The sequence below is a fragment of the Zosterops lateralis genome (genome assembly GCF_965231275.1).
Source record: "Zosterops lateralis genome assembly, chromosome: 4".
In the NCBI taxonomy this organism is placed as follows: domain Eukaryota; kingdom Metazoa; phylum Chordata; class Aves; order Passeriformes; family Zosteropidae; genus Zosterops; species Zosterops lateralis.
The window spans coordinates 59,187,712-59,322,298 of NC_139765.1; the positions used below are offsets into that span (position 1 = coordinate 59,187,712).

Below are 134,587 nucleotides of genomic sequence, written 5' to 3' on the forward strand. Positions count from 1 at the left end.
TCGGCTGATAAATATTAATCCTGCAGCTAAATGCAGAGCCCTGTGCCCTGGCAGGATGTCTGCATGGCATCTGCTGCCTTTTCCCAAGCAGGCTGAGAAATGGGAGAGGGGTGACCAGCCTGGGCAGAAGCAGTGGGATCTGCTGTGACACCCCAGGTCACTCCTGCCTGGGGAGGACAGTCAGTCTGGGACATTGCCAATACAACACATTTCAAGAGTTGGTTTGGGATTGGCTTCTCCCCCCATGTCCTATCAAACATCCAGGTGGAGAGCAGTGGGGCTGGAGGTGGAGCTGTGGCCACTGATGTGTCAGTCAGAGCCCTTCCAAAAGGGCATGTCCCCAGCACTGGGGTTTGCTGAGGTTCACCTGCTCCCCTTTATGGGATGGTGCTGTGCCATTGTGGATCACAGAGAGAAACAGTATTTTGTGACAGCATCCCTTGAGGAGTTTGGGATTACAGCTGAACCAACAGAAAAATATCTACCTTGCAAGGAAGATATTAACTTTTTAAAGCAATTAGTTCTCCAGGTTCACCAGGCTGGTGCATCTATAGTGAGCTTAATTGAAACCAGCAGAACATTTGAAGAGCAAGGATGAAAACAGGGCAGCTGGGAAAACAAATGTTCTTTTTTCTAATTATGCTGCAGACTCTCTCTAATGGATCCCCCTGAAGCTTCCTGATAAAGTAACTGACATATGGTACCCACTCACAGATGGATCAGCAGAGGCAGGAATGTAATTTTGCAAACCTGAAAACTCAAGTTGGATTTGATATATATTTAGGATCTAGTTAATTCATATAGATTGCATTCTGCATACAAATGATCAGAAAGTGCAGCAGCCAGAAAAAGCCTGCTTGGCAAAATTGACTCCCATTGAATCAGAAAAGGTAGATGGGGCATGGCAGGGGAACTGAGGGAGGAAAATGCAGAAACAGCAAACATATGGGGCATCCAAAATAAGGCGGGGGGGGGGGGGAAGCACAAAGATATGGTAGTGCAGAAATAGTAAAAAAAAAAATAAATCCTATTTTCTGTTCCAGAAGTCTTCCTGCATTTGCTTCTTAAATAACTCCTGGTGTTTAATAAATTCACTGTTAGTTTTTCCCTGTTAATATAACTTGGCACTATGTATATATATATATTTTTTTTTTTTTTTTTTCACTTTTTTCAGAGCCACCTGAGAGCTGATGTATTGAGGAGGTACCCTGGAAGCATTCTGTGGTAAGAATTAAGTTCAGTGGAAACAAGAATATCTAACAGATAAAATCTATGTCCAGGCAGTAGGTGATCTGTATTCATTTTCCCTGTGTTGGATTATTGGACAAAAAAATGTTATTAATATGAGCATCAATGATGTGAACTAGGTTATAAATTCCATAGAGTAAATCAGGATACTATTCTGCCAACACCACAACCAAAGAGAGAGAGAGAGTTACAGAGTTATACCTATATATCACAGAGGTGGAGAGAGGTACGCTTTCCTGAGCTCACAAAGGAGCTGAGATGTCCAGCAATGCAGATTGCTACTCTTGCACCCTAATTAGCCACACAAAATGATTTCTGAAGGTTGGTATTTGCTTCAACTCTCTTTCTTCAAAGTGGAGTTATAGGAGGAAACTATAAAACCCAAGTGGGTTAAATGCACTGGGTTTAGTGTTTCTGTACAATGGCTAAATTCCACAGGTGCTCCTATGGCCCACGTATCTGTATCCAGCTCATCTGCTATGACTAAGGCAAGCAGCTGAGTGCTGTGGGCACCTAGTCAGTTAGAGGGTAACCTTCACCCAAAGTCTGTTAACAGAAGCTAAGCTTTGATTTAGGAGAGCAAAAAGAAAGGCCCTGCAGCTGCTGGACCATAAAGAAGATGCTCACAACCTCAAGAATATAAAAAATTTGAGGATTTTCAATGCCAGGGTTTTCAAATCTTGGTTTTTGCTATACAAAACAGTCATCAGTTGTTTATTCCTTCTTGGGGAATTCACCTTTGAGACTCTCACTGAATCATCTGTGATAAAATCTATGTACCAGTAGGTTCTCCGTGTTACCTCTTCAATAGGAGAGTGGACTACAGACCTTTGAGGTCCCTTATATCTGTAACTAGTCCACACTTCAGTGAGGAGGAAGCAAACCAGCAATTTTCTTTCCAAATAAAATTAGGAGACTTACAGCTTGTTATTGGATAATTTGTGATAAAATAACAAATTCATGGCCTTTACCCAAGAGCTATTAAATATCTGGGTTTTGAACCTGAACACTCCTGAGTGTCTTGCTATAGAGCTCACACACTACTGCTGGTCTGTCTGAAAGGCCACAAGTGGTCTTGGCAATGTTGGCCTGGTATTAGGTGTGACTGCAGAGCCTCAGCCAGGCTCAGGTCAGTGCCTGAACTCTTCGGCTTGTTATTGCTTTTTCTCACCCGCCTGCAAGACGGAGTGTTTGCCCTTAAAAGTGAGATTTGTGTTACATAACTATTCTGCACACCAAACCTCTTCTGCAGTAGGAGAACAAAGTGATCACTGTCATGTATAGAGAGCTGTGCAGGACAATCTTAGACGTCTTTGATGCAGCAGGAGTAACGCCCCACACAGCTCGGCTCAGGGGCAGGAGAGAGCAGAAGAATCAGGCTGGAGGCTTCTCTTTCCCATGGAACCATGCCCAGCACATGCCCTATAGCTGCTGCTACTGCTATAGCACTCTGGTGCCACTGGCAGGATGCATCCTACAGCTCACCTCTGCTCCATGCAGCCCACAGTAGAGGGACAGAGGTACCAGCATTTACCCTCTGCTCCCTTCTCACACCTTGCCTCACTCTTGGAGTCCATTTAAAGGAGATTATCCTTAATCAAGCTGCATCCAGGGCCACCACAGCTTTTGCTGTTACATGTCCTCACTCCAAGGATACAGAGAGGCTGGTGGCTCTGGCAGGGCAGCTGCAATCAACCCTGATCACCACGCAGAGAGCCATGAGCAGGGCTCTTGGCATGGCCTGGACCCGGCAGCTCTGGCCAAGAAGCCGTGGTCCACCTTGGGTGCTGGTGACACCCTGGAGAGGTGTGGGGGGGAATGTTGCATACTCCAGAGGCCCAATAAAGAGCTTTGTTACAAAGCTGTCCTAACTCACTGTTTTGGAGGCAGGGAGGTGGCTCAGATATTGAAGTGGCACTGAAGGCAACGGCACAAAACATTTGAGAAAGGTGTAAAGCACTTTGCTCTGGAAACAGCTCCCAGCTGCAGACCTGCCAGCACCTGGCACCCTGCCACACCAGTGGGGCCATCCTGGAGAGATGAGTCACTGCAAAAACCAGTGTCTGGGGCAGATGCTGGCTCATACAGGCAACATACAGGAGTGAGGCAGGTGCTATTCCACCGAGAAGCTCTGCAGAGGTGCAACCTGCTCCCAGCAGGGCCCCCTGCAGCCAGGAGCTCCCAAAACACTGATTCCCCAGAGGAGACCCATGCAAACAGCTGAGAGAGCCCAGCCATGCTGCAGAGCACTGCCTTGCAGATGTCAATCACACTTCTCCTTTCTACCCCTTCTCTTTCCCTACAGCATGACAATGACTGCACAGGGAAAATCCTCTCAGTGTGACAGAAAAGACAATTGAAAAACAAAGTCTTTTCTGTCTCCTTCACCTTCCCACACATCTTGCACATAAAAGCCAAATTATTACCCTAGAGACTAATAATATGGTAATTGTAACATTTTTGACCTTGGAATTTCAGGATGTTTACTGAAGAAGTTATTATTTCACATTGAAAGTACTAATATGCATTCTTTAAGATTCCCTAGAGAGTTGAGCACAAGCTCAAAGAAAACAGAACAGGGTTTTTTTGTCCTGGCATGTGACATGTCTCATTAGGAGATGCCCACTGCTCTCCTTTACCTTGTTTTCTTTGCTCAGGCTCCATTTCCAGAGACAGGAATGGAAAGTGAGCTGCCACCACCCATGAGCTGGGGAGTGAGAACTCTCTCATTTTATTTTCAGATGCTGACCACCTGCTAAGCCACAGAAACGCTGCCTTCAAACACCAGTAAAAGACTTTGAAAGGGAACAGGCGTGGCTCTAATTTCCATCAGAGTGCTGCACTGACTCCCTTGAAATGGGGATCAAAGCTCCAGCCTGGGGGAGAGTTGCTTTATTTTTTTTTCCCTACTTTCCCCCCCGCCCCCCCCGGTTTTACTACCTATGTGTAAGCTAAAAGCCCAGTTTGCTTGCTGGTCTGTGGCACTGACATCAGAGATGGTGTGTGCTGGTTTGAGCTGGGATATAGTTAATTTTCTTTGTAGTAACTTGTATGGGCTGTATTTTGGATTTGTGCAAAAAATAGTGATGATAATTCAGAGATAGATTTGATTTTGCAGTGCTTACACAGAGTCAAGGCCTTCTTTACCCCTTACTCCACACCACCAGTGAGGGGGCTGGGGGTACACAAGGAGGTGGGAGGGGACTCAGCCAAGACAGCTGAGTCCAACTGACCCAAGGGATATTCCATATCAAATGGCTTCATACCTGGCACATAAATCTGGAGGAAGAGGAAGGGAGAGCAGGATATTTGGAGTGATGGCACTTGTCTTTCCCAGTAACAATCACATGTTCAGTCATTCCCCTGATTCCTGGGGGTAGCTAAACATCCTCCTACACCTGGGAACTGGTGAATGAATTTCTTGCTTTGCCTTGCTTGCATGCACAGTTTTGCTTTACCCATTAAACTGTCTTTATCTCAACCCACAAATTTTCTCACTTCTACCCTTTGGATTTTCTCCCCCATCCCACTGAGGGGGCGTGAGCGAGTGGCTGTGTGAGGCTGAGTTGCCAGCTGAGTTTAAATCATGACAGACAACTGGTGGGGATGATGTGCAGAGGGAGCTGGAAACCTCCAGGCAACAGAGCAGCTGCTCCTGCTCCAGGACATGGAGGTGCACCATCAGCTTCCCACCTCTGGGTGATAGCACCTGAACCTCTCCTTGGAAAAGGAAGGTCTAGCAGAGTCCACCACCTCAGAGAAGCTCCAGCCTTCCCAAAACACCAGCATGAGCAAGTCTTATCTCTTCCTTCACCAAACCAGAACCTAGAAATACCTTCCTTCTGGGCTAAACCCTCTTTTTCCCCCCACTCTAAACCACAATATTTCTGTTCCCATACAGGCACTTTAAAAGAAGGCAAGCATAGGATATGGAGGCTTTAAAAAGCCAAGAAAGACAAAATGTTTGCTAAAGATCAGAGCTCAGGCCCCTTTGAGGGGTGGCACAAGGAAAGGCAGAGCACATGCACATCTCACTGTGGGCTCTGAGTGCCAGGCTTGGGGATGCCCTACCCTGTTCAGCCTTTCAGTTGCAGCCTAATCCTCAGGGTCTGCACAGTGACCCTCTTCTCATGGTAATATGCTTATTCTAGCTTTGCTCCACACTCTTTAGGTTTGACACTGATTTCTTTATGTACATAGCTTGGGTCTGAGGTGGCAGTTTTCTGTGGAAAGGCCCAGTTGAAGCATCATTTGGTGACCAGGAAAAACATGCTATCTGCTGCTTTTTTTCCACACAGTCCTGACTTAGATAAGAATTGCATGCACACTTCCAAAACAGCCATTTGCATGTGTACTCTCAGTTCTCTAGAAAAAAATGGATAGCAAGTAGTTACACTCTGTGAGACAGCAGTAAATTCATTGTTACACTTCTATGCTCTCCAATGCAATTACATGGGTTTTCATTAGTAAAAAACAGCCTGATGGCTCCCAAATCAGCAAGCAATTCCACGGGCAAATAAAGGCTCAAAGACTTTAAAGTCCATTCAATATCTCTGAAATACAGCATATGTAAAGTTCCCAAACATTCCCATCTGTGCTCTGCCTAGTTTTTTTCTTGGCATGCAGTGTCAAAATGCAGTCATGTCATACAGCAAAGACTGTGATGGCCCAGAGAGAAGTAAGCTTAGACAGATTTCTTTCTAATCATTGCATCCCTTTAGTGCACTCCTGCATTCCACCCTGACATATTGCAGGAAAGGCTGGAGATGTGCACTGAACACCCAGCCAGCCTGCAACACTCAGACAGACTGTTCACAGATGCTTGAGCATATGCCAGTTTTCCCATGGATCTGAAGCTGTGGCTTTGTATGAATGGATCAGGACAAAGTTTTGGCTGCACTACCCACTGATACCACCAGATACTGACAGGACGGTGTTACAAGGCACTGCTCCATGTGCCATGTGCACATGGCTAACCTCACTCTACTAACCTCAGTGTATTGCTGAACCACGTTTTCAGGAGTTGGTCCCAAGAAGAGATAGAAGTCAAGGATCCCTCCAATAGTGCGGAAAGTTAAGGATGGGTTTGGAGACAGAGTGACATCTAAAACAGAAAAGAAATGTCCTCAGTAAAAACCAGCTGTTCACTATACATGGGAATAGGTCAAGAATGCATCAGGGGAGGTTGAGACTCAACATCAGGAGGCATTTCCTTAGTGAGGGTGGGCAAATGCTGGAACAGGTTTCCCAGAGATGTTGATGCCCCAAGCCTGTCAGTGCTTAAGAGGCCTTTGGACAATGCTTTAACAACATGTTTAGCTTTTGGTCAGCCCTGAAGTGTTCAAGCAGTTGTACTACAAGTATGTTTTATGTTCCTTCCAACTGAAATATTCTATTCTATTCTATTCTATTCTATTCTATTCTATTCTATTCTATTCTATTCTATCCATCCTAGTTGTGTGCACACTGGGCTCTTCTGTGCACCTTATGGGTATGACTGGAGGAGCCAACAGGGCCTGAAGGTAGGCAGGCCATTGCCCAGTGTTTCTGTAATCTCTGCTTTCAGATTGGCATGGTGCAGCAATAAATCACAAAAATCCACACTGAGTAGATTGCATAGATCCATTTGTCTCAGTTTCATATATATATATATATATATATATATATATATATATATATATATATATATATATATGATCAACAAGTATGTGTTTAGGGTTCCTCTCGGCTATTTTAATCTTATTGAAAGCCATTGTCTGCCAGGGAAAATTGATTTTATAGACTAAGTGAAGATTCTCCTTTTCTGAAATTATACCACTAGATTAATGCAGTAAGGTGACCATGGCAACATACAAAACTATTCTCCAAAGAAAGAATATAGGACTAACTTAAATTGATTTGATTTCATTATGCCAATCTCAGAGGAAATTTCTTCCACCTTCTTCTTTCCCTCTATTTGCATCTATTTTCATAAAAAAACTTCAAGAATGTATTTTCTCTGAAAATCGCTAAAAATGCCCAAATTCCTTGTTAAAAATTCATTCTACTGAAATCCCTTTGAAAAATCTATTAGTCCTGGAAGCTTAGTTAGGGTGCAGTCACTCATACTTGTATCACATTGAAAAAGCAATTAGTAAAACAGTATTTTATACTTACTAATCTATCATATTTCTATATGCAGTCTATATGGGGAATCCATGTATCTTTTTACCTTGTGCATTGGAGTTCAGAAGGAGAACACCGTGGGCATTGGAGTCTGGTTCTACACACATATAGAAAGGGTGAACTCCATAGAGGTTGGCAAATGACTGAAACATAAACACATGAGGTATGACTTGACTTCGCTATTTTTCATAGCTTTTGTCAGGTAGTTACATATGCACAGACAAGGAAATAAATTCATTCATATTTAGAGACTTACTTTGAAAGATTGGGGATTTTTTAATCTAAATTGCTGTGAAATCAAATTGACAGAAAAGTTGGGGTTTTTTCTGCCTTATCACAATGGAATTTTTTAGTCTTTTTCAGCTAAACCTTTGATATTCTGCCAAACCCTTCAAAATGACAGGAGTAAGAATCACTTTTCTAGTTAAAACAGACTCGTCAACCACTAACTCCAGTTCAGCCAAAGATCTAATGAGTCCTGCTGGAGTCCAGCTTGTTTGGATGAACAGGGATTGATCCAAGCGTGAACTGCAAAGCTCTCCTGAACCAGGACCTTGGCACACAATATAATTTTTTTTCTGAAAACTGCACTGTGAGAAAGGTTCTGATAAAAGGTTTCAAAGTTCCCTCAAAGCAATTAATGGCTGCATCTTTAATTAGAACTGATGCTACCTGGGAAGCTTGTGACATTCCATGCTTGCCACCTCCTTTTGATGACACAAGGTAGGTAAAAGTGTTGCACAGAGTGAATTACCGTTGGTGCCTGGTCCCTGGAGAACATGCCATAGGTAACAAAGTCCATGTTGTGCTTGAAGGTTGGGTGCTCGTGCTCTCCAAACCCATACACAGAAGTGGATGGCACAGTGGTGGTGATCTGGAGGAACTGGTTGGAGAAAAACAGATCAACCAGGGGACTGTCCCACCTGTGACAAACAGAGGGAGACAGGATTAGTTTTCTTCTCTTTGGAAGGTATCACTTTAAGTTCATGTCTGGCTATTTATACTTCTTATGTATTTTGGAGAATAACAATATTAAAAATCCATTAAATTCTATGCATGTGTCTAACGTGCTTAATCTAACATAAAATTCATCTTGCAATGGTTGAAGATATCTCATCTACTTGTGCAAAAAAAAAAAAAAAGCATCAATATAATTTTTGAAAAGAGCAACTAAAACAACAGAAGACAGACTATAAATCTATTATCAAAATAAGTGGTTGCTTATGCTATTTCTATGACAACCAACATGAAGGCTAAAAATTATTACACAGTGGAGTTCAGAATACTTAATGAGAACAACAGACATTTTACCTATTTTTCAGATATCAACAGCTTTTTTTTAATGCTTTACTGTATCAGGACCTGAATACCTCTAACTTCATGCAGGTGCCTAAAATAGAAGTATAGCTTTTTCCAGACTCTGCTTGAACAAGATGTTTTTACCGTGATGACTCTGTACTGCTTTTCTCACCAACTTAATGCATTTATTTCTATTGAATCATCTGTGGACACAAGCTCACATTTTAATTAGGTGCTACATTCTGTTTCCTATCTCTAGAGCTATAATGAGCTGTAAGTTAGATGGGGGAGAACATAGTCAAGCTGTGGAGAAGTGTTTTGTTAATGGTCCTGTGTATGCCATGAGTAGCTCATTTAGATAGCACCCTCTCGAGCCTTGTTTAACCATGAATTTGTTACAGCTAATTAAAATAAATGAGCCCAAGCCATAGAGCACAGAAGTGGCATAACTCTCCTTTTAATGTTCTTCTGTCAATGATTTTGACAAAATTAAATGGTTGATCAAATTGACTGGTAAATAAGAGAAACGGGAGACGGTTGTGTTAGGGGGGAGCAGCTCTACCCCTATGAGGGGAGTGCTCGGGTGAGTGGCCTGGCACCTGTGCCACCAGCACCCCTGCCTGGGGACAAGTCCCTGCTGCTGGGAGGACTGGGAGGGCAGCTCTGCTCCCACCACACTGCTGGGCTCTCCCCACGAGGCTGCAACGACAGCCACTCTTGGGGATGTTTAAGGCACTCCCTTGCCTCTCCATGCAAAATGCAGGTACAAACTATCCCTAAATTTTCCTAGACAAATCCAAAGTCACACACAGGTAGAAAAGGGTCTGTGTATTTTTTAAAAGACTATTTGCCCTTTCTTACAAGCAGGAAAAGTAAGAATTTGGTGGGTTGTTTTTTTTTTGTTTTGTTTTGTTGGGTTTTTTTTTTTTTTTGTGGGTTTTTTTTTTTTTTTTTTTGTTTTGTTTTGTTTTTTTTGGGTTTTTTTTGTTTTTTTTTTTGTCTACAGGAACTCCTCCCTCCCTCCTTTCCATCATCTCCACCTACATGCAGTACTGAATAGAACTATTTTCTTTTAGGAGGGTTATGCATGCAAAACACCCCTGAGAATCAGATCCAGTCCTTGACAAATAGAGGCCATTCTGCAAGAAGCAGTTGCTTTGTAGGAACAGGGATGGGCTCTAGAGCTGAATTCCTGCCCAAAGGAGAGCTTTACACAGCTCTGCTCTGTGCCAAGACAGGAAGGGTCACTGCTCTGAGCAGACCACAGGGTTATGAAAAACTCAAACTATGCCAGAGGGGAAATGCTTTGGGAAGAGTTTAAATATCTGTCCTAAGTCATTGAGCTCTCCTCATGATGTCTGTTCAGAGGACATGAGGTTTTGTACATTTGTGGTACTCACATTATAGCATGGACATTCCCTATCATGAGAACACTTAGTGTTACCATGGTATTAAAATATTCCTTCAGCTCAGCAAGGCCCTTCCCTGACCAGGAAGGTCACTGGGGTGATGTACACTACCTTAGGAACAAGCCCTCTGCCCCACCTTATCTTTACATGCTGTGGAGAAACTGGTTTATGACTCATGCATTCCTTCAGGCAACTGTCAACACTGCCATAACAGTGCCCTGCTCTGCATCCCTCCATGGCTCGGCTCCCTGGGGCTGCCACCCCCACCAGCACAGCTCCCCATCCTCTGCCACCAGCACTGCTCCTCATCAGCCTTGTCTTCCCTAGACCTCTGCATGCCAGCATAGCTATGTGCTAAATATAGTATTCACCATGACATTAAAAGGCTGGTAATGACTGTCTTTTTTTTTTCTGGGCATCATTATGTCATCTCCATCTGAAGGAAAGTATGAACAGGTTTTCCCATGGCACTATTCTCTGCCTTCACTCCCAAACAGCTTCCAAAGTCTTTGTGTTCTCCAGCATAGTGTGGTAGGCTGTTGTGCTACTTTATGTGTTTGCTCATGTGGGGTTAGCAAAGAGCAATCATTTAAATGAAAAAAAATTATGTCTGCCATTCCTTAAGCCCTTGGATACAATAAAAGAAAATGTCATATTTCTCCCACCTTCCCTCTGCTGGTTTAAAGCAGACAGAAGGAACAAAACAGGAGAGAGCATAAAATGGCATAATGTCTGCAGGAATTAGTGTGGTTCTCCTCCAAGAGTCCTATGAAACATAAAAGCACTGTGATGGACAACAGAAGGGGTCTAAAAAATGTAAAACCACAGGTGAATAGTTGCTCACTGTCAAAAATGCAACCCCTGCTAGAAGTTAGACAAGGCAAAGTCTATGAGGACAAGAACCCTTCTTTTTTGGATAAGAGGTAATAGCTGCAGTCACATTTACTGCTGAAAGTTTTAACCTGTTAATGTGTCTGTGGTAGGAACACTCCTGCCTATGGAAATACAAACCAGCCTCGCCACACATCTGCCTGTGGCCCATTGTCTGTGAACAGACAGCTGCTGCCTGTCCAAGGAGTCTAATTGATAAAAGCTGCTCTTTTCTTCCATACATGGTGCACTGTGGACAATATTTTCTGAGCCTGAGAATTGCTAGCTCTTCCCAAGGGAAACTTTTTACCAGTTTTCTTTTTCCCAAAACAACCTTGTTCAAACAATATTCCTTTCCCATAACAACAGGTTTTGTTTGCTATTTCTGTTACTTAGCCAATGGGAGAAGTCTCATTCCTATGGACCAATAATGTGTCTTCTTAGCCCAGCATGTTATAAAAGGGCTGAATGAATTGTAAACAAAGCTTCTGATTTCTACTGCCTTCTGACTGGAGTCAAGCATCTTTATTTCGTGTCCTTTTGCAAGAGTGTACTATACTAAAGAGTAAACCTCTCTAATTTTTAACCTCTTATCAAGTAAAAAAAATTACTCAGATTGAAAAGATCTCTGTAAAAACTAACATTTCTGGCCAGCAAAAGAACAACTCTCACACCCAGCAGTCAAGCCACTGGCTATCAGGATGAAACATAACTGGAGTGGACCAAGGAAGGAGTATTAAAGGAAGGTTAGTAGGCAGATAGATAAAACATCCTGCTCATGTTGAAGGTGTAGTTCATGACTAACATTGTGACAGTGTTTAAGGAGGATTACTAAAAGGCTGTGCAAGATGGTTTTCAGGGGCACAATCATCAGTTGTTTGTAATAGAGACTGGACATGACAATTCACGTCTCTGAACAAGTGCACTGTGGAGGTTTATTAGAGGCCAATAACTGCAGTGTGTGCAATGGCTCAAAGCACTGATTCACCTGCCATGAGCAACCAGCTGGTGGCACTTCTAAAGGTGCTCTTACAAAGCCTCCAGAATTAGGAGATTTGGGACATATATGATACATTATTAGGGCAGGCATCATGCATTATCTGGACATTCAAAAATAATTTTAAGTTGAGAGAGGTTTGGTCTTTTTTTTTCTTCCCATTGCAATGAATCCTGGAGAACTGAGCTCATTATTTTAGGTTGTAAACAATTGGTCCACTCAGTCAGTTGGAGAAAATGTCCTCTATAATATCTGCTTTTCCTGGCCTCCAGACCACCCTGTATATTATCTGTGTGCAAATTTAGTTGCACTTCAGACAGCTATCCAAAAAGGGGATCTAGGCATCCTGGGAAAGCTTGGACACACCCTTCCAGAGGGCCTGGGCTACCATGGTTTGCACAGGCTGTCCATAAAGTGCTAAAGCACCTTAGGGAGTGAGGAGTACACACCCTATTTTCCAATGAACCTCCAATACACTGATTGACTCAACACACTTAAGCTGCTGAAGAGCATCACCTTAGGAGCCCAGATCTCCATGGTTTTCCACTGACCTCAGATTGCTAAAAATATTTCCACTGACTGCTGGTTTTGGCTGGAGTTAACCTTCTTCATAGTAGCTGGTACGGGGTGATGTTTTGGATTTGTGCTGGAAGCTGTTGATAATTCAGGGATGGCTCAGTTACTGCTGAGCAGTCCTTAACAGAGCACAACAGGGTTTTGCTGCCCCTTACACTGCCCCACCAGCAAGGAGGCTGGGAGTGCACAAGTAGCAGTGAGGGGACACAGCTGGGATAGTTGGCCTCAACTGACCCAAGGGATACCCCATACCATATGGCTTCATGCTGAGCAATAAAAGTAGCTCAGGAAAGTTGGCTGGGAGACTGCTGAGATTGCTGCTCAGGAACTGCTAGGCATCAGTCAGATGGCAGTGAGTAATTGTTGTCATTTGCATCAATTTTCTTTCTTGGGTTTTATTTTTCTATCTGTTATTTTCCTCTAAAATTGTTGTTATTATTATTATTACTAGTACCACTTTTTTTTTTTTTTTTTCTGTTATTAAACTGTTCTTGTCTCAACCCATGAGTTTTCTCACTTTTACCCCTCCAATTCTCTTCATCTTTCAGGTAGGAGTGAGCAAGCAGCTGTGTGGTACTTGGTTGCTGGCTGGGATTAAACAATAACACTGTTTCACAACATCTGTATTCCTTCTTAGCTGTAAGTCTTGGGAAACCACTGGAGTGCAGAAAGCCCACCACAACTGAATATTTTTTTGATATGTTTATCTTACTTTAAAGGTGATTTGTCAAGTAGGTGGACAAAATGAACAGGAGTAACCAACAGATTTTCCACAAACATTATATTAAAAAAAAAAAAAAGAAGTGCAGAGTATATTTGTTATTGACACAGTTCTGCTCTACTTCCACTGCATTCATTGCTGTGATATCAGAAAATATCGTGCAACTCACTGAATATACAATTCTGAATTTTTGCTCTGAAAAACACTTGGGTAAGTGATATACCCACGATACTTCTTGCCTAGGTAACATATTGATTAGAAAACTAAAATAATAGTTCTTACAAACTAGAACTAGGAACAAACCCATTCTACCCATGATGCATACAATTTCTTCCCCTTGCTTTCAGTAAAACTGCAGTTATGACAATAGCATTATAAATCATTCTAATAGCCTTGCCCATGTAAAAATATCTTCATGCTAAGTGGTGTCTGTGCTAACTACCACAAACAATTAAAAAGGCAGCTGAACTCCGCAGCAGCCTTTTTAGAAATTAGGGAAAATCTTGATTAGGTTTTGGTTATTTGTGCAGTATATTCCCAAATGCAATAGCAAACAAGGTATTCCAAATGCTTAATAGAAAGTAGTCCCTATCTGGCTTGTAAAAAAAATGTTCTGCCTTCCATTATTTGTGTGACATCAAAAAGGAAAAGTCAGGATATTAAAGTGGAGAATCAAATCAGTAGTCCGTCCCTCTGCAGCCTGTCTCCAGCAATGGCCCAGGCCAGATATCACTAAGGAAGGCATAAGATGTCACTCAGAGCCAGTCTTGCAATAATCTGCTTATGCAGGAAGTTTCTGGCTGTTTTCATAGAATTAACTGATGTTGTGAAGCATGGAGACAAAAGTATTTGGGGGTTTTATTTTCCTACAGATGATTTTTTTATTATGTTTGAATGTGTATCCTGCTAGGCCTCCTGTGCCAGTGCTGCCCTGGGGCAATGAGTCCCACAGAGTAATCACACACTGCAAAATGAGCATGTGTTTGTTATTTATCAGTCTTAAAGCAAACAGTTCCCAGCCTTTTAGTCTCTGTTCTTGAGAAAATCTACGCTTTCTTGGAGCGTTCATGCTCTCAGTTGCTACTACCTCCTCCAGAGGTTGCTGTTGTTAGTGTGCCCAGAGCAGAAAGGAGAATAGCTCTTAACCTGAGTGTATGTGCCACAAAACAACTCACAGGCTGTTTAGCTTCCTCACTTGCCTTATTACAACACAGTATTTTCTCTGCTCTTTTTACTAATGTAGGGCCCTGGCCAACGATGAGACAGTTTCCCATTAGAACTGCAAGATCAACCAGGACATCCTAAGCAAGAATTTACTAAACTAAAGCCAATCTCTTGACAAAACATTTTTCCACTGACCACACCAATTTTGCCAAAACAGTTATTTTCCAAGCATGACAGGAGTGAAAAGAGGCTCCCTGCAGTCTCCACTGCCCAACAAAGATGGTAGTTTGGGAGCTTCACCTCTGGAGCAGGAGATCCATGCACTAGTCCCTATCCCACATGGTTCAGAACTGTGATTTAAGGTTGCAGCCTTAAATCAGATGCAGTTTCTAGTTTTCTCGTGGAAAACAGAAAGCACCTGATGTCTGGATGGGAGCAGAAGCTTTGCTGTGTCTCATCTGATCCCCCTGGCATGTCCCTAGTGAATGCACAGACATGGCATGTCTTTACCCCCATGGCTTTGGACAGCTACTGGCACAGAAAACGACCTTTCCTGGCTAGTGGCAAAATAGCAGGAGCATTGGAGAGGGTGAAAAGCAGAGCAGAAGGAGGCAGAATGGGATGGGACAGAGAGCAGGACAGCAGTGGATGAGAAGGAGAAAGAGGGAGTAAGCCAAGAAGCATTACTGGGAGGACAAAGGGAGGCAGCCCCCAGCAGTGCCTGGATCATCTCCCTACATGACTCTGGCTAATTTTCACCCCATGCAGGCAAAGCAGCAGCTGTCAACTGATTACCTTGGAGAAAGCTGAAAATGTAGCAGGACTTGGCCTTTTATTCTAGCTCCTGGCTCTGCATGAGTTTTGCAATCAGCTGTTAATGTCTCTCCCCTCACATAGCTTATTCCTCTCCTCTGTTATTGTGATTACACGGAGCCCTGAGTTTGTCCTGCCCTTCTTGGGTAGCTCAGCTCTGCCTCCCTGCATGCAGTGAGTGTGAGAAATGCCCGTGAAGCACACTCAAAGTCTCCTCTGCCTCTCCCCTGCAGCATTTCCAATGTGGAATGAAATCGCTCCTCACAAGGAGGAAGCTTTGTGCACATGAGTGGCAGAGCAGGGATGAGGTTTTCTATCAAGCAGACAGACAGAAGCCTGACACCACATTGCTTCACAGCCTACAACAGAAAGACAGGGATGGCAGGACAGACTGCAGCTCAGAAAGGAGGGTAGGGAAACACAGGTGTGGACTTTGAAAGAGCAACCCAAATCTAAACTGTGTTTCTGCTTGGGACAGGCTGCTTCCTTCCCAGGTGGACTGTCAGCAGTGACAGAGCATGCTGGGCATCATGAGGGAATTTAGGCTTTTTTGGGGGGTAGGTCATCCAGCAGCATGGCTCTACTAGCAAGGGATAAGAAGTGTAATGAAAAGCAGATTTCTGAGGATCTATGGGAAAGCTTTCCTCAGAAATATTTAAAAGGTCCAGCAGAGAACTCTGACCTGGTTTGGTGCAGACACAAGTTATCATCCACCCACACCTGGGGAGTGCAACTGCAGCAGCTGTTGAAGAGGCTTTATTTGCTCACATCAACTGTTCTGAGCAGTGTTTGTGTGCATACGGAAATCAACAATTGATTCAGCTGTTCATTGAGACAGGCCATGGCTGTTCACATCTTAAAATAGGAGGCTAAAGTCCCTCCAGGTGTCAGACACTTGCCTGTTTCTCAGGGACACTCTCCCACACAGCCTGCTCTAACCTGGCCCAGGCACAGAGGCCACCAGCTGTGCAGCTTGGTGCCCTGGAGCAGCTGCTTCCCCTTCTGGAGGGAGCCCTACGGAAAAGATTTGGGTTTTAGCATTCAAACCTGCCTTTGGGGAGGTTGAACTAACATGAAAATCTACTTAACATGCCAGATGCCACCAGTGCACTTCTGGGCCCAGCCAGTCAAGGGTCCAGGTTTTATAGAAATACCAAGGGGTGTTTCTATAATGCTGATTGCTGAGAGTCCACCCTTCCCAGTAAAGTAAATGCAGCCACCCATAGCTTTCATGCCAGGATATATAACCTGCTTTCCTGTTTTGAAAGATTCCATCTGCATAGCTTTTTTTGGTGGGCAAGGAGATTGCAAATCCCTCTAAGACAGGCTGTGGAGCTATCTCTGAGCACCTGCATTTCCTCACTCTGACAGGATGGACAGACCAACAAATGAAGGGGAAGCATTTTTGCTCCTCACACAGGGAATATAACTAAACTAAATATCATTGAGCTGTGAGAGGAATGGCTCCCTGACAGGATCCTTCAGTCTACAGTACTGGCTGTGCCATTTCACATGAAACAAGAATTCCCAGGTACATATGATTTTCCTTTCTGTACACAAAATCCTGTGTCTCTGCTGGTGAGAATATTTTGGGAGCAGCCTTGCCATTTCTTACAGGATATAAGTCCATTATTTGTGCATTAAATTCACCCACAATTTCCTCCTTTTGGGGTTGGCTGAGTTTCAGGAGCACTCCTTTACCTGCCTGGAGGCAGTGTGCAATTTCCCACGGGGATGCTGGAGAGCAGAGCATCGCTGCTGATGCTGTGCCAGTGCTGCAAACCAAGGCTGCCCTCTGCCTCCCTGGGCTCTGCAGCACAGCACTGCTGCAGCCCACACCTCTGCTGCTGCTGGGCAAGGGCCTTGGTGCACAAGGAGATGGAGGGGAATGGAGGAGGCTTCCCCAGGCCCACAACAGGGAACTGAATGTGCTCTCCTGGAAACCTGGTCAGTGGGGACCGACTTGTGCTCCCCTGCCTGTCACTGGAGTTGTGGCTTTGGCTGCATCTGCTGCAAGGCAGGCCCCTTCCCTTAGCTGGGACATCTCAAGTTTGATCAACCAGGGCTAAACCCTTGGGGTCTGGGTGAAGGTAAGGGGAGCTGAATGGGAATGGGCCATGAGCTAGCCACTTGTTATGCATTCACCCCTTACATCAGCATTCCAATTAACAAGCCTCTACAGAAAGAAGAAAACTGGGCCTTTAACAAAAGCCCACTGTTCACATAGAGCTGTTAAGTCTAATGAGAAATTATTTTTGTTATCAGAGTAGTGTATGATACATTCATTTTAAATAGCCTGCATAAATCAAACTTTACAGAATTGACTGTGACGTGTATAAAGAGATGCCGTGAGGCTGTAGTTCAAAATAATGGTCAGCTCATTAAAAACCCAGCATGATGGTTTCATCTGCAGACCATTCTAGAGATTGTATTGTCTTATTTGCATCACTCATTTAAGCCATCCTTAAATTGCTCACTGCTGCATTCCCAAAAGCAATGGACATGAATGCACCTTGATTGATGGTGGAAGCCAAGGTTGATAGAAGCCAAGGAAAGGGGAAATCACGACACCTGGTGACATTTGTTAGTGAGGGGAGCTTTTGCTGAAGTTAAACTTACTATCTTGAGAAAATAAATGGGTTTTTTTGCAGAGGGACAGACCAGAGCCAGTGCCATTCACTGACATCAGCAGAAATTAGAGGCTCATGGCCTTCATTGCTCTGAGTTTCCTACACCTGCCTGCTGGACAGTGTTGGTGTTCAGTTCCTGACACCTCAAATTTCAGAAATCTTAGCTCAGTGCCTTGATGAGTTGAGTTTACCAGCATCTCAAGCCATGAAATTGTAGCCTCAGAAGTTTTGTCTTACTGAATTAACTTTTATACTTGCATACAGATAACTGTCTGTTATAAGGCACATACCCCCATTAATAATGAAAGTCCTTCAGGGACAAGGCACAAATCTGCATTTACACCACCTCCAGTTTGCCTACAACCCCTTATCACACCGACCCAAGCAACAGTGTATAAGGAAACAGTGCTCACCCCATAGCTTCAAAAAGCTATATGACTCATGTGTAGTACTCACAGCACGGTGCCAGTGCTTTTCCTCTTGATCCTGAAGTGTGTGGAATCCTCTGAGAACTCCACCTCATAGTTGGCTTCTTCAGCAGTGACCCCAGGGCTGCTGATCTTCAGTGGGACTTCAAACCGCTGCTTGTTGGGGTCGTAGAGCTACAGCAAGGGGAGCAGGGGCAGGTCAGCTCACTCCTTAACATGTCCTGTTAATTAAATGATTCCAACCCCCCCAGGTACTCACCCTGAACCGGAGTCTGTCCCTTGTCTGGAACTCCACTTCCAAGACAATTGGGGAGATGTCATTTCCGAAGAGGGTCAAGGCCTGTCGCTTGTTCAGTGTGACTCTGCAGTGCAAACACAGGCTGGTACCCACCACGATGGACCACTGCCTGAGACCACCCTGGGGCAGGCTGGGGAACCACCCAGCTGCTCTGTGTCAGCTCTTTAAAAATATTCTCTCAATTGACTTACTGAGAGAAATAATCCCTGAGGTCAGTTTAGGCCCCCCTTGATGTTGATGGATAAAACAGGGGCCACCAAAGAAGGAAGACCTCATGGTTTCCTGGGACACAGCTCCCGGGGCGGGAGGGACCTCTCTGTGCCTGCACGTGGTTCCTCACCTGAGGTGTGGTGAGAGAAGCCCCAGGCCTATGGCATAGGCACGGGGGAAGGTGTCCCTTACCCTCCGTGTCACACCTGTGTGGGATCAGCTGGGGAAAGCCTTGGGCAGCAGTGGCCGTGGGGCAGGGCCATGCAGCGCCCGAGGGGCCGCACGCACTCACCTCCAGCCTCTGTCCGTCTGCTCGGCGTCCCCACTGCGGGCGTAGCCATAGGGACTGTCCTCGGGGAAGAAGCACCAGGGAGCGTTGGGCACATCGGTGGAGCACCAGGTGCAGCCCCGAGCCTCGCAGGCCTCCTGGGACGCCCCGGGCTGCGGGTGGCAGTCGATGCGCTTCTGCACGGCCATGGAGCTGGGGCACTGCGCATCCTGCTCCGAGCCCCGGCACCCGCCCAGGGCTGCAGGGAAAGGCCGCCAGAGCGGCAGAGAACCGCGTTAAAAACCCCCCACAGCACCGCAAACTTTAGTCATTCTTGGTTTTGCATGTGATTTCTCCCTGTCTTAGGGCTAACACCCATCATCCTTTGGACTGAGATGATGGCAGAGCAGCTGTGCGCTCATAACAGAGCAACAGCAACAACCACTTTCTTTTACAAGCCGAGGCAGTGGGTCTGTTTAATTCAGCACTCAGAGCTGCCTGCACTCAGCTGAAGCACGACTTGCTTGAAATACTCATAGAAAATTAAATAGCAGCGTAATGAAGCTGCTGGTGAGGCGTGAGAGCAACACTGCAGGCTGGCAGAACAGTAGGGATTCTTCAATAAGGGCTGCTATCAATATTAAAATGTTAGGTTTTCTGTATACTTGTTATACACAGATGTTTTTTATCTATAGAGATATAAATATGTGATAAGCAGCATGCACTTGTGTGATATAAATAGAAAAATACTGAGTATGTGTATATGTTTGAATTGGGTTTCTTTTCTGTATGGTATGACTACTGTATCTATGTAGTATTGGTAATATGTGTTAATGGTTTTGAGTAAAGGGAAGATGGCAGCAGTAAAAGAAAAGGCATATATTAGTCACTCACAGAGCCATCATAAAAAAAACTGTTAGTAAGGTGCTAAATTTTCCCTTGTTACAGCTGCAGGTCAAGCCCTCTCGTTGAGAGCCTGCCAAGAGCAGGGGGACCACAAGACCAGCTCCCTGCTGTGCTGACAAACTGCTGTTAGCAAATATTCTCAGAGGGAGCAGGCATATCACAGGCAGCATACTTATTTTGAAGTTAACTTATGTCATTTTAGTCATTACAGCAATATTCAAAGATTAAATCTACTTGAACGATAATTGCCTTTTCTACAAAATGACTAATACCTCTGCTTTAATTTTTTTTTTTTATGTGGACTCTTGTGTGCTTGAAAGCCTAAAACATGATTGCTGATGGAGCCTGGGCTTCTCCACAGAATGAATTCTACACGCAGATGTGCACAAGTAGTAATTATGTGTACTGGAAAAATTTACAGAATGAAACAGTAGATTTCGGCTACAGAATGCCATCATGCTGCAATGCCAGAGTTGATTTCCAAGTGGAGGATGTGAACATAGAAAACCAGGAGTGCCATCTACATTTTTTTGTTTTTTGGAGAAAACTCTCATGCCCCTTTTATACAGGAAGATCTGACACTCGGGTCTGATGCTCCCAGGCTGCTCAGCAGAACTCACTGCTGCTGCCACAGTGTCTCATTATCATCATCTAGAGGCTGGAATTAACAGGAATTATCTGGCTTGTTAACCTTTGCCAGCTGCTGGGCAGGCAGGATTGGTTTCCACCTCTGTTTTCTGGGGCAGAGAGTCAGGTCCTATAGGCTGACTGCTCTCTGTCCAGCATTCACCCCTCATGATCTGTCACAAAGAAAAGCTCTAAGTTCTTATCCTCTTTTTCATCTAAAGCATAACGGGAATATGAGCATCCTTCTGCAATCCCTCATTTCTTACTGAAGCAGAAAATAAACTAAACTCATCACATTTAATTTTGTTTTGGAGTGTGTTTTCTAATGGCAGTCAAATGCAGCATTAGTGTTTTCATTGCTGAAATTAAAGAGTACGTCTGAAAAGACTGCATCAGATCAATAATGTGGTGTCATTTTACACACTATAGGTTTGAGGGAAACTTCTATGAAATAATTTTAAAATATTTTAAAATATTTCTTATGAATGATATTGTGAATGAAAAACTAGTTCAAGGAAAAAAACATTGCCACAGCAGAAGTCAAGAAATTTCTTCTATTTTTTCCTCCCACTAATGCAAAGCTTACATTTTCCAGCAAATTTTTTTAAAAAAGACTTGCAGGTGTGAGCAGCTCAGTAAGACTGCAACCTCGTTCATCCCTTGTTCCTGGATTTACTTCTACTGTAGTACAAATGTGATAGCAGCAAGTGGGAAGACATAATTTTCCTTCCCTACTTTTAAAAATAATTTTAAAAACATAATTTTCATTGTATTTATGGCCCATGTCTGTAAACATACAAAGAAGACGAAATCCAAACAAGCAGCTGAATGTATAGCAACAGCTATGGCTACTTGCTGCTTTTCCATGATAATTTCCATGGGAACAGAAGCTAAAGCAAGGCAGTTGAAAAGATATAGGTGAAAAATAATCCTCATTGATTTTTAAAAACTTTGACTTTAATTTTGAAAAATTAGATTAAAATTAAGGCATAAGGAAGGAATTAAAGTATTACTACACAGACTTTAATTTAATAGTAATAATCTTTACATTTTGGGTTCATCCATACATCTCAAAGGCATTTGCTGCAGAGGTTCCCTCCTCCAGCAACACAATAATATGTATTCTCCCTTTACTATGTTATGGACCAAATTAACCCCTGACATGCTGGGGTAAAAATTACAGAAAAGAAGCTAACAAAGCCATACGTAACTTTCAGGAGCTGAATGATCCCACTGATTCCATTTTGCCTGTGCTGGTGCCCAAGTGCTGAATACACTGTAGGGGCATATTTCTAAACAAGCCAGCTCTGTTGTCCTCCCACAGTCAGCTCAGGTAGAGTCAGTGTCATGTCTGTTCTTTTCTTTTACATGGAAAACAAAAACTATTTTACAGCTCTTCTATTGTTACCACATTTATAATTTGCTTTTGAACCCTATGACAAAATACAAACGTGGTGTATTTACCTGCAAGCACAACAGCCAAGAAACACAGGCTCCTCATCCTTGCCATGGCTGAAGGAGGACTTCTACAGGCAGCCTGGGGCCTTTTATATGAGGCAGGGGCAAGATAAGCACTTGTTCAGATACACAATCAGAAGCACTGCAAATATTTTCTCAGCATTAATTTCTTTGATGAGATTAATTGTAACACATGACCTTGCCTGTATCTAAGCAGATAACATGAGATACAGTCTAATTTTTCCACACTTTGTTCAGCTTCCGAATTCCAGCCTTGAGAGGAAAACATGATTTTCCCACGACTTCTTAGAAAAATAATTTTTCAGAGACCATCTTTCTTTTTTTTTTCTTTTTGACACAAGCATGTTCAGAGTGGGAGTCCAGTGCTTACCTTTTTCTGATTTCATATTATCTTTTGTCACATATGTGGGTTTACAGCATGGATGAAGTTTGGAGAAAAACAAACAGTCAAAAATTCTCCATTAAAACAAGACACTGATACTGTGACCTTTACAAAATGACATTTTTCTTCCAATTACTTGATGGCAAGTACTTTCAGAGCAAAGGTGTGAAAGCTTTGTTCTATGGTAAGACCTGGTTTAGGTGAAATACCTTTTTGGAAGAAAAAAAAAATATTTTAATGAATATGTTAAGTAACATTGGTGCCTATCAGGAGATAGGCCAAACAAAAATATATGCCAAGCACCCCTGGAGAGAACATCTGCAGCTCAGGCCATGGCCACACCACCTCATGTGGTCTGCCAGAGTTGAGCAGCTGGACAGAGGGAGGCTTTTCCCAGGTCTGCAAGGGCTTCTGTCCTGTACTTGCAAAACACAATATTCTCATGAGTCTAAAACACACAGCCATGAGTGTTCAGGCCCAAAATTAGGGGTCACCGAGCTGTTGATATCATTTATGTAACTAGGTACAACACCTGCCAAGCCAAGGGGAACAGGGACCCTCCACCAGACAAAAAGCCTCTCATGTGAGTCTTGCATGTAAATCCACTCTCCACTGGGTATTTGCGATATAGTCCCAAATCATTTGTGTGTAGACCCCTTGAATAGCTAAAAAGCATGACAGACAAACACTAAGTGGTAGTGCTGCTGCTTATTTTAACTAATTTATATTTTGTTTTTTAACAATATATATCATTCATCACTCATTTCTATCAAAACTTGGAATATATTGGTAACCTCAAATTGCAAGCAGTATTTTCATCTCTTTTCAAGCTGAGCAGAGAAGGAAGTAAATCCTCCAAGATCTGTAAGAGGCATCAGAACTTTTCCTTGTTTGACAGCCCATAAAGTACCCATGCAATAAGGTAAGAGAAGTGCCATCTCGTAGGAACAGCTGTCACCTGCTTCTGTACTGTTCTAAGTGTGAGGGAATCCCCCTAGGGTTCCCAAGTACTCTAAAAACACAAATAGTGGCCAAGGAGAACACAGACATGGGATACAAGAACAATATATGGGCTATAGTACCCACCAAGCTACTCTACTGCACTGTGTGAAATTGTGGGGTTTATATTCAACACATTTGCAAGGGAAGTGAATTTTTTATAAGGAAGTATGATGAACAAGGCAAAAAAGCAGTTCACATTCACATCTTTATTTTTTACCTACACAAGCTATAATTTACAGACTGGTATTTTCTGAAAAATAAAAACAAAACAACCAAAAAAAACCCTCAATATCCAAACACTGTTTCTGAATCTACATAAAATTTGCAGAATTTACAAATTAATATTCAGAGCAGTTGGGTAAATTATACATCCTTCCTCAGTATCCAGGTTCCAAGAGCTTTAAAAGTCATACAGGCACAAGATAAGATATTTTCTTTATACAACCATCTATTTACATAGCTTTTTCCAATATACGTGGTTCAGTTCTCAAAGTAACTGCCAAGGTTTGCAAAACAGTGTATTTAAAATACATTTAGCAGCATATAAAATTAGATAAAAAGGAAAGACAATTTGCTTTAAAAAAAGAAAATGTGAGATGATAGAAACAAATCCATAAGAAAAATAGATTAAGATATATCTGTCATGACATTAAGAACACCTAGTCATTGCAGAACATAGGCAAAACACAAATAAAACATAGCCATTTGTGGGCATTTGAGTTCTAGTCCTGAGCACAGAGTATACACAGCTGCACAACTTTGGTCAACACAGATTATATGCTATCAACACATAACTCATATGGCATTTGCTGTTAGCAGGATACAGCCATGTCAGGTAGATGTATCGTTAACAGCCTCTTCCCATCTATTATTCCCTCCACTTTCCTAACAACAGTGTAAGTGACCTTTAAAATCTTCAAACTGCCTCTCATAATCAAAGGCTTATTCCTGGGACACATTTCTTCCCCTGTTACCCTAAAATGCAAAACAGCTGATCATACTCATGAGTGAAATACAGCAGAGCACTTTTGTTATATATTTCAGGTTATAATTTTGAGATGGTCATTAGAGAAGACTGAATTCCAGTTAATTTAAACTGCAAGTATTATATATGCACACAAATTCAGCCATAATATATAGAGATACAGGTGACTGTTGAGACTCAAGCACGTTACCAAGAGGTTATTAAATACAGTACATATTTTAAGGACAGCAGGTCTAGTGGAAGAGTTCACACATTTTCAGTCCATTCCAGTCATCAGTGATTAACTAATAAACATGCAGCAAACTGCATAGAGTGCACCTCAAATTGATCAATGTATTCCTTTATCCTCCATGATTTCAATTACTGGCAAGATCTTCACTTGCATCTCCTGTATCTGATATTTGTCCATCTATTATATTTCGAGCTTTCCAGATCCTCACAGTACGATCACTGAAAACCAAAACAAAGCAATATTAGAGCACTGTAATTACACTGGGGAAGGAGTGAGGGCAAAGGGGGGGCAAGGGAAGCTTCCTTAAAAGCTTGAGTGTCATACTCAGAATGGTATGGTTGGCAAAATAACAGTTCTTTAATGGGCATGCAAGGATTATTCCACCTCTGGGAGACTTTGTAATCTAATATGTACAGCACTGAAAATTCCCTAACCTTATCACAGCACTGGCTATAACCTTTAACCATGTAAAAAAGTATAAAGACTTTATGCTGAAGGAAAGTAAAGAGGTGTCAGTCTATGATAAGAAAAAGTTAAAAAAGCACAGAACCACAAGACAATATGAAGTCCTAACTCTCCAACAAAAAATACCTAACAAACCCATTTGCAAGGTGCTATATAGCAATAACAGTGAGCTGACACTTAGAAGCCAAGACTGTAGTTCTGTACTTTTGGAAAAAAAAAAAAAATCACTATTTACACAGTTTTAAAGTATGTGTAAATAAAATACCACTTAGGATGTGTTACAAAATTGTATTATAATTTAGAAGTGAAATAAAGAGTTAGTCTTGTTAAACAGCAATTTATTCCCTGAAAGGAAAGTTATGAATTTCTCATAAACATTAATTTGAGTGACTAGCCAACGCTGATTCATATATTCCTCACAACCCCCTTTGCGACAGTTAAAAGTGTTTTCTGACTTGTGCCTTCATTTCACTGTAAATTGTTAGAAACACTCTAAATTTTTAAGCCCACTAAATTTTAGCGCTAGAAATACCAAAAGGCTGATTTTTTTTTATGACAAAAAGCCCAATGAATTTCAAATGCATGTATGTTCTAAATGGATTATTAATCTTTAAGCAAACAGAGACATAAGCTTTGACATCTCTACCCCTACCTATTAGTGCTTAAACGTAAAACCTGACCATCAAATATGAAAACTTTGGCAACTTTGAAATCCTGCTATGACTCAGAAAGACCTGTTTCTAATTCAGAAGCTTCCACTATTGGCACAAGAACGTAATACATCAGCTTTCACAGCTCCTGTGCTCAGACTTCACCACAAAGAGGCTCTGTTGCTGTCTCCTGCACACTCTCCATAACAAGGTGTTTTTCTTGGTCAATTCCCCTGAAGTTTCAGGTGCTCAAATTGCTCACTTTTACTAAGAAAACAAATATTCAAATCAATGTGTTTACAGTACAGTAGGATGGCTTACAAAGCTTCTGCTGTATGCCAGCACTTAAAAACAAACCAACCAACAAACCAACAGCCATATGCCATGGCTTTTAGGAGAATTTGCACAGGTCAGGAATGAGTCCTACCAGGAAATAGTCCAACTCCAGAGATAAGCTTTTAAAGTTCTCAAGTACTGCCAAATTCTCCCTGCCATTCCGTAGATCAGTGGTCTCCAAACTTTTTTTGATCCTGCACTCCTATGACTAAAATTTTTAAAGCCTACACTGCCATTTATTAATTATATACACATACCATTGAATTCTAATAATTTATTCCAGCACCCCACTGGATCATGTTGTGCATCCCCTAGGGTGCAAGCATCTCACGTTGGAGATGGCTGCGATAGATATTAGCACTAAGGAGCATGGACTGGACAAGGTCTCCTGATGCTTTCTATGAAGTGACTTACACATGTCCTAAACACATGTGCATGGACATAATTCTAGCAGGGGACACAGAAAAGAAAGATTCATGGAAAAGAACTCACTCTGCTGCTGTAAAAATCTGGCTGGAGTTGGTGCAGATGGCATTTATAGGGCTGTCATGTCCCTTCATCTCTGCAATGGGTGCAAAGGTATCCACGTTCCAGAGCTTGAGGGTGCCTCCCCTGCAGCCGCTGAGCAGAACCGGCACACCAGGCACCAAGCCAAGAGCACAAACCCAGTCCTTATGAGCATTAGGAACTTGCTGAAAGAGAGAAGGCAGGCACACAAGTCTCACAGGGCTGCAAAAAATTCTGGAGGAACAAGCTCAGAAGTGGAAAAATCCCAAGTCGTAAGCCTGATTCCTGTCCTGCAGCAGTTTTGCCACATGGCTCTGGGTGGCTTCTGCACCTTTAGAGCAAGGAGAGTGCTAACTTCCAAGAGTGTATCTTTTTGTGAAATTGTATTGCAAAATAAGAAGAAAACCTAATATGCACAATTGACCTAATGTGGAACAGAAACCAGTTTAAGATAATACAAAGTGTGCATGTTTTCAAATGTATATTTGAATGCATTTTTGAACATATGGTATCTGTGTTATGTTTCAAGCCTGTAAAACTGCTATAAAACACATAAAAAGAAAATCCAAAATACAGCACAAAAATACACCAGGGAAACAGAAACTGTTTCTGTATTTGGCTTTTTTCTTTCTTCTTTCCCCACTACACATTACAAATTGATTTTGTGATGTTGCACTTCACAGAAACACATTAATTCTTTATTGAGGAAGGGCACTAAAAATGTTCTAATTCAGAAAGCAAAATGCTGCACAGACCAGCTGAGAACAACATCTTTTTTTATTTGTTCTCAAATTTATTTGTTCTCACAAATAAACAAATTGGGAAAAACAAAAATATGGAGAAATTATAGTCCAAATTTTGTCTTTTGGGGATACCAAAAGTGGCTTTTCTCCAGTTCAGTTTGGTAAGAATTACTTTGCTTTGCCGCATTGCTCATAATGGAGTACATTCAGATTTCTAGGATCACCTTGGTGTTTCATCTATAATATAAACAGCTACCACAGCACTGGGAGTCTGGTTCTGCAGCACTTCATAAAACTGGGAGCAGGGGTGGTTGTGGTTCTTATAAATTTTGCCACAGCAGGGTTTTGTGCCTTGGGATGTGTAACACCAAATGAGGTAGACAATCTCCAAATTCTTTTGAATAGCATGTTTGTTAAGGGATTTTCATCAACTATAGAGGATCAGACCTGGTCAACATGTGTATGCCAAACCAGGACCTCAGATGCAACATTAGCATTTATGCTGTAAAGCAGCTTGGCTCTGATCTGGTTGCTGGGTAGATTAAGGAGAGCGGCTGTTCAATCTGCAACTTTGGAGGTTTTGAAAAACTCAGCTGGGCAAGGCCTTAAGAAACCAGACCTAACCACAAAGTTGGCCTTAGACCAGCAGGACAACTTCACATTGTGTGACTTCCAGTGGGCCCTTCTATTCTGAATTATCATACGATTAGAAAAGTAACAGCACTTCTCATTCCCTAAAAAAGGCAATGAATAAAAATTATTTATATTCTGTCAAATGCTTCAGTCTTACCTCCTTGAAAAACATACAGCATTTTATAGAAATAGAAATAAAAAGTAAGACTAAAATGTGAGACTATTCTTATCAAGTTCTACTCTTAAAACTAACAAACAGCGGGAGGCAAAGTAGAGAAATTATGAAATGCACATATACCAAAAGAAAAACAAGAAAAGTGATATAACTAGTCCAATTTACATACTTCTTCACCTCAATCCTGTACTCTTTCTGATGTTAAATTAATTGCAATAGCAAAAATGCATATTGCGTAATATTTTAAAGAGCCTAAAAGGAGTGAAGACACTTCTTAGAACTTTAAAGAAGTCATTCTGAAAATACAAAATCAGGAGAGAGTTTGATAAAGGCTGCTTAGTACATTTTTCTGGACAGACAGATGTGAGGGCAGATGTCTCAATATGGCCACATGAATACTTTCTCTAAGAAGCTAAATTTATGAATCTTTATTTTAACTGTGAAGTCTTCATAGTATTCTGAAAAGGAACTGGACAACTTTGAATGAAGGCCACGAAAGTCTATATATTTACGGAATACTAAGTATGCCCATATAGAAATTTTCCTTTTGAAGTAGCCAGTCCATTATTTTCTCATGTCACAATACTTTAAAATTCTATTTGTTCCCTTGCTATCAGTCTGAATATTAAATGCATGCTCCTCCTTTCCCTAAAACTTATTGCAAAACCAGCACTCTCTTCTGGTATTTGTTTTTCTGCCTTCCAGTTCTCGCTCTGTCTCAAGTTAAATAATCACAACTATACCTCAAGAACCTCTCATAAGACCTAGAAGAATAAATCAGCTTATAGCAGGTAGGCAAAAATCAAAGTTCTTCCTGCCAAAAAAATTGCAAATTCCCTGGATTTGAGGTCCTTTTACACTCACTCCCTTTTTTTTCCTTTTGACATAAGGAAAAATATACAGCTAATGTGTTCTGGCAGCAAGCATTATTATGAGTGTGTTGTATACATCATGTAACAAATGCACTGTATAAGGAGATGAATCTAAGGTCTAAGACTGGGTGGAGCAAGATAGGGTGTAAAACCTCTATACAAGAACATTTTCTGATCTAAAGTATTGTTTCTCATTAATGAGTTCTCAATCCAAGTCCATGATAAGTATCCAATGATTCCAGTCACAGATGAGGCAAATGCTGCTTTTATTCTGAAGCAGAAAAAATAAACCCCACGTACTCAGAGCTAAAACAGGATAACCACTTCATCAGAATTTTCTGATGCTACACGCACAGAAAAGCAACTGCATGTAAAGATCAAGCATATTATTGATTTCTTCCTTAGTCAGTGCTCTATGCCTTCCCTATTAAAAGCATCAGTGTCTATGTGAACAGTCATTGTATGAGCCTGAACATTTATACAGCCTGAAAACAATTCTACAGCGTGACTATCACAGCAGTCATGATTTTTTTCATTACCTGAAGAAGGTCTTTTTGAGACAAATCCCATTTCTTAATTCCATTATCTCTCGATCCACTAAAAAGGTTATCTCCCATAATAGCAAGTGCTTCAATGCCATCATAATGAGGAGGTTCAAAATTGTGTGTAGGACTTACGCTTCCAAGAGCCCCTTCAGTCACATCAAACATCTAAAATAAATAATAAAATACATTATGTGAAATTTTCTGCCATCTAACCTGCCTAAAATTCATGCAGCAAATAACTTTAGGGAAAAAAACTTGGTAAGTCTTATTACAGGCCACTGCATCACGATGTATATTTGACAGAATTTATCTACCAGAACCACTCCTTTCTCCTCTTCCACCTCTTTCTTGAAGTGGGAATACTCCACTGACTTCAGAGAAGACTGCTCTGTGAAGAAGTACTACTACTTCAGTATCACATGCACAGTAGCTTCACAGGAAGGGCCCATATGTACCCTCTGTGGTGGGCTAGAGAAACAAAGCTCATGAGTGAGCTTGGGAAGCATAACTCACACTGGGAGAATTGCACAGGTAATTAGCTTCAGAAAGTGGCATTAATATATTTTTCTGGACAAGTTGTTTTGGTAAGGGTTACATAATTTTACACACTGATGCTTTTCATGGACTAGACACACCTCTCTCCTTGCCTGTTGTCCAAGGATGAGGTGTTAAAACAGACTCTTTAAGTAAGGTTGTTTTAATAAATTTAAGCCATAACCAATCCCATCAGGTTTTGTTCCTTGAGCTGCAGTGTAAGCAACTCTGATTCATTTTACATTGTAGGCTGCCAGAATTCACCCAGTGAGACTAAGCTGAAAGAACAGATGAGCTGTAACTTTTTAAACCACCAGCTCCGTTTCACAAGCAAATGTCAAACTTCATCCTCTATTATTTGCTCTTTATTGGCCTTTTAGAATGAATAAGCTTGACAATAGAAAAGGGAGAGCTTGGCAGTGTAGAATAATACCTTGTGAGCTAAAGGTATTTTAAAATCAGTTACTGCATTCAATTAACATGCATCAGTTCCAATTGCAACAAAAAATTCAATGATAAACCAGAAAAATCAGTTAACTAGAGATGACTAATATTACTGACTCAGTAGACAAGACAGTTTCCTGTGGCATGACAGTACCTCTCACCAGACCTGGTAGCCCAACAGACCTACCCATGCACAGAATCACAGATTGTTAAGGAGTTAAAATGGACCTTAAAGATCACCTAGTCCCAACCCCTCTTCAGTAGTAGGAACACCTCCCACTATACTAGGCTGCTCAAGGCCTTATCCAGCTTGACTTTGAACACTACCAGCATTGGGGGATCCACAACCTCATTGGGCAACCTGTTTTGGTGTCTCACCACCTTCACAGTGAAAAATTTCATCCTAATATCATAACCTAAATTTTTCCTTTTTCAATCTGTACCCATTACTCCTTGTTTTGTCAGTACAGTTCCTGATGAAGATTCCCCTTCTGGCTTCTCTGTAAGCCACCCTCTTCTGACCCTTATGAGGTCTCTACATAATCTTCTCTTTTCAGGGCTGAGCAGAAGCACTGAGAATTCATAGACAGCTGCACTGACTATGCACATACAGATCATTTATACTATCCCAAGTGGCTTGACAATTCTGGAGGCATTCACTTTGGAGAACACACACTACTTGGAAGCACATAGAAATGGCTGAAATATCTCTGGACATTCTAGTGGTGTAAGTCAAGATGCAGACAAACTTAGGAGGAGATACGTAGCCTGGCCACGGAGAAGGAATACAAGAAGGACAAATAAACTTCTCTGACTGTTGACAGTTTGGCTTTCCAAAAGCTCTTCATCTCCTTGCTTGTCACATGAGTTCCCAGCATGACAAACTTGCATTACAAGATCACATCATATTGTTCCCACTGAGGTTCTTCACTCATTACAGTGCCAGGATGGCAGCTCATAACTAACCCAATATTCTGAACTGTGCAGGGAAGTGATTCTCAGAGTGTCTGCCTCTGTCTCCCCTTTGCCTAAGAATTCCCTGGCCTCTAACCATAGGGACACTGCTGACAGGATTCAAATCCACTTCAAGCCCAAGCTGTTAAACTATCCACCAGCCTTTCAGGCAGTTTTTTTGCATCTGGTACAGTGCACAGCCAAGCATCCAAGAATTGCAGAATAATAGGAAAGCCCACACAGGTTCTGGATTCTGGATCCTGCTCCAGAACTGTGTTCATACACTTTTTCCAGTGTGTGAGAAGAACAGAACAAAGCGTATCCCCTCATAACAAGCTAGGGTTTCTTGGTCATTCTCTCTTTGGCCTCATGCATCACACATTCTTTGCCGTGTGAGGGTCAGCTTTATGGATGATCTACAATGCCTTGCCTCTGGCGATTTGGTGTAGCCCTGAGAAATAGGAGCCTGTGGGCTCAAATACCCACTGGCTGAGGTGAGCCACAAAAAAAAAAAAAAAAAAAAAAAAAAAAAAAAAAAAAAAAAAAAAAAAAGGAGAGAGAGGAGAGAGAGAGAAAAATAAGCCCCTCCTCCCAAAAAACAGATTCCATATCGTTAATTATTCACAATTCCAAGAAGGAGAAAAGTACATGGCCACCTTGGCTGAGAAGTGCTGACCTTGCTGTCCTCCCCACTGCAGAACACAGGTAACACTTCAGAAAGAGCCTGAGCTAAACTCTGGACTCTTATGTGAGGAACACACAGGGTGTCTCTGCTGAAACAATTAGGTCTGCATTCCAAAACAGAGGCACTGACTTCAGATACTTTAAAGGACTAAATGTTACCTAAAAGTAGGTGTTATGAATATTTCTCCAATACTTTGCACACCTGATATCCAATTTAATGGGGATTAAGAAAAAAACTTAACTAGAAACAACCATGCATCCATCTTCCTTGGTGAAAGGAAAAAGGCACAGAAATGGTAAGTGTTTATTATCACTGAATATTATTCATGATCTATGACTGGTGAAATATTTTCATCTTGGCTGTCACACATTGTAGATGTAAGCGACTTCTGCTGAAGCCTGCATCCCATGCTGATGTGCTAAGTTAAAATAACCAAATACTAGTGGTTTACCTTTATATAATGATCCTTTGAACCAGTGACAATAAGATCTTGTCCATTGGAAATCTGATCGACAGTAAGGCACATAACAGGACCCTGGTGACCAGTTAGCTTTCCTGTAGACTGAAATCTTTGAGGATAAGAGAGGAAATGAGGACTTGTTAATTTTTCATATATCTACTATAGACCATAGCACAGTTTCTGACAGAATGGATCTTTTTATTTTCCCTGTCTTCAGTACTTATCCCCTGGTTTACCTACCCTCTATTGTTCATATCCATGGATAAATATAAAAATCTACATTAAATACAACAAACCCCCTCTATTTATGAAAAATAAGCACTAAAACATTTTAAAGTGAAGATCAGTCAGTCCCCTCATGAGTATTTCCTGTATTTTGAATGCACTCTTTGGGAGCAGATTCTGTTTGTTAAAGTGTAATTATAGTGCAGCTATCATAATTCCATATTATATTACACTATTTCCATTGGCTTCCATCATCTCATCAATAATTACTAGTCAGGATTCCCATATTCACTTTACAAGAGTGTGTTTTGTAGTGCCTGTCAAACAAAACATTGTGTTTTTCCAGTAATTTTTACTGAAATGATTCACCACAACCTCAACACATGAGAAAATCATTATTTTGGTAACCGCCACAGATAGATTAGCTGATCTGTAACTGATACCATATTTTGCCCAGGTATGGACAGTAACATATAGAAGAAACACTTCACTGACTGTTTCATGTGCACAACTTTGCTGCCTATGCACGTGTCACCACCTAAAGAACATCCCCTTCAGCTGGTGTTTAGTACCTTTTCAGGTCCCACATCCTCACTGAGTTTCCAGCAGCTGCATAGAGGAATGTGCCAGTTGGATTTAGTGCAATTTGATTGATCTGGTTCTCTCCAGCTGGGATAGCAACTGTTCTGTTAGTACTTCCTGAACACACATCAGCAGGCATAGCTTGGCCTGAAGACCTGAGTACAGAGGAGGAAAAAAAGGAAAAAAAATAGAAAAAACCCCAAGTTCTATAGTTTGTTTGCCATACTTTGTATACTCTCTAAAAACAAGCCTATTTCACTGAGCATAAAAGGCTATAAGCCAATTATGAATACTGAACATCTGATAAAATTCTATATGCAATTTTTTTTTCTGTTCCCATATATTACTGGTGCCCCATAATGACTTAGCCTGAACATGAAAAGAGTGCTTCCATTCCCAACAGTGTACTTATATTACACTGTGCTGCAATATTGAATTAAATATAATAAAATTTATCTAAAACTAAGACTCATTTGAATGCTTCATCTGAGGTTCAGCACACTCACGTCAACGTCCGAATGCACTTTGCAGAATCTCTGATGTCCCACACCTTGATATAGGAGGTTGAAACTGTGAAGACCAGGCTAGTGTAATTGCAGTATTTAATAGAAACTACATTATTTGGATGACCCCCTAAAGACATAATCTCTTGTCCAGTTACCAGATTCCAGACTTTACAGGTACGATCTAAATAAAGACAAAAAAAAAAAGGGAAATATTAACAATAATAAATAAAATTTAAAAAAACTGAAAAAAATCTCATATTTTCCCTAAACTCAGTTATAATTAAAAAAAAAAAGTACCCACATTCATTTGCACTCCTACATTTTCCTCCATTTCTGTAGATACAGCAGAAAAACAAGTAAATTAAGGAGGTGTTAAAAAATACACATAGTCATCCATCTATCATTATCATCAAAAGTAAGCAAGGTTAATCATTAAATGCGCATTCAAGATCTGCATATTACCTCCCAAGCATTTTAAAAGGATAAAAATCTCAAGGGAAGTGAAAATACAGACAATTTAGAGGCTGTAAAGTGTGGATGATGATAGATGAACAGAAGAATCCAATTTTTAATTTGGAAATTTCTTATCAAAAACATAGCTCACAATGAGTTTTGAGGCTTAGTATGGCTGAGTTCTGACTACCACAACAAAAGTACAAAGGTGAGAAGGGATCCAAATTCTTCAGTGTATTGGGGCCACTGAAAATCCCAGCAGAGAGTGCTTTAGTCACTGTTTTGATTTGGTAGCAAAGGAAATTAAATACTGCAACCTTTTATGTGTTAAAATCCCAAATGCATAGAAGTTTTCAAGGAATCTGCAAAGCTACTGGCAAAAACAGGAAACTCTCCTTGCTGCACTATATCTGTATCACTGTATCACTCCATGTGTTTTAGACATACATTTATACTGAAATAAATACTGGAAGGATGAAGAGAAAGTTTCATGTATAGACTCTAGTTATGATAGCATGAAGGTAAGTATAGCAAGACCTGTCTGCCACTTTAAAACACCAACTAACCAAGATCAAAGATCTGCAATGCACAGGAGAGTTTACTGGCATTTCTGAATTTGTCTGCAAGTATTATCTGATGTCAGTGAGCCAAGACTTTCTGCTTCAGCAACAATTTCCAAATGACTTACCCTTTTTTAATTAAACAACTGTCTACACTCTTGAGTAAAAGTGTACTTGGTAAACTCCCCTCAAAAATATATACAGGAAAAACTCTCCCATAAGTTTAAGAAACTAGAATATGACTTCAAAAAAGTAAACATTTGCAACATCTGCATACATCCGTAAAAAAACCACTAAATTACCAAACCTTTTGAATACAAATCTAGATGTAAAATAAAATTTTAAAGCACACCCTTTTTTCCTCACATAGCCACTAACATTCAAAATCTCAACAGAAATCAACTAAGTATTATTTACAAAATCTAAATCAATGTCCTTTTTTTCCAATTGCATATACTTGCACAAATGTTGAAATGTTGGCTTAAAACTTAAAATCAAAAGTTTGCCAATGTACTCCAAGTGTCATTTGGTATTTTTAACAGCCAGCTAGTAAAACAGCCACAGAAACCATACCTAAATATTAGCAGTGGAAGACCTGCATCTGATGGGGTTGTCAACTATGCTAATACAGGGATAAAAGGGATGTCCTGAAACTTCAAAACTTATTTATTACATGAACTAGTGAAAAGGAGAATCTCCCTGTCAACAGGTGTTAACTTCTTCCCAGCCACTCTAGTTCACCTTAGCTTTGATACTTTCAGAAAAAAAAGTCTGCCATAGTTTCAGCAGCACAACTAAGAACATAACAAGTCCTTTACCGTAAGTGCTTTATGTGAAAAAACCCAGAGAAAAAGCACAACATACAAAAATCACTTTTTAAGCAATATTAAAATAGCTGTTTGTGAAAAGTAACAGTTGAACTCTGGTGGCCTCTGGTGGTATCTTTAAGCCAAACTGGGCAATGACAATGGAAATTCACTACAGACAGGAGGAAAATGTTTTCTTCAAAACACTGCTTCTATCAGTTTGAGAAGTTTATAGAGTGACTGCACCATCCAGTAAGGACTTAGAGACTACAAAAATTTCAGGCCCTCCCACACCTGCCGTACAGTTCTTATAATAACGAAGGACAGGCAACAAGATGCACAGAGGAAGCAGAAGACATCCCCAGATGATGAAGACAGCTTGAAGAACCAACTATGGCATGAAGGATATTCAAACTCTGTGCAGTAGAGTCAAACGTGTGCCAGTTCCCACCTCCACCCTTACCCTGAAGTTATTACTTTGCATTGTATATCATGTGTATACATGCTACCCATGACTGCTACCATCATATCACTCAACAAATGTTAATGTTACTGCTTTTTGTGGTTTTCCACTACGAACAAGCAGCCAAATACTACACACTGGAGTTAGAAACCTGTAGATAATTACTGGAAATCCTTCTTCAGCTTATGTTGAGAAACAGACCCTTAGAATTTTCCACTGTGTTTACAGCACTAAGCACAAATTGAGAATTTCACAACACTCCAAGTTGTCAAAGCAGCCTCTTTAGGCAGCAGAGATGCACAGAGCTTGCCCAACCTTTAGATCCAGTGAAGAGAAGATCATCAGTTGCATCAACGCAAAGCACAGCCTTGGTGTGTCCCTCAGCTGTATAGATACACTGAAGGGGGGATGATCGGATGCCTTTTGAAGCAGGAAATGGGTTAATTATCCCCCTAAAGAAAAAAAGGAATGTGAGTTGGGCATAGTAACAGATACAGATGAAATTAATTTACTTGAGTGTAGGGGAAAAAAAATTAATCTAGTGTTCTTAGATGTGAGGGCAGAATAGCTGAATGCCTTTCATAAACTATGTAAAGATTTTTACTATTTAGCCTCAACACATGTCAACTCTTGACTGTAAGTTAAAGGAAATGGCATACAAAAACAAACAAATGAAAAGACAACAAGGTGCTAAATGCTGGGTACATGGCAAAGTCTGCAAAATGCTGAACAAACCAGGAGACTTAAAGTTTCTCTATGCCCGAGATCAACCATAGCCCATCTTATTCTAAACAGCAGAATTTGAAAAATGGAGCAAATGTAACGTGCACTGCCAATTCCAAACTCAGCATGCATTTCATATCATCTGCATTCTATGGGCAGACACAGAGAACTGCTGTTAATTCCTGTGCCTGAAGAAGGTTCCCGCTGCACCCTGTACCCAACAACATGCTCATGCTCAAATGGCCAAAAGGGAGGATCATTGGAATGCTGACACCCCAGAGGAATCTTCCTAGGAAACTTTCAGCTAATTGTGTGGTGATGCCAAAAGACTAACCCACCTGAAAAAAATGCCTCACAATTCATTACCAAACAAAAAATACTAGCAGTCTAAAATCCCAGGCATACAATTGCACACACACAAACCCTTTTATTTCTGTGAAGTGTAGAAAAGCCTCAAGGTAATACCCAAAACATGCAAAACAGTTGTGACCTGGCCAGCTTGCAATTATGACAGTGTCATGCACTTTTGGGAATCACACACGCAACTGTGAGGAAAAGGAACTAAACCATAGCCCTTATCTCATCAAAGCAAAACAAAACCAAAAGTATCAGATGCTTTAGGAAAATGTAAAAATCTTGTAATATTCTCGAGAAGTTTCCTATAGGAAGAAAAAAGTCCTTTATGATACAAGCTAATTTTGTGACAACTGGTTAGTTTATCTAGTTATACTAAAATTATGATTTTAAACATTTTTACAGCTCAGGATATCTTCACTCATATAATTCATTACTCCTCAGCAATCCTTTTACATATTTTACTAGTATTAATAGCGTTTTAAATTGTTTAACATTATCTTCCTCATTTTGGAAAGGCATTCATCTTTCATCTGCACCATTTTATGTTTTAAAAAAACCAGGAACAGTTTGCTTTTTAACTAATTTAGGTATCTATGCTTTTGTTTTCTAGCATCACACTAAACTAACTACTGAATTTCTCTGTAGTATTCCCTAGTAGATCATGCTGCCTCTGAACCGAGTTATCCCTCCTGCTGTTCTCACCCACTCAACTCCATGACAAGCCATGTAAAATACATGTCCTGGAGCTATTTTTCTACCTATGTGCAGTGTTCTAAAATCTACAGACAAAAAAACACTACAACTGTTACAATGACCAGACAAAGCCACCATCACGTTATTGGCAGTTCTTTGACTGTCCTTCTCTAGATAAACTAACTTTTTACTGGGTACCAAAGTCCTCTAACCCACAGGGTTAGGCAACAGAGTGGCGACATTTCTTTCATCTCTTAAGTCCCTGTGCATTCTCTCAGAAAGACATAGTAAAAATCTACTCATTTTTATTTACACTAGGATTTCATTTTTATGATCAAAGTGTACAACAGAAAAAGAAAAAGAAAAATAAGTAGAGAAGCAGATAAAACATAAGAAACTGTCTGCCCCTATTTTTTTTATTTTTTTTTTTTAAGAAAACAAAGAGAGAAACAATGTGTCTAAGGAAATATTTACACCATACTTCAGTTACAATTAAAATACCTGTCATGCTCAACAATGATAAAAAAACACCCTAAAAAAGGAGAGGGGGAGACATGCTGGACCAAAATCTCAGATATTTAATGTTCTGTCAAAAAGCAAAAGAAACAATGCACAGGTATCAGGAAAAATCATGCAGCAAAATGAAATGCCTTAAGAACTGGAATAACTTTGGTGAGAGATGCCAAGAAAACAGAAAAGAGAAAGAGAGAGTACCTTTGTACCTCCGACAGAGAGGAATCACTTTCATCAGACCTACAATCAACAGTGGTGGAATTGTGAGGAGAAAGAATATAGGTATCAGCAAAGGAACGCCTCCATATGAGAAGAACAAACAACAGCATGGGCAACTCAGAAAAGCAATGCAAATCCACATACATTATGCAGCATTGCTCAAGGTATATCTCAAATCCATGATGATATGGGGGGTAGGGGGGAAAGAATAATTATCTTGAAATATCACTCTCAGCAGTAAGTTACAGCAGACTGTTTCAGCTCCAGAAGATGAGTAACAGCAGGTGAGCCATTTATTTCCCCGACATTTCTTAGAGAAGTAAAGGCAAAAAATTAAAAGAAGATAGATGCACAAGTTAACCTCCATAAGATAGTGCTTGTTGAGAATATCAAAAGAAAAAAAAATACTCTGAACATGAATGTCTGCTAAGTGTAGAAGAGACATGCAAAATATTAGTCATAGAGATACAAATGTTAAATATGATAAGCCACTCAAATAAATACAGCAATTTGCAAGCAATCCTAAGTTCAAAATTCTTCTCCCCTCATTTTGAAAAATGTTCAAAAATAAAAACCAAGAAAACATACAAGACAATATTTCCCCAAGACAATGACTTTCAGTAAGATTGTCTTAAGATGTCCTTAAATTTCAACTGAAACAGATTCAGCAGTTTCTATTTGACTTCAAAGTCAATTCAGAGAAAATGAAAAGGGTTTGGTGGGAGTTAGCAATAAGAAAAGTAAGCTAAGCTAAAGAAATCACAAGCACAGTTACTGAAAGCCTTGCAAACCACTGCTTGGTATGTAGTGGCTGTAGACAACTGAAAAAATACATTTTATTCAAAAAATAGTGTAAACAGACAACAGCAATTTTGTATCTTGCTAGAGTTAGTTTTAAATCTGACTTGCAGTTCATAAGCACTACATGGTATTTGGATCAGTACTGAAACCTCTAATCGAGATTCTAGTCAAGTAAAGTCCACTGCCATTTGGAGTAAGGCTCCCAAATAAATGCCTAATGTGAAAAAAGTCTTTCCACTTCTAAACAAGATATGAATATAATCTACTCCTGCAGATCGCTTCCTAAAGTCAGTCTGTTCAATAATCTGGATAATCTCTAAACAACTGTGTTCTGGCCATTCCAATGTCCCATCCTCTGAGGTGCTGTTGTGAGAGCACTCTGAGCAACACTGGAGCAACTGAGTAACTGTCAAAAGCACTATTTCCTAAATTATCATCTAAAATCTATTTTTGAGTGTAAACACACACACAAATACACAAACATCTAAGAATTCTACCATTCTTGTCTATTTTGGGTTTAAAACTACAAATACCAGACATGGCCTAGAAAACAGGAAACAAGGTTCAGCAGGAAATTTCTTTTCTCAAATTTTTACAGTGTTTCCATGGTAGTTTAAAATATTTCCTTTGAAAACTACACAAAAACATGAGAAATATCTCCTCCTGTCTTGCAGAAGGGTAAAATTTCTACCAGACACTACACTGAAAACTTGAGCACACTTTGCAGTTCCCTGATTGGGGGCTGAGGCTTCCCTTTGTGACTTACTTATCCTGCTGAACTGATGTGTTTCCCTGAGAAACAGTAAGACGACTAAAAACATTCATTTCATTACGGGGCCGGCTTGGTGGGGAAGTAGGAGGTGACAGACTAGCCTCTGGGGCTCCAGAATCTGAGCTACAAAAAAAAAAGAACATCTTCTTTAACAGGTTATGAATGGTTAGAAAAGTTAAATGCAACATGCCTTTAATCGTTAGATGCTCTTTTCTTAAGCAAATCATTCAGATTGTAATACTAGCTACAGATATTTCTTAGAGAAGGCAAAAAGCTTAAGGCTGCAGAGTGCAAGATGGCACAATGTTCAAAGATTAAGTGGTAAAAGTGAAAGCTACAGGCAGAAACACACGTGTAAAATTAAGAAATCCTTGTAAAATTGAAGTCTCTTAGAGATACTGATTACTTTGATTTAAAAAAAAAAAAAAATGTAATTTGCGAATGCTCCAAAGGACATTTTCTCAGGGCTCTGCTCCTAAGTTATTCTGTACAGAAAAACAACCTGGAAAAAACCCCAAACAACCACACAAGCTGAGCAATAAATATCAGCACTGACAAACTGTCCTGGAAGAAAAGAAATAGAAAAATACAGATTTATTTTTCAAGAAAATTCAAAGTTCAAATTATGCCAGAGGAAATAAATTTAAAAGAATCTTACAGTTTTTGTTCTTTTGTCTTTGTCTTTTCCATTGTTTTCTCATAGGCTTTTCTCTTTGTTAAAGGTGAAGGCTCAGGTATCTTCTTCTCTGGAAGAGATGGTTGTCTCGAACTAAAACAAGAGCAATCATTATCTCACTCTAAGGCCCTTCACAGAACTTGCTTTTCTTGCATTACCTGTCATTCTCTCGGTGTGATTTCAAAATTTAGAATATACTTAATCTATTTTGTCTCTCTTGAATTTAAGGATTACAAACTTGTTCTCATACTTGAATATAAAAATAGACCAAGTTATTAATGTTCAAAGCTGATCAACATATAGAGTCAGATACTGAATAGTTGAAGATCCACTAATTCAAGAATAAAAGAGACTCACTAAAAGAAATACAGTGGAGTATGCATCCCAAATTAAGATCTTGGGAATTCTTAAATTTCAAATTCCACATTTGCATCTACAATAGACCATTTACAGACATGAAGAACAGTGAAATCACAATGATTCTTATAGGCAAGTGAAACTTTGCAGTAACATATTCATGTTCATTAGGAAGTGAGAAAAGGTACTTCCCATTGACAACCTATTAAAACATGGCATCCTACTTCCCTTCTCCCTTTGCATTTCTCATTTGTCTCTCCAGTTCTTGCTCTGAAAACTCCAATTCAAAGTCACTGTGGTCTTTCTCCCAACCTTTTATTCCCCATTAAAATAAGCAAAAATGTCAAGAGGATAATATTAAAGCTGATACCCAAATGTTATCATTTCACCACAGTCAGACAAAAGAAAAAAGAAAGGAATCTGCGTGGTCTCCATTCTTCTGAACTTCTATTTCTCACTAGCTGTGCAATCACAGAAGCAGTATTTTTTTTCCCATTTTTTGTATTTAGGAGGATTTTTTCTATGAGTATGAAACACTCATTTAAAGCAAGAAAGCAGATTCTAAAAGTATTTTTGCTCCACGCAACTTCATTAAGCAAATAAAGTTCATTTAGCAGGTCCCCTGCCTGACATCAGTCTCAGAGCTCTACAGGTTCTAAATATGCATAGCTCAAACTTCTCTACATGTTTCCCTTGAGAGGAAGTCTGTGCTATATAAAATCCACCTGGAGACTGGAATGCAGAATAACATGATTTAACATGGACAGCACAACCATGAACCGCTACTTGACTCAAGTAGATTGGACAGTCTCAAGTGATCCCAAACCCTAACTGGAACGTGCGGGACCTGTAGGACCTAGTGCCAAGAACTGCATCTCAACCCTTAGAGCTTCCCAGGGTCTTCAAGTGACAGGAAAAGGAGGACAAGTGCCTGGTTTTGCATGGAAGTCTAGCACTTAAGTTATAAAAAAAGGGGAGAAAGTGAGTCCAATTCCCTCAAGGACAGAGCACACATTTCTATGTAGGGCTCCTTTACCTCCAGGCATATTGTGCAAAGGACACCAAAAAAGTTGGAACAGGACATGCTCCCTTCCCTCTCCCTTCCACACTCTTCCCCTCTTTTTGTATTTAGGAATGCAAAAATCCTGAGGTCACAAGGCAAATGCTATGAATCAGGCTGACAGGTCTTCCAGCAAGGATGACAAACAGGCTATAGTGTCTACTGCCAGGGTTGCTTTTGTGTCTACAGAGCAGCTGCTTGATTAAATAAACCAAACCAGAAACTGGAACCCAAGCTCCTCTGCCTCACACTGACTTCCTACATACTCAGACACAGGGGCAACTTTCACTTCTTCACTCTCTACCTGCCCTTGAGTCTTCCATCTTTGACTCCATAGTGGAACATCCTGAGAAGAAGGTGTAAATAGCATCATCACTTTCTGAATGCTTTCTGAAAGCCTGGGAATGCAGGTATTATAAAAATACAGCTCTGTTGCTGGAATGAACTTCCTAAGCACAGGTGTAAAAACCAGGTGCATGATGTCAATGACCTAACAGAAAAGGAGCAGGACACATACATACCTACTTCTAGGCTTCCAGAGCCTTTTAACATTTGCCAGGACATCAGACATCTGAACAGAGCTGACAAAAGTCCTATAGAAGACAACTATACTCTGAAAAAGCTGCTGTAGATGAGTTGAACATATCAAAGGATAACCACACTAATCAACTTCATGAAGAGAATTCCAATTAAATAAACTGTTGGCCATATGTATTTACGTGCCTCCCTAAGTAACAATCACACAATGGTCTGGATTGGAAGGGACTTAAAGATCATCTAGTTCCAACCTCCTTCCCTCAGGCAGGAACACATTCCACTAGACCAGGCTGCTCTAAGCCCCATCCAACCTGGCCTTGAACACTGCCAGGAATGGAGTATCCACAGCTCCTCTAGGTAACCTGTTTCAGTGTTTGGCACTTGCAGTAAAGATTTTCTTCCAATATCTCATGTACACCTACAATCTTCCAGTTTGTAGCCATTACCCCTTATCCTATCAACACACACAACCCTGTAAAATGTCCCTCTCCAAGGACCATGGAATCACCACAGACCTAAGAAAATTGAGGGGGTTCCAGAGTGGAGCAGTTTGTACATATGCAGGCAGCTAAATTTGCACCTAAACATATAATTAATTTCTGTCACTTTAAGAATCCATATTTTGGATTACTGTTACAGCCTCTACATCCCCAAATGTCATTTAAGTAAGTGGCACAAGGAAGAAAACATTTATTGCAGGTAAGATCATAATCTGCTCCTGAATAACATATTTTATTACTAGAGATATACTGGCACCACAGGCCCGTAAGGGAAGGCCAGATGGCTCATAAAGACAAGCTTTCTTCCACGATGACCAGATAAACCAGCATGAGTTCCAGTTTTGAAAAAACATACACACTTGCAGTGAGAAAGTCACTGCAGATTGATTGTGGGAATTTTTGATCACTTATCATTTACTAAAACATGATCAATAACAATTCAATATGTGAGGCCTACTGCTGACTGAATTGATTTTTTGACAGTAGGTAACTCTCAAATGCTTGCAGAACACAGTTTTGGAAAAATCCTGTTTCGCCTTTCGCTGGCTCCCTTTCATAAATGGATACATTCTAGAAGATGGAGTGAGGCAAAAGTTAGTATTACCTGAGTCTTGGATGTCAGGTCATAACACTTGATGTTTTAGATCTTGAAGCTTCAAAAGTCTCTATTCATCTCACACTAACTGCTGAAACAAGTGGGTTTTCTCCACCTATGCTCACCCTCAAGAGCACTCTCTTCAAGCAGATTCTATTTGCACTGCAGCCATCAGCATGGGTTAATAATTGCTGTCAGCAGTGTTTTACTGTTTGTGATTGCCACCTCAAGCACATGCCAGAAATACATAGTAAAAAATACAAATTGCAAATGTACATTAGGTAGAGACTGCTATAAAAATATGCCAACAGGACAGATGAATATGAAAAGATGCTTAACTCCAGAACCTGTAATGTGAAGACAGCTATGGGACACTGATTTCCACATCACTGAGTGTGGGAAGTGCATTCAATTTACACATGAGCTTCTGCAACATAGGAGCTAGTCTTAAAAAGCGAAGAAAAGGGTCTCTAGCAGTGAATGGCTAATAACCAGCAGTGGTATTGGTAGATATAAAAAGAACAGCAAGAGCAAGTGAAAAGAAAAAAAGAGTGTGTGTGAGAGACACCTGCTGGTCCCAAAGTAAAAAGACAATATTTTAGTTCTGTTTAGAATCAAGAGATACTTCCACTTAGCAAAACTGTTCTGCAGGTAAGTGCAACCTGCAAACAGAAAGGATTTCTGAGGATTCATAATGCGTAGCATTTTCCTTTCAACTTTTTACTTTCATTCTCTATTGTTGCAGAGACTTCTCCAATATAAGCATGGTCCATATGAGAAAACTCACAGAAAGATTTTTCCTAATAATTAGGACCATATACAAACACCATGTTATATAAAGTTTTCAGGTTGTGCTTTGTTGGGTTTTTTTTTTAATCCCTCTGCTGTTCTAACCAGATTCTCACTACCTTCCTAGAATGTGCATTTCCCATAGCACTAATACAGCAAGCTATTCAAGGTATTAGAGGAGTTTTTCCCTCTACATAGAACATGTTTACAAGGACTTTACTATAACAAAGCAACTTAACAGAACTTACATCTGCAGTAAGAGCCACAGTACTTACAACACTACGTTTATACTTTCTAGAGTGGTGATGGCAGAAAAGAAGGAGCTTTGTCAGTATTATTTAGTAAGCTTCAAGTGTATCAACTTTGTTTGTAAAGTTAAAATAATAGATTACAAGAAACTGGCAGCATGCATTTTTCAAAAGCAAAGGGTAATTAGTACAGCATGGCCAAACTTACATGCTGCCTATCTTAGAAGGTAAGCCAGATGGTGGGGGTATAAACTCTCTGTCCCTAGCAGAAGTATCATGTGTATCAGCAGCCACCCCAGTTTCTTGGGTTTCTGCAGCTGATGTGCTAGAGCCAGCCAAGGCAGAGTCTGCAGCACTACTGTCAGAGACCAGGTCACTGTTGGCTGCATACAGCAATTCCATCTGGGTGGTGGTCCTGCGGCGGGCCTGCAGACAGACAGAAAACAAACTGCCACTTAAACATGCACTGGTGTGTGTCAAGAGTCCTGTACTTGAGCTTATCATCAGCTGGCAATTAGCATCCCCCTCAAACACTTGGCAACTGCCTTTGGAAACTAAATCAAGAAGCTCACCTCTGTTTTTGGGCAACGATTTCAGAGGAGGCAATACAAATTCAATGAAACACTGATTTGACAGCGGGTTTCCAAGGCTATCCTTTCAACCAGCTGCCCATCAATACTACATTAACACAATATTACTCACCTATGGTTTATCCAAATGAAATGTTATAAAGCAGAGAGGAATAAAGCAAAGTGTGAATTTAAATAGCTACAATTATACCGGTGTGACTTCTAACATCAGTGCTTCTTCTCATATACAAACTTTACTTCTTACTAAGTTTAAGTCACCTGAAAAGTCCACATCAATTAAGATTTATTCAGAATTTCAACAATTTGAAAACAACAGAAAAACTCAAAGGAGCTAAGGCACAACACAATAATTTTTAAAAAGTGGATCATATGTGTTAGGTGTGATTTTACTATGAAGTTAAAATCTATTCCTCAGGGAAAGAAATACCAATAGGGAAGACAAAGATCCAGTCTGAAAAGAGCCATTACAAAAATGACATGTTTATTTCATTGTATTTTCAGACCAAATTCACTCATTTAAACAGCCCAAACAGCTGCACACCAAGGAACATTATCAAATAATGCAACAGCCAATACAGACATTTTCTTCCAAAGCCAATTGTAGTTGGAAAAGTGGAGGCTAAGCTTCTATTTACTTTGCAAACTTGGTTTATGCTCCTGTGAGCACAGAAGCAAAACTGTCATCAGCACACACTTCCAGTTCCCACTGCCATTAATATTAAACTATAGTCAGCCTAGATATATTACTCCACTGTCAGCTGCAATTAAGATCCTGGAGGTCAAACTTTTATTTGTTTCATAAACTTCCTCAAGATTTCTGTGACAAATTGCAAACAATAAGCATGTTCACAGTTCCCTCAGGCAATGGCATTGAACTGTAGCCTAACTAATACTAATCTGCAAAACGACATCAGTTTGGAGTGCAAGTACTTGGAAGAACATCTCTCTTCCTGGAATTCTAATAACTTAACCCCCAAATACTGAAGAAGTTATTTTTTATCATTGCTTCTTAAAGAAGAATGTCACATAAGATCATATGGCACACAAATCACATGAAAAGTACATCAGTTCACCTTTTGCTTGTCTTCATTCATTAAAGTCTCTTGGGTAAAGCAAGAGCATTCTCCAGAAGGTATCGTTAAATTATGAATTATTATACAATCACAGAATCACTTAAAAGACATGTAGAAGAATTATCATTATCATCATTGTACATCCTACCTTGCTTTTGGGCTTGACTTCACCACAAAGCTTCAAGAGATCTGAAGATAATGAACTAAAAGAAAAATTGCATCACAGTTATACCTTTTTATACACAAAGTCATCCTTTTTGCAGATGTGCATTTTTATTTTATTCTTCTTTCTACTGTAATCATGGGCAAAGTATAATGAAACAATGTTAAGAGATATTTTCTAAAGGATACATGATTTTGCATTACAAAAGGAGGAAATGAAAGTAATTTTTTCTAGAATCGGTAGTAACAAAGATTTGCTCACCTTCCTTCTGTTCCAGGACTATGCAATGGGGCATCCTCATCAGTACTATCTTCCAAATTTTCTAGAAAATTTCCAAAAGAATAACATTAGTCTGCCCCTCTACAACAAGATGCGAAAGCTTTAAGTGCTATACAAAACAACTCAGACAATGCTGAATGTAGATGAACAGAAAACAAAAGACTGGGATTCAAAATATCTTGACTGTTTTCTATCTAGCTCCCACCGAATTTTCCCAGCACATCAACTAATTTTTTTCATACAATCTAAATACATCATACATCTAGGCATACTGTGCCAAACGTGGTCCTCTATCTACTGTAGCAGAGCAACAGAGATGACAGAAAAACAGAAATTCTAGAAAGAAATCTGAAAGAAAGCAGATAAATCAAAGAAAATTATCTGCAAAACACGGAAGATATAGGATGTAAATCGATGGACAGTATGAATGTCTCTTTCTCCTCTTTTTTGTCTTGCTCCAAAACAGAATCAGTCTGTCTATAATGAAAAAGAAAATTACATTTTTAACTAGCTAGTGAGCTGAGGCTCAGCCTCCTCTGATAGAGTGCCACCATTTGAGCTGACAAGAAGCAAGCACTTTATCCGTATATAAGGATTTGTTTCAAAAGAGGATGATGCTACCACTTAATATTATAGAACAGCTTCCTAAAAAGGAGTAATTTCTAAAGGAAGCTGTTCAGTAGAAATGTTCCTGAAGCAAAAATGGGTACACAAACCTGTCCACAGAAGACAAAACCAACATGATGCATGCCCACACACTAACACTGTCAAACATCCAATTAACATGTCTGCATGCAAACGGTGCAAAACATTAAGCTGAGACAATGAGTCAATGGCACATATACAATCAGTTCCAAACTGCTGGGAAAGCAAATCCCCTAACTTGCATGTTATTCTAATAATGCATTTTAGGCATAGATCAAGGACATAGGTAACACATTCTTGCAAGCAAAGTCCCGTATTTTTGAACATATTCATGAAATATTAAGGATTAAATAACATTGTAATAACATTCCACTACACCGCCTCTTTACTAGTAGAGACACTGATTTTCTTTACTTAATTTCTGTCAAAAGCAGATACCATCTGCAATGCATATAACCAATATATTTGTACCCATACTAAAACAGGTTTGTCCATGTTTTAAGTGCAAGTTCATGCTTTGAAGAAAGGGAAGAAAGATCTGCAGCTTTCAGTTGAATTTTGAGAAGGAATGGAAAAAAAGAGAAGGAAAATACTGCCTTTTGGGTACACTGCATCTAAACATGTTTCCTGAAAAAGTTAAAACCATCAAGCTACAACAAATACCAACAATGCACTTCAGAGTTACTCAACTGCTGTATTAATCTTAACGATATAATCTTAATTATCAGGAATACAACAAGATTATAAAGAACACAGGGTCACAGGAATAGCACTATAATTTTCAGGTTTTCTTTGTTCCACCCTGGATTTGAGCCCAGATTAAAACCTTTCAATACTTATTACTGTTGTTGTTATTATTGCTATTATTATTATTACATGCCTTCTGCAAAAATGGGGATTACTTCTTTCAGTAAGAAAAAAGCAGCATCCCTAAAATAAACATATTTTTTGAAAATATAGGATTTTTATTAGAATTGTGTTACTTCATCCCCTCCTCATAAAGAACTCGTGATCTCTTTTTACAGGAAACTAAGTAGAGAGTGTAGAATGACCACCAAAGATGAGATTTTATTTGTAGGCTCACTCTCATGTGACCTGATGAGTTTCTTCAGTTTGCCTGCAATTCGACACAGGAAGACTGCCCAAAGCCCCGAGACAGAAATCAGTGCACAGAATCAACAAAAAGGTAGAAAGAATAAGATTCTGCAAGAGCGAGAAGAGATGATGAAAGGAGAAATAAAGTTAGTTAAAGACACTAATGTTTGCAGGGATAGCTGCTAGTAAACCAATGATTGCAGAACAGGAGGAGAATTTTCTGATTATTCATCTTCATCCTCATGCAGTAGCAACTGGATGGTACCAGAACAATGCCATACACCAGCACAGTTCACCCAGAGGAAATGACATTTGACCAGCCCTCTCAAAATCTGCACATAGATGGTTGTGAGTCACATCCATGAGTGTCCCATATGCCACAGGTGGGAAGGAAAAGCAGCTCCCACAACTCCTCAAAGAGGAGTCACTTCAGCAACATTCAAAACCCAATTTCACGGTCATTTTAACTCTCCACAAGAGCAGATGGCAGCTAGTTCATCCACCAAGGCCAACGGGCACTGAAAACCCATTCAAGTCAAAACCTGAGCCTGTGATGTACTTTTCTGCAGACTGAAACTTCTTGTCTACACTTGAATGCAAGTGCACAACTACATTAAGGAATGTTCAAGCTTTTTTGAGCCAAGTGTATTCAAATGGCTAAGAACTTTTGAAGATATTGGATCTGAAGGCAGGCATCAAGAGGGCAAATCACAAACACCCTGGAAGTGCAATCCCTTTGTTTGGGATAGGGCTCTCTGTGTGCTCTTCCACTGAGATATCAGGCACCCTGGTGAGATTGTTCTCAGGATTTGCTGCCATCCACACTTCTACCTACGGGAACTGTGTCAGGCTCTGCACCAACAGAGTTCCTGCAAACCAGCTGGCAATCCCAGCATCAAAGCCTCACTACAGTGGTGTCTGAACTCCCTGCAGTTCAAAAGGTTTGGTCACTAATGATCCACAAAACTCAGAATGCCAACAGCTGGGATTTCAACGGACCTAGGTTTAGTGCATATGTTCCACTGCATTTCCTTCCTATAAAGTGTTAGCAGAGTCCTGAGTGGCTTAGATACTCTAAAAGCTTCAGGTCATGCTTGCAAAATGTTAAAAAGCTTCTTCAATGAAATAACACTCTACAAAAAATTTGACGGCAGAGCTACTTTTTCAATACATTTAGCAAGTGGCTTTTCATTGCTTCAAATGTTGCTTTTAAGTAAAAGCCTGTCCAGAGCTAAAGAAAATTCAACGCTATCAGGAGAAACAATGCTCCAACAGGAGTGAACATGCACACACATTAAAGGCCTGTTTATAGAGATGCTGTGATACTACAAACCACTGAGGTTCCTGAATAAATAACTGGCTGCATGCAGCAAGGTTTCCTGACGTAGATCTTCAGGTGTCACTCGACAGGAAGCAGGCAACGTTCTCACTATCCCTAGATTATGATCTATACACTTCCATGTAGATTTGTGCTTTTGAAATGCTGTGCAAACTAGCACAAGACAACACAAAAGGAATTATCACTGCTAACAGGAATATTTTTCTCAAGTTCTAAATACAACCAATTTTTTGGAGGGAAGAAAATAAGCTTAATTCATTTGGAAATAACCTTAAAGCAACACCAACAAGGGACTTATCTCAAAATCAGTGAAGTCAGTAACTTAAACCCAATTGAAAAAGTGAGATATAATCCTGCATTCTGTACAATGTTTACATTACAAAATGAGCTATTTGTAAAAGGTTTAAAATAATCTGCAAGTTAAGAATTGCCTTTTTTTCAAGCCTAAAATATGGGCAGAATTTGTCACAACAGTAGCATATCACATAATATTTTTATGTAGTCTGAACACACTTCAGGTTTGCAAGCACCAAGTTATAAATTTGAAATACAGCTCTGCTTACTGTCTTCACTTTTAACTACCACAAGGGCTACTACCATGAGAGCTAGGGGTGGTTTCAGAAAGGAAGAAATGCTCTTTAAGCTCGTGATAATGAGTACATTTACAGAATAGTTCATGCAAACTTCACACACTCACAAATTCTAAGATGCATCAGTTAGTGAACATGAATGAATTAGTAACTCATGCAGCTGTACAGTACACAGAAAGCTAAACATACTTACCCAGTGGTATGCTATCTAGGTCTGTGTAAATACAGCAACAAGGAAAAAAAAGCAACATTCCAATCAAAACATATCCATTTACAAAAAGAAATAAAACAAAAGTACCCAAATGTATTCTAAATTTCTCTTAGTATCATCTCATGAGAAGTAGAATAGATGCCGTAACGAAATAAAACGCCAATCCAAAATTCCTAGCATATGATGACTGAATGGGATTGAATTTTCAATTTTCACATTCAGAAGTTAAAACAATTCCAAATTGTAAAAACAGCAAGCAGGTTATTTGCATTTGAAAAAATCCCATTAATAAAAAAAATTTGTTTCTATATTTCACTGCTTAGAGGGTCTACTTAAAAATGTCATACATGCATGTCAATTGTGAAGTATAAGATGTAAAAATACAGCATCTATTCAGAAAAGAAATAGTCTAGAATGCCCAGTACAGCATGCACAAAAGGCAAACATGACATGCAGCTGACTATTCAGAAAACAAGATGAAAAGACTACCTTGCAAAGCATGACCCAGAAAAGCATCAAGTTCAGGATTTAATTCAGCTTTTTCTTTTAGCATATGAAACAGCAGTTGGTTCTGAGTAGCACTAGTAATTTCTGTCTGCTTAAGGCGTCCCTCAAGAACTTTGATCTGAGCTTCTTTCTGAGCTGCTTGGAGACCCTAGGAGAAAGAAAGATGACAAACGTTTTACCACAACCCTTGTTTTACAAAATGAAAACTGTCAAAATTTTAAAAACACTACAAACACAAACAATGTGTACATCGCAGCCGCCTTCTCATATCCTGAAGATCAGGTGTCAAAGGGTCTTTTTCTTTCCTTCACCTTTAAAGAGACTCACTAAGCATTCCTTTAGCTTGCATTCCTCAGACTGCCTTGCAAATATGCATCTAGTGGCTAAGTGGGACCACAAGCCCAAGTGCAATTCAGAGTCTTCACATAATTTAAGAGTAGCAAGCATCTGAAAGATCAACACCTCCATTTTTCACAAACAACTGCTTTTTAAAAAATTACTACCTATGATACTCTATGATAAAGAACAGGGGGGAGGTGAAAATGGGACAGGGTGAGACCCAGAACTGTAATCTTTCCTACACAATTACTCAGTGAACTTTCAGCTTCTAATGAAAGATCTTCTGGCCTAACTTATAACGGAATTCATTCTAAGGAAACTTCCCTCAATCCATGGATTGGTGGGCATTTTTTAGCTGTAGAGAATACAGCCAAAGAAATTTACAGCGGACGGTTTCCAAATGGATTTCCAAATTCCAAAAGGATCGGTATGGAAAAATGAAGGTACAGCACATCTTCTCAAAGACTTATAGGGCAACAGCAGAGTTTGAGTGCTAGTGCTTGAGTAACAAGTGCAGCCCTATGAATTTACTACATTCTGATGGAACAAAAGCAATAGGCACTTTCCGCAGGTAAAAACAAACAATAGAATAGACATTAGGCATGACTGATTTTGAAAAAAAAAAATCCCTTCAGCTTTTCCATGTGATAATTACTAAACAAAAAGATGATAGAATCATTCACATAATGGAGCTTTTTATCATCATAAAGAGAAATTGTTAAGAGTGAGTCAGAGGCACTTTTCTCACATTAACTCTCTTGCAAGATCTATTCAAACACATCCAAGGGCTGAAAGAATATTACAAGACTGAAATTTTCAGAAGCCAGTGTGATTGTGGGAGTTTTCTTTACCCTTTCTTTTCTCCTCAAATTTTTGGATTAGTTGGATTCAGCATCATTGAAATCTTTGATTTGACTCAATGAGACTGAGTACCATCCTCCAGACAGAAAGAAAAGCAGTAGCAAGAGCATGATACATGTGTGCACAGGGTTACAAGCTGTCAAATACTTATTTAGAAAATATGAAAGAAAACATATATCCCCAAGACTTTTAGAAGAATCCCTGTGGCTCTACTCCAACTGAAGTATGTCATGGATCAACATATAACTTAAAACAAATTTTTGGAGGTTCATATTTGTACAAAGGTGGTTGAGTCAGTCTTTTAAAAAAAGATCTTGAGCTCTCTTCAGAAGTTTGTTGAAAAACATAGAGATTTATTTGATTACAAAAAGCTAGTGCTCTGATAAAAACAGCATGAGCTAATTAATAAAGTGAAGTAGGCTCTACTGGGGCTTGAAAAACAGGCAGTAAGTTAAAGAGGACAACAGATCTCAAGGGCCTTCACACTGAGAATCAGCATAATTCAGTAATGTTGACCAGCTTTGCTTTGTTTAGCACACATTAGTCATGTCTTTATGTCAGCACAACACACGTGCTCCTGGCACATGCCACAGCCTGGCACACACACACTTCACCTAACACATTACCTTATTGATACCCATCATAAGGAAGTGATCAAGCAAATATCGAGCTTCTGTCAAAGTGCAAGCATTAATCACTGCTGTTACATCCAAGGTCTCTCCTTCTTCCTGTGTGCATAAAAATAAGCCCAGTCAGATTGTGAAAAATCCCCAAGAATTATATTAATTTATTGCCAGCATACCAGAAAGCAACAGCTTTGACATTTAAATGCTTTGCAATCTTAACTTGCATTACACTGTTGACACTAAAACTCAGGTATCAATTGTATAAATCTTCATCTCAAACTTCACATAAAAGTTTTTACCAATTTTCACTTCCTGGCTCAGTAATTACACAGACAAACAAAAACTAATTTCTAAATGAGAACATTTTCAAGGCTACAGAGTTGTGTTTTCTTGTCCCCATTTTACTATTTTTGCAAAAATATTTGACCTACCTTTGCTTCTTCCATTTGCATGATGTTTGCTTGGCAGTCAGAAATGCTGTCATTAATGTAGTCTATATTTGCAGTTACTGATTCCATCTCCTCATTTATGTTTTGGACATTTCTATCTGCTTCACTGCCACCCCCACTCTTGATGAGCTTCTCCCTTTTCTTTGAAAGCTTATCTCTTCTTTTGGTGAGTTCTTCACGTTGCTATTTTCCACAAAAACATAATATTACAGAAAAAGGAATTAGTAAGCCCTTAGAACACTGAAGTGCCTTTCTTGTTTTCCTCCATTTGCTACAGTTTAACTAACATATAATGATTTCCATAGGAAAAAGTTACAAAGGTGAATACGGTAATCTATTTGCACATGATGCCATTAATGTTCTTCTTAGTTCTTACTAAGCACAGCAACCCCATAGTTCAAATCCTTCCTGGAGTCTGAAGTGTCTTCACTGACTGCAGTAGATTTCACCCGCTTTGCCACTGCTGCCATAACAGCAATTCATTTACAGCAAACATACTTGCAGTGCTTCCTCTATTTAATACAATTATACAGCCAGCAGAGCACAGCAGATTACCCACCGTAAGCAGCCTGTTCATATCTGCCTCCATATTGGAAATAGTCATCCTCTGCATAATAATATCAGTCACTCTGCGTTCCAGTAGCTGCCACTTCATCCTGGCTGCCTTGGAGGAGTAAACTCTGCTTGTCACTGCCTTCCGCTGGTATTTCTTTCTGTGATACAATCAAGAGAAATATACAGCTAAGTTTAAAGTAGTGCAGTTATAAAATTGAATTCTGAAATTATCAGGCTGGAATATTTTACACAAGCAACTTAAAAATTTCACACAGAAGTTCTTGTAGGTTTTCACTACACCAGAGAGCTGCCTTTATCCAGCCCTGAACTCTACTGCACTCTAACATGCTGCACTTGAAAAACAAGTATCAAACACTGCAGCATCTTTCATGACACACTGTTGAGTTCAAATCCCACACAGGTATTGTTCCCTGCTTAACAAGGAGATCTGCTTCAAACCACAGTGAAAAAGCACAAATAAACCTGATACACTAAACTGCATTTTCCTACGAGCTTTTCTGTGAACTCAACACTGCTGGCACTGGACCACTAAGGTAATTTCTCTCAAAGAGCAGATTTAAAAACCCTCAAGATTTCAAAATCCAGTTTATGCGACTTGCCCTTTAATGCCATTTATTATTATTATATTATTGTCTTAAACTCAGAAAACTGAAATTGCATTTGATAATGGTAAAATGCCCATTATATGAGCATTACATGATAACAATTTGACAAATAACAGCTCCTGTAACACGTAGCATCACAACACTATCTGCTAGAAAGTCCCACAAATTTTAGTTTTTAGAAGAGAGTCCTAGAAAGTTTTAACTCTTACCCCGTTCCATTTGTTGCAGTTACAGGCAATGCTTGAACCCTCGCAACAGGAATTCTCATCTTCTGCTGTGCTGCTGCTCTGGAGCCATCATGCTCTCCTGACAAACTAGAACTTGCTTCCTGCATGGAATGCTCAGGCAGACTCAGCTTTCGACTCACTTTTCCTGCCACTTTATCAGACAGAGGCCTTACTTGCCGACGAAGGGCTGTGACCTGAAACACAGTGCAAAGACACGATTAACTCCCCCAAAACTGAGTTCTAAGCCACAGAAATACAACATCATTCTGTTTTCAAAGATTCATCACTGTTTTACCACAGTACCTCTTCAGTTTTGCGACGTAAGATAACTTCTTGGTTTCTTTTCTGAGCTTCCAGAAGCTTGAGCTGATGCTGTGAAAAAATAGAAGCAACACATTATATTTTTTCCATTATCTCTCACAAGGACTGCATTGTATAAACAACAACAAAAAAAAAGGCCTCTACACATTAGTACAAATCTACAAAATTGTTGTGACGTGAACACTCAACTCATAATTGTTTCTTGATCTCCCTAGTGCAGAACAAAAATAACTGTTTCACTGTATCAATTCTATCAAAAAGAATAATTCCATGCAAGCAACAACTTTGTAAAGGTTCAATAATCACTAATTCACTGATAACATTGATACACATACTCAATAAGCACAACAGAAAATGGAAGACCTGAAGCTAGGAGCTGTGTTCGTATGGAAGTCAAACCAAATTTTGTGCATTTTCACCGGTGAAAATATACAGGTATATGCCTGCTTCAGTGAATGCATATCAGTGTGTGCCTGCAAGCAGAAGCACACTACAATGACAGGTGTTTATTCCAAATGAAAGTTCTTTATCTGTCAAATCACCTCTCGTTTGCGTTGCTCCTTTTTAAGCTGTGCAATCTCTCTGTTTCTTCTAGATTCAGTCATTCTAGCTTTCTCCTGCTCTTCTTTCATTTGTTTCATCAAGCGAACCTGTAAAGAGGTCATCACTTAGAAAAGCTGTTCATATTTAAGTGCTGCTCCCTGCCCCCAACCACATAGTTTTCTCTTCAAATTGTCATTTTCCAGTATATTACATGCTTTTACCCATTTACCTCTTCCATCTAATGTTTTCTTCACTCATTGCAGAATATCAGCTAATAAGCTGTGCAAGCTTATGCATATGATACTTTAATTTCTGCTCATTAAACCTAAAAGCTACCCCTCTCCCCTAGGAACTGCCTGGTGCTTGTATCTCTTCTATTTTCCGACTTTCAAGCCAATAGCAGCAAGAACAGAGTTATCAGGTAGATGGATGCACAGGAGATTTCAACCCAATTTTCAGTAAACATTCATTACGCAACATTTCAATTTACTGAAATATACCTTGGTTTTCTTCATCTCTGTCACCTCCTGCTGCAGTTTCTTCAGCTGCTTTTCATATTGAGATTGATTTTTAAGCAATCGTGCATGTTCCTTCTGTGCTGTTTGAAGTCTCTGCAGTTCTTTATTCATGGCTTGGAGTTTCTTTTCATATTCTGACTTGATTTTTTTTGCCTTTTCTTCTGAATAGGTCTCTACAGAACCTAGAGCAAAAGGGAATTCTTGATCTGCATTTGTTCGGGGTACTTTTACTTTGCCAGCCACAGCAGATAACTACTTCCTCTGCTCTAGCATTATCTGCAATACCTTTAAAACAACCTAATTTGTCTCTAGTTCCTGCCACCTGCACTGCTTTGAACTTTCCACCTCGTATGCATTCTGGGATAAGAGATCAAGTATTAACACTTTCCTCTGACTTCTTTGCAACAAATCTGAGCACCTGAAAGCACAAATACACAAATTCATACATATGTACACAGGATTATAACAACACTCCTAAAAGCCATCAAGCCTCTTTAACGTTGATCAGTGGGAAAGGTTTAAGGAATAATAGGGGAACAGCAAAAGCTTAGACAGTGTATAAACTTAAAGCATATACAGTGTATGTTTAAAAAAGAAAAAAACCAAACAAAATACTTTCCACAGCAGGCCCCAAGTGCAGTTATTTGTGGGACTCCTGAGTCATAGATGGTTTGTCATTTCAATCCTAATACATATTCACAAAATTTTGGTCAGTAAAACACCTCTGAAAGGTCACTGAACCTTGTTCCTATTTTTATGCAAATAAAAAGAAAGTGGGGAGGAAACAACACAAAAAACTCCCTTTTAATTCAGGAACTATCTCTGGGATTATGAGATCTCTTAGTAAACTGAAAACGCTAATTCACATGAATCAAATACTTGTCAGCAGCAATACATTTCAAAAATTTTTTCTCTCAATTCTAATAGAAACTAGAATGAGTAAAGAATGATTCACTGACATTATGGGTACAAACCATATTTCTGTTTTCTGCAATTTCTTATCAAATTTGAAAAAGAAAACGAGAGAAATAGAAAACAATTCAACCTGAACAGTTTATACACGATCAATGATTTTATACTTCTTACCCAGATTTTGAAGAACTTGATCTCTTTCAAGCTGAGTGTCTCGAATTTTATGTTGCAGCATCATTAGTTTCTCTTCATACTGTCTTTTCAGTGTTTGCAACCTTCGCTGGCTGTTTTCTAGCTCATCTATGAGTTTCTGCTTAATGGCTATTTCACAGGTGATATTTGCCAAGTCAGCCTGATAATTTTCTAAAACAGAAAGATTTCTGTTAAACTAACAGCAAGGACCACATGAATACAGATACTCCTTGCAACCTTAGGGTCACTGTAAATACATATTGTGCACAGGAGGATCCCACACAAATCACAATGTGCTACACAAACCTCTTATCTGCAATTCATGTAAAAGTCTCCTTAAACACTCTCAATCCTAGAACTGGAAAAGAGGTAGTGAAAGATGTCACACTGAATCACAGTTGCCTCTGTATTGTAACTACTCGTATTTAAATTGCAGTATCACCAATCTGACCTTCCCCATCCAAAAGGCTTCAAGATCTCAGCCACATCTCAGGGCTGAAGAATAACTGTCATTCATAAACCCAGTAAGATATAATAGGAAAAACTGACTGCTGGCAGACTCCAAATGAAGACTTTCCCTTCTCTAACTCTTACAAAGATACAGAATTCTCATGAGACATGCCATCTCAGTTATGGAAGTGGAAAGGTCAAGGGGAAAAGTACTAACCCACATGATAAATTAATGACAGTTTAATTAACTTCTTTAGCGAATTGAGCTCTTTTTTGTTTTAGGATTATGTGCTTCAGAATAAAGATATCAGTTGAAGATTATTATTTTTCAGGTTCTTGCTAATGGTTTGTGTGACTCTTAAACAAGAAGAAACCAAGAGATTTGGTCTGCCCATTTGGCCCAACTCACATGAGAGAAGTGCTGGTGATGCTATTTCTGACTCTCACCATATAAAAATGAGGAAGGCTGATAGATTTCCAGCCTTTCAAAATTAAATTCTTTTCCTTTTCCGAATGAGCTGATAGGAGCTATCACCTTGGTGATTAGTCCAGACACATAAAAATAAAGCAGTACTTAAACATTACACTTTGAATGTCTTAATCAAGGAAGAAACGCATTATTAAACACCAGATGGCCTCTGGTCAATTTTAAAACTCATACAGGGACATTTCATCAGCTGTCTATTACATGTTTTAGCACCATAACCCAAAAAATAATTCACTGGATATACTCTTCATAGAGAATTACAGACAGACAGTTGATAACACACTTTCTTGCCTATCAAGACCTGAGGTTTGACAGATATTATTTGTAAAACTCCACAGAATATTGGACTGACATCACCTTTTTCATCAGAGTCAGAATCTGATTCATCTGAGCTTTCAACGACTTCCATATCATCTTCATCCTCATCATCTTCCTCTTCTTCATCGTCATGATCACTAACTTCCTGAATTTCCTCCTACAAAACACACAGATATTAAAGCACTCCTACATTTTTCCATGCCTCAATCATTTGTGACTATCACTGTGAAGCTGCAGTATTCACCTAGTCCATTCCTAATTTTCTTTCTATAACCTTGTAAATCTTTACACAGACAATGAACAAATAAACCAAACACTTATATAAATACTTACTCCTTCCAATTCATTATTCTCTCTCTCTGAAGTGCCTTTTTCCTCTCTCTTCTCCTGCTCGTTGTCTGTGTTATCCTCTTTAACACTAGTAGAAGAGGCAGACACAAATTATTCATGAACTGAAATGGCAGGTGTTTCCCATCCCCTAAACCAGCCAGTTGTAATTCCAAATACAGATGAAAATTAAAGTGTAGTTAGAAAAATGTACAGGTGTCTGGTGTGGGTAAAACACAACTTCCAAACTTCTGCAGATAACAAAATAACGCCTAATTACTCTTAATCTTGGTTTGCAAGGTAATAGTAATGATTAACACATTGTTCCAGCATACTGCACAACTGGGACAATAAGAATACACATCTCCATATACTACAGCAGTATTCATTTTGCATGGAAGTTGCAGTGTACCCAAAGTAGCTTTTACAAAACAATAAAAGAACATTGTGTACAAGTACAACATACATTACAGGTATTCCTATGCTTTCAAGCTATAACAGAGCCTAATGTACTTAGAACAGTCTTAAAATGTATGTATAAACCTTTAACAATATCCTAATTTATCATACTATAACCACTCTTTTGATTACTTATCTACTTTGACATAAAGGGAATGCTCAAAATAGGCATTGATACAACAATAAAAAGGTTTACAGCAGGGGTTTTTTTGGTTTTCTTCTAATGGTTTGGTATATTACCCATTAGGGCAAGATTTAACATTTTTAAGTGCACATTTAAGACATCACATGCAACTATAAAACAAAAAAATCAGTGGCACTCTGCAAATTGTCACAGATCAGGTATCAGTCCCTCTAGGTCTACATGCACAAAACCCAAAGCTCCAATGGATGGGAAATTGCGACAGAATAGAGCTAGACACCATAGGGAGTAATAATGAAAAAATGCGGTTAGGATTATTTAATGTGGAATCCACCTCAACTAACTTCAGCTGCATAGAAGTTTGGCAAGTTGTGCTGTCACAGATCAGGCACAGAAACTAGAAATGCACATCTTCCTCCACTGATACCAAGAGGAGTTCAGGTTCAAGATCAAAGTCTTGGGCAAATCTAATACTCAGTTCAGTGACAAGAAATACACAGTAGATTCGAGACACTATAATTTGGCAACACCTTTAAAACAGAGTTCCAATCTAAGAAGTGTCTGTTGAGTAACACAGTGCTTCTGCATACACGTGATTTTCTGTTGTATTACTTTTTAATCTGTTCAATGCTAACTGATTCCCTTCTGCCCCACTCATTACCAGTTATGAGCTGACCATGCACAAGGCAGAAAGCTTTTGCTTTGACCATCTGAATCCATGCAGCAGCTGAGGACCCTGGCATTAAATCTAACCAGATTTGTACACAAAAAAAGTGCCTAACAGGGAACACTGTGTCACACAATCTCATTTCCATAGATTCTCATCTCCCTCAAACCAGAACATGTTCTATGTTGGTTATTAAGCCTAAAAGATAATGGCTCTTATCTGCAATCCTCATGCAGATTGAGGCAAACCCCCAGTTTCCCTTCCAGCTGTAGTCAGTATAGAACTAACCACTACAGAGAATTTGTGTTCTGCCTAAGAAAGGGGAGAGACAGGAGGAAGGAGAGCCAGCAGCACTCCCAGGCAAAACTGTACTATATGTATGCTACTGGTCTATGGATTCACATAATCTGCATCAATTCAGTGGGTGGGTTTTTTTGGATCAAAGTAGACAACAGAAAAATAAAAACTCCTTTAGTTTCCCTTTTAATCATAATATAGTTCTCTTTTTAGAGCCCTCAAATTAAGTGCCCTCAGTGAATGACTATTCATCTACTGATTTGGCTGAAGCAGAATAGGAGGAACGATCAAGGCTTCAGTCACATACTTTCAAAAACCAAAGCAGCAAACTTGACTGAGGTGCGATGGTCCAAGACACTCTCGATCTCACATGCCAAATTATTATTGTCATATACTCCCTGCTAGATATTTCATACCATATGTGCTACTGCACCTGGCTCCTGCATTTCATTTCACTTTGGCCATGCAAGAAAGAAAACAATTAATTCAACAGGATTAAGGTTCCACCTCCCCACAAAAGCTTGCTCAACACTGTGTAAGCTCCAGAGTTAATCTCAATTCCACAACAGAGATTTCTTCTAGTTAAAACACTGGCTGAAAGTGAAAACCCACAAAAGAATTCTGAAAATTAACTACTCCTGAAGCACCTATAAATCTGCCCAACCTCTTTTCATGTATGACAACCAATTAATTGAAATGACAGGTAATTAAAAACCTGGGAAATATTCCAACCTTCTTTCTTCTTGACTGCTTTCCTCAAGTTTCTGTAGCCTTCAAAAGCACGAGGTACAGTATTGGAAGGCCAAGCCAATGAAGAACAAACCAGACAGTGAAAAGCAAAAGTGATAAGAAGGTAAAAAAATGATATATATGAGCTTGCAGAGTTTAAAATGAAATTTTAAAAGATACCATCAAGAGACAACAAGTAGTAAAAAGGCAATACATCCTGGACAGTTGGAAAGTAAATAGAAAACAAAGAAGCAGCATATGTAGGTTAACTAATCTGCCACTGATAACAAGTGTAAATTCAAATTACACTAAGGAAGAAATTTTAGACTATATATTTAACTTAGCAATTTTTTTTCTAATAATGGATTAAGAAAATATCTCAATTCTATAAAAAACTTTCTCCTCTTTCTCCACTTAAAATTGGCAGGTAAAATACTGAAAACTGCAAAGACTACCACTGACACGAAGTTATATATTTTCAGGAAGATATCAGGAAAAAACCCCAATGCACTAGTTTTATATATGCTGACAACATATTGTAATATAAAGTAGGAATAAGAAAACTTTAGTATTAATATTCTGAATATAATTAATACAAAAACATCTTCAAACTGCATTCATGTTTTTGTTTGGGTTTTTTGTTTGTTTTTAAATAAAAAGTAGAAAACTGCAGCTCATTTTTCTGGGATTCAGAAAGTATGCCAATAATTTCTTGTTATTTTTTTAATAAATTAACAAAAAACATGCATCAGAAGCAATGAGATGGACAAATATTAGTATTTCTGCATGTACCTTTTCCTCTTGAATAAATGTGGATTTATTAGTAAAAAAAGTCTGCACGACATATGTAAGCATACAGATGTCTTAAAGTTCATCAACTACTGAAATTCCTCATTTTCTATTATGACAAAGTTTTGAGTAAGAGCTTTTGCTGCCTTTTCACCTTATACTGTCTACCCTCTTCCTTCTGTATGAGTTAGGAGCTAGCACACTGAACCCCATGTAACTTTCACCACTGATTTAGTTTAACAAAGGTTAGGGGAGTCAAAAGAAAAGAGCAATAGTTACCAGGTACATAAGGATGACTAACAACTGAAAAGAATGTGGAAGATCTGCTCAGGGGCTTCCAGTGGGTAAATCACATTGTGGGACACTCCAATCATGCCAGTTTTTCAGCAGGCAAAATGTTACTGCTGTGTAAACTGTTTCAAATAAACTTCGTGACAGATGCTTATTAAAGGCTACAGATATACAGCAGTACATACCTGCTGCTCATTCAGAACCTTGCCTTAGGCCTTCAGGCTACCTCACAACAATTTAAATAAGTTGTATGTATTTAAAATTACACACCTTTTGTCATACTGACCCATAACCAGGAAAGAAAAGACCAAGAAAGGCAGCAGATAGGGGCAGAACCAGTAGCTAGGCTTACCAATCCCATTTTAATAGAAAAATGCTAGTTAGACAACTTTAAAAGAATCGCAACACTAACAAGAAATAGTGGAGGAAATGTAACTAAATGCCTGTAGAAGACAGAATTAAAACAAAGAATCCCCATCAAATTGCATGGAAAAGTGTCTGTTCATTACATTAATGTACGCAGTGCAAATTCCTGAAATTTCAGTAGAATAAAAATTCACAGTGATATAATCTTAACACAGACTTTTCACTAATTGAATAGAAGCACTCTGCAGATAGCAAGAATGACAATGTACAACCCCTCAAATTCTAACATTTCTTAGCATCTAAGGAATTTTCCTCCCAACACATGCACCTCAGAAATTTCTAAATATTTATTACAAAGCAGTCTGCAGATAGGCCAGTAGATAGATTCAAATCTTAGCAGCACTTTGAAGAATATGGCCCCATTTTACAGAACACAAAGCCTACTTTAAGATTGAGCCATCAAGAGGTCTCTTCCAACTTTAAATTTTCTATAGCTCTCTAATTCTATAATGCTAGGATTGAAAACTGATCTCAAAAATAATTTATGGTAAGTAGTCCCTACTTTCAGATCAGACTACTTGGCCATCTCATCACAATATTATATTTTCTTGGTGTGAGAAAGTATGACCAGCTTTTGGGGAAAAAAGAAAAAAAACCCACAAAAACACAACCTAACAACTGAGGCTCTATCTAAGCATGAAGTTAAACACACCCTTGATTTTAAAATGTGCTAAAAAATACAAAATCAAATCTCTTTGTTCCTGCATTTACAGTTAAAGGACATACTGAAGTGCTTGGCTGAAGACAGAACAGAACATTCTGCTTATTTTATTTAATACTTCCATCTTGCTCTCAAGTTCCTACAAAAATGAGACAAAATCTATTGAAACCCCCATAAAAGAGTAAGAGCTTCCTGAAAAATTATACACAAAGAATCTAGCTGTTCTTAAAATGACTATTGTCTAAAAGCATCAGACATTTGTGTGGTGAACAGATTTATAGATATAGGACGTAAAATTAAAGATACGACTGACCCTCACCTACCTTATACTTTGACTATTTCAAGCTTAAAGCGTTATATATAGTTTTACTCTAAACTTGTAGAAGTCTGAAGAACGATTATTAAAAAGAGTAATAGATTAGAAGCATGAAAAATTTCAACTAAAACTGAGAGATTTTGAATGAATGCAGACTCTGAGTACACAAAACCTTGCTGTGCTAACTGCTATCTAAACAGGCATTTATGTCAATGTCTATGAGGATTTTAGTAGATGAGAAGTTGGACAGCAAAAAAAACAGCAAAGCATGATGTTACAAAAAATTAGGAAACCTCAAATTAAAAAACATTCATAGAAGCAAAAGATAAAGCAAAAGAAGCCATTCCAACAGCTACCAAAGAATCCCCAGTTATTCAGAATATCTTTTCTTCAGAAAGCTGTTTCAGTTTTGACATAGAGTTGAAAAAAACTTATAATTTTTTCAAACTTCTGTTCAATTTCAGGTGCATTTTAGAATAAATTTTTAAAATATCAAAATTTAGAGAGAGTACCTGTGCTTTTCTCATTGCACATAATTACACAGAAAAGTTCATTACAAAGGAGACATTCATCCTACAAATACTGCAAACTTCACTGGAAGAAAAGATACAAAAGAAAAACTATGACTTCAACATGTAAAAGGGTTTGAAGAAACAGCAGTTTAGGGTCCAAACTCACAAAAGAAGCCTTTAGAAGTCTCAATAGTTAAAAAAATAGGCCTTTTTACTAAGAAAGAGAAAACAAATAGCATTATAATTCATACACCACCTCTTTTTCTTTTTCCTTTCTTTTTTTTTCAGCTTTTCTAGATCTTTCTTGGCTATATCTAGAATTTCCATTGTCTCTTTTTCTGAGGAAAGCATAGAAGCAGAAAATGCTGATGGTCCCCCAAAGTATGTGGCTCTTGATGAAGCTCTTGACAAGTTGCGTCGAAGATTTTCATTCACTGCTTCACTTTCTAATAATTTTGCTCTTAATAAAAACAAAAAAAGGAAGAATTGTAGACCATGAATTACAAGTATTGCCAGTACATGAGATGTACACTCTTTTGCCTCCGTAACTTCAATGCATTACATTCAGTCTAAAAACTACAACTTTCAGGTGACATCTGAAAAAATACATAGTAAATTCCTTTAAAATATCATTTTACACAATGGTTATACATATTGTACATATATCATATAACCTAGACAGAATACTTGAAAAAATATCTGTATGAACATACACACAGATATATATACACACAGATACATGCCTGAATATGCTTTATGAATATACATAGTACATGAAAGCTACACAAAAGTTCTAACACTAACTGAGGATAGGCCAGATAATTTTTCACATAGTAAATGTACTATATATCCAAGACATCGCAAATATTTAAGAGTCTTTGAATTTTAAAAGGATGTATTTTTTTAAAACATATTTTTTTAAACAAGTAATTTCTCAGTACTATCATTTCTATATGAGGTTATAAACTTATGAAAGAATCATTCTAAGTTTTACTACCCTTGGTGCAACAATACTAATTTATCACCGTAATTTAGGCAACATCTTACTCTCATTTCTATTGTCAGCTTAATGTCTAACATTTTACATTTTTGGGTCCAAGAGCAACACCAGATGGTGTTAGAAGTTCACTAGACCACGCTCCTAAAGTAATCACCACACAGGAAAAGAGCTGAAGCACTGCTAACACTTCTATTGTTTTATTTTTTTTAAAGTTGTCCAAATATACATTATGTAAATACCTGAGATCTTCAATTTCCTTGATATAATTATGAATCATGTTGCTAATTTCTTCATTTCCTTCCCCTTTGAAGGACAGAGAGAAACGGGGAATGAGAGAAGAGAAAGATTAAGAAAGGGTGGTTACAGTACAAGTATCTGAATATAGCTACCAAGCACAAGATACCAGCAAAGGGAAACAGTCACACGGGCTACACATATAAATCTTAACTTATTTGTAAAATAGCATTCCTTCTTAAACTGAATTACATGTTTTGTTCCTCTCTCATGTAATCACCACATGACTACCAGTAACTTGTTTTCCATATTAGCACATTTTAACAACGCTTAAATCGAAATTACTTATCTGGAGTTTAATTTGGAGTCAAATTTATTTGGCCTGGTTGTTAAAACGCCACAGGGGCTAAGCATACAAATAATACCTATACAAAAATTTTATTTCATATTCCCTGTTCACATTTCGAAATGGATAGTCAAATCAGGGTACCAAACTATATCTATTACTAAAAAAACACTCCAGAAACAGAAAAAATAATCACATGTGGGCCTATCTCTGCCAAAGGAGCTCCTACATTGCTAATAAAAAGGCATCACTTCATTTCAAGGGATCAATGAAGAAAGAACATATAATTAATTAAAGTTCATGAATTTATGAAGCAGCTTATGCACATTCACAGCATACCTGTCCTGGCTAGCACTTGGTTGGCCTGGTCACTCATAAGCTGAGTTATTCTGGCTCTGAGAGCATCGATAGTCTCTTGCATTGCTTTAATTCTAACACGTAGGTTATTGTTTTCTGTTTGCAGCATTGCATTTTCATGGAACATGTCGTTGATGCTTTCAACGCCTTCTTCATCTATAATCCTTTTACCCTTTAACAAAGCAAAAATATCTTATTACTAGTCAAGGCTGACCTACACTTAAAAAATATTCTAACTTCGTAAATGCAATCCACAGATGATTTAGAATTCAAGAAGATACTCATAGCACAAGGTAATCTCTCAGAGTGTTGTTTTAAACTATGATAAAGGGACAGTTTTCAAAAGACTGATGTCTGGGCCAACACCTGAGCATCTGGATTTTGTGTAATTCCACTTTAGTCTGAAATACAAGTTTTTGAAGAGGTCAAAAAATGAGAAGATAACTCTTTATCAAACCAGAATACTATCTCAAGAAAAGCAAAAGGTGATCCTGTTTGGTAACGACCTTTACTGCCAAAAACACTAAATGAACTTCAGGAAGAAATGGGCACGAGTATTTGCCTTATATACCTGAGACTGGGTTTTTAAAACACAAACTGTTTTAGCTATCTAGTAAGTTTTCAAAAGCAATACACAGTAACTGCACACATTCACTTATGCATCAATCTAAGTTGTGGTTTGGTTATTTTTGCTTTGGAAGTGACTTTCTCACTGCCTTTCAAAAAGCAAATTGCACGCATCATCAGTAAATATCACTGATATTTGCTGACATCTCTTTCCTTTGGGGATACAATCTACATTTTCTAAAAACATCTGGTAATCACTGGAATTAAGTGTTGCTTACGTCAGGGTTGCAATTCTAATGGTTTTAGTGTATGAAGTGGAAATAGTCAACAGGAAAAAAAACAGCTGAGGAATTATAAGCATTTTAAAGCAGAAGAAATCCTAAGAGGATAAACTAACTTACTGTTTTGTATTCCATGAGTTCCATCTGTAGCCGTGCAATCTCACTGCGCAGAGCATTTATTTGTTGACTGGCCCTATCCTGATTGACCATCACCTTGTTCTTGATGTTCCGTGCCCGATTGGCGTACTTCAACGTGTTCAAAGTTTCCATGAAGTCTCGATCTGAAGGGCTCACACACGCTATCATGAGTGTTTGACTGCAAGTCAGAAACACAGGCCAGCATTACACACCAAAAACAAAAAGAGCAGAGAGAAGCTAACAGGTCCTCAGGCAGAAGGTGAAACAAGAACAGCAACTTCATAGTATTCGTCAAAATATTTCTGCATCTAGCCCACTACAAACTGTGAACTACAAAGGTCAGCAGGTGCTACAATTTGTATCTCCCTAGCATAGCATAGGAGACATTAGATTATTACCTGTTCCACACATGAAATTGAAAAAGCAATTAATGGAGGTTTCCAGAAACAGTTCTCAAATTACATTCAGTTTGCCTAATCATCATAAACTGAGATTAATGAATTTATAGTCAATCTAAATTCCTAGACACTGATTTGGATCATGCAGCCATCAAGACTGTCGATTTTAATTCCTGAGTTGCTTACCTACTTCATTTGAAAGATGCCCAAATGTTCATCTTACCTGTCCATACATGACTAATGTGCCTGTTCTCTACCTCAGGTTCCAAACTGGCTGAATTCTTCACTGCAAATTATCTCCCTTTCTCCAACAGAAGCCCAATACTAGGACTTACCCATAGCACTCTATGTCTCTAACTGTATTTATACCACATTTCATAACATCACCACTTAGAGCAACTTTCTGCAACAAAAAGCAGCAGGACCTGAGCTCTTGGCCCAAGGGGCCTATGAACAACCATCCTCCTTTCAGTTTCCTACAGCATCCCCTAGCCATCCCATCATGGGATATTATTGCAGGATGAGAACACAGTCCATGCTCCAAATGAAAGATCAAGCAGATAGACCAGTAGGAACCAGTAAGGCAAAAGCAGAAAAAAAACCAAAACAATTTTCACTCCAACCAAGTGCTTTCATCATTCAACAGGTTCCTTCTCTCACTCCCTGGAGCATCCTCATTTCACATCAGGTAAGAACAGCCTGGAGGGTCAGAACCAGAATTCCAGCTGCAGATCACTCTGAAGGTGCATACATTGCCTAAATTCTCAACAGAAAGGGAAAAACATCTGCATTTGATGGACTGAGTACACTCCTCCAAGTTGTAAAGGAATTTGCTTCTCCATGGTATGTCACAGCTTGGGTAGTTACATAAGGAAGAGTGAACTGTCTCTCGGGCAAAGGAGCAACATCTGCAGCAGGCAGGCTGGATTCTGATCTTCACTTTCTGTAATTTCAGACTAAAACAAATGAATCCCTGCAACACTCTGTGAGGCAAACAATTATATTCACCATACACTGGGAAACTAAGCTAGAGAGAGTAACTAGCCTGGAGCTACAAAGAACATTCACTTTCAGCAACTCCTCCTCAGTTCTCACTTGTATCTTTGCATCAGTCCTCCAAACTCATCTAATACACAAGATAAGGCCATGCAAGATTAGGAATCAAAGTTTTTGATTCAGACATTGAGAATGTGCTTATTTTTCTAAATCTCAGAGGACTGGTTCTGCTAGGTGTCCATCTTGAAAACCAAACAAGTTGAACACCAGTTCCTATCTGAACTGTAAAATGGACTAGGGTTTTTTTGATGCTGTTCTACTTTCTTTATGTCACCATTTCTTTAAATTGCTCCCCACTGTTCCAGAAGTGAGGAAGGTTTTAATTTTTCATAATATAAATTATAACATTCCTTTTAAAATACCAATGATCCATATTTTTCTTTTAATAATTCAAGACACATTAATATTAAAATGCTGCTTTAGAACTGTTGCAGCATTATACTTAAAAGAAGAATCATTGTGAAAATAGTACAGCGACACAATGTTTTCAACACTGTAACTCAGAATTTACTACAGCCTAACCCAAATCATTACTAGTAAATTTCTGTAAGTATTTGTTAAGGGAGAAACAACGTGGACAGTTATACCTAGGGTGGAAGTTGGAAGATTACATAATAGGCTTAAAGAAATCCAAGTCTGATTCTCCCAAAGAAAAAAAAGCATATTTGTTAAAATTTATCTCTTCCACACATTTTTATTGCCAAACCCCAGATAAGAAACCATTAAAAATGTGAGGGGTTTATATACATATTTATTTGAAAAAATCTTCCTTAACAGCAAAGTGCTGATTTGAGATGTCTCAGCATGTATGCCACACACAAAAAAACTAGGGAGAAGGAAGGCATCCTTCATAATTCTCACCAATCAGAAAAACACAGAAAGAATACATACAAGTATCATTAAAAACTTTGAGGGCAGCATTTGCTATCTGTACATTTGTGCTAGTTTTGGCTGGGATAGAGTAAATTTTTTTCACAGCTGGTGGTTTGGGCTGTTTTGAATTTGTGCTGGAAACACCTACTATGGCTCCATAATGCAGCTATGTTTGAGTTGCTGCTGAGCAGGGCTTAAGAGAGTCAGGGACTTCTCTGCTCCCCAGACAGCCCCGCCAGTAGAGTGCACAAGGAGTTGTGAGGGGACACAGCTGGGACAGCTGAGCACAACTGACCCAAGGGATATTCCATCCCATATGGAATCATGCTCAGCCATATAAAGCTGGGGCAATGAGAAGGTAGAGGAGGATGGACATTCAGAGTGACAGTATTTGTCTTCCCAAGTCACCATATGGCATGATGGAGACCTGCTTTCCTGGGAATGGCTGAACACCTGCCTGCCCATGGGAAGTGAATGATGATTCCCTTTGCTTTGCTTGCATAACCGACTTTTGCTTTACCTAAAGAAGTGTCCTTATTTCAAACCCTGACATTTCTCCCTTCTACCCGTGTGATTCTCTCCTGGGGGCAGGGCGGGAGCGTCCGTGCAGGGCCGGGGCTGCCCTGGCCCATCGCACACTCAGCTCCTTGACTGCTCCTGAAGGGCATGGCACGGAGCCGTGGAGCTGGGAGACGTGAAAATATTTGAGTCAAAGCAGTGTTCCTACAAAAGGCCGATTTTAGAAGAGTTTGAAAAAAACATGCTCACTAGCTGGTTGTATTTGTTAAAAAATTTAATTAAGTGCTTTTTGCATTTATTTACAGAAAGAGCTTAGAAGAGATATGCTGTTTGATTTCTCCTTTTTTTTTTTTTTTTTTTTTTTTTTTTGTAATTCTGGAGTTTCTTCATCCTTTTTGCACTTTTGAAAGTTTCTAGCCCTTATTTTACTTGTTTTTTCTGGTTCTTCTTTCCCTCACACTGCTGTGCTTCAACTTGTTACTGAAGTTACCTCTCTGAAGAGCACAGCAACAGTTTGAGAATTTTCTTCCACTTCTCCCTACTCCTTTGTTTAAAAACTGCCTACTCTTCTAAAGTAGAGCCAAGTGTATTAGATCACATAAAAGAACAAGAGCACTACCTTTAATAAAATATACTCAGCTGTGGTCTCCCTTAAATTTTTACGTTAGCATTACAAATACAAAATCTGTATAATTTTAATAAATTTGTTAATGTTTCCTTATAAAAAGCCTTCAGAGGCAAAGCTTTCCTTTATTGTACATGCAGAATGTATAGAAGTGGTTCATACAAACAACCCTGGTAAAAGACTACTTTGTTTTTATTGGGCTGCAAACCAACATCAGGTAACTGAACAGATGATTATACCTCTCACAGGCTGAGATACGAAACCGCTAAATGATGGAAGTGACTGTAGTAAACTGACTCCAAGCTCCTATACATGGCAGTCAGAGCAAACAACTCACTGACATTTAAAAAACAAAGCAACAAAAAAATCCGGCCAACCTCTAAAGGAGAAACTCATCAGTTTTAAAATATGCTGTAAACAAAATCTGCTATTTGTACTATCTACAATCTCCAGGCATTTTCATGGGAAGCACTTGCCTGAAAGTGATAACTTCTAAGTAACCTGAAGTTAGTAGTAAAATAACAATAGCACTGAAAAGAACAAAGCAAAAATCTCTTCCATTGACAGCATTATTTTCATGACAATTTATCTCCAGAACTTTCCTCCAACAAGATTTTAAATGTCATTTGTTAATGTTCATTTGACTTCCTGCAAGATTATGTTCCCATTTGTGCTCATTCACAATGAAATGCATAAAATGTTCCAATTTTCATACCTGTTTCCCCCAAGAGAGTCTTGAAGTAGCCTTGTAAGCTTTGAATCTCTGTATGGTACATGAGTTGCCTTCTTACTTTTATCTCCCAGTGCACTTATTACATTGCCAAGTGCCAGCTATAAAACACCAAATCACGTAACACACAAGTCAGAATCGGCTCCTGCGTAGTTTTATTTTAAAACACCTATAAACTAGAGTCATCATATTGTGAGAAAACTAATATACTCATGAAAGTTAGCATAAAAATATTTCTGAAGATTTCTGTATTTTACATTTAGAAATGTTTGTGTTATCAACAGGGCATCGGATGACTTACAGTCTGGTACCTGGAAGTGCTAAAGTGCTTAGCACAAATCATAGGCACTGTCCATTAGTATTCAGGTCAGTTACAAACTAAAGTTGGTACAACTTAATTTAACAAATTTTTGTTTTCAATGATAATTAAAGTTGATCTCTACCTCTAAGAGTACCTATAATTTCTTTCAAATTAATTTTATCAATCTGCCTTATTACATTTAGAATAAAATACAGGGCAGTCATATGAAGGAAAAAACCCCAGAATTTAGTACCTCTACAAATGTCTCATGATGATTTGAGCATTTAAAACTTGAAATTAAAGGCTTTTAGTCCACAGCTATCCTGTTTCATTACTGAAAGGGTCTAATGCATGTTTGTAAACAATCAAACATTTGGCTGTGGAATTATTTTTATGTGGAACTGCACACACTTCAGTCAAATGGAAGGATTCTGCTTTAGGTGGTGCCCTGCACAAGTTCTTGCTTTGGAAATGATGCAGCTGCCACCACAAGGTGGAGAACTGCACACACTTCATGCTGTGCCTGCTTGCTTTGAAGGATTTAAAGCACTTTCAACCTGTTTCACTAAACTGAGGGCTGGACTTCACTGTAAATAAAAGTTTTGTGATCTTAAATTAGTTACATTACACTGAATTTCACTTTCATGTATTTTACATGCTTTTTGTTAAGGATACAACTATGTCATCTACATCCCCCAAATCCTGCTGGCTGCTGGCTTTGTGCTTATGTCAATGATGAAATTGTACTGAGTATTCTTTCTCTTCTATATAAAATAACCAGAAGAACTACAGAAAAATAACAGTGCCATGATGGCAAGAGAATCACTGAGAAAATTCTAATTGCACAATACCCCAGAAAACTGGTACTGCGCAATAGCCCAGGAAAAAACAAGACATGTTTTCATACATAGAACAGACATGTATTTTTGTGCCTTATTTAAAAGAGTTGCACAGAACCTCCACACAGCCATGAAGCACAAAAAAAAGACATGAAACTACAATATCCACTGATAATCACAAGCTCTACTTTTCAGTTTAGTGTTAAGTAAAACATTTAACACAGTTAATTAAAAAATTATATAGCAAGCCAGTACACAGACAAAAAAATATTAAGCTGTAAGTTTTAAATTTCATTTCTAAGTATTTTGCCTGGGGTTGTTTCATATTATATTGTATAGTTGTATAGTCTTACTAGTCCACAGTTGATGGAAATGCCTTCTTTTGCCCTTTCTCCTGTAGCTCCTGTTCGCTTTAACCTTTCAGATCCCGCCAGATCAACAAAATGAAACTTGGCAGTAAGAGTTTCATATTCATTCATCTCAGAAGATTCAGATATTATCCTGTTATCAGTGGCATTATCCTGAAGCAAAGAAGAACCCACAAGGCTTGGTGAGGTCTTTCACATTAACATTTGCAAAGTTCAATCAACAATTATTTACAAAACTATCTCTTTACCATGACCATCTCCTTATTAATTCTTTTATAACAACAGTATTTTGAAACATATTATCTTCATTTTTATCATATGTACTAACAGATCATTTTTGAAGACCCAGTTCTAGATGCATGTGAATACAAATTACTTTAAGTACGAGCTACCATCGCTTTAAGTACCATTACTTTAAGTATCGAGCTGCTTCTTGATGAAGAAATGAGGGGACACATCTACTAAAATATGTAAGTCTCCAGCAAGGTGAGCAACAAACTTGTATACCTCCTAGAATGCACTCTTGAATTGATTGTCAAAGGAAACTGCTTTTAAAAAAGAAAACTTTGATTACATTATTACCCCACAAAATCATCAGGACCATCTATTTCATAAACCTGCCGAATATCTTAGCTGAAAGATATTTTGATTTTATACCTCTCTAAAGCCCATCACCAGCCTCCCTGTGGGATGATTCTTCAACCTTCTTTAGGAATTATTGTTGGAAGTCATTTCTCCTAGCAGTCAGTATTCCATTAGCACTTCTGACTTGCCCAAAAAATCAGAAAAGTAGAAGGAACAAGGGAAAAGGAAGAGGTTCCTTTCCCCCCTTTATCTTCCAACCTCCAGTAATGACTGGCACTTGCTACAAGCCTCTGTAAGTGCACGGAGTCTGCCCAGGAACACACTGCACTGGGGCAGGCACCACAGCCTCAGACTCTTTCCACTTTACATCCCAAAGCACAGCAAGAAAATTATCCTTTTTCATTAGACAATCACAAACTTTTTTTCTGTTTGTTAGTTTGATTCTACCATTCACTGTAGACTTTTATTTTACTCTGAGTGTAGTTAGATTTATTGTTCAGGAAAGAACACAATGAGAAAAATCTTTAAATCACTCACTTCTTGACCTTACTGGTAAGATACCCATTATCTTATCAGGGTAATTTCTACTAACTTGGCATGGTGTCAGACAATAAGCATATGTTGAATGTATACTGGATTCATAACAATCTCTCACAGCCCAAACTACAAGCTTTATTAAGAATTTCTAACCACATTAAGCACAGAAAACCCTTAAAAACCCACAGAAAAATCTTAAAAAAAAAAAAAAAAAAAAAAAAAACAAAACACACAGACCCTCAGTTATTTTGTGATGACCTTTACGTGCTTGGCCAGTCACCCTACAACTCTCTTTACTATTGCAAGGGGTAATGCAGGTCTCTGCAGACCAAACCATTCTCATGGTAGTTAAATATTTCATGCCTCTTTTTGTAGTAGTAACAGAACAGAACAGGAACTGTGCCACTTCCACAAGACCAGGAATCATTATTTCTGTTATTTTGATGTTTACACTCTGGGGGCCACACTCTAATTCCCAGCCCTCAAATTCATGATTAATGCATCCTTTCACCCCCCTTCATTTAGGATGTGAAGTGTACATCCAGAAACTTCCAGGAAGCATGGATGGTGTGAACAGAGCCCCAGGAGCATGTCTGTGCACTGCAGCCCTGGCTGCCTGCCAGCCCTGGGCACAGGCGACTGAGCACAGAGGGGGCACGGCCAAGGCTGTCATCCGAGAAGGAGAAACCGCGTTGCCCTGGTAACAAAGGTCTCCCAAAACTGTTGTCTACAGAAACTTGAGCTACAGCTCTCCTGGTCACCCAATAATAGCCTGTATTAATTTAGATTCCAGGAGCATTCAGACGACAATGTCAGGTCTATCCTCTACTCTCCTAAACGCCACAGGGAAAGGAGAGGGTGCTGTCCTAACAAATCAAGGATTTAGAAATGCCCAGCTCCATAGTCAGATTATCTTGTGTGTATCTCCCAAGAAAAAAAGAAACAAAACAGTTTGACATAAGGCAGAAGATGGCCATGTCTTCCTCTAACACAGGCCTCTGTAAAAACACAGGCAGAGCCAGGCAACAGTCCCCTGGGGCAGCTCAGCTGGTGGGAAAGGCTGCAAGTGCACCAACACAGTGGGCCTGCTGTGCCAACAGCCTGCAGGAAACAGGCTCCCAGGTGACTTCCCACTCTCCAGGAGACAATTTGCAACAAAAATTTCCAAGCAGACAGTGTCACCACGCAGTGACTGAGGTGCCCTGTATGGGCTCAGAGTGTGATGCCAGTCCCACCCAAGCAAAGACACCACCAAATCCACAGTTTCAGCATATAAGCAGAAAGAAGTGTTTTTAGCAGGTGTATAAAGCAGGTCTACATACCACAAAAGAATAGGAAGGAACACTCATTTTGCCTGTAAATGATTATTTGTAGTATTAAAAAAAAAAGGCAACCCCCTGCAAAAAGCACTGCAAATCCAATTCACTGTTCCACGTGTCTAAAAATGTGGTATCTTCAGATAGGATGCTAGCCAGACAGTATTTAATATTTAAAAAGTATACGCAAAAGACCTTTAGAATATTCGATTTAAATCCCCCAAAGGTACTGTAGTTTTCAGTAATGTGGATTTATTCAGAACTCTCCCCTTTACAAGATACACTCAACACCAACTAACAACTGAACAGTCACACACAGAATATTCTACAGAACAGCTCCATGTTCATAGTTTGAATTTCAGGTGCATAGATTTAACAAAATACCTACACCCCAAATATATAGCTATTTAAAATAAATACACTGAGCCTCAGAATTCGATTCTTTTCTACTTGCACCTTATCAATAATTAATTTCAAATATCCAAGCAGTTTCAGTTAGCTGACTGCAAGTTTAAACCCACTAACTGCCAGGACACTTAAATGTGCTGCCCCAATTAAAGACAAATTATATTTTAACTTTCTCACTTGCGTATGTCGCAACAATATATTGAAGAAAACGCCAGAGAAGAATAGGTAGGTTCCTGTAAGAGTCTGCAATTTATGGTTGCCTCTGGCTAGAGGATGGTTACATATGCACAGATTAAATCAAATTATTATAATGCTTAGTAAATTCATCAAGCATTATGATGACTACAGCATCCTTACTAAGTGCAATTCAAGTAGCAGTGGCTGCCAAAACTATCCCCATTTTGAAAAATAGCTACTAAAGAGAAGTTTACCAACAGCAAAAATACGTACAGCATTGAATGCGGGGCAGACTCTGGTCTGACACAAGTGTATAGTGAAGATGGCGTGTGACCGTGAGCTCTGAACGTTCATCTGAGTGCTGGCAGTGGTTCGAGACAAAGCTCCCAGCTTCAAGCACTGCATCATCTAGAAAACAGGCAAGAAGTACATTGCAACCCTTGCTGGTTAAGGAAAAATGTTCCTGTAACACTTACTGTTTTGGATATGTGACTAAAATTTCTCTCTTTGTTACAAATTCAGTTCCTATATTCAAAAAAAAAAAAAAAAATAGAAATAAAAGGACAAAGATCCTGAAATAAACAGACTAAAAGAACTTTTTGTGATTTCTGTAAGAAAATACTTAAATGTTCATATTCTTCTCTTTACTGTACCCTAGTCATAACATAACTATCTTCATTCACCTGTAGCAAAAAATATATGATTTTTGTACAAAAAAAAAAAAAAAGAGGACAAAAACATTTGTATTCAGATTTGCAGTACACATGAACAGCAGTTTATTTCACATCAGCCATAATGCAAAGCTTTCCTCTCAAAGAAAAAAATAACATATGTAAGATTTGGGAGATCAGATTTACATATATGCCAAAATTCTCCCAGCAGAATTATATTAAAAGCCTCTTCCTAGCTTTAAATGAAAGTGACATGCACTTAGTATCAAACATGTCAGATTTAAGGCTACAAAGAATTAGGAAAATAAAAATTTTAGCTAGCTTTTACACTTAAATTGCTCGTGAGATAGATATTAGCTAGCATGACCTCTATTTTTAACCATTCATCAAAGCATACAGATATTTTTAGAATCTACTAGGCATATTAAAGTGTAATTTATTTTCAATTATCACCTCGGATTCTCCATTCACAGTTCGGGTTGTAACGCCCACTGTATAAATTCCTCCTGCTGAATCTTCATGTATTTTAATATTTGACTTTTTATTCTTTGCATCAATATCACGTGTGGTATCAAACAGATCAAGTATTTCTTCATTGTAAAGCTGAAGAGAAGAAAAAGACAAAAAACAATTTTCAGAAGGAATTCCTCCAATGACTAACAAATCTGTGCATGGCACATACCAAAAGTTGTAAACATCCAAATGTCTCAACTCCCAAAAGATGCAAAACATCCAAACTTACAAGGACAACAGGTGACAGAGCAGCTGCAAATTAAGTGACCGGCACAACTTCCTGTTATGCCACCCGAAGATGGGGTAAATTCCTCCACATTGCCAGATCTGAGATAAAATTCTTTGGTGGGACCAGGGAAGAGGAGAAATTTGGTGCCAGGAGAACAAGAGTGGTTTCTGTGGCAGGCACCTGTTGTCTTCAGATTTAACATTGGGCTTTTCTTTTGTGGATTCAGTTGGCTGCACTCTGCCCCAAACACTTCCAACTCACTCCGCTTGCTCTCCCTGCCATTACACCTCTCCTCATCTTCTCTCTCACACCTCAATAATTCTATGGCTCTTATTTAGATAAATTCTTCCTGCCCAGGAAGGAATTTGACATATAATAATAGTTTTTGTGCAAGCTGCTTCTTAAGGACACCAAGCATCAGTCCAAAAATAGTATGGCATGGCTTCTTGAGCAAGGTTTTTGTACTCCATAAGAATGTTCTGAGCTTTACGCAAACCATTTAAATCCAATTGAAGATATCAGGGGGAAAAAAACAGACAATCCATCCAGAAAAAACATTATCCCACTGGAACTCTCATGGCTCAAGTCTCTGCCTGTGTACACTGGAATATGTCAAGTGTCTTTAATTTAGTTATACTAATTCATGTCAGCAAAGGTCAGCCCAGACTAATCCAATTCCTGATCTAAATTCCTAGGTAACAGTCAAAGAACCACCACAACAGATGGGTATTCACACAAGGTACCTTCTCATAACACTGAAAGTAAGTCACTTTCTCCCTCAAAAAGAAAAGGGAAGAAAAAGCTCAGCACTTGTGAATGTGATGTTTTTAATTCTTTATCTATTAAAAAAGGAATTATATTTAATTATTAGGCATAGAAATTCTATGCAGAAATCTTCTTACTAACGATTTACCTTCATAAATTCAAACAAACTGATGTCACAATTTAGAGCAGATCCTGATAATGCACCTGCAATGGGATGGGACTGCATATGCCTGTCTTTTGAAAAAGCAGGAAAGCGAAGAGTTAAGGGAGGCAGACTGCAGCCAACTAAAGAAAGGCAAGAAAGTAGCAAACAGAAGTCATTGTTCCCAACAGCTATCCAGGTGTAAGACTTCAAAGTTATTCTAAAAATACAATCTTGGTTCAACTTGTTCAACGACTAAATTATTGTTTATGTAATCCAGATCTAATAGTAGATAGGATGGGGGGACCAGGATAATTTTTGATACAAGAATAATGTATAACATCCAACTAATCGGAAAAAGCTCCTTCTGGGAAAGCCTCTGTAAAAGAAAAAAATCTACATTGACATTTCGTTAAGTGAGAAATTATTATATACATCATTTAACCTTTCACTAAATTTGATAAACAAGACAGGTTTCAGTATGTACAGTTCAGCTGAAATACACTGTAATGGCTGCAATTCTTCATACCATTCTCAGTGTAACATTTCATCACTGCCCTGTATTTTGGGACTCAGTCTTGTAATGTTACGTCAAAAAACACAACCAATTCAGAAACCACACTGGTTACTGCTCCTTATGCTGCTCATGTTGCAGCTGCCCAAGCAAAGCTGCAGCTCCCTGGTGCACGGAGTAGAGCACTCCCACAGCACATGCTCAAGCCATCCCCCTCTAGGCAAATATTAGCCAGAGCAACAAAAAGTTCTGCATAAGGGTAGCAGCGACAAACCTAGACCAATTCAAAATTATTGCCAGCTTGTTAATCTTTAAAACAGTTATAAGAATCTATGATTAAAGGACTTAGTTTACTTCAGCAGTAATAAAATCAACAGCTATTCTCATGGGTAATATAAAAGTGGGGGTTTACACCCCCAAAGTATATGAAGTTGTACATACTGAAGTAAGCAAAACAACTCTACACCTGCTCTTCCTAAAATTGATTCTGCCTCTCCGTGTGCCCGAAGTATCAGGTTTTGCAGGTTGGCAGTAAATCTAAATACATTACACTCAAAACAATCAATTTAAAAAGCAGTTCCACTGTCAGGAGAGACAGTATAAAACCTACAGGGCGTAAAGCAACAGCTGCTGCAGGTCAGAAAGATCACACATGTTAAGGCCCCTTTACCAGTAACTGTGTCTGCAAGAAAACACAAGGGGAGCAGTTCTGCCACAGTATTGACCAGGTTTGTTTTTTTTTCCTCTGGGTCCAAGAAAGAAGGGAACAAAAACACTGAAGCGCAATCCTAAACCAGTGGGAACTGCAGAAAGACGTATTTTCATGCTATTTTTCTTTGGTGAAAGAAAGTTTTCTGAACAGAATTTGAAAGTTAAAGAAATCTATGGCAAAGTGACAAAAGCAGGCAAAGCATGGTCACTACTCAAAGCCACAAAGTACAATTAGGGTTCATCATTTCCTGTTTTGAAGTTATGTCAAGAATTATCAACAGGCACAAGCAACAAGTCCTACAAACAGAAAGGGACAAATGATGATGAACATAACTATTTCTATACTTCAAAATAACACTACAAAGGGAAGCAGTAAACTAATTGGAATAAGATAAAAAGACTACTTTCATAAATTGAAGATCTGAAGCAAATCTCATAAATTTTCCTTTTGAAATCTTGAAGATAAATTCAAAACATCTTGGGAGGAAAAAAAATTAAAAGAAGCAACCAGAAAAAATATTTAATTGCTTTTCTAAAAACAACAACCACCAAAAAACCCACAAAGTTACACCCGCAAACATGGATTTGTGGATATTTACCTCTAAGAACTGTGCATTCACTTTAAAATCTGGAGGTGGAAGTCCTTGTTTAATAGCACCTTGTTTTTTTTCTTCAATACATCTGAAAAGGTGCTTAACAGCACGTGATATAATGCCTTGTTCCTCTTCTGTTATGTTGACATCAAACCCAGTGCCCATGGTGTATGTTTTGCCAGCACCTGTCTAATTTGAAAAATGAGTAGTCACTAGAACATGTTAATAGTGCCACATCATCATAGAAATACAGTTTGCAAACACTAGTGTCCATATCAACCTGACACCTTTACAATATTAACACACACAACAACAGGTCACTTTGAAAAATGGATAAACAGCAGAATTTAGACAAACTCTACTGTTTATCCAGAGATCACATACAAGAAGGCTGAGAGCAGTTCAATCTTTCATAACCCTTCCCCTAGAAACTTTCCCTAACCTGCTTACATCAGCCTTGAGCTATCACCACTAGGTCAAAAGATGAGTTAATGTTTCCAACCAAGGCTGTTAATTAAAGCATGTATTTTGGAGGTAAAAGCAGCATTTGCAATTCTTTACTGAACTAGATCAAATGACTCTCTTAATTAAGATGTCTGAATATCTCAGGTATTATATTCCCATTGTCCTCACTTTATACTAAAGAATACAAGCTCTAGCTTCACTAGGAAAATAATCTAATTAAATGTGAAGTCCAATAGAACACAAGGTAGTGTAGTGTTTTCACTTAATTAGTGGGTCAAGTCTAAGACAAAGATAGGATCACACAGCTGAACATAATCTGCTAAACTGGATCTGCAAACTGCTTTGTTTGACTAGGAATAGACTTCACCTGGCTAACCTGAGATACAACATTTAACACTGGTGAAACTCAGCATCCAAGACCACATTTTATGCAATCAGTTTGTACAGGAATATTCAGAAGACAAGAACACATTCTCTACATTGTGCTCAGCTTTGAGTGTGCCCAGTGCCCTAAGAGGGTGTGTTCTCTAGAAAAAGTTGTCTGACTTTGGAATCTGATCTCTGCATTTTGCCCACAAGCAAACAATGTGGCCTCAAGTTCTTCAGGATCTATTTTTAAAAAGCTCCGATTCCCAAAAGTCTCTAAATTCAATGGGTTGAAAAGTTGCTCAGAAAATCATCTCAGTACAACCCATCTCTATAGTTCAAGTGATTAAAGTCAATAATTTGTTTGATTGATTAAGTCAATAATCTGCATTGACGTGAATTCAGGAATTGTATCAACTGATACTATTTTCAGTATTACTATTAAATTCAGATCTGCATCCTACATATATTCCTTGTTTCAACTGCCAGTCTAAAGAGAATCTATATAAACTCTATATAAACTCTCCTACAGAATAACTCATGGAAAATAAACCCAAGATGCTAAAAACCAGATGAATACATTCAGAAAATTTAACAGAAAAATCAATTGCAAAAAACTGTTTATTCCAAAATAAACATTTCAAAATAAAATCGTGACACTTACCTGGCCATAAGCAAAGACCGTGGCATTATAGCCTTCAAAACAACCTTCAATCAGCTTTTCTATGCACTGTACATAGATCTCTTCTTGCTGTGAGTCAATGTTAAAGACATAATCAAAAGTGAAGGCCTTATCTTTTCCCAAGAACACTTGAGGTTCGCCAGGTGTGACAGATGTACAAATATGGCATCCTTCAATCTTCTCTTTGGCTAACTGTGGTCTAATTCTGTTTTGGAAGAGATAAAAAAAAACTATTAGAAATTCTCATCATCAAAAAGAGGAGGAGTATACAATATAAATAAGGGATGTGATAATTTCTTAATGACTGAGAAGTCAGAATTTTTCTTCACCAAGCCAGAAGATTTTGGGTTGTCTGAGCCACAGTACTGACAGTATCCGAGCTCTGGCCATAAAACTGCTCATGCAAATGACACCATCTTTTCTGAAGGTTCACCTACTTCGAACTGGTGACCTGTCTAGAACTCTGAATGTTTCTGTATGTATATTATGCACTACTGAAGAGTCACTTTTATATGTTGTTTCAGACTTGGAAATCAACCTTTCCAGTTTTATCTAATTTCTGCATGCTTTCATTGTAAAAAGAGTCATTTTACTACCTTTTTTTTTTTTTTTTTTTTTTTTTTAACAAGTAAGTTAAATGTGAAAAAAATACAGGATAGTTTAAATAGCAGTTTGGGAGTAAGGACCCACCAACACCTAGCTCAGCTGGTTAGAGCATGGTGCCAGTGATGCCAAGGTTGTGGGTTCAGTGCCTGTATTCACTCAAGAGTTGGACTTGAAGATCCTTATGAGTCTCTACTAACTCAGAATATTCTGTGATATCATCCTAAATGAAAGCCTCCTTGCTGGGAGAACAATGACAGCAAGGTAAAAGGCTCACATTTCTTTCCTTCTGTCAGAAAAGGAACTTTTTACAACCAGAACACTTCTGTGAAATGTTTGGTTTCAGTGAAGAAGTATACCTTCAAACAACAGGAAAAGAACAATATTTAACAAGTTCTAAAGGTAAGAGTGTTTCATTCCTCATTATTTCCCCTCTAAGTCAAATTTCAGCTTTTATTTCAGTTTGTTCAGTTTCTTCTTTTACAAAATAACTTGTAGAATATAGCTTGAACTTCTTATATTCTATAGTTTTATTAATTCCTCTGCATTCTTAACGCTCTTGCAGCCTCAGCAAAATTGAATTAATGTACTGGCCTCACAATTAATAATGACTGCAGAAGCTTGTGATTCAGTTGGCCTAATGATTAACCATCAAGAAGAAAAACTCTGGCCCACTCAACACACTGTTCTAACTGTAAGCAACTAATAATTTGTTTACAAATCTACCTTTTAAAAATATATATTTCCAAGTTCCTAAAGCAGCACCAAAAAAAACAACCCAAACCAAAACCCCAACCCAAACAAACAAAACCCACACCAAAATGTGTGCAGCTTAAAAGATGTGACAAGGAAGGCTAATAAGAATGATAAGAAAAACAGCAGTACAGCTACACACAAACAGAATCATGGAATATTTTATTTAGATCCTCCAATTATATAAAGCTTCAGTGTGGCTACTTCCAGTTACACAGTGTCAAAGATCTGCAAGCACAGAAGGCACATATCTCATGTTCCATGCTTTAAGGGCCACATGCACATTAACACTCTGTTCAGAGTAGCTGCGCTGCCTTGAAGCAAATTCCCCAACACCTTCAGATATCACATGTTGGTTTGGATCACAGAGCAGTTTCAGTGTGCACAATTTACACCCCCTTCAGAGGGAACAAAGCCAAAATGCTCAACTCCAAACACACAAAACTTGTTCCAAAATCTAATGGGAGCATAAGGACCCAAAGCTACCTGCTGATCTACTGTGACTGTGCCAACACCTGCTGATAGAGAGAGAGCTTGATTCCAACAACTGAGTGGACTGCTGCAGACCAATTATGCACATGTTAGAGGAAGTTAGAAATATCCAGCTTGAAAAAAAAAAAATCTCACAGAGCATGATGTATCTACATTTTATTGCAGATTTGGAATTTTTCATCCAGGTATGTGCATTGCTGTCAAGTGTATTTTCCAGATTTTTCATTCTGAGGGTTTCATTATATCCCATGTGTGGGACTAGAGATTAAACTTAACTTATCTGTAAGGTTTTCCACACATTAATTCCAGCATGGAAACTTCATTAATGATCAGAAGGTCCCACCCTTGTCAGCTTACCCTCTAGTGTAAAGTGAAAATTAAGTAAACCTTTGAAAAATATCATTAAAGAGATTATATGATGTGCAAAATAGGCATAAATATTCTACAACTAGTATTTGCATTTAAGAACACTAAGTGTGTAATATAGGTCACACTGTCTCTCTAAAAACATCATAAGGATTTTTCTTTAAATGAAATAAGAATCCTGAGAGTAATACAGGATTTACATAACTCCTTCAATAACAACCAACTTGATCCATTTGTACCTGCATTGACTAAACGCAGAATCTGATAAATATGTACAGAAGAAGCTTGTAACACATTTACTTCCTTCTAAATTAAGGAAATTTTGGTAATAAAGTAGCTTTTATTTCTAGGTAGAGAAAGTCTTCAAAGAAAAATTAATCATATGTCTTTTCTAAAAGCATTCTACACAACTGGAAGGTTGAGCAAATAAAACACTGAAGCTTGCTGTCTAAAGCAATATTTAGAAAATGCCTACTCAGTAGGTTATTCTGCTGCCTTCTTTTACTGCCGTGAAGTCAGTCAGAGGGCAAGCTCCTTTTTCAAACTAAGCATTCTTATTCTTTTACTAATCCAGTGCACACAGTACAGAGGCCATCAATTGTCCTTACAAGAATGAACTCTGAGGGCTTGTAAAGCTCCAGAGGTATGTCTTATTGCCTTCCAGATCACAAAAGCCTAGGGAAGATCTCTTCTAGAAACCTGGATGGAAAACACATTTTCAACATCAAGCAAGCTTTAGTGCATCCCAAAAACACAACTTTTCCCCAGTTCTGAAGGGCTTTTAGGATCAACTTGCAGAATGAAGTTGACAAGTTTTTTATTTAAAGTATTTCTTCATACATTTTTATTCTGCACTTGAAAAAAATTTAATTTTCTACACTGATGAACTGATTCAATTATGACATCAATTATGACAGGTGCTGAATAAATTTCTCCTTTCTACTACTAAGTAAAGGCTGAGTGACCATGAAAAGGAACAGCATGTCTAAAACATCAATGATTTGCATGATAGTTATTACAGTGATGACAGGACTGTAAAGTGAGCAGTTTCGGTGTCGCTTGGCTGAGACTTCCCATGAGAATCCTCCCAGCCAGGTCCTGCCTTGCAGCCAGGCAGCACCTCCCAGAGCTGAGCTGCACAAGCCCGTGCACATCAGCCCAGCACAACCAGCCCACAGCAAGACACCACGCCAGAGACCAGCTGAGCTGAGGGGTATCTGTGTCACTGCTCCCAGCTTCTTACCAGCTCAGTCCTTCCCCTGGGTTGTAAAACATATTTCAGAGATCCAGCAGTGATGATGGTGTCCTTCCTCCCTAACTCACCACTAAATCTGAAGGCAGTGCTAGGAGAAAAAGCAGCATTTCACCAGCACTTATGCAACAGAAAGGAAAAATAAAGCAAGACTCCACTAAAACAGGGAAGCTTCACCCATTCTGTCATTGGTCTTACACAATGTCCCACTCTGCTATGGAGCTGAGGTAGCAGAGACAGATTGTGACTGCATCAGGGTTGAATGACCTCTTCCCCCAAAAACAGATGTGCAGACAAGACACCATCACCCAACCTGAGATTTCCTCAAGAGATACTTCATGCTCTGAAATCTATACAGCTCTCTTGGTACATTTGCCATGAAGCTCATGTGATGTCCTCAATGAGTAAGCAGAGGATTCCTCCCCTTCAACCTGATTTCTGGCCACTTGTGTGAGTGCACCACCCAAACCTCAAGACTCTCAGTCTTACTATTTGCACTGAATGTGTGGTCCAGCAAACAGAAATCTTCATGCAAGTCAAATTCTGCTCCAGCACTGCCTATAGGAACATCTCCTCCTTCTCCATCCCACACATGAATTGGGAAAGTGATTTTTTCCTTTCTGCTTACAGCCAAACATTTTCCACTCTCACGTCTTAATGTGGTCACTTCTGTCAGCAAAGCAGGCAGCGCCCACACTTTAAAAATGTGAAAGAGTTCATTCTGGTCATCTGTCCTTACCCAGTCTGTGGTCTGGCAGTCTGCCACTGAGATTTTTCTCCAGGACCAATTTGACTTCACCCATTTTGTCTTCTAAATGGCCCCACCCCACCTGTTTTTCAGGCTACTCTCCTAATTGCAGACAATCGGGTGTTTTCTACCTATTTCCAATCACATCTCTTTAGATGTGGCAACTTCCCAAACAACATTTTGCTTTACATCCTTCCCTCTCCTCCTCTCCAAAGTAGGAACACACCCAATTCTTGTTTACGTGTACTTCACAGCACCTCCAGGCCACACACATGAAACTTAATCCCCTAAATCTCTCCTGCCTCAGCACACTGGGACAAGTTGTCAAATTAGGGAGTGCTAAACCAGCCAGCAGTTGCACAGTAATGCACTGTATTGTACTGGAACTAATCCCTCAGCAGAACAGGGGCACAATATCTCTGCTAAAAGTACTGTCAGCTAGAACAGGCTCAGATAATACAGTTCAGGGACTAGTCATCATCAGGCCAATGCCCTGTGTTATGCATGACATCAGACTTTACAGAATCGATTCCTGTCTAAACTAGATAACACTGTATCTCTTCAAAACGCATCCTAAGTTTACTTCTAGGGATGAAAAATTGTCCCAGTGATCTAAATATATATTATTTCATAAATAACTACATGCATTTATCAGGATGTATATATACATCCACACATCCCTTTTCGGCTACTAAACAGTTTTACCTCTGCGGCTGTTCCTTTAAAAATTTCTCCATTATTTAATTTTATCTTAGCAATCTCTAACCATCTGTGATCACGTCACCTCCTAATCTCATTTCATATAATAAACAAAGCCAATGATTTTAATTTGCATCTGCATGAGAAGAACTGTAAACTTTAAAAAAAGTAATGCTCAAAGTGTTTACCATATGCCTTCTCAGCACCTCTACAGAATAGCAATAAGCACACAAGAACTTCTAAGAGTAACCTAAAAAGGGCAAAGAATCAAATTATTCTTTTTTTACAGAAAATGAAGCAGAAAAAAATAATCATAGGTTAATCTTTCAGTCTGCAATGACTATCCAGAAGCTGTGTGTTGGAAAGAAAAAATTACTCTGGAGCCTCATGTAAAATTCTTTTCCATTAAAAAGGCTCTGTGGGGAAAGGGCTGTTTTCACCTTGCTCAGAAAAGCACAAATTCAAACCGCGTGCTACTCTGAGCAGGAAACAACCTGTAAACCCAAGGCTCTCCAATACTTCTCTTACTACACTAAGCCTATTAAATTTCACACAATTAAGTTTCACATGTGGGTATATTAAATATTAAATCTAGAAAGACTGGAAATACATACAATATTATACACATAATATACTTAGTGAGTATATTATGTGATACTTCACATAAAATATTTAGTGAGACATAGCAGGCAATATGAACTGGGAAATAGACAAAAACTGCCCAAAACCAGAAGAAAACAGCTTCTAACTATTACTTCAGCATCAGAATTCCCTCATCTTACTACTCCTTTAACTTTAAAATCACCAAATCACTTCCATTAAACTCCCTTCAGAGCAAGCAGGGAGCAAAGGAAGCTAAGCAGGTTTCATCTCAAAGACACCTGATACTTAGGCTTGCATAAACTTTTCAGTATTTTTGCTTGGACACACTGAATCTTGCTCTGCAATAGGCAACACTTTCAGATGAGACCACAGCTATAATGTCTGAATGCATTCATCTGAACTACACCTCTCAAAGAGCTTTAAGGATACAAAAAGGTCTGGCATATGAGAAACTCCAGGTTTATCCCCTGTTAACAGCAAAAAGAGTGCAGGAACAAATCTTTAGGCCCATAGCAGCAATCAGCATCTACACAGAGTTTCTAAATAGTGGCATCACTAATGGTGTAACTCCATATTAATGGTATCAATCACCAGCATTACATGTACTGGTATGAAGATGGAAAAATGGACATGCAATTACAGACATACAAATTATAGTGACCACACGAGACAGGGCTCAGCAGCTGAGACACTCAGCCACCCAGCACACAGCCAAGTCTTCCCCCCTGCCATGGGTCAGCTCCCATCCCAGGAACCTGCTTCACCTGTGCCAGGGGCACAGACACACAGCAGTGACCCAGCCAGGGCAAGGAGCCCTACCTTGGGGTGACTGGAACTCCATCACTCCTACCTAACATTTGGGCACTGCTCCCATTGGTGTTTCCCTAAAGCTGCCATGGTCTAGACCAAGCCCAGTGCTGCCAGCAGGTGTGTGCCCAGAGCCCACAGAAGACAGGCAAAGTGCAGGTGTTACTCAGCCTAAACTTACACTTCTTGGCAAGCACAAGTGAGGCAGATGTTTTGCACATGCACTAATGCTTACCTACTTCATGTACCCCAAAACTTCTTGGTGTCTTAACGTATTTCAATACAAGTATAATAATACCAGAGAATAAAACTTCCTGAAACAGTCTTGGATATTAAGAAAAAAATGCAGTAAGGACCATGGCAAAAGCTTAAGCAGGATCTACATAGTCCAGATTTTACTCCAAAGTCCTACTAAGATACCGATAAAAAGCTATTAGCATCCCTTCAAACCATGTGTGGCCATTAATATGGCCATTAAGCCTTAACTTAAAACATTCAGCAAAATCAGCCAATAAATTACCAAATGGGCTCTGAGGTATTACATTTTCAATTGCTAACTTACTGTAATGCAAACAAACAAAAAAAAAAATCCTATTCAAAAACATATGCAGAAAACATTTTGTTCCAGTGCTGCAGACTGTCATTTCCAGTTTGCATTTAATGAGAAAGCAACAAATGATAAATGAGAACAAAATTAAATTGAGGAAATATACCACTGCCATAATTAAATTTGTCCAGTTCTCCCATATGCTCAAATTCTACCTCTTGAATTATTATTTTTTTTATTTTTACTGACAAATTTAATTTTATGAAACAATTACCCTTTTCAGCAGCCTGAATCTGGTCAGCTCCCACAGCCATTAGCTGTTCATGCTGGAGATGACATTGGCAGTGCCAGGCTGAGGCAGTTCCACAGGCTGCTGCTCTGCCTGGGCTCCTGCAGAGCTGTACAATAGCTGTATCTCCGGGCAGCCGCCACAGCCAGGAAACAGTTTAGCACTGTGATTTCACATTAATGCTGTGCAATTCTGTAACAGCCTAGCAGCCTGTGCTACACAGATGGCATCCTCACACTGGCAGGCACAACCCTGCACTTTTGCTAAGAAAATGCAGAGGGAAAACACTCAGGCCTCTCTCACATAATTCCTACTGCTCCAAATGCTGCCTTCCTCACACCACCCCCATAGGAGGGCTAGCAGATCCTCCAGAGCACCAAGAAGACTTCCAAAACCTTTCTTGACAACATGAATGAATGTGTCCACACAAACCTTCTTTGTGCGGTTTTATTGTGAACTAATTTACTCACGAGTGAGCAAAGAAATCGACTACTTCTGAGAAAAATTTGACTTGAGAGAGAGAGAGAAGGAACAACTGTATTGCAGGGTTTGTACTGGCCTTGGTTATTTCTAGTTCAAGACAAGGTCATCTCTGATGGAAAAGCTGCACTACCATAAGCTTCCACATGCTTGCCAAGCACAGGACTGGCATACCTCCAGATCCAAGTGCAGTTTGAGTAGAACTAAACAGAAGTGCCTTTTCCAAAGGCAAACAGACTTTTTTTTTTTTTTTTTACATTGTTCTACTGTGCTACTTGCCTTGATTTTCTTAACATCTATTGTTATATATGTCACCCCTCTCAGAAAGGTAGGAGAGAGATAACATAGTATCTTAGATAAAATGAGAGCTAAGCAAATGCAGCAAAGTATAACTCATGAACTAAGACTTGAAGTATTTTTGGTTTATGAGCAAGAAATGAAAGTCAAGACCTTCTAAAAGTAAAATTCTAAATTAATTCCATACCATAGAGGAATGCAGGCACACCTGTATCATGCAATGAAGTGGCAGAATAGAGACCTGGGTCTCTTCAATAGGGTCACAGCAATCGGGGGTCAAACATGCTGCGGTGCTGAAAGGGTCAAATGCACTCTGGTGCTGAAAGGGACTACAGTCACCTGATCTCCAGCAGCCGATTAGCCTGAAGCAAGTGCCTCTCCCCATTAGGGAGCATGAACAAGTCATTCTCCAGAGTAAGAAGCAAAAATAAGTATTTCTGCTGCACAATGAACACAGCACTCAGCTGTACTACAGCTAGATCGGCATTAGCTCAAGGTCTGGACACCATGCTGTATGGAACATGAGAAATAAACATACACTGGAATATACAGGCTGCTCACTAGCCACCTTTCCTTTAAGGATTAACTCTGAACATATAACCACTGAGAATCTTTAAAATAAGAGAGGAAAAAAAGGAACTCCAGAAGGTGCTAGGTCATTTCAGTTTTTGAGAGGTAGCTTCCAGTCTTAGAAAGCCCTATGTACGCTTTCAGCTTTTTGTCTGCTTACACTGCACTTGTGGACATCATCCCACTGTTGGCAGAACAGCAGAGACATCCTGAATACTTGGTTCAGAAATGAACAGCAGGTTTCTTCCCCATGTGGTCTGGGAACCTAACATTTCCAAAAGTCCAATCAGAAATCAAAGAAATGTCCTCTGAACAAACACAAGAAATGCACCATCAAGGGAAACTGCAACCAAGACATTTACCCCAAGGAAGCAGAACCACCTGTGGCTATGGGTTTGGATGGCTTCTCCATATCACTGAAACTGTAGTTTACCAGAGGGTTCAACCAGTCTGTAATTTGATAGCTGTGCCCCACATATATTTATACACCAAGTCCAATATCCACAAAGCAAATTAAGAACAGTACTGCCTTAAACTGCATATTAAATCTGTCCCTCTTACAATGACTGCACTTGATTCTTGTAAGTTAAAGGTTTCTACTGAAAAATATATTTTAGCTTTTATGACTATTATGCTCATACACGAAGGATGAAACACCATCTTCTTTTCACTAGCACTAACAATAATGAAGACTAGAATAGATTAATATTATGAAAAAATTTTGGCAACCTGATGATTACAACACAAAGAACATAGAGGTCACAAATTCAAAAGAAAAGGAAAAAGAAAGGTCTTTTGGTGTGTCCCCAGATCACTGTCTACAACTATGGGTCTCATGGATACAAAGAGGCCAATTAAGCCAGCAAGTAACCCTTCTGAGGGTAAAGATTCATAAAGAAAGCAACTCTACATACAAAAGAAAGAGAACGACACCCTATATTTCTTTTGCAAATTATGGAGGTTTTTTTCCTCCAAAATATAGCTCTAGCACGAAACTCAGCATCCTTCATCATCCCTGATCTGGGGCTGGCAGCTGTAAGGAGTGGCTGAGTCACACAGCTGGGGTAAAGCTTACCAGAGCCTGGTACTAATTATATAACAAGGGCAGCATCAGGAAAAGGAATACACTTCCTGTAGCAACTCCTTGCAGTATGACTGAATGCTTAACAGTGCTTACATGTGCTAAACAAATACCATTATAAGTAAATTCAGATTAAAAAAATAATAAAAGAAAAGTTTAAGGAAGGCTTTTTGAAGAGTGCACAGCCCAGCAGCCTAGGATCCCTGAGCCAGGATAACAGGTCCTGTCAGGATGTTAGAGACAATTTGCTTCCAGAAATTTTAGTGTCAGAATTCAGCTGACCAAGTAATGCACTGTCAAAAGTAATGTGGTGAATATAGGCTATCCAACCACCCAAACCACCACAGTCACTGCTGCTTTACCGAGCTACAGAATAACATTTATTTAGGTCCAAGGGGAAAAATGGGAAAGAATTAAAACCAAAACAAACAAAAACCTAAACGAAGCCAAAAAAAACCCCAAAAAACCCAAAACCAACAACAAACATCCATAACACCACTGAACAACATGAAACCACAAAACCATGGTCTGAGTACCTCCAATCTTAAATTCAGTCACATTTAGAGCTCAGGGATTTTGAGATAATTTGGGTACCTCTTGTATGCCAGCACCCAATCAGCCCAACATCCAAATACATTAAGCCTGTAAAAAGAATATCAGTCAATAAAAATGCGGCTGGTGTCAACTCTGTTTAGAAAGCACACTCGTAACTAATATTTAACTACCAGAGTCAAACTTTACTAAAAGCACAGTTTTGGGAGACAGCTGGTTTCAAAAACATTGCCAGCAGCATCATTACATCAACAAATGACCCAATAATGCCCACAATAAAGGCACGGATGACAGTGGATTTCTGGTTCAAAAGTTGAAAACTCCTTCTTGCAGAGCAATAATATTTTTGCACACCCTCACATACAAAAAAGATTTATCTGCCAAGTCAAATGAATAACTTAAAAATACAATTAGTTAATGCAATTAAGTGAAATATTTGAAGAGTAAGTACATGCATTTGGGAACTTCCTCACATTACAACTCATTCATGATTTTTTAAAGGCATTGATAAATACCACAAATATATTCGGAAACAAACAAGAAAAAAATAGAAAGAAAAAATAAAAGAAAAAAGAAAGAAAAAAAAAGTTTCTTCACTATAGAAAAATAATTTTTGAATAGAGCCAAGAACTGATGTAATGCACGGCTATCCAGAAGTCAAAAAACTGTCAGTCATGCCAACACTAGGCTTCATTCAATTTCTTCCTCTCCAGTCAAATGTATGTCTGTTACTGAAGTTCACTACTTCTTCCAAGCAGCCTAGATTTTAAAAATAGGTACTGTTATTTTTTAGCAAAGTTAAAAGGGTTTTCTATGTCTGCAGCAAAGTAGAACTCTTAATTGTCTCTCTTAGCCAGATTTCCTTTTTAAAAACCCACACATATTCACTTCTGCTTCCAGCTCTTATAGCTCTAGTCCACAAATTATTACATGTTCATGGCAAGACTACTACAGCTCTGAAAATTGTTTTCATTTCTTTTCCCTCCATACAGAAACACTGTCTTCCCAGTTGTATATTCTCAAGTTTAGGGCAGTTGATTGCTTTATACCTCTGAGCCACAAGTCCAGTAATTACACTTCACCAACTCAAAACAAACACAAAGTTATCAACACACCTATAGGTAAAGCTACAAGCCACTTCATAAGTAATTTTAAATAGTAAAACAAAAGAACAGAAGGGTCAGGTCAGTTTAAAAAAATTACAAGTTGTCATTAATCACTACTGCAATGATTGCTTAGCTAACACTACTAAAATAACCAGAGACTTCACAATGGGACAAGACAGCTAAAAACAGTGTTTCAACAATCCCTGCTGAATAGTGCCTTTACTCTTAACTTTCAAAGCAACATTCCTGGAACAAAAACCACTGTATGACTTTTCTGCCACGCCTTCAAAAAAAAAAAAAAAAAAAAAAATCAACACAAAACCCCATGCTGTATCCATAACACCCGATACACCAAGTTCCAAAGCAAACTGCAGAAAATTTCTTCATATTTATTGTTGACTGTTTCTAATGAACAGAAGTTGCTCTGTTCCAGAACAGAAGGTAGACTGTTCAAGCAGTGACTGAAAGCCCTGAGCTGGTAAATCCTAACCCTGGAGTAAGGAAAAATAACTCACTTGCTTTATTTAGTAATGTCTGTTTTCAAACTTGCAAAACAGACAGAAACAATGTTAGCCACCTTCTCCAGTCACACTGTTTCAGCTACACATTGAATGTCAATGTGTAGCTGAAATTTAATTCCTTTCTTCATGTCTATCCATTCTCTTTGCAAGGCTGCAAAATCATTCACATCAGCAGCAACAGCATCAAACAGAGATAATTTTTCCATCCTTTTTGCACACCCTCACATTCATATCCTTCTGTTCCTGTGCAATGACACTGTATTAAGCTGCATTCTAAATCTGACTACCTCATTGCTCTTTCTTGCCTTGAAAAACTTAGTTAAAATCAGGACAGTACAGGAAACTAAACTAAAAATTCAGTAGGTAGCATTTTCCCCACACTGACCCATGCTTCAAACAGATTGCTCAGTACAATGCTGGATGCTCTTTTTCTGAAAGCATTTCAGGCAAATATGAACTGTCAACCCCCAAACTCTCCCCTACTCTTCAATCCTTGCCAAAGCTGAGAAGTTTGCAAGTCTCTCTGTGCTGATCCTAAACAACACTCTCTATGAAGTTTCAGCCAGGTGCAAAGTTACGTTATCTACAGGCCATAATCTTTTGTTCAGCTAAATGCAGGCTGACTTTCAAATGTCATAGAGAGGGGACGGGGAAAAAATTATTAGTGAGAGAATATTTAGCATTTATATGGAATACCAGTGGAAAGCTGAAATAATTGGAGCTTAAGTAACACAAGAAGTCAAAAGAATGTGATTTATCACAGTTGACTGGTGAAGTAAGTTTGGAGTTGGTACTGCTGTATCATCCAACATCATCTGTGTACAAAATCCACTGGAATCTAGAACCTCACAGGAAAGCCAGTTTCCACACAAAAATTTAAATCCCAAAGGTAGAAGAAAAAGAGCTCTCCTCTGCAACAACACCTGCAGTTAGGGCTGAGCTGCTGCCATTTCACACGCTCAGCCTTTTACTGAGTCCAGAAGGGCTTATATAGCACTATACAAATAGTGCCTACAATATCCAATACATCACTGGAAATTTTAACCTAAGAGAAAGTGAAAGAGAATGCTTTGCTACCTCATCAGAAAAGCATGGGCTGGTTTCATATTCTTCAATTATGATAATATAGAAAATAGAAAAGACTGTGTGATTTTGTAACTGTTTAGTTTCCACACTAGGGCAGGTAGCAGCTCTTTGTTGCCTCGGCTAAACGAATTCAGTGTGGAAATCATTATGGCAATACAGTCATTCTCCTGGTTTAATTGCTACTGGCACACAGACTTGCTCCATTAGCAAGCTTACTGTTTGGAATTACCACTAATATTAATACTGGTACATTTCACCAAAATATTAGCTCCAGGTCAGAGCACATCCATGAAAAAAGTACACCCTGGCCATGCACCACAATGTAAACTAACAGCTGCACAGGACTCATGGCATACAGTCCGAATAAAGTTTATAAAGAACCAACTACTTTCTTGCTACTTATACCTGCTTTAGACAACCATTATCTGTGCTGGCCTAACAGCAAGGCTAAGCACTTTCTGCTTCATGTCCTAGCTGTAGGCTCATTTTTTCATTAGAGCTCAGGTTCCCTGATAAGATTACAAATCCAACTAGAAATCCAAAACTATTAATGCAAAGTCACTTCACAAAAACAAACAACCACCCACAAAAAGCATAAACTATATATATATAAAATATTATGCAGCAGGATAGTTCACACAAATTGAAAGCAACTATCTCCATTTTACATCCCAGGCCTGGGAGGCTCTGACTCCATTTCTGAAACAGATCCCTGCTGTGTGCAGCTGCTGGCCTGGGCACTGCCCTGCCAGTCTCCCTCAGCTCCAGTGCACACAAAGCAGCAACACCTGATCCTGGATCATTTCTGTCTGCTGAATGCTTGGCCACAGCTCCTTGGGGACATAAGGTAAAGTCTGTCCTGACAAGCTGCTTCAAGGTCAAAACCCATTTCTTTTGCCTTGACTCAATTAAATCAGCTCTTCTTGGCAACTAATACTTCTAAATCGGGCATCTCCCAGCTGCTCTCAGAAATCATCAATGCAAATCACTTGTGGTTTGTCTGCATCAGAGTTCATAGTCCCTCATACATTGGAGGTAGCACAGATGCTTTCAAATTAAGTATTCATACATTAACTGTTTCAAATTGCCTTAGAAATTTATGTTTATGGTAACTGTCTTGCTGTGTCCTGATCTGTAAACCAACTCAGATGGTTACAGACCTGCTACAAAATTTGTGACCAAGCATCTCATTCCTCCAAGCACTTAAGCTCAGACAACAGAAGAGCTGCTTTGGCTTAAATGAGGCCTAAGACGACAATGCATTAAGGGAGTGCCCAAAGGTTTTCCAGGAGCTAAGAAGTAACTTCACCAGGAAATGGAAAACTATAGAGTGAGTTCATACAAAACAGTGTGTCAATGGCATACTGGTAGTGCCTCAAGGCCAGGGAGGGTATTACATTAAGGCTAATATAAAGCTTTCATAATGGGTCACACATTTATAAAAAGCTACAGACAGACAGATCTCTACAAAAATCTGTAACATTACAGCTGTTTCAGCTAGTTTTTCTCACCAGCACCATGAAGCCAGCTACATTAGCACAAGCTACAAACTCTGCATTGCCAACTGCTGTGAGTCAGGCAGCTGCCTTCCAACACCTCTGACTTCCACTCCACGGCTGCACTCAGCTTCAACCACTTACTACCCCTGCTTTTACAGGAAGAGAGGAAAAGAGGAAAAAAAGAAGAGGAAAGGACAAACATCATTCCACAATAACAAAGCTCCAGTGTTTTGGCCAACCTTGTTTCCACTTAAAAGAATTTTTCTTAGCACTACAGACAACATTTGAAGGGTGGACAAAAGAGGTAAAAGGCCATTTACTCCAGCACATGCTATGGAACCAGATACTTAGAAAGAAAAATGGAATATTTAGACAAAACTTGTTAAGCTAATCAGTGTTTTACAGAAATTGTCAGCAAGTATTAAAAAAGTCTTAAAAGGGTGTCAATAAATCAATACTTTTTTCCCTGGAATTTACATATTTCTCCAAAACAGGTACTTATAATTTTTCCTAAGACAGTCTGCTTTTACAATTTGTGTCAAAGAGAAAAAACTCTGAGCTGTTTAAAATTTTAATATTTTGCTACATCATGCTATCCAAACTGTTAGTTGTATGTTTTAAGGGATTTGATCAATGAATCTGATGAAAAGCTAAGACAAGAAAGATAACAAAGAAGGTTATTTCAGCTTTTTAAAATTTTTTCAAACAAAATACTGTCAGGATTGAGTATTTATAGAGGTTTTTTGTTATTGTTTGTGGATTGGTTTGTTTGTTTGTTTGTTTTTCAAGAAACATGACAGCTAAGCAGGTACTATGACCTTAAGATCCTCCCAGAAAAGTCAGGTTTGTTTTCTCCCTGGTTTCAACTATAGACTTTGCCTGCCCATGCCTTATCACTTGACTTTTGTTTACATAGAAATACAGAACTCTGTCATCAAATGAAGTGCAACTGTAATGCAACCCTTACGTAAGCTCTATCACATGAATAATTAGCAAGGCATAGAAAACTACAAATAGTTTATTTCCCAACTCTACTTACCATAAGAGTTAACCCTTTCTCGACCACTGAACTAAGGATCACTGGCTGGGAAATGGGAACAAGATAAATTGAAACTGTGAGAAAGACAGGACAGGAAGCAGGATTACCTACCGCAAATGAAAGGAGAGGATTTCTTTGACTCAGCATTTGAGGTGTGGACTCGGTTTTACTTCAAATATAATCATGTTTTTAACAGGACACAAAATTAGATTCTCAATCAAATCCAGTGGACCAGTGTTACACAATACATCATTAAGTGTCAGACTGGACAAAAAATTTACACAATTTTGTATCTTTCCTATACTACCATCCTAATCTCAAGGTATCACAGAGTTTTCAGTTCAGAGAAACAAGACTTCAGCCTGCTGTTCCTGGGCAGCCATTGCCCTGCATTAAGTTGTTTATCTCTGATCTGCAGCAGTGGTGTTGGCAGAGGGGTGTTGGCAGAGGGGTCTTGCAACAGCAGCAAAAATGGAGCAACACAAGGACTCAGCAGCTGAAAAACAGTCCAACAGTGACACTCCACCTAAAAATTGCTGACAAAGTAGAAACTACTTCAGTAGCTCTAGCAATTCTTGCTGGGACTTAAAAAAAAAAAAAAAAAAAAAATCAAAAAACCCCACCAAAACCCTACCCCACAATGAAATCTGGTATGTGTAGTCCTTTTTTACCTACCTTAGCTAACAATGGAAACTAACTAGACCAAGACTCAAGTGTGAAAAAATAGGCCTAAAAAAACCCTTTCCTTTTAAAAAGAAAAAGCACTAAGCCCCACAAGAGAGCTTCTTGTGTAATCAGTAGTTCTCATCTAATTTTTGCATCAGTCACAAGCACACTGAACTGAGCCAGTCAAGTATGCAATGGCACATAACAAGGACATCCAGAAAGACTCATGCATTAAATGAAACAATTTCTGGATGTCTTTGAACCTTTCAGACTCCACAATGAAACTGGAAAGTCGATGGCTCAACACCATCTGGGCATCCCTATCTAGCCATGGAGGACTAAAGGGAGAGCTTTGAATGTCCATTTCTTTTGGAAACAAAACTTCTCAGCTATTTCCAAAGCAACTGAAGATACACCACAGCTTTGTGCTCCAACTGTTCCTAGATCAATACGCAATAGGAGCCTCCTCAGCACTGAATGAATACTCAGAAGATGGGTTCATTGTTACTCCAACACCAGAGCTGACCCTATAAACAGCAGTGGACCTCTGTATCTTAACCCTGTACAGAAGAACAATACCTAAAACAAGTCACACAGATTATTAAATTATTTTCAGTCTTGGAAGCGAAGTGTCCAGTGTCCCCTAACCATACATTAGCTCAGGCTGGCACCTAAGCAAGGGCCCATAGAAGGTCTACAGCATCACCCACCCTGACACATAGTAGTACATCCAGAGGATTCCCAGTGCTGGTAACAGAGAGACCCCTTGAACACAAAAGTATCTCCTACCTTTTATTTTTTATTATAAGAATGGAAAAATAACATGATGCCAATTGAAGTTACTTGTGAGCAAAGGAGAGTACCCCACACACATCTGCTGTACTGGAGTGACCAATCCCCCTACACCAAGGGGGTGGCAAAACAGGAGAGCAACCATCACTACAGCAGTGCAGCACATGGCAAACAGCCTGTCCCCCTGGATATTCCCTGGACAGACATCTAGCCTTGAACAAATGAAGTTTTCTTAAGGTGAAAACTGCATGTATAAATTATAGAATACACATAAAAAGGAGCAGTTATAGTTGCCCCGCTAAACTACAATATTTCCTTGACATATCTGATAAAATCAGAAAGTCAGTAGCTACAGTCTGAGAAATCAAAAGCATATAAATTCAAGAGACTCAGATATGAGCTTTGAAGCATTTCATGCAGTCTACCAATACATTCCTCTCTTTTAAACAGATTGAACTTCAACCAGACAACTCTTACACATACTAGGCAAATATCCAACAATACAAACCAAACTGAATGTGAACTTTGCCCAGTGCTCCACGTGCATTTTATGAATACATAAATCTAAATAAATAAATCTAGTTAAAAATTCATTTTTCATCCACAAAACAAAAAACTGATAATGCACAAATTATAATTAATTTCCAAAGAGTTATAAGAAACCACTCCAAGGTAATCAATGCTTTGGGTTGTATCCACAAGAGTATCACATGCTCCATGTGATAAACCACTGACTATTGTACACATTTCTTTCTGCCAAACAGAAGATACTGTCTGAACAAGCCAGAAGAACTGAAAGAATGAAACATGAACTGTCACAGTACAGGACAGGAAAAGAGATTTCTCTATGAGATGACTGAGGAGAGCACATCTGAAAAGCAAAGAAATATTAAACAATGATGGAAGGCAATTATTCCCATCAGTCAGCTCAGTCAAAATAATGAGTAAGCTTAAATTGTGGCAGAGAAAATGCAGACAGGTGAGCACCACATACTCCTGCTGGGAAAAAAAAAGGAGACTGTTAGGTCAAGCTAAATCACACTCCAAATGCCTTCACAGCTCCAATATCACATGTACCATGAAATAGTCTTCAAAACAGGTAGGAGTCGGTCATACGAGGAGAACGAATAGACTTTATAAAGAAAGAGTATAGAAACCATGCAAACAACCATGAAAAGCCTCTAGTACTTCACCCTGCGTGTGCTTACAACACATTATCTCCTAACAGCAGCCCTATCACCAGCACCACTGGCTGACTGTCAGTCCCTCAAGAATCTGCTCTACCATATTCAGAACACAGCTGGAGAAGAGGCTGCACCCCCTTTGCTGAAGGTGTCCCCCACATCTCACCTTTCCAACAGACCACAGGCACAAAACTCTTCAGTATCTTCTTGGCTTCCAGGCCTTGTCTCCTCTCTTTCCGTGCAGAAGAGAAGATTAAAAAGACAAAAGGCCCAAGCTTATTTCTGAGGCTCACATTGGGAAGATGAGAGGAACTGGTCATAAAACAAAGCAAGAGATTTCCCAGCTTGGCATAAAGAAGAAATCTAAACATCAAAAATCGGAACAGTCAAGTACTGACTGCCCAAAGACATTGATGAATCTCTATGTCAGAGCTTTTTCCTAGACCTAACTTTAGACAGAGCCTTGCAAAACTTCACCTGAATTCAGTTTTGACACTGCTTTGCTGGATCAGATGACCTCCTGAGGTCCCTTCAAACTTGGATTAATCTAAGCTTACCCTTCCAAATCAGGAAGGCTTTACTGTTCATGTGGACATTGTCACACCTCTGTGAACACATTCTGACATTTGAATGGGATCATTCAATTGTGCTGAATTCAGGCCCTGGCACCCTACATGCAGCTTCAAAGAATTACAGACAATTGGGGTGGAAAAAAAAAGGGAATGTCAAAGTTTATTCACCCACTCTACCTTTCTGGACCAAAGTACTGTCAATTAATCCAAAATCTTCCTAGCAGTTACCAGTCTGAACTGTTTTGTAGAGTTTCCTGTATGGACAATTTCACATCTCCATAGACAAAACAGGTTTATTTCCCTCACTAGTCTGTTCATTCCACAATATCCATCCTTAAAATGGAAAAATATTTTCTCCCCTCTTTTACTTTTCTTACTGAAATTTAAATCTACTACGTTTTATTGACTTCACCTTGAGCATGAAGAGAATAAAATACTCTTCCACTCTGTACTCGACTCTTGGTATTTTAGGATGTGTCTCTTACAAATCTTCACCCTAATATCTGACATGGAACTAGTCACATTTTTCTAAACAAAGAGCCCTTTCCCTCTTCTTTTCAATTCCTCTTAGTCAGTCCCTATTTTTCATGAGTAGCAGGACCCAAAACCTACCACTGGACATCAGCAATACTGAACAAAAAAAGGATTTCTTTGCGCCTTCATAAAGACTCCAGTTTCTATATACACTGAGTTTCTCCTTTTACTACAATACAACACTGCCATTCCATGCTTATGAATAACGTGTACATTGCTTGAACATTTGCCTACAGCAGCAGCAGAGAGTGCACCAGCCCTGTTTTTCATCAAGTATCTTCCAAGATGTAGGTCAACAACATTCTGTGCAAGTTCCCTCTTCCCAGAGTCATTTCCACACTCAGCAGTTGTGAGAGTTTGAAATCAATAGAGGCATGGGCCAGCCCTGTTCTTGGGGCTGCAAGCACAGAACAAAGCACTGTCATTTGAAGGTCTCAGTTGTAAAATGTTTCTTGAAGATCCTTTTACAACCTTGACAAGCCTAAGATTCCTCTTCAGGACCTACCAGGGCTATTTTTGTTGACATTTAGAGAACAATGAAAAGTCCATCTGTTCCTACAAGCCTTGCTAACAACAATAATGAAATAGATCTGCAGCTATATTTTAAAATGCAGAGCCAAGATAGTGGGTTGACCAGCCAATGTAGATCACTTTGAAGACTCTGTGAGGAAGACAGAGAGCAAACAAACAAACAAACAAACAAAAAAAAAAAAAAAAAAAAAAAAAAGACATGCAAAAAACAAAAAACTGAAACAATGAGTCAAACAAAGATTTAAAAACTCCAAAGACCTCCCAACAGCAAATTCAATTCAGCCCAATTCAAACAAAACCCTTTTGGGAGTACAAAAAAGAAAAAGGAACATTTAATTAAACTAATGTTTAACTGTCAAATTGTTTACTTGCAAATACCAATCCAGTCCTAACTCTCAACTAATTTTTAGAGCTTACTGAACACCAATCCACTTCTGTTGAACTCAGAATTCTGCTTGTAAAGATGAGAGCTGCAATTCTATTGTTCCTGAGTGATGGGCTGACTGATTAGATTAGACAGAAGCATAAGCTGCACTTTAAGTGATATAGATTGAACAGGTGGCCTTCCCTCTGATCCACAGCCTCTTCAAACACAAGTAGAATCCTTCTTGTTTCAATCAACTCTAGAAAATACACATTCATATACTTAGTTATTCTTAACCCAACCTAAAAATATTTTTCTGCATTTCAAACAGCTTGCTCATACACATCAGCCTTTCCCAAATATACCAGTAATTCACATGAATTATATAATTTTAACTAAAAAGATACAGATGTTTAGATTGTATCAACATCTACAGTCAGCAAAGTAATAGGTATAGATAATAATTTTACTGAAAAATTTGAAGGCTTCACATTACAGAGACAGAGCCTAAAAATGATTTTACATGTACTTAAAATTAAAGATTAGACATCAAAAAGAATGCATTTGAGACTAGGGAGTGAAATAAACCTTACCTGGACAACTTATGCAGAGTGAAACTAAAGCAATGTATGGTTTGCTTAGCAGGTAACAAAAAAAAAAAAAAAAAAAAAAGAGCAGTCAGCTACTTCCTCCAGATCAAAGTGTCTGGTACAGGAATAAGTTTTTTTACTCTTCACAGAAATGAGCAAAGAGGAGAGGGAGAAACAAAACCATATATAGAATCTTTAATTGTAAGACTTTTCATAGAAGGTAATGAATAACTCAGGTGTTTTATTAGAGTTGGTTTTCTCATGATATTACATCATGTATTATTTATATCGTGTTTACTTTGAAGCTACATCTTTGGCATGAGGATCTTATGACATAATTCTATGATGACAATAAACAAAGTGCCAGGGGAGCATGGGGAAGGAAAAGCAGGAAAAGAATATTAAGAAAAAGACAAAAGCTTGCTCATATTCTCATACAGGTGGAAATGGGTACACAGGGATAGTGTCCTATGAAAGAATCAAGCACAAACTAAGACAGAGGAACTGCTGCGGTTGGTAATCAATATCACAGAGAGTGATTAGTAACTCTAAGACTAAGGGATAATGAGCTACTCAAAATGACACAAAAGGTCTCTGGACTCATCTCCCAATTAGTCCCATGCTTAAGGGAAAAAATGTCCAAAATGAATGCTAAGGATTACTGACAAAGTTAATTAGGCAAGTATTTTGAATAAAATATATACACACATCCTAAGTCAGTCTACCTTTCTATCACTTTATTCCAAGAAGTCTCACACACAGTGTGGTACCAAATACTTAAAGCAAAATATGCCACTTTCTACATTTTATGCAATATTAGAGGTTTTACTGTATATGAGAAATTTCCTAGCAAACCTGCTAGTTACCCCAAAATTATACAAGACTGTTTTTCATCAATTACAATATATTTCTAGAGGATAAACTCTTCTTTCATGCTTTAGCCTATTACCGACGATTTACAGAACTTCTTAAACAACATTGTTAACAAGTCCTGTATTTAATAGAGTTCCTTGACTGACGTTAGTGCTTCACAGCTATGCAGCTTTCCAGTCTAATATGTCACCTTAAATTTGTTTTAGCAGTATTAAGCAAAAGCAAACTAACAATTAGAAATTGAAGGAAAAAACACCTCATTGAAAAAATACACAGCCTAAAGATAATAACCAAGAGGCTGGAGAATTGACCCAAGATGTGGAATACCTTTTTTCAAGGCCACAGATGAGCTTAGACCCAGTAAACAGAGAAACCTCTTTGATCAAACTCTTCCATTATCAAAAGAGAACATAGGAGAAAAGATAAAGTGTCAGACTTTGCGATGTCTCACAAAAGGGAAACATTTTCTGTCTAGTCCTATTATCAGTAACATTCCATGTCTTCAGCTCTGTAGTTGAACTGGGCATGCTACAGTCCTTTTACTCACCTTGAAAATACTCATTTACTCATGCTTTTACAGGATCAGTTATGCCGAACATAAAGGAAAAGGAAAATAAGTATCCTTCAAAGGTACAATATCCAAGAGGAAACATTTCAAGAACTCTGAAGTATTTGAGAGCTAGCATGGAAAGATTACATTAAATCTAAAATGTCCTGCAAAGAGACAGTTATGTGCTAACCAACTGAACTACGCAGAGTTCCTACAGCAGCATAAATGCAAGAGCCAACAGTGAGACACTAATTTACCTAGACAACAAATCCTTTAGTCCATTTTTAAATTCGACAATGGAAGTGCACTACTCAATCTGAATGCCTATAAATTGCTCTGTATAGTAGAACAATCATAACCTTTTACTAAGGTCATGTTGCTCTCAGCTTTCTGTGTTGAAGCTCCAAAGCAAACAGGCTCAAGTGATAAGTCATCCATTTTTGTTAGGCAGACTTAAAAGATGTAAAGATGGTTTAAGGGTGCACTGTCCCAATCAGCATTTGTCAACTGACTTAAAGAAAAAAAAAATTCTTTACACAGAAAAATAATTATTCCAGTTGCCAACTATTGCCAATTATTGCAGTTGCCAACTCTATCAAATCTGCTGAGGATACTACTAGAATAAAGGGACAGATGGTACTTGCTCCTCACTCTTTATTTCCGTTCAGATTTCATTCAGGAAATATTTTATGCTAATCAACCATAAGCTCTGAATCAGCAGGTTTTCACATTTTAGAATACATTTTGAATGTTTTGTTTCTGTATGCATCAAACTCACTGTAACACTACCCTTATCTTTTCAATATTCTCCATTTGTATCTTGTTGCCATAATAAACACATCAGACAAGGCCATTTTTGAAAAATAAGGCAGCATTTCTCCCCTCATACTGGAGCAGATATATTTCACTAGGGAAAAGTGGAAATTAACAGAAAACTAAAAAAAAAAAAAAAAAAAAAACCCATAAAACAAACAAAAGAAAAAAAAAAACCACTCCACAAGGAAGAATAAAAAGAAAATGAACAAAGATTTAAAACTATTCAAGAGAAGAGAAAGAGAGCACAATAAAAAGGCACAGCTCATGCAGTTACTCTTGATAGACTTGTTCAGATCGGGTTTAATTTCTAATTAAACTTTCTTGTTCACCAGTTCAAATGACACTTCTTGAAAGTGTTTTACATGGAAATAATATTAGCATAACAAAAAAAAAAAAAAAAAAATCTCTTGCCACCACAGATATTTAGTATTCCACTGTATTTTCCTTAAAATAAGAAAAGCATCTAAAGTTGCTTGATTTCACCAGCAGTATTCAGGCAACAGAACATAAAAGCAAGAATTTCAACAGCCATCTTTGAGAGGGCAGCACGGGCAATCTATAAAAGGTTTAAAGCAAATCAAGGGAAAGCAGAGGGAGGGAGCAGCACTCTCTTGATCCCATGCACAAGGGTCATTCTGCTGCTACAGAAGAATGTACAGATGTCACACAGTAAACCTGACAATGTGAAGCCCTGAGTTCAGTAATAAAGGAATGTCTAGGCCACCAGATCAGAAGTAGTAAAGAAATTACCATTAAATGGAAATCAGTGACAAACTCACTATTTTTCTCAAAGCAAAGTAAACATCTATGTCCTCTACAAACTTTGGGAAGGGACAGGTTAAAAATATAATTCATCCAAAAGCATGAGCAGACTGCTGAGGTACACCACTCATTGCTTTTTTTTCTTCCTAAATTCAAGATACCCATCTTTTGGCAAGGAATACACAGCATTAATGGAAAGGTCCAAGTAGGATTTCTCTCCCCTCCATCCAAGAATGAGTTTGTATTTACAACACAAGTGGTGAAAAGGGAAGTTTGTTTCCTAGAAAGCAAGATCACAGACTTCAGCCTGCCCCAAGCAATATCAGTAACGGGTGATCGAGTCAGATATTATGAAACCAGAATTAATTCAGCAGCAGATGGTGCCCTGTCTTTTCTTCAGCTAAAATGCAAAACATACCAGCAGGGTAAAGTTTCAGAGAAGGACAAGGGGATGTTTGTTTAAGTCAGAGAGCAAAGAAAAACATCAAAACTAACAAAAAGATATGCAACAGGAGCTTTCCAAAACAGGATTTCTTTTGTAGCTTTCCATTAACAGACTCCATGCAGAAGAGGTTTTTTTCCCAAGACTTTGCTATTTAATGCTGCTGATAATTCCTTTTTCATTAGGTGGGGCATTCTTGTGTTCTTACAGACTGCTGAACTTCATTAACACAGCTACATATTTTCCCAAAAAAAAAAAAAACCACTTTTACAACAGCTGAATACAGATGGGTAATAATTACTGTCTATTACAATAAAAAGTTTGGTTCATTTTAAGGAACCAATGGATAGTACTGTAGTCTATTGCTGGTGCTTATCTAGTTACAGAATGATTTATGAGAATGCTTAGCACTGTATGGGAAGCATGAAATGAGTATCTCCAGAGCTTATAAAATATACCACAGCATACATGTCCATTCATCTGGCATCTGAGGATCTATTCATGGTGGGAAGCTTAAACACACCTGTAACTGTTTGCACAACAGCAACCCAAGAAAGAAAATCAATCTCAGCTGCCATCAAAGTGCTTCAAAACACACCTGTCTAAAAAAGACAGGTTCCTTTCACTCAGTTCCTTCTTTCCGTGTGTATCTAACAGTAGCTGGATCTAGCACAGAGGAAAACAATCTCACTAGAAAAGCTTAAAAAGAAAATGCTTAAAAAGAAGAATGCAAAAATGTGGAAAGGTAGAGGCAAGCATGACAACAAACAGCAGATTCCATATGGGGAGAAAAAAAAAAAACACAGAAACTAGTGAAGTAGAAAAAAACCCGACATAAGATAACCAACTGATCTCACAGTTCAAGAACTGGGGGTATGAAAAGAATTGCATAAAGTTGCAATGGATGAACATATTCCAGTTGCCAAATCAAAAGTCAACACTGTATCCTAACGCCATGCCACACTCAGCTTTAGTTGTAAAAATCTCTGATCGCCACTAACCTGAATTAGTAACCAATGTATTTTTCCAGCATACTTCATCTACCTTTTGGAAAACCACAAACAGAAGCTGTGGGGTTCTAATTCATCAGCTGCACTTATTACTTGTACTGTTACTAAAAACATTTACCAGTAGATCCATTGTATTTTGCACAGTTTCCATACCTGGCAAACATCAACATTTCACTTTTGTGATGCAGTGTCACAACATATTGCAAACACCCAGGGTGGATATGAAAAGGAAATTTTTTAGTCATCTCAAGGCAGAACTGGGTGCCCAGATCCCAGAGCCTCTCTACACACATGAGGAGGAGAGTAGCAACATTCCTGTTCTTCACTTGAGGAATGAAACAAAGTGGATGTCAATCACAGCAGATGAAGCAGTACCAGTGAGGCACTTTTGCCAAAGCAGGGAAGAAGGCAGATAGACACAGACAAACCTAGGATGATGAAAAGTGGAAACTTTCACTCTGTTCTTTACAGATATTAAACGTGCCTGATTATAAAACACCATCTCCTGAAGCTTCTTTGTGTTCTGCCCATTTGTTTCAACTGGGCTCCACCTTTCACAGGAACATGCCCAATGCCAAAGCTCCTCACCTTCACCAACTGGTACTCCATGATCTTTTCTTGTCCACTCCACCTGAGGTATCACCCGAGCATGTCAGAGTGACCATCTTCTCTTGACTGCTGGCCAGCTTGTACAGCAATTCATCTTTTCACATTGTACTTATTTCTTCTTCTGTTTTAATACAGCCTCTCTAACAAATCAACACTGAAGCTTATCATCTATACATCCAGGGCCTCCAGTGACTCAGAGTGGATCAAGGCCATCTTTCCCCTTTGAAGGGTAGAAGACAGACATTTCCTTCCATCTTCTACATTGTTATTTGGATCCTTTTATGGAGAAGACATAGCAGACACCTTTCCATGCTTGATCAAGTACAGTTCTCCATGCAAGACTTCTGGTTAGACTTATCCAAACATTATCATTCTCCAAAAGTTCCTTTGTTTAATATGTATCCAAAAACGCAACTTTGTCTCCTTAGATCACCACTGCTAGAACATCCTAACAGCACAGCCCCAAGCCACACGGAGCGAGGACAGGCACTAACTGTTGGAGCCATTTCAATTCCTGTGACCCAGTTCAGGTCTCTTGGTAAAAGGGTAAAAGTGACTGCACACTTCTGAGTGCGGTGACCCCATCAGCCCCTCCCACGGGTCACACAACAGCTCTAAAGTGCAGTAACAGACCTGGACTGCTGGCTGTTGATATCATTCTTAGGTGAGAACTTCATCTACTCAACATGCCAGAAGCCTACACACCGTATAATGCTGGTGGACACCACTAAAGTGGCAAGATACAAGAATTAGAAACTATAATTTACATCCTTTTGTGAACTTGAAACAGTTGCCTGTGATGTTGATAACATTTCATAGCCTTCTTGTCAAAAGTTAGTCTTCATATGTTGGAAAGACACTTAAAAAAGCAAGACAGAAATTTTAGACTTACAAAAATGATAGTTTTTCACATTTAAAAGAAAATTCTCTAATTAGATGACTGTTTTCTATCATGTGGACTCTCTCTGAAAACAGACATACAGTCATACAGAAGCTTTGCCAAAGTTGCACACCATCATCCACAAAGTCCACAAGTCTTTCAGTGGTGGGTGACTAGAGAAAAAATGTTTTCTTAATTGAGGAATTTAACATTAGCTACTGGATTATCTGCCAAACTATTTTCAGCTTTCATGCTTCACTAAACCAGCGCTCATCAGTCACAAACCCATTATTACACCGAAGAAAATGGGGAGCAATTAGCATACAAGATGATAGCTTAAAGCTGGTGCTAATTGGAAAGAATTAAGTATTTTTCATTCCTACTGGATACAATTAGGTGAGACAACCAGGTTCTGGAAAAACAATTTGCTAAACAATTTCAGTGATGTCTATTCTGTAACCTACGTTTGAAGTCTAAGCAAATTCATGCCTTTGCAGTATATCCTGCAACCATGAGGACTGCAAACTAAAAGCTGGTCCAGCTGTAGAGCAAGCCTTGTTCAGAAACATATAACCCTAATTCATCACAACTGTGGAGATCATCACTGAACTAAACTCAAGCTGCCAAAAACAGCTGAAGAGCAAAACCAACAAGGAAACAGAATGTAATACTCATAATGCACAGTACAGCATGGCACCAATACACACTGAGATGCAAAATCAGTTGAATTACAGGACTGCACAAAATATACAATCAGAAGTAAAAGAAAACCATCTACAAAGAGCTACTGGTGCAAAAACAATTATTGTGCGTGCTTTTGTTCATGAATGCTAAACAGAGAGGAGGAAATCTGGTAGATGAATAGTTAATTTGCCAAAAGGAAGAAAGCAGACAGGAGGAAAAATGCAATCCTTCATTATTAGTGAACTGCACTCGGGCACAAAATGTTAGTTAGACAATTATACTGCAGAAATATACCTTATAACATTAGGGATTTGTTGTCAAGAACTACAGCTGGGTAACTTTAATTTACTTCTACAAATTCTTTACCATGTACTACTCCTAATCTATTCATCACACACCTACAATTAAAAATGTATTTCTACCAGTAGGTTTTTCATTTAATTCCAAGCTGCAACAAACCTCTGTATTTGTAAATGAACTTTTACATCACTATTTATTTTGGCTCAGTACATATTTAATATTTTCTTCAAATGAAATGAGGGCAGTCTGTAAACCTGTAACACACCCTATTTTTATGATCACACCTATCTCATATTTTCCTTTTTAAAAATACAGCCTAATTATGCTTTAGAACAGTACCTCCCTGAACATTATGTGAAAAATGCTTCAACAATAGCATTCACAGAAGCATCTCTCCCAACAGAAAATACTGCTGCAATCAGACTTTAATGAACAACTGCAGCATCCACCCCACGTTACCATGCAGGGGTGGTGCTTCTCTGTTTACTGAAAATGTTATGGCACCACTCCCCCTACACCGTGTACCAACACTAGCACGCAGTAACATCACTTATTTCTACAGCCTTCAGAGAAAACAAAAAACCCCTCAGAAACCACCCACTTCATCTTCCCTTGAATTCTCTAATGCGAGATTGTCCAAGGACCCACTGAAACAAACAGACCTTCCCCTAAGGTCTGATTGCTTGTGTTGTAAATAATCCAAGTGTGCCAGCATAAAGAAACTTCTTCAAAGTAAAGAAATAAATCAACAGACAGTATCACAATTAAACCCCAAATATTGACCTACATATACATAGGCAGACATAAATATATGCACACACACATGTATTTCTCCTCTTGCTTCAATCATGTAAAGACATCTTGAAAAATTGAAGCATCCACAGGCTAAACTGTAAGCTCTTCAAACAATAAAACAGTATTTTCACATAGAAAACCGAGAAGAGACAAGAGCTCACTAATGAACAGCAGATTTTTATCTCTGATTAAAGAGCAATTTGAATTAACTGATGTTTTTAAATTATTTAAGCTCCCCTCCCATCATGACTTCTACATACACCTAATTCCTCTGTACTGTGAGCCTTATGGGAATCCATCCCACTGGTATGTGAGGTTAGACACAGCCTCCGCGGGATAAAAGCCTTTATCTTTCTAAAAATATCAGCGTGCCAGGATCCACTCTGGTAACGCTCGGCGATGCACCGCCACAGCCCAGGGGCTGCTCCGCTCCCATGAGTAAGCACTACCAGCACCGGGCTATAATTAGTCCGAGTATTTTTAGGGTCACTGCTCAAAATTAGAGAGAAACGACTGAGAAAAACCTCAGAACGGTGGGGGGGGGTTCCCCCTCTCCTTTGGCTATTTCCTACCGCTGCGAGGAAGAAGAGGCTGGGCAGGCGCCGGGAGAGGCGATCCCTCTCTGCGGGAAAGATGTGCCCGGCTGCCGCCCCCGGGCCGTGGGCTCTGGGAGCCCGCTGGGATCCTGCTGGGAGCCCGCCCGGCCCGGCCCGCGGAGCCGCCGCTTACCTGACGGCCACCCGCACCGAGCTCTCGTCCGCGCCGGCGGACATGGTGCTGAGGGCGAGGGGCGGCCAGGCCCCGCCGGGAGCTCCGCCGGGCCGCGGGGGAGGCGGGGGCACTGCTGCGGATCCCCCTCACCTCCTCCTGCGGCTCCGAAACCTCCTCTCCACAGCCATTTTAGGTGACTGAATGAATAGGTAGGAGCCGCGGCAGGGCAGGGAGGTTCGCACCGCTCCTCCTTCTCCTCCTCCGGCCCGCCCCGCTCGGGCCCGGCCCCTCCAGCGCCTGGGCGGGGATCGATGTCAGTCAGTCAGTCCGCCCTGGGCGGGGATCGCTGTCAGTCAGTCCGCCCTGGGCGGGGATCGCTGTCAGTCAGTCAGTCAGCCCCGGCGGGCCCAGCCCCGGCCCCGGTCAGCGGCCCCCGCCCCGCGGGCCCGGCGCCTCCGCCCGCGGCAGCCGCAGTGCGTCAGGGCCCCGCCCCGGGCCGCCAGCGCCGGGAGAGGCCGAGGGACGGCGGTGTGTGCGGGTGTGTGCGGGCGGTGAGCTCTCCACACAGGCACAGGGGCACCGCCTCCTCCACACCCACCCCCGTCTCCACATCCCCCCTCACACACCCGCACCCGCCCTCCGCGCCGTCTCTCCGCGCGCACCTGTTCGCTGTGCGGACACGGGCTGGTCGCCTTTGCCTTTCCGCACGGACACACAGCTCCCCTCACGCCCGCTCGCCCGTGGGGGCTCAGCGCACAGCACTGTGCGCTGGCAGCTGTGGGTGTGCAGAACGCCTCTGAGATGCCCGGCTGGCTCCCGGTGCCGTTCCCGGCTCGCAGGGCACACGCGTGGCCCTGGGGGGCCGCACTCCGGGCTCCACACCCGCACTGCCCCACACTCCGCTCCACCCGCGCTATCAGCGCCCACGGCTCCTGCACACACAGCGCACAAGGGCTCTGCACACCCCTTCCCCTCCTGGGAAAGAGGGGCTTGTCCTGCTGTCGGGGCTGGGTCGTTCCCCCTTGCACATATTCCCCTTTCCCAGGCAGGAATGGGATATCCTCATTTCTCTTCAGGCTCGGAGTGGTCCTCCTGACCCTGGCGCCCGTGGGAGCACACACTTCTCCCACCTTTCTGGCGGCGCTGGCAGGATTGTTTGCTGAAGCTGCTCCAGCCAAGCATCTCTGTTCTCACTTCGCTAATGAAATGCCTGGCTGTGAGCTGGAAACCGAGTGGGCGGATGACACTAATTTTTGATGCAAATAGTATCCCTGCCAGGAAAGAAGCCTGGTTATTTTGCCCAAAACAATTCACATTCCTAAGGAAGATTTTCCATCAGAATAGGCCCGGGTTTGAATTTGTAATATATGCTAAAAACCTTGCAGTTCTAGTTGTTTTGCTTCTGATAGTGAAGGTTGATCACGCCCAGGCTCCAGCCTCTTTCCAAGATGGGCAGGTGATCCCAGCCAGATGGGGCCTCCAGCCATAGCCCTGAATTTTTCAAAAGTCTCTCCTTCTCAGCAGAAATCCACTGTGTTATTGTTGCTCTGCATGTTTCTCATAGTTATTTTCTCTAACTTTTCTATTTTTACTTTACTTACTAAGAAATTGGATTGTTTCTAGAAAATGGCCCACCTGGAAGTTGCTATACAAAAAGATGGTCTCCTTTCTTCTGAATTACACAGCACCAGCTCTCAAATCCCCAACAGCATTTGAAAATATGGGGAACTTAGGCTACATACCATATTGCTGAGGTAAACTGAGATAATATTTATCCATAAGGCAGAAAAATGCAGACACAGATAGTTCAGTATGGAATCATTGGGGGAATCTGGTATGGGAAGAACAAAGACTGCATTTCCCTGGGCTTCTCAACTCATTATTCTGTATTTGATGCCATAGGCCACATGCCTTGTTTCTCCTTTTGCCATGATATTTTGTGGGATGAGCAAGATAGCAGATAAAAAAAAAAGCTCCTACAGGTGAATTGTGTTGGCATTCATACCAGTCTCAAAATGAAAGTGATAGGAGTTTCATAGTTCAGGGCATTTCCATCTAGAGGGTACTGAACACTTGTGACTACCATGCATCTGTGGGTATTGTACTGAGCTCTTTAAAAATACCTGCAGCCCACCCACAGTGAGTGGAATCTATTTCTGACAATTTATGTACACCAGATATACAAATCCAAAACTTATCCAAAAGTATCCAATGCATTTTTTTTTCTGCTGGCACAGTTACAAGGTTAATGTATGAGCATACTCAAGCCAAATTTATACTTTGGCAGTATCTTCCTGCATTTGTTTCACCCAGCATCTTTTGCTGGATGGGCCACAGTCCAGCAAAGCTCATCCACATCACATTGCCCATGCCCATAAAATCCTGCTAAGTCAGTGTCTCCGGTTTGCCATGTGAGCTGTGCTGAAAACCCAGCAGGCAGTAACAGCTGCAGGATGCTCAGACTCAGAATCATACTCTAGACCTTTCCAGGGCCGTTTCTTTTCTGGCTGTTGTGTGGCTATTAGACATTTGCTTCAGCTTGACATCATGCAGCCCTGTCTCTTCCATACTGAAGAAGAATTTAGCAGATCAAAAAGTCTAGTAGAAGTTCTCCTGAGCTTGATGTTATGTATATAAATGGATTGGTATCTGCAAATTTCAAACCTTAATGACGAAGATTTTTTTATCCACATTGGTATTAAACAATTTTGGTGCTACAGTAAAATTATTCTATTCCAAGTTACAGTTATTTCAGTCCTACAGTATTACTCAAATATTTTGTATCTTGGATATTTCACTCCAATTCCAGACTCTTCTGAAATTTATATAGCAAGTGACATTTAGCTTCTTACCATGTTTCATGCAAATTGCCTTATTTGTGTCCATTCAAATGTAAAGCAGGAAAAAGACATAGGTCCTGTTTCTATGCAGGACTTTTCTCTGTGTTCCCTGTTTCCAGAAAACATACAAGTCTTCTGTCAAAATGAGCTTTTATTTTGTTTTTTCTCAGCTTGTCCAATGTAAATAAGCAAAGTATTGTACTGTTAACTTGGCTGCACCAGGAAACTTAAAACAAATCTGCTCTTCATTTCATATAATGTGAATGACCTGTGCCCTCCAGCATCCTATTAATTTCCTTGAAGGATTAACTTGAATAATTAAGGGCACAGTATCTCCCTTCTTTTTATTGTCTAAGGACATAGCTAAATTGCCAATGTCTTGTTTATCTTTATATAAAGCTATATAAGCTGGCTGATAAATTTTTACAGATTTGTCCAAACTCACAGTGAATGAATGAGGGTTTCCTAAAGGTCCCCTCTCCTAATAGCTACACCACCACATGTACCAGCCACCTCTGGTCATTCCCTGATCAGCTGCAGACAGAAGGGGGACAAACTGCAAGGCTGGGGAGCAGCGGGGGAGTTTACAGCTCTGGTCCCTGCTCGGTGCTTAGAGGACTGCTGGGAACACCCCTCATCCCTCCCTGGCAGCCATCCCGGGTGACGGCTGTCACACTTTCACTGCCTCCATTCTCCTGCCATATGACTCAGCACCATGAGCCTCATTCACTGGGCAACCAAACAAAAACCTGTGTTTGGATGGGTGAGTGCTCTGCCTGACACACAGGACACCCTGCACAGATGGTCAATCTGCCCACAGAGTTCCTGTAAGCCTCAGAAGCTGCCTAAAATCACTGAGCTGCACACAACCTGAATAAGCCAAGCAGACCCCCCCTTAGGAATCAGAGCCCTGTGCTTTGACCTCTGTATGTTTGCAGACAAGTTGTATCAGCTATGCCTGTGCTGTACCAGTTGGTTTTGAAATTATCTAATTGAAATAGACCACTTAAAATGGAACAATTTTATTTCCACTTCAAAATTTTAAACTGATAATTTACCAGTGCTAAATAAACCAATTTAATCAAAGATTTGACTTGTTAGTTGCATATTTCTTTGACCTGTTGAACATTTAATTTGAAGAAGAGAATCTGTTGAGCTGTGGAGGTGGCTTGGTTTCATTGAGAGAGGCAATAATATATAAATCACTGATTTCTGATTCATCTGTGTCAGATAGATTAATTGCACTGTGACTGGTGGAAGGCTTCAAGAAAAATCCTTAGGTTTTGTCAAGTCAAATCATTAGGTTTTGTCAAATTAAGCACCTGACCTGGACATCTGCCCACCATTATGGAGGGCAGAGATTCTTTCAGATACAGACAGTGGAACATGAAATATTCAAGTGCTATAAAAGAGCAATATTGAAGGACATTGCATCTCATCATCTGCATAGTTCATGGTGTTTTATCAAATTCACAACACAAACAAAATAATCAGCTAGTATGTAATCTCATTAGTGACTGTTGTTTTCCTGAATGTATATACTAAATAAACTCTTCTTTGCTACATAGAAGCCACAATTTATTCAGTAATTTTTGACACACCATAAAACATTAACATTAGGCAAATAGAATATAATGTATACATTATAATGAGCAAAATTTATAACATATTCATTCATCCAGTAGTTTGAAAAATGGGGATATTTTGGCTCATATAAGTGTCCACAGATTTTCTCTATAGCTTTTTGTTTGTCCATGTCTGTCTATGAACTGTGTGACCCAATAACTCCTTGTATTCCAGTACCTTCTGATACAGGAAAGGTAACTGGGCTCCCATGAAACTGAGTTTCATGGGCTGTTGCTGATGGAAATTATGTCAGCAACATTCATGCATCAGCAATAATCACTCCATTTTCTCTCATAAACTCTAAACTCTTCAACATTAATGTATACAGTGCTTCCAGCTTTCTACTTGGCAAGTGAAACCTCTGTTTGTATTTTATGCTTGATGCCTTGGGCTTACATGAACCTTAGGCTTTTCCATAGTTGTCTTTTGAAAGATCTTTGCTACAAACAAAACCAAACTTCTAAAAACTCTTACATCTTAATTTTTAAGAACTTTCAGGAAGTAGTTTTTTCTTCTCTGGCTGGCTTCTCATTTTAAACTGCAGGTCTTGGAAAGCAGTCAAGCCTATAAAAGACATTTAAAATACCTTTCATTTTCTTGCTATCACTCAGTAGACTTTTGGTTAAATAACAATGAGTAAAGAAAAGTGTTAAGCCACTCTTAACTGGCAGGCAAAAATATACAACAGGGGAGCCTTTGCTTAGAAGAAGGCAAGCTGCTGAAGGAAATTATCATTTGGCTCATGACAGGATAGGGGGAAGTCATCTCAAAGTTGAGAAGGAAAAAAGGAGTGCAAGGTGATGTTTATGTAATCAGGATAATAGCAGATAAGGAAAGGAAACAGACTGGTTTAGTCTGATGTCTGTGGAGAGAAGAAGGTAGAGAAACCAGAAAGGATAGGGTGGAGAAGGAAGAGGGATTTCTGGAATCAAAGCCAAGCAAGGGCTCTGCAGGGTTATTTCTGGAGATGATCAGCATAAGAGAAAAAGCAGCATGAGGCACCTCTGAAGTGAGAAGAAAGGAGGTTGGCGTTTTCCATCTATCTTCCAGAAAATGAATGAACTGTACAGGAGAAAATACAATGAAAAGAAACATATAATAAAAGGATCATATCTGGAGTTGAGCAGAGGATTCAGTAGGAATAGAACCACTACACTTGATGAAGAAAGAATTTCATTATGTACAAATGCTTTTTACTCAGAAAAAATTTACTGTGTTAACTATATTGTTGTTAACAAAGCAGTATAATTTCCTCTGCTCCTGGCAAGCCAGAGTGGTTGTGTTATATAATAAAAATGTGCATTTACCCATACACTTATTTATCTTTGTTCTGGGCCTAAGTAATGCTGTAATTTGTACTACTATAACTGCTGTCTGTAATAAGATGGTCATATCAGGGTCATATATATTTTGATATAAACATATATATTGTGTTATATCCCATGTAGCACAAATAAACATTAGATCCCCACTGAACTAGTACTGCTGGAATAGAAGAAATATATGAAAAAGAACAGGGCTAAAACATATCCCTGGGGAAAACCTCCACTATGTTGTCTTACACAGATTCATGATTCAAATCAGTGGATGTCACTAAGAATGAATATGCCTTTTATGTCACTGTGTTTTGAGGATTTCTTGGTTAACTGAAAGTTGGGATCACCGGTTTTGCAGTAAAATCTTGCAAGTTCACCCTGGCACTGGAAGTCCCTTTAAGTATTAAAGGAAGAATCTAAATAATGGACATGATGAGGAAAATACCAGAAAGCAGTCCTTACAATAATGTAATTTAGTTCAATCATTTATGATAATACTATTAAAATTTAGCACAGTATGAAGATTAAGTCTTAGCAGGACAGGACCTTACTGCGTCTTCAGCTGGTTAAATTCCTCCAAGGTTAGCCGAGTCCTGCAGTTTTTTTGCAAGGGACTTAATCCTGAGGGTCAGAATCTTGTGCTTCTAAACCTGGCCCTTGAGCCTGATTCACTAATACTTTGAAATAAACCAAACATGATCAGGATACCTGAATGTTATACTGTCTTCATGTTATTGCAAAAGACTACAGAGTAGTAACAGTGTAGTAACCAGCTACTTTACAGACCTTGACCAAAACTTGTACAGCTCTTTCCCTTTCTTGTACAGAGAAATTGAGGCAAAAAGGACACGTGAATTGCAGATGCCTGTAGAAGAGATGGTTGTCAAAAACAATATTAGGGCTGACTCCTATGCCTGTGAAAACACTATTAGACCACACCTTAACAAGATGAATTATTAATACAAAAGTTGCACGGGAAATTAATTTCTGGTGCCTCTCACCAAAACCAGCTGTTCAGACTTGAATGTGTCACAGTTGCACAACATGTATATTGCCTTAAGGATACAGTTACCCAACGTGATGGATTTTTCATTATGTCCTTCCTAATAGTATCCTCATCCTTCCTCTGTCCTTCCCATTTCCCTCTTCACTACCGTGATTTCAATTTTTGGTTCAGGCTTCTGGAAGGTTCTAAATGATGGGAGTCCTGTATTTGTATGGTGATCTCAGCATTAGTGGTCACAGGGCAGACTCCTCTGGGCAGCATCCTCTGGGTAGCCTTGCCAATCTGCCCTGGATAAGATAGAAAAAAATTACTTTATGTATTTAAATGACAAGCATCAAACCCTAGCACATTCCAGATGAAATCAATGTTAAGTTACTCATCTGTGGTAAAATATCCAGATGAAAGTAGTTCCAATGAGGCTGGGAAACTTTCTGTTTCCCCACAGAACCTGCTGATGACTACTAGCAGAGGTTACTTGCTGGCCATTCTATTATTGCACTGTGTAAACATCTTATCCTGCTGTATGGTGTTCCCAGACTCCCTCCCACTTCTCTATTCACTACCTATGAAGTGTCTAAGACCCAGATGGTGAGTTCTTTGGCTTAGAACTTGTACAATTTTTTACAAAATCCTGTTTCTTAATTGGCATCCTTAGGCATTACCACAATAAAACCAATAAATAGTAATAACAAAAAAAGAGGGATGGAAGGTGGGCGAAGACATGACTAATTGCCTAAACAATACTTGGACCACAAGCCACAGGCAACATAGGAGCTTGAGGAAGAGCAAGTGGGTGGAGAGTTACCTGAACAACAGAGGGTTGGGCAGGTAAAGAACAGATATTGCAAGAGAAAACTGAGAGTCTTTATTTTGATAGCATCATGGAATTTATAAATTAAGGGATGACAGCTGTAGATTAAGCATGGCACTGGTTGCTTTGCTCTGTGTGTGTGTGTGCAGCCTGGCTTGGCACTGTCACACAGATTCATGGGAAAAAATCTTAGTTGAAATGGTGGCATAACAAGCTGGGAGATGTGAGAAGCAGGAGTTCCCAAACAAGGTTTGCAGAAGGACCACGTGCTGTACCATGGCAGCTGCAGCACCAAGCCTCGCCTCCCCTTCCCATGAGGAAGGCAATGCTTCTATCTCAGGCCTGGGCTTATACTTAGGTGGAGAAGAGGTATGCACTTATGCAGGTAGTAGCACTGGTCAAACAACAACTCCCCTTCCCCTGGAAAAATGCAAGAAACTGATCCTTTTTTGCCCTAATATTTACTTTAATTCATTTTCATACCATTCAGTGTGTGTATATCACTTAGAAACGCTTAGGCCAAAAGGTGATACTCACAACAGTGACAGACTAAATTTTATTAAATGTATATCTTATGGACTGGGAGCATACATATAGTTACTCCTGAAATTGAAGAACACTTCTTTGCACAGTGCGTAATGAACTTCCAGAATTTGTTGCCACAGGAGGTTGGGAAAGCAGGCTATTAGCAGGCATAAAAAGGGATTAGACAAGATTTGTGAACAATGCCTCTATTGACAGATAATAAAAGGAACAGGCAATTCCAATGTCTGTAAGCTTAGGAGACTGGACCAGAGGAAGAGGCCAGATACACATGCTCTCCCTGAAAAGCATCTCCTATGTTCTCAGGCTTTGCTATCTGGATCTGCCTGCCCCGTCTCTGTTAATGTTGTGCTGAGCCTGCGGGGCACTTTCCAGGCTCTGCTGGGGCCTTCAGAACCTGTGGCTCATCCGGGGCAGATGGCCAGCACCCAGGCAGCTACCCCACTGTCATCACGGGCATTGGGCAGCAATACCACGTGCAGAACATTTCCTAATGCTCTGATGGGTTAAGCCCTAAGTGGTGCTGCTCTCAAAGAGGGCCAGGAACCAGCATGGTGGAGTTGAAAAGGAGTTACAAAGAACAAAAAGGAACTGGCTTTAATAAACCATTCACTGAGGAACAGAGAAATACAGATGAGGACAGAAAATTCTGTTAATACAGTGTGAATTTGATAATTGTTTGGGATGGCACCAAAGGGGCTAACTCTCCAAAAAGTTAGAGAGTAAAAACAGGTATTCCTTTATTGCAGGGGAGCTACCAAAAGGAATAGTGAACATCAAACTAGACATGACTTTTCAGCTCTTTTTCCAGCTGAAGGCTATAAATCCATTTGATTCTGGTCATACCATTTCTGAGTACTTCTACTGCCCTTTTCTGGTTTCATCTAATTCTGTTACCTCCTGCCTGAAATCAGGAGACTGGACTGGAACTGTACTCCATGTTAGGCTGCACCATGGATTCTTACCTTAGCACAGGGATGTTCTCTGTTTTTCCTATTTCATTTGCAAGTCCTGAGGCTGTGTTTGTCTGCTTGACCAGCACTGAGCTGGAATTTGTTATTCACCACCTAATATCTTCTTCCTGTATGGTAATAGTGAAATCTTTTTATGTTTTGCTTTTCCTGTAAAATGAAAGACCATTTTCTCCCTCTGTCTTTGTGCTCTGAATTTCATTTACCACTTTTATCACTGAGTCATTCTGTATTAGGAGATTTTTCTAGATATTTTCATAACTATTAAAGTTATTATCTCATTGTCTGGCTTTTCATGGAAAATGTAGATCTTAGCAAATATTCTTCTGAGACTCAGGTAATCAAAACATTGATGAAATTAAGGCTGTTTATAGAAAAATATGAGGAATGAGGAAGACCTGTAGTATGTGACAGACTGGTACAAGCAAAAATACTTAAATTAGCTCTGTGTGTGTGTTTGTGTATCCCTGGTTACATAATAGCCACAGAGCACATAAATAAAGAACAGAAATACCTGGAGGGAATGAATGAGGAACATAGAGGACCTCAGGAATGAAATTCATTACAGTGATCTGTGTACATATCCAAAATCTCTTTAGGAAAGTAAGAAATCCCTCACTGCTGGGACAATGTAAGCACCACTAGCAAAAAAGGACCAGGAGCAGCAGTGGTGTCCATTCAGAAATGTACTGTGACCTTATATCTCTGGGCCCAAGGAAAATTACCAATCAACACAAGAAAGAATTCTGGTTTGCTTTATGCTTTTCCTTCTGCGTTTTCTGTTCTTTCAATGAAGTCCTACTGTAACAAATGTGGCAGTGTAATGAAAAAAAAATAATCCCTCACAACCATTGAATAGTAATATAGCAGAGAAAAGAGCACCACCTAGTGCTAAGTGCTGTTTCTTGATGCTGAGGTGTCTCCATACACTCTTACCTTCTGGATGTCTTGATTTTAGTGTTTTCCCGCAGTTCACCCATCCAGAGAGGATTTAATCCTTAGCATCAAGGAATATCCAGGTTCCTGATAAGAGCAGCTGGTTCATCAAGAGCTCAACTCTCTCGGAGTTTTGTGCACACGAAGGTGATGCCCTAGGGCACCTCGTTAACATAATTGTGGTTATTTGTCTGATTCATTCAGGCTGGATGCTGCTACCCTTACTCACCCATTGGAGTTTTGTCCTCCACAGATAAGTCTCTCTGCTTTCACTCTAGTGAAAATTAATCAACACTTATGGGACAGGCTTAAGATACCAGAAGACCAGTCTTCTAATGCTTGCACTTATAAAGACAAGGTTTCATTGCATTTACAGTCTGATCCTACACTCACATCAAATTTTCAAGCTTTTCTTGCATATGTGGAATTTATACTTTTGTTTGTTTGTTTTCCAGTAGTATTTTTCCTGTTTGATTGAGGGTTGTTTGTTTTTATTTAAAATATTCAAGAAATCTTCAGAAAGGCCATTGTTTTACGTGAAAGTTGACTTTATTATCATGATGATAGATCATATGCAAGCTTAATTATTTTTAAGCATTTATAGTTAAAATCTATTATTGTTTGTTTTCTCCTGTTTATCAGTCCACATTGTGTTACTGATCTTATTTTTGGTCTTCAAAGCCTTCCACTTGGTATCACAGTACTGAGTTTTCTGTCATAATGTAATTAAAATTTCAAAAGAAGACAAGAAGCAGGTAAATCAACTTAGAATGATTCTGCATCAGCTATCGTTATGTATTATTTAAATAGCTCCAGACTTGAAGATACATGTAGCATTGGTTATGTGAGTTATTTGCATATAGGTGTCTATAGTAAAATGCCATTTAAATGTCTTACACCATTAAAATTTGGGATCTCCAGTGACACCTATGGCCAGATTAAACTTCTCTAATAATGGAGTTATTTCTTCTTCTCTTGAAATTATTCAGTATTCACCACCATTTTAACAGGAAGATGATGAAACTCAGCTATTCTAATTCCTTCCACATCCTCTGATTTGCAAAACATAGTTTGGCCCATAGAGCTTTTTATTTCTGTCCTTTATAGTCCTACATTTTTATCTTATCTGGCAAACTTCACCAAGTGTAATCTTCACCTTAAAAGAAATGCTCTGTGACACTAGAGCTCTTTCTACCATATTATCTATAGTCTCACTGTTGCAAATATTGCCACCCACTAATGACCATTTCTTATTTTAATTTCTAAAATATCAAGTGATTGGTTTGGATGGCTTTTTTATAGGAATGTTCTGTTGTTTTATTGAGGGGGGGTTAGTTTATAGGGTCTTGGTTTATTCTTACATATTTTTGTCCTTCACGAAGAGAAAACAGCAGAATTTGTCTGTCTGCATGTGTGTGTGTGTGTGTGTGTATACATATATCTAAAATACTTTGGAATGGGCTGGCATTTTGCATCTTTTCTGTAGTAACAACTGTGGAGAGCATGGGAGAGTCTGTGGGGAGTACCTCATTGCACGTGGGTTTAATTCTGTCACCACACTCAGCAATAGAACTTAGCATCTATTCATAGCTACCCTACTGGCACAGTAATTAACTAATTAGCAGGGACTAATTGTTAAAAATATGGTATTGCAACTACAGTGAATTAAATAGCCTGTGCACTTCTAACTGGGAGAATTATGAGTTCATACTTTTTCTCCTCAGGAAGCAAACAAACTCCAGAGAAACGAAACCAAACTCAGCAATTCAAAGCAAAATTATGCTTTGCTATGAGTAAACCAGGAGCAATAAGAGACTCTGGCAAGTGCATAAAGTTCAGGTTTATGGCCCCATGCAAGGAGAATGTGTAGCCCCACATTAATGTCACCTAGTAGCAGTTAAGATCCCTGCTGTCACCAAGGGCCTGATGCTCTGCCCTCCCCAGTCTGGCACCTTGGCTTTTTCTTTCAGAGGAAGCAGAGGTCACCAATCCTACCCTTCAAACTGAGTGGTGCTGGACTCCCTTTACACCAGTGCAAGGAGAGGGCAAGCCCTGCTCCACTGTGCCTGGCAGCTGTTCAAGCTTCCTTCTCCTGTTTGTTCTGCAGGGTAGAGGAAAGGAAAAAAGTATGCCCGTGTTAATGCCAACTTGGGAAAGTTAGTTATTCCCTAGGGACTTCTTTCTTTTCCCACACAGCATGCCCACTGTCAGGAAAGTTTGGCAAGGGTGAGGGCAGTTTCAAATAAGAAGCCAGGGTCCAGCTCTGCTGTGAAGATAGCTTTTGCAGGAGCAAACAAATGGCATCTATTTAAAAATTGTTACAGACCAAAGAATTTTTTCCCAGACTGTCTATTTGTTCCCAGTTCTGGTTTTGTTCTGTGTTTTCAGTGAGCATATAATTACCATGAATTATATGGCAGAACAGGGTGTGTTTAAGGCACACCTTGAACAAGCAGGTTCTCATTGGCTTGAGCAATGGCTTGAGAGGTGTTGTTTCCCAAGCACAGCTTGGAAACCGACAGTCTGGGAGGCCTCTGTTGAAAACTGTTTTGTTTTAAAACTTTAAAAAGTGACATATCATACCTCCTGCAATGACAGGGCACTCTGTAGCTCTTGGATTAACTAACCACAGCCTCTCCTTTTAGCAAACATGGATACATTAAAGATCACAGATTAAAATTATATTAAAGCAGATATAGATACTGACTGTCAATCATTTTTAGCAGATGTCTAATAAATCCTTCTTTTTATGTTTGGGCAGGGTAAAGTAATGATCTTGCAGATTTCATCACCATATTTCGGTTTAGTCCTAAGATTATTCATAGAATGGTTTTATTTTGAAGGGACCTTACAGATCATCTTGTTCCAACCCTCTTGCCATGGTCAGATCAGGTTTCTCAGGGCCCATCCAACCTGGCCTTGAACACTTCCAGGGCACCAAGATGAGACTGACTAATCTGTATCTCCTAACATCCTTTTTTCCTTTTTTAAAAATAAGGGTTATGTTTCCCCTTTTTTAGTCAGTGGCAACTTCTCAAATACGATGTATATTGGCTTACCCACTTCCTCCACCTCAGGACTCACAGGTGGATCTCATCAGGTTCCATGGACTTGTGCACCTTCAGGTTCCTTAGATGGTCTGAAACCTGATCTTCTTCAGAAGTGGGCAGCTCTTCATTCTCCCAGAGCTGACTTTCCTTTTTGCATCATTCCTGTGTTTGGGCGAAGTGACCTTTGAATATTAATCACCTTTCTCAGGCTTCTCTTCCCTCCAGGACTTTCTCCCATGGCACTCTATCAAGCAGATCCCTGATTAGGCCAAAATCTGCTCTGCTGAAGTCCAGGGTATTGAGCTTGCTGTGCACCCTAATCACCACCCTGAGGATCTCAAACTCCACCACTTCATGGTCACTGCAGGCCAGGCTGCCCTGGAGATTCACATTCCCCACCAGATCCTACCTGTTGGTGAGAGCAAGGTCCAGCACAGAACCTCTCCTTGTTGGCTCCTCTATCTCCTGGAGGAGTTACCATCAATGTATTCCAGGAATCTCCTGGATTGTTTATGCTCTGTTGGGTTGTCCTTCCAACAGATATTGGGGTGGATGAAGTCCCCAATGAACACCAGGACTTCTGAATGTGAGAATGCCCATAGAGGACCTCATGTGCTTCCTAGCCTGGCAGCTGCAGCAGACCCCCCTACAATGTCACCTTTCCCTGCCCTCCCTTTAATCCTGACCCACAGGCTCTCAGCTGGCTCCTCTTTACCCCCAGAATTTGCTCCATGCACTCCAGCTGGTCACTGGCATAGAGGGTAACACCCTCCCCTCATCTCTCCTGCCTGTCCTTCCATTCCAACAGTTCCATCACAGCAGCCATCCCAGGACACAAAATCACAGCTCTGCAGGTGTGTGCAGGTCTCTGCCTCCTCCTGTTTATCCCCCATGCCATGTGTGCTTGCACAGGGGCAGTGCAGTTGGGTCCCCAGTGAAACAAACTCCCTGGCTGGAGTGAATGGAATTCCTTTGTGCTGCCCTTCAGATCCTCTCCTGCTGACCTGTGAATCCACTTCAATGTCTGGCCATCTCTTGCTTTCCTTGGCAGCAAACTGGTAGGACTGGAAAGGACTGAGGTTTCCCTTCCCTGGCACCTTTACTTTAAAGCTCTCTTCACCAGCTGGACAAGCCCTTGACCAAAAATACTTTTCCCTTTCTCTGACAAATGGACTCCATCAGTAGTTCAGGTTTCTTAAAGTGGGACCCATGGTCTAAACAGCCAACCACTGGCTGTGGCCCCATTTCTGTAACCATTTGTTGAGTCACCAAGTTCGACTGGCCCTTTCAAACACCTTCCCTTTGACCAGGAGAGTTGATGAAAAAATAACTCATCCCCAGAGTTCCTCACTCTCCCAGCTCTGTAATGTTACAGCATTAACTTGATACCTCTATTACTCATTCTGTTACAGAAGCCTGTCATGAAGGCATCCTGAAGCTTTCAACATGCAAGGTGATTTAAAAAACTATGAAAAACTAAAGAGAAAAGCAAATCATTGTCAGACAAGCACATGGATAGATGGAGCTCACCTGCCTGAAAATCAGTGCTACTGCTCAGTCAAAAGAAGAGGCAACTGATTATCATTATAGGCACAAGACAAATACATAGGGGATATTTGTTGATATTTATTCTTCCTATTAACTTTTTTCTGCATAGATCTGCTCAGTCTAATTCCCCAGTTAGGTCAATACAGCAGCAGTTCAGAATTTTTTTCTGGGAACTTGTTATGGGTACCTTCCATGCTCCTCCCTGACAAAGTAAAATGTAGTAAACTCCTCCTGCTACCTGAATGGTGGTTAGCTCAGGTGGTAGATGGGGGCAGGACACAAAGAAGCCCCCAGAGTATTGCAGAGTATTTCAACACTAGTCCCTTTCACAGAGTTAAGGTTTTTAGACTGAAGACCCAAAGACAGTCTTTATGCTCTGAATTTCTCTATTTACCTGGTAAAACAGCGAGCACATTTTGCTGCTTGACAAACTGTGGGACAAAGTTCTAACTCACTTTCGTTTTGCTCAAGCATGAAGTGATGATGTACATGCAGGCCTGTGATGTGTACATGACATCCCTGTCACAAGATACCCTCAGACCAAAACCCTCAGTGACACTCAGAAGAGACCAAAGTTTTCCTGTGTCTTTGATGACGTGCTCCTTGGTTGTACAGAAGATGAGTGCTGTTGGTAGCTTGTACTTTGCCATGTGATTACCAATGATAATTACCAATAAATAACTCCTTCACATACCAAAGTCCAAGCCACATTGTGAATAACTGGGGTTACAATAAGCTACCCTTATGGGCATATTTTTATATAATTGTCCACTGTGGGTACATGTTCACACAGCTTCCAAACTGTCTTTCAAATTAAGCTAAACCACTCAGACATGTGACAGCTCATTCACCTGGCAAACCCTCTCGAGACCTACAGAAAATTTGGTCAGAATTTGATTTAAAACCAAAGGAACTGATGTAATACTACTTTTAAGAGACAATTCCTGCCTCCCCTTGGCTAGGCAGAGATATGTGCAGCCATGTTATTAGAAAAGAGAGAATTTGTCATTAAAGCCTTTGTGCTGCCTTTTTCCTCTAAACTCAAAGTTAGGACACAGCAAGAAAAATCAATGAATTGTGCTTAAGGCTCATAAGCCCAGAATCCTACTACATAATAGTACGATTCAATATTCACCACTATCTAATTTGCCATTCAGTCTTTAGTGTAATTCCATGTATTTCTCCAGAATACTCAATAGAACATTCTTAATTATACAGACTTTCCTGTATATTTTCTAACCGAACTACTACTTACACTATTTATTTTTAACCTGTGGATGATGTTCTTTGAAATGAATCTGAACTTTAGCCTGTTACTGTCATCAGCACCTGCTGAGCTATCTTCTATTACCCAACAAGTTTTTGTGTAGAAAATACTGTGATTTATGTACTGTAACACAACCCTCTATTTAGTTACGCATAAAACCTTATGAAATCTTTTCTGGGAAGACTGAAATTTTCCTAGCTTGACTAGTTTAAAGGTATACACATAAAATTAAAAAAAATAATAATCTTGTTTACTTTTGTTATATGGCATAAAGACAAAGTTATTTTTTAAATTTTGTAGTTGGGCTGTATTTTGTCATGTTATCTTGTTGTTAAGAGTTTCAAAGACATGATGTTTTTCTTAAAGGTCAAACTCCTGCACACTCATAGTTATGAAAGAGTAAAATCTTTCCAAATTAATAGGAAAGTATCCAGCACTCATATTCACGAAGAAAATATGAAAACTCAGATTAGCCACATATTGAAGGCTTGTAAGCCAGAAATATTAAGATAACAACAATCTAGTATGTGTTGTTTTCTAAAAATATCACTATTTTTAAGAAAAACTGCTTGAGGTGTGGCATTAGCAAGTATGAAACCTTGTTCCATTTTTCTTCATGAAAGTATCAGAAGTGCTTGAACTCTGCATTGGAAGCAGATTGTGCAAGCCATCCCCAGCACGTAGAACCTAGTTTTGAAGCATGAAGAAACAGGTTTTGAATCACCAGGGAAATGGTACTGAAATATCTCCAGGTAAGAACAGGCGGGGAAACATTTCATCATGTTCTGTAACTCGTGGGTCCAGCTGTTTGTGGCACGTGCAGCAGCACTTTTAAGAAAACCCATTTTCCACCTTTGTTTACACAATACATGTGGCATGCCATGAGAGTCATACCAAGGCAGCATCTGCTGGATGCAGAGGAAGAACTATGCAAAAAAGGCAAAAGCACTGTAAAACTTTGCCCACATATTTCCCAGGCAGCAGGTTAGGAACATTCCAATCTTGCCATGTGTTCAGGGCACAACTGATAATCACCAGGGCACACACTAAAGATATGCACGGGTGTAAGTCTGTGCTGGCAACGTTGACTGGTGCTGCATCTGCATGAGGCACATCAATAGCTCTCATAAATCTTGATTACAATGGAAATAAAGAGTAATTTCACATCCATGTGGGCTGGTTGGTACTCCACCAACAGCCTTCATGCACTGCTTTCTGTCCCACCCACAGGACAGTCAACAGTTCAGCTGTTCTCCTACTCTGGAGTCCCCTCCTCTGGGCAATGAGGAGCTGGCTGCTGTGGGTACTCGTGTCAGCACATGCCACACACAAAGCACTAGGTGGCCCTTGCAGTCCGTCCCTGTGCCCCACACACTCATTGTGTTTATCACTGGGCCCAGTGGGTGGCCTGGGACAAGTGTCTTCCAGCAGGACAGGAGGATGCTGGACATGCTGGTGTTCAGACAGAACAACCATAGCGTGCCAGAAAGGCATTGCCATGGTCATGGCTGGATGTGGCCAGAGGTTCCCAAAGGCATCTGGGTGTCCCATAAGGACCAGGGGTTCAAAGAAGTTCTACACCAATGGGTTAAAAAAGATGCATTAAAATTTTATTTGGCCTATACAAAACTGGCTGAAGGTGTTGATGGGAGCCTGGCTCTAATGGTTCACTAAAGGTGGGCAGCAACTCCCCTGGCTGTGGGCAGGCTCTTTTGGAGTGGGAATGAGGGCTCTCTGCCGTGGAAAGAGTGGCTTTCCAGCTGCTCCACCTAACCCTGTCAGATGGTGAGTCCCACCCCACTGCTCTGGCTGGGGAGCACATCCTTCATCTCACTCTTGGTTGACTTCGTGGCAGCCCTTGCACAATCCCTGGAACCACTGCCAGGCATCTCTGTGATGTGAACACCCTCAGACCTCTTATGTACTCAGTTTGAAACAGACTTCAAAGACGCACTGCTTCGAGTCTTCAAAAGAAAGTTCTACTGCCCCCAGAGGGGAAGCATTCCCTGGCTTCCCTCTTCCCCAACTTTCCCTTCCCTCCACCGCACTGCCAGCTTTTTGCTCCACTGAAGTGCAGCTGCCCTTGCAGCCTCCGAGGCTTTAACCTCACCCATCTGCATGAGATAGGAATAATGTTTCCTCCTTCCCCACTCACTTTCCCCAGCGCAGGGCCTTAGGGGCAGCAGGAGGATGCACTGGGAGGTGTCCTCATCCAGGAGCCCTGCAGAAGGACACCCCGGGATTGCTGCTGGCCCCAGCCCCACTCCTTCACTAGGGCCAGAAGGACATGGTGTTTGGGGAAGCCAGGCCCGGCAGCTCTGCTTCCAAAACAGCACAAAAGCTTAAGCCGGAACAGATCAGAGGAACCAACCTGTTTTCGCAACAAAGCCAATTCTCACCCTTTTAATCACAAATCTCCTAAGAGCTGGGTTTCGCCCTGCTCTGGGAATTCCAGTTCTGTGGAGGTAAATGAAGGAGAAATATACACAGATATATATATATTTTTTTAATAAATAAAAAGGAACTTATTTTAGTTTCACAGCCAGAGAATAAAGCCTGAAAATATGAACCAGAGGCAAGGCCAAATGCAAAGCAGTGCCGTGGGTGTGTGCTGGGCAGGTACTGCCTGTGCTGTGTGGCAGCTCTCTGTCCTGGGACCTTCACCAGCACCTCCTCTTGAGAAAGACATACCAGCAAACAGTTGTGCTCAAAACTCAGTGAACAAGCAGAAGCACAAGCACAAGAGGAAAAACCCTAAAATTCCAAAATTTCCAATTTCCAAAATACATGACCTCCCCTTATTACACCTTGGAAGACACTGTTGGGAGCATGTCCCTCTGTCTCTTGTCTTCAAACTCTGTGGTCTGTCAACAGACAGACAGCGTCAGTGATCTGTGCAGTGGAAACCTGTTTGAAAGGGAGCTCTGACAGTCTCAGATCTGCTCTCTCTGGAAGCTTTTCCAGGCTAACCTCTTCAAAGTGCAGGAGAGACACACCATCTGCCTGCTGGATCAGAGGAAGAGTGTATGAGATTTAATTAAGATGATTTTGCCCTCCAGTCAGGCTGTTTAAAAATTAATTTTATTTCTCGTACCTCTTTCATTAAACTCCTAAGCTAGAGGGAGCAATGCACCCTGAAATATTGATTCTGCCTCTCAGATGGCAGCAACCTACACTCATGGGTGCTCAGCCCAGGAGCTGATGCCCGGGATTGTTGCTGTCCCACCACTGCAGACTGGAGGAATGATCACGGCAATGGTTTGGATTAGAGGCAGAGTTTGACATTAATCCTTTACTTTCTTTTAAATGCACTATGATTCATTATCTCAGGCAGGATCCCATATCAGGTGCATTAAGAAAGCTTTGTGAGAGACAAGCTGAGGTTGTTTGATCAAAGCTATGCCCTAGGCAACATGAGAGTTCTTCCCAGCCTACTACAGCTGGTTTCTGTAAAGGCAGACAGCACTGGTTTGAGGGCTGGAATTGACTGGAAGGAAACTTAGATGTGTTTCATTTTTTCCCTAATTTTTTTTTCCCCCTCAGCTTATCAGTCATGTCAGTCCTACTAAACAAGAAATAACTAAAGGCCAAATTCAATTCATCTTTGATTTGCACCTGCAAAGCTTACATCATCCTCCCTGCATGCTTCCTAAGTGTGGCAGATGAATATTCAGCTAGGAAAATGTCAGCCTGGAAGAGGTAGGTCATAAAAGAGATAAGTCATAAAACTCTTGGGAAATGTCATGGTTACTGAGCCTTGCCCACAGCAGTGCTGCTCCAATTAAGTAATGTAGTGTGCAAACAGTAGGGAAAAGAATTTGGGAAGGAATTTAGGATTTGTGAATAATTTTGACTTCAAATCTCTCCAATTAAATATGCAGTGTATTGCCTAGTCAGTCACTCCCAAGGGCAACTAAGCACCTTAAAACTATATTCATATAAAAAAAAAACTGTTAAGTGCCTTCACAGTGTTAGGGGCCATGAGTACAGTCACTATTTTATGTGTTATGCCTGAAAGTAATGACAATTTTTAGCCCACTAATGGCAAAAAGAGTTGCACATATCACCATTGGAACTCACTCACTATCAATAATCTTCACAGGAAATTACTGTGAAGGAAGCAAGCCTGGAATGGAAGCAAACCTTGGCAATGCTATGCTGATAGGAGTCTGCAAACTCAGCAGTAATGTGGGTTCTTTCAAGTTCCTCTCTAGTAATCTAATCAGTGTCATTAAGGAAACCTTTTCAGGACAGCTGAGTGACTGCTGACTGGTGACTCTAAGCTTTATGGTTCAAACATTTGCTTTGTTTAGTTTCCTGGACACAGACATGTTGCTCTGTGTTTCACCAGCAACAAATTTGGCTGCACTGCTCAACATGGTATTCAACTCAGCATCACTTTTCATTCCTGCCAGAAGCCCACAAGACTGGAGTTCTAGCAGCACTTTCCAAGCAGCATTCCTGAGGCTTAGCACACGTGGAACAGGAAACCTGAGCCTCTAAGACAAAAGAGACAATACACAAAAGCTTGTGTATTTGTGCCTGAATCTGGTGCTCAGTCAGCTGCAGGACCATCTGATCGAGTTAAAGAAGCAAGACAGAAGATGAAGAATTCTTCCAGGTCTGGAGTATTGCTGAATGTTGCTGGAGTCCATTTCTGGTGAAACTCTCAGCCTGAAAGCTCTCCATGGCATGCAGCAGAGTTCTTACCTGAGCCACAGTTCTTACCTGTGCCATCTTCAAGGGCAACAAAGCAAATAGTTTCTGCTCACACATGCCTCATTCTTCAGGAGACCGTGGAGCTGTGCCCCTTCTGCCTCTACCCACAGGAAATGAAGAAAACCCTTGAAAAGATTGTGACAGCCAGATAGGATTAAAGCACAGGCCCAGATAGATTATAGCCAGTCTAAGACCTGTTTGGGCAGGTGGGTGCAGACAGCAGAGGTCTGCTGGCCGTGCTCTGGGCTGGTGTGGCAGGAGCCTGCTCTGCTCTGGAGACAGCCCAGCACTGCATTTCGTGCAGCCCAGCATCGTGTTCTGCCTGGCACTGGGTAATGCAGGGCAGCTCCTGAGGGAAGAAGTGAGTGAGTGGCTTTCAGGGTGGGCAGTGCTGACTAAATGTGCTTTCATGGGTGCTGGGCAGGGCAGCTCAGGTCTGTCTGTACTTGCTCCCAACAAATGCAGGAAAAGAGCTGGAGAGACTTGTCCTTCATGGCTCCTGGTCTTCAGTCCTTTCTTCCCAAGCTCACAGTAGCTGTTCTATGCAGGAGAGCTCAGCAGGGTGTGTTGTCCATGAAAGCACAGGGTGCCGCAGTCCTCTTGACTCCAGCAGCATAGGAGTTCCCACTTTCCTGCTGGCCAAGAGGGACTGGTTTGGCACCACTTGACACAAGCCATAGATGCCATCAAACAACACCCTGTGCCAAATAGGCACTTTCTGCTGGAATACCCCAGCCCCCATCAGAGGTAAAACCTGTCCTGGCTTCATTAGAGTCTGAATTTGTCTACTTCCAGCTTCTGTATCTCATTTATGTCTCTTGCAGCAGCATAAGGCTCTGAATTAGCAAAGTAAACACAAATCTTCAAGCACAGCTTTAAACAAACTGAACCAAAACACTTGGAACATGGCCTTACACTCACAGCAGACTAGGCAGGTATTTAGTGATACAGCCCTCAACTATGTCCTAGGTAAGAACATGCTTTGGGCCCATCTGGTTTGTTTTTAAGGTGCCCCTGAGAACTCCAAACTCCCCTGGAAATTTGGACAGGCAAAACAGGAGTGAAAGTCAAGAGAGTGAGAAGAATTTTTTTTAGGAAATAAGCCTTTTTTGGAGGGGAAGGGGTTGGAAATGTTGGGGCCCATGCCGGTGCACTAAGCTCCAGTTTCCCAGAGACACTCAGAGGGGCAGAGGAGCACCTTGATGGTGGCTCAGCTCTCACCTGTACAGCTCTGTCCTTGCCCAGTGTCAGGGCAGGGGAGAGGGTCCCAGGAAATTGACACTGCCAGATCAATTAAGGGAACATCTATTAGGCTAATTATTTAGAAACTGATACTTTTTAATACCTTTAAAACTGATGTTGCCACTGTTCTTTTTTTTTTTTTTTGGGGGGGGGGTGGTTTGGGGGAGGGCGGTGTTTGTTTTTTGGGGTTTTTTTGGGGGGGTTGGTTGTTTGTTTGGTTTTTGCGGATTTTTGGTTGTTGTTGTTTTGGTTTGTTTTTTTTTCCCCTGGATGTTAATGAAATCCTCTGCCAGACAGAAGCAGTTTTCAGCCCATGACTTGAAAGAGACATTGAACCTCCCTTCAGAAGTCCCTGGAAAGAAGTCTTTACAAAGGAAGTGCAGTTGTATTCCCAGGCCGGATTACTTTGCCTCCATTTTCATCTTGGCATGAAATACATTAATCACTCTTTTCTTCACCCATAATAATTTAAGCAGAAGTCTAATAAACAGAGTCCTCATCCTCTGATGCTCAGCAATGAGCCACATGGCCCATACATAAGGGAACATTAGTGATTAGACAAGAGTTGAATTCTCTATAACATGATTACAGTATAAAAATAGGCCAGCAAGAGACTGCAACAGCACCTCCCTGTATGCTCATCTTGCACTAGCAAGGATATGGGGATTTTCAGAATTTTGCTTCTGTGGCTGCCATTTCACACGGCTTATAAAGGGATTTTGGTTGAACAGCAGAGTTCAGACAAGGCATTTTGTTATTTAAAAACAGATAATAAATGTGGGTTACTTAGAAATACTCCGAAGGACACTATAGAAGGCAATTGTGTGCTTCTGATGAAAATTGTGGGCTAGGATTAAAAGAGTATTCTTTGTTTTTCACAAGTATGAGCTGTGTAAGTTTTAAATCTACCTAGCTTGGCAGGTATAAAGTGATGCTGGGAAGTGTTTGCTCAGCGCAGGAATGTCCTGTTACTGTGGGTGTACATCTAGCAGAACCCAGCTTTACCACTGCCAGCTGCAGCACCTTAGTACCTTGCATTAGTACCTTGACAGCTGCTGTGTTTTAGCTGTGCAGACATTACTCCTTGAGACCTTTCCTCAAAGTGTTTAGATCTATAAACGAAGCAGATGTATTAGACAGGACCCACCACCTCACTCCCTCTTTTCCAGCACCTGTCATCAAAGGGACCGGCCCCGGATGTCTAAGCGCTGCATCCGTCCCAGTGGGGACAGAAAGTGGGACAAAAGGGTGGGAAGGAAGACTTAGTGTAACCCAAATAATAAAGATAGAGATCTCCAAACATACCAGCACAGCAAACACCAACTGATAAAGAAGTATCTCATAAACTTGATGTATTTATAGTATCTCATAAACTTGATGTATTTATAGCACACTGCAGCTACAATTGAAGAAGAAGAACATTTTAACTGAGAACAAGAATATTGGATTACTGAATGCAATATTTTTGGTTGTTTTAAATATTAAATACATTGGGCTTGCTTCAATATCATATCATTTTAGGTAAGAATAATTTCTATTTCTCAGAGACTCAAGTCTTTATGGAAAGCATTATGAATCTGATCTATTTCAAATGAAACTCTAAAATCCAGCAGATATGAACTCTCTTTCAAAGACATTTCAATCTAAGTAACTTTTATGACAATATTTTTTT

At 39.7% G+C, this 134,587-nt stretch overlaps 1 protein-coding gene across 5 annotated transcripts; it reads right to left on the bottom strand.

The window, feature by feature from the left end:
* Positions 1-23,683: 23,683 nt before the first annotated feature.
* KIF21A (kinesin family member 21A) lies at positions 23,684-111,305 on the bottom strand. 5 transcript variants are annotated; one of them, XM_083859464.1, is made up of 36 exons: positions 111,059-111,305; positions 81,968-82,190; positions 80,479-80,661; positions 77,459-77,608; positions 76,608-76,742; positions 73,297-73,464; positions 71,789-71,904; positions 67,585-67,780; positions 66,599-66,788; positions 65,919-65,982; positions 64,936-65,139; positions 59,397-59,481; positions 59,103-59,220; positions 57,791-57,979; positions 56,687-56,886; positions 56,186-56,293; positions 55,626-55,694; positions 55,305-55,516; positions 54,474-54,627; positions 53,897-54,097; positions 53,466-53,567; positions 51,622-51,787; positions 51,115-51,135; positions 47,235-47,295; positions 46,959-47,013; positions 45,356-45,573; positions 41,044-41,154; positions 40,380-40,508; positions 38,795-38,833; positions 36,623-36,759; positions 34,026-34,206; positions 33,510-33,674; positions 32,704-32,821; positions 29,630-29,800; positions 26,653-26,852; positions 23,684-24,927 (listed from the first exon to the last, which is right to left on the bottom strand). In XM_083859464.1, exons 1-36 carry the CDS (start codon positions 111,100-111,102, stop codon positions 24,834-24,836), a joined length of 4,977 nt encoding a protein of 1,658 aa, XP_083715590.1. In that variant the 5' UTR covers positions 111,103-111,305; the 3' UTR covers positions 23,684-24,833. The 5 variants fall into 5 exon arrangements, with proteins under 5 accessions (XP_083715590.1, XP_083715588.1, XP_083715586.1 ...); XM_083859462.1 differs by lacking the exon at positions 40,380-40,508; XM_083859460.1 differs by lacking the exon at positions 38,795-38,833.
* Positions 111,306-134,587: the final 23,282 nt, after the last annotated feature.

Bases quoted from the DNA above. Each gene is read 5' to 3' on its own strand.
- KIF21A (XM_083859464.1), bottom strand. From the start codon at position 111,102: ATGTCCGCCGGCGCGGACGAGAGCTCGGTGCGGGTGGCCGTCAG. The intron at 41,155-45,355 runs GTAAGTTTGGCC...CTCTTGTTTTAG, and splicing joins CCTTCTAAGATAGGCAGCAT to TTCGAGACAACCATCTCTTC. The intron at 33,675-34,025 runs GTGAGTGTGCTG...CTCTGTACTCAG, and splicing joins AAGTGCATTCGGACGTTGAC to GTCTTCAGGCCAAGCTATGC.